The 108778-nt window shown below is 43.5% G+C and overlaps 1 protein-coding gene across 3 annotated transcripts; it reads left to right on the top strand.

The window, feature by feature from the left end:
- Window positions 1–6019: 6019 nt before the first annotated feature.
- Window positions 6020–96150, top strand: ESYT2 (extended synaptotagmin 2). 3 transcript variants are annotated; one of them, XM_040984356.1, is made up of 23 exons: window positions 6020–6468; window positions 33385–33426; window positions 34249–34383; window positions 37401–37477; window positions 41631–41703; window positions 41919–42008; window positions 55208–55263; window positions 63099–63219; window positions 65744–65920; window positions 66617–66699; window positions 68417–68465; window positions 69495–69584; window positions 70279–70374; window positions 76151–76213; window positions 79241–79315; window positions 80621–80707; window positions 84815–84964; window positions 87012–87385; window positions 88666–88764; window positions 90562–90693; window positions 91752–91857; window positions 93145–93194; window positions 93306–96150. In XM_040984356.1, the coding sequence occupies exons 1-23, from the start codon at window positions 6139–6141 to the stop codon at window positions 93349–93351; spliced, it is 2601 nt and encodes an 866-aa protein (XP_040840290.1). In that variant the 5' UTR covers window positions 6020–6138; the 3' UTR covers window positions 93352–96150. The 3 variants fall into 3 exon arrangements, with proteins under 3 accessions (XP_040840290.1, XP_040840293.1, XP_040840291.1); XM_040984359.1 differs by lacking the exon at window positions 76151–76213 and having other exon boundaries at window positions 69495–69594; window positions 70289–70374; XM_040984357.1 differs by lacking the exon at window positions 76151–76213 and having other exon boundaries at window positions 6021–6468.
- Window positions 96151–108778: the final 12628 nt, after the last annotated feature.

The raw sequence follows: 108778 nt of genomic DNA on the forward strand, positions 1-108778 counted from the left end.
ATTTTCTACTAGAGTTTGGAGATTTTTTACCTACTTCAAGGATGGGATGTTGGAATTGCCAGAAACTTGAGTATATGTCAAAATCTTCTGTGAAGAAACAGTCTTGGATGCTAGCCAACTGCAATTGTTTGTAGAGAGAAATCAAAGCAAGACATTAATTGCCTATGGTTGCCAAAAGCTTGTAATAGGCATAATTAAAAGTGTGATAAGAATTCATAATCATTGACAAGGAAATCTTATTATTTTTCAGCACACAATCTCAACAATTTTAAAAGAGAACATAAACCAAGACATACCAGATTCCTAGCAATTTCATACAGTCTTGGAATCCATATTCATTTTTTTTGTTATTTGGAATCCATATTCATAACATATATATATATACAGATACAATCTAAAAGGATAAACATCCTTTATTTTCTTTTTAAAAAGAGCATGTATTTACTTGAAAGAGCAACAAAGAGAAAAACACAGAGATCTTCTATCTGCTCAGTCACTCCCCACATGACCATAATAGCCAGAGCTAGGCCAGCTGAACCTCATCTTGGTTTCCCGTACGGATGTAGAGGACCCAACGCTTGGGCTGTCATCCACTGTCTCCCCAGGCACATCAGGAAGAGCAGCTGGGACTTGAACAGCACTCCAGTACAAGATGCTGCCACTGTTATAACAGCTTACCATGCTGCACCACAGTGCTGGGCCCTACCATCACTTCTTAATTGGCCATTTCTCTCATAAGTTAATACATCAAATACTCCTAGGCTAACGTCACCTTGCATTTTCAAAAGCTCCGTAGAATGTCCCAAGTTAGTTCATAATCAAAAAGCCTTTGAGTTTCATTTTGTGACGTTTACCAGCTATCAGATGTTTAAAATGCTTGCTCAAAATACGGTCATTGGTCACTGTGAAGTAAGCCATTCACTTAGCAAGAGTCATTTAAAAATCGTTGTCAAGTGATTAAAATATTGTAAAAGCAAACAGATATTTAAAAAAAAAAATTCCTGAGGTCTCTTACGTAGCATACATATTTTTTCCAGGGGTACTTGACAAGAAATTATCTTGACAAAGCAGCAATTGTTTCTTTTCTAGGCTAATTACCAAAAGATAAAGAAAAATTTATTGGAATATGACTTCATCTTATGGGAAACCTGTTTAGATAAGCTGAAGTCAAACCTAATGAAAAGGTACGTGAGCAGACATTCGAGGTTATCCATGAATGCCATGTCGCAGCAGAATGCAAAACAAGAAAATCAGTACCTTGAGTAGGAAGATTCATGACTTGCAAATAGTAACAGGACAGGAAACAGTCAATTATATGGAAAAATTCAAATACACACACCAAGAAAAGTCAAGTATAGCATCAATTTATCCATGGCTTTTTTTTTTAAGATTTATTTTTATTATTTTTATTGGAAAGGCAGATATACAGAGAGGAGAGACAGAGAGGAAGATCTTCTGTCCAATGATTCACTCCCCAAGTGAGCACAACGGCCGATGCTATGCCGATCCGAAGCCAGGAGCCTCTTCCGGGTCTCCCACGCGGGTGCAGGGTCCCAAAGCTTTGGGCCATCCTCGACTGCTTTTCCGGGCCACAGGCAGGGAGCTGGAAGGGAAGCAGGGCTGCTGGGACAGAACCGGCGCCCATATGGGATCCCGGGGGTGCAAGGCGAGGACCTAAACCACTTGCGCCACCGCGCCGGGCCCTATCCATGGCTTTTAAAGCATCAGACCACAATATAGCTCCTAAGATACCAAAAAGCTACCAAAAAGATACCAAAAGCTCCTATCCACTGATTCATCCCCTAAATTCCCACAATAGCTAGGGCTGGGCCAAAGGTCAACTACTCGGAACCAAGAGCTGAAACCTGAGTCTCCCACATTTGACAGGGACCCAGCTACTTGAGCCATTACCTGCCATCTCCCAGATTCCATACTGGTGGAAAGCTGTAATCAAGAACCTGAGCAAGGCATTCAAGTCCAGGCACTCCAATATGAGACGTAAATATTTCAGCCAGCATCTTAACTGCTTTGCCAAACAGTTGGCTCTGCTGCAATAGTCACATGACAACAATTGCCAAGAAGCAGGTGAAGTGACTGCTCAGCATGCCTGCATCCCATTTTGGAGAACTGATAGAAGTCCCAGCTGCTCCACTTTTGGTCCAGCTTCCTGCTAATGAACCTGGGGAAACCACTTAACAAAAAGGAGGTGGGGGCTAAGATGGGTCCCTGCCGTCCACTTGGAAAACCTTAATGGAGTACTGGGCTCCAGGCTTGAGACCAGCTCTAGCTATTGCTGTCATTTGGGGAGTGAACCAACAAATGAAAGATATCTCTCTGTCTCTCAATCTCTCTCTCTCCCTTTCTTTTAAATACATACTTAAATAAAACTTTAAGAAGACAAAGAGGGGACGGATGCTATAGTTTTATGTTGCCAAATGAACTGGCAGAGGAGGAATAGAAGAGAATTTGGAGGCTGCAACCCGCACAATCCCTGTGGCACATTTCCTCTGCCCTAGTTGGTAGATCTGTCTATGGTTCCTGAAGAAGTACCAAGTGGTACTGAGCCATGCAGTGTTCATGCAAGCCTACTGCCTGCCTGCAATAAGTATTCCCTCTTCCCAGTCCACTTTCTTTGCTAATTCACACTCAGTTTTTGATGGTTGGTCCAGCACTATTTCCATTACTAAATCTTTCCCTTATTCACGGTCCATATCAAATCTACCTGTTATTCTCCCATATCCTATTTCATATAATATTTACAATTATATCTAAGTGAATTATCAACTGGAGAGCTTGAGCAGGCTTTCCCTGCTCACTTTTCTGGAGCTCTGGGAACCTCAGTACCGTATGCTTCAATTTCTTCTGTAAAAAAGGAGAATCCCCCTGAGGAGGAACTGTGAGGATTCACTGAGTCACGATGTAAAGTACCTAGCACAGGCTAAGCACACAGTAACTGTTAGTTACCAATTTTATGATTGTTATTAGAGGTCATTACCTGAGTGAAAGACGCGTAGGGATGATGAACATATGTGCAAGGAGCAAGCACTGGCACAGTGCTTAAGACCCCATGTGGCACACCCAAATATCAGAGTACCTGGATGGAGTCTCGACTTCACACTTTAGAACACACACACACACACACACACACACACACACACGTATTCTCCAAAGGCAGAATTACAGCGGAAAAAAGAAATGGAGAGAGATCTTCCATCTGCTAGTTCATTGCCACATGGCTGCAACAGTTTCGGCCTCTACCACTGCACAAGAAACCCAATAAAGTTCCTGGCTTCTGGCTCCTGGCTCCTGGCTCCTGGCTCCTGGCTCTGGCTCTGGCTCCTGGCTGTGGCCCAGCTCAGCCCTGACCTCTGCTGTCACTTGAGGAGTGAATCAGCCCATGGGGTATCACTCTCTCTCTCCCCCGATTCTCTCTCTGTGTCCCCCTCTGGTACTACAACTTTTATATAAACAAATAAGGATGTTTATATTAATCTGGCCAAGAAAGAAAGGACCAAGGGGTGGGTATTGTGGCTGAAGCAGACATGCAGACATTCCACAGACTGTTGACTGAAGTCTTGACTGCTTCTAACCCAATTCCCAGGTAAGGCACCTGGGACATGAACACTGCTCCTGTCATCTATGTGGGAGGTTAGGATGGAGTTCACGGGCTTACCTTTGGCCTGGCCCAGCCCTGACTGTTGCAGCCATTTGGTGTGTGAACCACCAAAAGGAAGATCTTTCTCTCTTCTCTCTCTCTTTCTCTCTCGCTTTCTCTCTCTCTCTTTCTGCTTGCAGGGCAAGGACCCATTCAGGAGAGTTCAGGCAAACAGTGTTTACTATAGAAATGTTTGTGTCACAAAAGGAAAAGGCCTAGAAATGCAGAAAAAGGAGTCTTGCTGGTTAGGGGTGTATGGGTGGGAAAAGGGGTGATCTCTTTCCTGACCATCATAAAGGGTCAACCCCGTGTGCCAAAAGACAAGTTCACAAGAGAAAAGCATAGCAAGTGTATTCGATCATCGTGTTACATGACAGAATAAAGAAAGACCCAGCATGAACTATCCCTTTTTATGCTTGGGTTTGAGGAAGCAGAGACAGCTATACAGAAACACAACTAAACAAAAAGGGCATGATCCGGAGCTAGTGGAGTGGGCAAACCCAGGAAGGCCTGTCTGTCCAGATTCTTTACCTCTCTGCATGCAGCATTCCTTTCTCCCAGCCAAGGGGCAGGACTCCGGATACCTGGGTTTTATGATGTACTGTCACAGTCAAGGTGTGTCAGAGAAATTTGTTTATGGCCGGCTGAAAGGCAGAAAGGTAGGAGAAGACAAACATAGTTAGGTTTTATGGCTTGCTTCGGAGAAAGGGGACTTTTCTTTCTGTGACCTGCTTCTGGGAAGAAAGTTACTTTTCTTGATCGCCTTGAGGGCGAGAAAAGGAAGACAAAGTCAAACCTTGCTCCCGAGGCCCTCACTCAGGGCTATCATCTTCTGGGCTCCCACGTGGCTCCAGCAGTCTTGGTTGGTCTCCTACAGGGAAGAGTAGAGTGTGTGCCTACCATGCAGCATGGTGACAGGGAAAGAGGATCTCTCTCAAAGCGAAAAGGACTCGAGTTGGGCAGCAAAGAGGCACTTTTCTCGGAAACTAGAAAGGTTGAGAGTTCACAGTCCCGCACAGCAATGCTCATGGCACTGCCTCCTCTGGGAAAGCAGTGCCTGCACACAGGGAGAGGACAGAGGGAGGCGAACAAGGAGGCTTAACAGGCCAGACGTGGAAGGCTCCACGAGCCCAGTGGGGAGCTGCAAGGCAGGGGCTGACCAGCTCACAATGTTCATTTTTACTTCAATCCATTCTGGATCCCTGGGTCAAATACATGAGTGGACAATACGGGATTTTGAACGTGGCATTCTAGGACAGGATTCTACTCCAAAGCCATGGCCGCACGTAACAGAAATCTCGCGCTCCTTCCTGCAGGACAGCCATGACTGGCTTTAGTATCTGAAAAACTCAATCTCAAATGAACCTGTTGCAGAGGGAAAGGAGCTGATTCCATTTTACGTACGAAGAATTTACATGACTTGTTACTGTGGCAAACCAACAGAAAAGCCACTTCCTCCTCTCGAGGTTTCCTGTGCTTGTTTGGTGTAGTAGACGCTATAGTGAGATTTGCAATAGTACATGTGCTGAGATCTATGTTTCCACACACGCCCATGCAAATGCAATGATGAAGGCACACAAGGGGCCTGCGTCTGCTTTATTCAATAACTCCCCTGGTCTGTCTTGTTCCGGGTTGTCCCCAAACGTCCTTGGAATTTACGAAATATGCTCAAAGAAAGAGGCTGTTCATACAACTGCCTTGGCTGGATTGATTGGAAAAATAAAATGATCTAGAAGTGTGTTCTTGGGAGTTAATGTGCAAACGGTCTCAGAGTCACAGGCAAAATGTAAACTTAGAGTTTAGTCCCACACTCCGAAGCACAGCACCGCAAAGCAGTCACACATCGCTGGCTTGACCCTCAGCTGCCCCGCAAACCGGATTCTTGTATTTCATTAAATAACTTATTTATTACACCCAGCAGGGACCCTATCCAGTTGTGGTTTTCGCCTCTAAACCACCTTGAGCGATTTTCAAAACAGAAGACACTTTACTGCTCCAACTGAAATGATTAACTTCTTGGCACCAACCAGAATACCCTGGGAATGTTTCCTAGTGTTTTTCATCCTCTGCAAAGGATAGGCCTTGGCTGGGCCCGCACACCCAGGGGCTCCCTGCACACCACAGGAATCCCTCCCTCGCGGGGCTGTCACACCCCTGCGCTCCCGGGCCCATAGGTGCCACACCCGCCGACGCTGCGGCAGGAAGGGCACTCCCACTCGCGGAGCCCGCCCTTTTCCTTCCGCGCCATGACGGCACACGCCGGCCCGCCCGCTCGTGTGAGGCCCCGCGCCGTGCCCACGCCTGGCCCGCCCGTCCGGCGTGATGACGCCGCGTCCCGCCCACCAGCGCCGGGCGGGCTGGCCGGCGTGGAGCCACGGCGCCGGGCCGTCCCCCTGCACAGGGGCGCTGGTGGCGCGCGAGGCGGAGCTGGCTGGGGACCCGCGCGCCTCGGCCCGGGGAGGGCAGCGCGGCTCGGCTCGGCGATGAGCGGCGCCCAGGACGAGAGCCCGGAGGCCGGCGCGGGCCGGGCCGGGGAGCGGCCGGCGGCCGAGCCTCCCGGAGGCGCCCTGAGCGTGGACGTGCCGGGGCTGCTGGCGCAGCTGGCGCGCAGTTTCGCGCTGCTGCTGCCGGTGTACGCGCTCGGCTACCTGGGGCTGAGCTTCAGCTGGGTGCTGCTGGCGCTGGGGCTGCTGGCGTGGTGCCGCCGGAGCCGCGGCCTCAAGGCGAGCCGCCTGTGCCGAGCGCTGGCGCTGCTGGAGGACGAGGAGCGTGCTGTGCGCCTGGGGGTGCGCGCCTGCGACCTGCCGGCCTGGGTGAGTGTCGCGCGGGCCCCGCCCCGGTCCAGCCCCGGTCAGAGTCATCGGGACCCGGAGCTCCAGACACCGGCCCAAGGCCAGTCCGGACCCCAACCCCTACCCAGATCCCCGGCCCAAGTCACCGCCCAGATCCTTACCCCCCCAAACTCAATCCGAGTTACGGGTTCTGCACTGCCCGGTCCCCGGCGCTGCTCATTCGAGTCCACACCTCTCGGTTCCCTGACTCCAGGTCAGGGGTCTGCACAGTCTGTACCCTATAGCCCTCGCGCACCCGGTCTAAGTCAGCTATCCTATGGTCACCAGCTCTTTCCCTGTGCTGTTTGGTGTCTGCATGGCTGTCAAACCCTCCCCCGACCTCCACCCACCTGCTCTGGTCCTGGTGTGCCCTTGTGCCCTGCCCACCCTCGGCCGCCCCCACCTGCGTGGCTAAGTGCCAGTGTGGGACACCCTGCTCTGCCCAGCTCCCCAAGTCCGCTGTGTTCCCCAGGCCCCCCGACCCCTGTAGCTCAGGGTGAGGTTCCCAGGTGGCTCTGTGGCTAAGCGGAAGCCCTCTCCCCTCCTGCTGACCCTGCCCTGGCCGCCCCGGGAAGCTGCTGCTCCTGCAAATGCGGCTGAAGGGATCAGGTAGTGTGCGTAGGGTGCTACCTAATTTGGCCGCGTCGTTGCTAGAATTCAGGGCTTTTCCTCTCTGCTGGTGGAAGTGACTAGTGCCTTCTGGTATGTATCGGGGACGTGGTTGTTTCTGCAGCTCGGATCCACTGGCGTGGCTGCGTGTGTCCTTTGCCGGCCCCCTGCAGACCTGGGGAAAGTCCGATGTGCCCGGTCAGCATTTCAAAAAAAAACAAGTGGTGACAGCTGTTTGGGGAAAAGTTAATCTTTTCTTCTATCCTGGGTTGTTTCTGTCACAATTGAAGAGTAGTAAGTGCCCCTCGCCCAAAAGGTTTGCTAGTGGTCGGACAATTGATTTTTTTTGTTTGTTTGGTTTTTTGCAATGCACTGTTGTGAGATGGAATAATTTTGTATAGGGTCAGTTTGAATGTGATGTGAATGTGTGTGTGTGTGTGTGTGTGTGTGTGTGTGTAGACTACAAAAAGTTAGTGGAAAGATGGAATTGGAAGGTGATGTGCTGAATTGTACCCCAGGAAGTGTGGGGCCAGTTCCAGCTGTCACAGCGTCCATAGCGTGTTTTCACCGCAGGCGGTGCTCTACATAATGTAGCACTGGAGTATCCAGCTAGCGCAGTTGTCTTCATCATCTTTCTGCCTCTCTGACTCCTGGGCAGCCCTGAGCTGGTCCCAGGCTCCTTCACACTGGGCTCCATGTAAACTTGTGGGTCAAAGGGGCTGGCAGCGAGCTTCGGAAGGGTCATTCTCACCTAGAGGACGTGGAGTGTGGCCCCTGTTTCCAGTCATGAGACACTCATGAAGTAAGACGTGGAACATATGACACAAATGACAAACAAACAGCAATTAAACAGCAAGAGTGCCCAAGTCCTTGGAGGAACATGTTGGATGCTCTTTTGCAGGGTACATATAATAATGGTAAGGGACATCAAAATTCTGCTGAGTTTGTAGGCAGTGGTATTTTGCGTAGTCAAAATAACTGGTTTGCTAAAGTTTTTGGATAACGGGGAAAAAAAATCAAGGGGTATGAAAACAGTAAGTTGGAGTACCAAGGGGGGGAGTTGAGACCCAAAGGTGTGCTTTGAATTGTAACATAACGCCTGTTTGTAGCTAAAAGCAGGAGATATGTATCCTTTCACAGCAGCAGTGCCATTAGAGCTAAACTTTGCAAGAGCTGGTGTGCTAACTTTCCTAGACACTTGGTTACCGAGCGAGCGAGCGAATGTCAAAGGCAAATGTGCTGATAAAGATCTTTGTGAAAGAGACTGTCCTGTCATGAATTAATCCAATTTTTTTTTGCCATTTTCAAGAACTTAAATTATTAGACAGACTAAAAAGGTGGTTAGTCAGAGGTCTTTTTCTTACTTTTTTTTAATCTATGTGACTTAAGCTGATGAACCATGATGTTTAACTCATAAAGAATTTGTATTTTCTCAAAATTTTTAAAATTTTTATTACTGAGTTGTATTTGAGCTTATATCACATGCATCTATACATAAACATGCTATATTGCTTAGAACCCTTCTGGAAGGTCCACTTTCAGCTTCACAGTAACTGTTCCCAAGGTTTTATGAAGTTGCTTTTTTTTTCTTTAGATTTCATGATTTTTCAATAATAACAGTAGGTTGTGCTGTGTTAATGGGCCTAAAATTCTGTCTGAGGAATTTGCAAGGCAAATCAGCAAGAGAAGTCACACATGAGAAAAGTTACAGTTTCAGTATCACTTATATTTTGATTTTTTGCTGCACCTTCTTTGAGTGCCTGAACCTTGGGCTGGAGTTTTGCTCTGAAGAGACCTGTTTGTGTAACCAATTCATTGGTTTTCGTAGCTTGTCACTGTGGACTGACTCATTATGAAACCTTGGGAAAACATGCATGAGTGTGGTACCAACTTCCCAACTCCACCTTTGTGTGTATTCACAGACGGCCTTTCTTTTTATAGTAAAAAGGTATGCCAATGCAGAATTGAGATAATTAAAAAATATTGATACATTGTGGGGGGGAAAATTTTGAGTTGTTCCTAAGTTGAGACTGGTATGATGCAACAAATGGCTCGCTCTCATCAACTGGTAATTCTGTTAAAAGAATCTGACCCAATAGTTCTACTGTAAACAGTGTAATTGTTATTTCTTCACTTTTTTTTTTCAGTCAACAGAGAAAAAGTAGGATGGATTGAGGAAGGGACTTTTTCTTGTATGAGTGGCTTCCCTGTATGAATGAGGCCCTGGAAAACCACACTGAGTGGAGAATATTCTTGAAAAATTCTTACAGGGATAAGGAAGGATAGTTTTCCACTGATTTCTTCCTTTTTATGTATTCGAAAGTTAAAACTCGGTAAAGTGAAATCTGACACTGCCCTGCTTCTGCGATCCAGGCTGCCTTTAGGGCTGCGAGTCCGTGGAGGGCCAGGTGTGTGGTGGCCAGTGTGGAGTAACTGCTGTGACACTTGGTCCGTCATTACTCTGATGTTTGGATTACAGAGAATTAAAGCCCATTTCACTTTCTTGGTTAAGTTTTTCTGTACTGTTGTCTAGCAGTTCTCCTTTTCTGGTTGAAGGGAGTTTTCTTCTCATTATTCTGAGAAAAAAAAAAATGCAGGAGAGCCTGTCTCACCGTAGCCAGAATCCCGCAGGTATGGTCTGAAGAATCCAGTGAACAAAAGGAAAGAATGCGTTGTGGTCTCATGCAGAGAAAGAGTCAATATTTGCTCTGTTTATTTTCTCACGGTTAATCATTGATTTAATACATAAATGAAATTTTATGAAGACTTACAACAGAAAATGGCTGACATAGCTGTCTGAGGAGCCGCAATTTAACACTTTAACAGAGTGTGACTTTGGTACCTAAATCCAACAGCGATTCTATAGTCTGAAAAAATGCTAAGAGTCCTCAACATCACCTACCCAGTAACCTGTAGGCTCATGGATTTTTTTCTTTACTCACACACTGCAGCTCTAACGAAGGGCAGAGGGTGGTGACGGCTGTGCGGCTTTATTCTATGGTCCGAGTTCTGCATTCAATTAGAACATAATGCCCCGTGGTGGTTAAAATCTAGCAACAAAGATCTGACTTTTAGATTAAGCTGGAAAATGGGTTTAAATTTGCAGTGATGCAACCATCCAGCCTGTATCCTCGGGTTTTAGTAATGGTTCTACTTCAGATGAGTGTCATTTTAATTGTCTGCTGAAGGAGAGGAGAATATAACAGTAGAACTGAAATAGAAATAGCTTATATAAATACATGCATTAGAATATGTCTTTAAAATACATACTTGTAAATACACATCTCAATCCTGTGAAAAACTAATTGTGGAAAACTGACCAGCAATTTAGTGTTGTCATTAAGTGTAGTGAACCGCTAAGCTTTTCTGCAAGTTTTCATGTTTCCTACATTGAACATAGCACTTAACCTTAGAAATAGGTACTATGGAATATACTGAAAACATTGAATCATTCACTTTAGATGAATGTCTTAAAGGATTTTCAATGAGTGGTACATTGATAGCAGACATAGAATTTCCTTTAAAAATAAAATGAAATTGTTGAGCAGTCACTGTACAAAATGAGACGTAACTCCAGACTGGCATTGTGTGGCATGGTAATAGCAGCATCACCTGTGGGCAGTCCACTTCTGAGCTGGCTCCCTCCTGACAGGCATGGAAAAGCTGCAGAGGACGCCCCAGCGCTCAAGTCCCTGCACCCGTGTGGGAGACGCAGACAAAGCTCCTGGCTGGTGGCTTTAGCCTGGCCCAGCCCCTGCCATTTACAACCAGCCCGGGAACAGCTCCACCTGCTAAGCCACAAAAGTGGCCCCAGAAATCGTTCTTTAAAAACATAAACAGTATGAAAGCCGGCATCGTCTCCTCCTTGGCGTGGATGTGTCAGGTGCTCTAGATGCCATGTGGTCCAGGAAGATGGATGGGAGAGGACTCATCTGCACCCGTGTGGACGTTGAACAGAAGGGCATGGCGTTGAATTCGGTGGCAACAGCTCATTCAAGACGTGTGAGTGAGAGAACACAGGCATAATTCATGGCATAGAGGCAGCGAGAGCTCAGGAAAGCGGCTGTGTGGAGGACAGTTGAAACGGCGCATTTCTCAGCTGTCTTTTCTAGGAAGAATCCTCTGGAAGCTCTGTGGTGGTTGGATTGAGCATCACTCACTGAGGGTGGGGCGGTGAGGGGCAGACGTGCTGTGCCCACGGTGTGACTACAGCGTGGACTTGCAAGGCAGTCACCATCATTTACACACAGTGCTGGGAAACACTGATTCTGCCAGGGGCCGTGTCATACAAAATCATCAACTTAAAAATTCGCCAACTGTACATTTACGGAATTTCAAGTTCCGCATCTCTGTGCATACCTTGGCAGGGCCAGATCCTGTGATCCTGGGGGCCTTGCATGCGTCACAGCCTGGACACCCCCCCGCTCCTGAGGGAGCAGAGTCTGTGGTACTCCCGAGACATAGGGGTTCGGGTATGACAGGAGAGGGAGACGTACAGATCAGAGCCAGGGAAATCAGAAAATGATGCTATTTCGTTCTGTTCTTGCCTGAGTTGGCGGAAATGCCAGGCCGACTGCTCACCACAGTGGGTGCCCAGTCCCACGTGGCACCTAGAAGGACTCCACAAGCCTTCTGCAAGTGGACATTCCCGACTGCCAGTGGCCTTCCTCCGCCTTCCACACTGAGTCTCCTCGTATTCTTTTAGAATTGAGTGGGGTTTAGTTCTTACACAGTTAGTATCTGTAGGTGTCTCGCGTGGAATCATGTTCCCCTTAAACGTTTGGTTTGCCGAGGCTTTTCTCCCCGTCATTGATTTTTCTTCATTTACTTGTTGTCGCTGTTTTCAATTCAAAGCACACATTTCAGTGAATTTTTCCTAGAGTGTATCATGCTTTAATGAACTAGCCAGTTCATGTGTAAGAATTAAATATGACTCTTTCCTATGACACACTTTCAAAATGACTTAATCACCCACGTTATTAGACATATGTTCAAGGTATAAAGTGCTAGCAACACTTTATACCTTGAGTAAGACAAAGCGTTAAGCTCAAGAGTTTGCCATCTGGCAGTAACACGGATATTGATATAAACCTAGTATTGGTCACTGTAGGCACTGGTAGTTTTTAAGTTATTTTTTAAGGGATAAAAAGCCTATCACTTGAAATGTGTCTGTTCTCTTCATTTTTAAGAGTACGTTGCAGTGCTATTAACTATAGCTGATCTTTGAAACTTACTCCTTCTAACTGAATTTTGTATTCTTTGACTAGTGTCTCCTCAACCCTTTCTCAAGACACACATACACATATACACACACCCACACACACACACACAATTTTTAGTAAAATAATATGTGTTCAGTTTCTGGGAAAAATATATTAGCATTATAACATTATCCATTATACTGTCTACCCAGATGGTAACTAATGAAGCATTGTAAACTGAACAACATTATTAATGTGAATCTTTGCTTTTTGTAGTGGCCAGCTATATTAAAAATCTTTTGTTTAGGAAAATCTGATTTAGGACTAAGTTTTATTAGATTTTGGAGTTGGTGACATAGTTATGTTCATTTTTTAAAAGGGCATTTTATACATTTATTCAGATAATGGACCAACTCTTAAAATCCATTTATAATTATTTTTACTTTTTTTTTGAAAAAAAATCTCATTTTATCTGAAAGCTAGAGACAGCCTGCGCCAGTGTGCCATGCTGCTCCAGGCCCAAGGCAGTGTCCTAGAAGTCTTCTGTGGTTTCCTCCATGGGTGGCAAGCCATCGTCCAGAACCTTCCAGGGTGTGCAGCGCATGAAGCTGAGGCAGAAGGGAGGGTCCACCTATCCAGTACTCAGACACAATGAGGGGATGCTGATGCTGCCAGCAGCAGCTTTCCCACAGCACCAAATTCCCAATCCCAGGTCATTCCACTTTCTTTATTTTGGGGGGAGAGGATGATATTTACCTAGTTGGTCAAGGTGGGAAGGGTCAAGGATTAGGGGAAAGTGGGTGAGACCATTGTTGTCAAATTTCCTTTTTCTTCTTCCTGTATCCGGGGACTGGGGGAGATTAGAGGAGAAGCTGCACCCAGCCTCCCAGCCACTTCAGTTCTGGGGGATGGGAAATGGCACCCCGATATTAGCCCAGGGTCCCCGATGTGCAGCATGCTCTAAGGGGTCTCCTAAGTGGTTTCAACAGTTTTGAAATGCTGTTGCTCTCACTGCTCTAAGCGTGAGGAAATCTTTCAAGGTCCATGGCTGACACAGTCCACCTTAGAGTCTCCTTTCACTCAGGTATTTGCTGTCAACGTTTGACTGGGCAGTTGTCCAGTGTGCTCTGCCCTCCTTCCTCTGCAGTGGTACCGGATGTCTTCTGTGGACCTGATGCACTGCCGTGTCCTGCGTGCGCCTCTGGGCCTGCTGTCCTCTGCTCCGGCATAGCCACTGAGGAAGCCCACTTCTGACACACACGCACGGTCAGTCCCACCCACGAGTCCAGCGGTTTGATTGTGGGGATCCCCAAAAAGATCTCTTCTGAGGTGATCCTACACTCAAATAATTCTTTTTTATTTTTTTTAAACTTTTTAAAAGATTTATTTATTTTTATTGGAAAGGCAGATTTACAGAGAGAAGGAGAGAGTGGAAGATCTTCCATCCACTGACTCACTGTCCAAGCAGCCGTTATGGTCAGAACTGAGCTGATCCGAAGCCAGAAGCCAGGAGCCAGGAGCCTCTTCCAGGTCTCCCACAGGGGTGCAGGGTCCCAAGGTTTTGGGTTGTCTTCGACTACCTTCCCAGGCCACAAGCAGGGAGCTGGATGGGAAGCAGGTCCGCCAGGACATGAACCAGTGCCCATTTGGGATCCTGGCTCGTACAAGACAAGGACTTTAGCGACTAGGCTACCGCACCGGGTCTAAATCATTCTATTTTAAAACACAGATTTTTTTTTTTAATGACAGTTACCGACTTTTTTATTTTTAGAATTTGTTGAGCTAGCTATACATAAAAGTCTGATTATATGCCACGTCATCTTGTGCTTTAAGAGGCAATTTTGTGGTTACTCCTATATCAGAAGGCCTTGAGATCTGTCAGATTTCATCCAGGTGTCTTTTTAGTGGGTTACAGCAGGGTATCCAAGTGAAAGTATCAATGCAAGGTAGCAAGCACATCTGTATTTACTTAAAGGTAGAGCCTCAGAGAGAGAACAAGGGAGAGAGGAGGGATAGGAGGGAAGGAGGGAGAGAGGGACGGAGAGAACAAGAGGGGAATCTTGTGTCCACTGGTTCATTCTCCCAATAGGTGTGACTGCTGGGATAAAGCAGGCTGAAGCCAGGAGCCAGGAAATTCATGTGGATCTCCCACCAGGTGGACGGGGGCCCAGGTGGTACACCGTCATCTGCTGGCTTTCCAGGCACGACGGCAGGAAGCCGGATGGGAAGCCATACCTCCAGGAGTTAAGCGGTGTGCTGGTGTTGTGGGTGCAGCTTATCTGCTTTACCACAATCCTGGCCCCAAACAGAGCATCACGATGGCCCGCCTCTGTCAGCAGCATCACCGGTGGCAGGACGGTATTAGTGGGAACTGTACCAATATCGACGAGGAATTACTGAGATGATGGGTTTTATTAGGCTTTCATTGTGCTTCAGGTAATGAGGCCCCTTTTATATTTCTGTTTCAAATGACTGTGGCATTGTAGTTTTAAATATTTTATTTTGTGCCTGGGCAATTTTTAAAAACAGTTTTTTTGATTTGAGAAAAAATACAGAGTTCATTGTAGAATTTTTACTTCTTGGAATAAAGTTCGTTGTAATCCTAAAAGCTAGTGATAACCATTAGTAATGTTGCAAATGATTTTTTTTTAAATAAAAAGATTTGTTAGTTTGAAAGAGTTATAGATTGAAGGAGGGGGAGATTTCCATCACTGATTCTCTTCGCAGATGACTCCAATAGCCAGGATTGGGCCAGGCCCAAGGCAGGAGCCTGAAACTCCATCTGGGTGGCCCACATGGGTGGCAGGGTCACAAGCCATTGGACCGTGTCCCTCTGCCTTCCCAAAATCATTGACAGGGAGCTGGATCGATGTACAGCAGCCTGACTCGCGTAGGATGCTGTGTAGTGGCTTAACCTGGTGTACCATAATACCAGCTGCTCTGCATTTTTCTTAATTGTTTAATGATGAGTTTGGATATATGTTGACCCTTGAATAACATGTGTCTGAATTATATAGGTCCACTTTTACAAGAACTTTTTAGATTTGTGAAAATTTGGGGGAAAAAAAGTGAAATGTCAACCACATAGTTTAGAAATACCAAGAAAAAAAAAAAAGGAGGAGAAGAATAAAGAAAGAAAACGAAAGAAGAAAAAGATCTATCTCTATTGGTTAGGGGCCCAGCATGATGGCTCAGTAGCTAAGTCCTTGCCTTGCACACACCGGGATCCCATACAGGCACCAATGTGCATCCTGGTTGCTCCACTTCCCACCCAGCCTGCTTGTGGCCTGGGAAAGCAGTAGAGGACAGCCCAAAGCCTTGGGACGCTGCACCTGTGAGGGAGACCCAGAGGAAGTTCCTGGCTCCTGACTTCAGTTCGGTGCAGCTCTGGCCATTGCAGCCACTTGGGGGTGAACCAGTGGATGGACAATCATTCTCTGTTTCTCCTCCTTTCTGTTAATCTTCCCTTTCAATAAAAAATAAAAAAACTTTTAGAAAAATGATTAATCAGTGTCTGCCATAAAATATATACAAATCGATTATAAAAAGTTAAAATTTGGGTCTGGCACTGTGTGATAATGGGTGAAACTGCCACCTGCATTGCCAGTTTCACGTATTGGCACCGGTTCTAGTTCTGCTGCTGCACATCTGGTACGGCTCATTGCCAGTGCAGCTGGGAAAGCAGCAGAGGGGGACCCAAGTGCTGACTTAGGTCCCTGCACCCACGGGAGGTTCTGAGCAAGCTCCTGGCTTCTGGCTTCAGCCTGGCCTAGCCCTTAGAGCGAACCTGCAAATGCAAGATCTCTTTCTCTCTAGCTCTCCCTTTCTCATTATAGCGCTGTCTTTCAAATAAATAAAATTAGTTATTTTTTTAAAGTTAAAATTTATTGAGCTCATTGTTGGGGGAAATACAAACAGACATTAAAATTCAGTTTTAAAGCACAACTTCCTAAAAGTAGCTGTAGTGCATACTATCTCAATAAAATAATTTTTTTTAAAGATTTATGAATTTTTATGGGAAAGCCAGATTTACAGGGAGAAGGAGAGACTGAGAGAAAGATATTCCATCTGCTGGTTCATTTCCCAAGTGACCACAACAGCTGGAGCTGAGCCGATCTGAAGCCACGAGCCCAGAGCCTCTTCCGGGTCTCTTACACAGGTGCAGCTCCCAAGGCTTTGGACCGTCCTCAACTGCTTTCCCAGGCCACAAGCAGGGAGCTGGATGGGAAGTGGAGCTGCCAGGACATGAACTGGCGCCCCAATAGGATCCCCACGCATGAAAGGCAATGACTTTAGGCACTAGGTTACTGCACTGTATAGTAATTTCATTGGTGTCTGCTAGTATTGTTTCAAGGAGTCAAAAGTTACATATTTATCATTATCATCATCATTGTTGTTGTTATTTTGAAGTCATGGGAGCTAAGATGAACGGAGATGAACTGAGATCTTCCATCCTTGCTTCACTCTCCTAGTGAATAGCTAGGACTGGATCAGGGCTGAAGCTGTGAGCCAGAAACTTATCCAGAGCTCCAGCGTGTGTGGTAGGGACTTGCACATTTCCCTCCACAGTGCCCACTGCCCTCCACGGTGCCCACTGCCTCCACAGTGCACATTAACAGGAGCTGTGACTGGAACCCAGGTTCCCATTTAGCATTCTAGCATTGAATCTTTATCCACTGTGCCAGGTGTCCCCACCTGTAGGCTGATTTTTGACTGGGTCAGGTTCAGCTTCTTATCCCCTAGATGGTTCAAGGGTTAACCCCAAAATATATGTACATGTGTTTAGTTCCTCATTAGCTGTTATTTTGTGGGTATTATGTACATTCTTCAAAACCATGCTTCAAATCATCATCATATCTTTATGGAAGTCGCATTTGTATGTAAGTGGTTGTCTGGTGGACTCATTTGAAAGAAAGATTGTTATACAGTGAGAGAAGATAAAAGTAGAATTGATATATTTAATTTTCTGGTCTTTTTTAAGTTGCACATCTTGCTATTTCTTAGTTCTTATGATTTATAAACTATTCCTGAATTGAGTTCATCAGAGTTGTAGAATAATTGTATAAAGAAGAGTCTAGCCGGGGAAGGCGGGGTTTGTTCTGAATGCTGCATTAGAAGACACGGTAGGTTTATCCAGTCTCTTATGTAAATAGCCTTTAGAAGAATAGCATTCCATGTGCAGTGAGTCACAACTTGTGCTTGCTTTTCTTCCTGTGTGTGCGAGGATATTCAGGATCCTTCACTGCAGTGTTTTTCCCTGTGGTAGTTTGTGTAGCATAGTGGAGGAATGGCTACCTTGAGAGTTCCAAGAAAATTCTGAATTGTCTTGTCCAACTTTGAAGGTGATGGGCCGGTGTCGGCTGGCAGGCCTTTGTTGCCCAGCCCCGAGTGGGATGGCTGCCTGTCGCTAGAAGCAGGCAAGCCAGCAGCTCTTGTGCTCCGTATCAGGCAGCTGTGCCCCTGATCTGAGTCCCGCCCCTTCCCAACTGCCCCACGTGAGTCAGTCACACCTCTTAGAAGCTGCTTTGCTTTGCCCGTAAGATGTGGGCCTGCCCGGGTGCTGTCCCTAAGGCTGCAGTGAGGATAGACCCAGTGAGATGTTGGACCCAGGCAGGTGGCAGGCACACACCCTAGGTCAGCGCTCCAAGAGACCCACAGCTGTGACAGGTGCTCACCTTGCGGGTGGCCTTGCTGTGGCCTGAGTCACATCTCAAAGAGTGGCTTCTGCCACTTCCTGGCTCACCTCAGCCTGAGATGAGCTCTGAAGTTTTTCTTTGTTTCGGTTTCACTGCCTGTGTTTGTTGTCGTTGCTAAGAATGTATCTATGTGATACTCTGTTATTACTAATACCTGAAGGTATGCCATGTAACTTCACCTTCTGTTTTCCCTGCATATTTCTGAACAGTGTCATCCAAGGAATCTCTTCCCCCGCCCCCCTTGGGTTGGTTTGTAAGTGTGCGCTGCATCCTTGCACCAAGCACCATCCCAAGCTTGTGATTTTCCATTGCTGGTTCCACTTTCAGTCTCCTCCCTGATAAGATAGATACTGCCAGGATTCCCGTATGGGTGGCAGGGACCCATATTCTGTTGCTTTCCTGACTTAGTAGGAAGTTGGATCAGCAGCAAAGTAGTCGGCACGCTCAACTGGAGCTCCAAAATGGAATCTTGGTGTCTTGGGCAGTGGTTTGACATGCTGAGCCGCAGCACCGGGACAGCATTCTATTTCTTATGAAACTTATTAATTAAAGAATTTTGTTTGGTCTTTAACAGTTGTGTTTATTATAGTATCTAATATCATGCATTTGTAAATTGTTTGTACTCAAAAGTTTTTTTTTTTTTAATCTTGTAATTATCTGAAAGGCGGAGGACCATCCACAGTTCTCAAATGTGTGCAACAACTAGGTACTCGGTCCAGGTTCCCATGTGCGCAGGAGCCAGTCTGCTTGAGTGCCAGCACCTGCTTTCAGGGAGCCAGGGCAGGGAGGGAAGCCAGGACTCACACCCAGACTCGCCAGGGTAGGTCGCACTTACCTGCCGCACCGAGCAACCAGACTTAGTGGGTGCAGTGTGTTACCACTTTCTTCATTAGTATCTGAGTCCTGGAATTTCAAACCAACAGTTCAAATTTAGTCTGATAAAAAAAAAAAGTGGTAATGCAATCTCTAATTGTATTTCCAGATACGTAGGGATCTTAGCATTTATCCAGTGTCTGAAGGAAAGTGTTGATTTTTTTTTTATTCAGTGGTTTGAATCCAGTTATGATTTTGTGTTGGCGGAAAGAAGGAAGTGTGCTCTGTGTATGAAGTACTGCACAGCTTAGTAAAGATTCGTTCTTGCTGCCTACGTTAGGCCACTGTGACATAACTGCCACAACCTCAGTAGCTTAAGACAGTTGAGACTTAACCCTTACAATTCTGGGTACAAACAGCCCAAATTAGGGGCTGGCATTGTGGCACAGAGGCTCACGCTGCCTATTGGATGCTGCCATCCTGCTCCAAGCACTGATGTGAGTCTGGATTACTCTGCTTCTAATCCATTTGCAGATTCCAGAGACTAGAACATAGTTGCCTTTGCAGATAAAGTAGGAGGGAGGTGTTTTTTAATTTACCCTGTCATACTGCTATGTATTTTAGAATAATCTCGAGCCAGTATGACTCACCAACAGTAATTGTGGCCTAACCAGGTTTCATCATTTCTGAGATCCATTTTTCCTCAATGCTTTAACATCTCCAAAACCAGACTCATCTCACAGAAGCACGTTGGCATGCAATCATGGTACATAAAGTGAAGGAGCAGCTTTTGTACTTAGACCCATTTTCTGCTTCGGTCAGATCCCTTAGAATCATACGTGGTCTTCGGAAGATGGAAGACGCAAAGCCACAGGGAATAAAGAGCAGTTGAGAAGTTGGAAACAGGTTGGCTACGGGAAAAAGAACACCCGAAGAATTGCCTTAGAATGAGTTCGGCACTCAGCTCAGGGTTTCCTCTCAGCCTTTTACATAGCAAAGCCATTTACACCCTCACTTCACAGGTGAGGAAACAGAAGTTAGCAGAGGCAGAACTTGGACTTGGACATCTCAGTGGCAATGAAGAAGAAATTGGAAATACAAGTCAGCTAGTAACCCTTAGAGACTGATCTGTTTTGTCTTTTCAGAGGCTCCCTGGTCACCCCTGGAAGTCCCTGCTTGACGTGCCTGGGAGCTGGCTTCAGTCACACCTTGCTTAGTGAGGACACTGCAGGTGCCAGGGTGTGGGCGGCTTGCTGTTTCCTGGAGAGCATTAGCAACGCAAGCTGATGGCCCATCTTGATAGCTGGCACCTCTGTTGCTCAGTATTAGAGAGTAACAAGTACACAGCAGTATGCTTTTAACATGATTTCTGTGAATGATCAAGACATGTAATGGAAATGCTCTTTCTTAACCGTTGTTTCCCTCCTAACAGGCAAATCACAGCTGTAGGAAGCTGAGCTTTTTAGATATCTATTTTATTTGAAAGGAGGATTTACAGGGAGAGATCACCCATTCGCTGGTTTACTTCCCAAGTGGCTGCAACAACTAGAGCTTGACAGGTACAAAGTCAGGAGCTACTTCCGGTTCTCCACATGGGTGCAGGGGCTCAAGGACTTGGGCCGGCCTCCGCTGCTTTCCCAGGTCTTTAGCAGGGAGCTAGATTGGAAGTGGAGCAGCTGATGCTTGAACTGGCACACACGGGGGCAGTGCAGGCGAAGGTATAAACCAGTATGCCATGGTACTGTTCTCTTGTTTCCTTCAATTTTTTTCTTCCTCTCTGGGGTAATTTTCTTCCTGCCTAAATAACTTATTTTAACATTTGCTTTAATATAGGTCCAACAGTGATGTATTGTCACAAGTTTTATTTGTCTGCAAAGGTTTTTCCTTCACTGCTTTGAAGATGTGTTAGAATGGGTCTGCATTTATTGAAAAATTGAGCAGATCATGTAGAGTTCTCATTCATGCAGTTTCCTGTATTGGTAGCAGTGTAAATTACTGTGGTACGTAGGTTACTTTTACTGGACTGTGTCCACATGTACATTGTGAACAGAAGTCCACAGCTTACGATGGGGCTCCCTCTTGATGTTGCACCATTCTGTGGGTTTTTGACAATTATGCAGTGTCACCATGTGTCTGCCATTTCAGTGTCATGCAAAGCAGTTTCACAGTCCTAAAACTTCTGAGCTCTGCCTGGTCCTCCTTCCTCAGGGTGGCCTCTGAGAGTGTTATGGAGTTAGACTCATAAAGTAGATAGTTTTTTTTTCTGGTGGGTTTCCTTTCACTTAGTAATGCGTTTTAATAACTCCTCCAGTTTATTTTCAGAATTTACAATAACTTCATTTCATCCATTCTTATATTTCTATTGCAGTAACACAATTAACAATTGTTAAAGTGTATAATTCTCCTGTTTAATACCTTCCCAGTGTGGCACAACTGTTGCATCTAGTACAAAAAATTTTAATGCTCCCCCAAAAAACCTACCACTTGCTAATCTCTATTCCTCTCTCCCCCAGCCCATGGCAACCATTATCTGCTTTCTGCCTCTAGATTGTTCTATTCTCTGTGACTTCTGGATGTGGCTTTTTTCAGTTAGCATATTTTTTAAAGTTATCTTTATTTATTAACCCAAAAGGCAGAGTGACAGAGAGGAAAAGAAAAAAATCTTCCAAACACAGTTCACTACCCAAACGCTCGCAAGCACTGGAGTTTGGCCACGCCGAAGCCAGGAGCCTAGAGCTCCAGCAGGATATCCCTCATGGTCCCCTCTTCTGCTACTTTCCAGGCGTATTAACAGGAAGCTGGGCCAGCAGTGCAGCAGCCAGGACACAAACTGGCTCTTTAGAAGGGGATACAGGCATTCCATGAGGCAGCTTAACCCACTGCACTGCAACACCCCGGCCCTCACTTAGTGTTCGAGGTTCGTTCCTATTGTACTTCACCTTTTTAAAGCTGAATCTTGCATTGTATAGTTCTATGACTCGTTTCTCCATTCCTCCATTGATGACTATTTGTGTTTCTACATTTAGACTTATGAATAGTTTTGCTGTGAACACATGCATGTAAGTTTTGTCTGTATATTCATTTTGAATTTTTTTAGATGCGTGCCAAACAGTCTACAATTGGGTCTGTATTTGACTTTTTGAGGCATGTCAAGCTGGTTTCCACAATGTATTTAATCATTTTTTATTCTTTTTTTTAAGATTTATTTTATTTTTATTGGAAAGTCAGATGTACAGAGAGGATGATCTTCCCTCCGATGATCCACTCCCCAACTGACCACAATGGCCAGAGCTGAGCTGATCCAAAGCCAGGAGCCAGGAACTTCCTCCAGGACTCCTGTGGGGATGTAAGGTCCCATTCCAGACTGCTTTCCCAGGCCACAAGCAGGCAGCTGGATGGGAAGCGGGGCGGCCGGGATTAGAACCGGCACCCATATGGGATCCTGGCACATTCAAGGTGAGGACTTTAGCTGCTAGGCCACCACGCCGGACCACCATTTTTATTCGTAACAGCATTGTATGAAGGACCAGCTTGCCAAACTCTCATTTAAAAAAAATATTTGTTTTTATTTGAAAGGCAGAGTTACAGAAAGAGAAGGAGAGATATGGAGCAAGAGATCTTCCATCTGCTGATTCACTCCCCAGTTGCTGCAGTGAATGGCCAAGGTGGGCCAACAGGACCCAGGAGCTTCTTTTGTGTCTCTCAGATACGTGCAGGGGCCCAAAGAATTCCTGCTGCTTTCCAAGACGATAAGCAGGTTGCTTGAGAAAGTGGAACCACCAGAATTCCATAAGGGATGCTTAGCCCGGTATGTCATGGCTCTGGCCCCACCAATCCATTAAGAAAAAATAACAATGATAATCATTAAGGCCTGCCATCATGGCCCAGTGGCTAAATCTCACCTTGCAAGTGTCAGGATCCCGCATGGATGCTACTTCATGTCCTGGCTGCTCTAATGCCCATCCAGCTCCCTGCTTGTGGCCTGAGAAAGCAACAGAGGACAGCCCAAAGCCTTGGGACCTGCTGATGCATGGATGACCTGGAAGCGGCTCCTGGCTTTGGATTGGCTCAGCTCCAGCCATTGCAGCCATTTGGGGAGTGAAGCAGGAGACAGAAATCTCTGTCTCTCCTTCTCTCTGTAAATCTGCCTTCCCAGTTGCTCGGCCCTCCCAGATTTCAGTTCTTCTTCGACAACTCTCAAAGATCTGTCTAAGTTAGGCTCACTTTGTTGTCTCTCTGCCATGTTCTTCTGGATTTCTCAACCTGCTGTCTCTAGCCTCTACACGAGAAGGCTTCAGGACTCCAGCTCACCTTCTCCCCTGACTTTGAGTGCCTCCACTCCTTGATGCCATGGCAACTTTTCCAGTGTTTTCAGGTTAAGTGCTCATCTGTGCAGGTGCAAGAGCAGGCCTGGTTGAGCGTTTCTGCATGTGTATGTACCTGTCTCCCCAAGTAGCTCAGTTCTGATGGAGATCTAGGTTTTTTTAACTTGGCGAATAATTTGGAGGGCTCTGTCCTTCATTAATCAGCGAAGTTGGATCAAATGCTCCTGAAGACCAGATAGGTCACTAAGTTGTGTTTGTTCATTCATAGTCCACTACCAAGGAACTCTAAATTAGGTTATTAATTTACTTGTATGCATTTGGACTTACTTATTTAGTTGCTTTACTATTTGGGGAAATATGTAGCTTATAGATTACTTTAGGAAGCTGAAAAAAAATTTGGAGTGTGGTGGTAGTTGTACAGCAGCATGGATGTACTCAGTGCTGTTAGTGGTATATTTAAAATATGTAAAATGGTGAGACATTTTTGTTTTGCTGGGAGGAATAAGAAATGCTACAGACTCCCAAGAGAATCATTGCTTGATTAAACAAGTCCTTAGCATATGATGAACCAGCAGCACTTGTAGACATCTGTTCTGGAGAAATGAAAACTTCTTGGCCATATAAAATCCTTTACGTAGATGTCTGTAGTGACACAATTAGTCATAGAAACAGAAAGTCCAAAGTGTCCTTTCGTTCTCAATGGTTAAACTGGTAAACCTGGTAAATACCTATGCGTGGGGACATGTCTCGATTTTAAAGAGACAAGCTGTTGGTATGTAGAACAAGTCAGATGAAGCTCAGAACCTTGTGCTGAGTGAAAAAGCCGGTCTCAAAGTTTACATCGAGTATAGCTCCATGTATAAACATGCTCACGTATCATTGAAGGGAGGACAGGTGTGGGTGCCAGGGATTGGGGGCAGTAGGGCAATGAGGAGGTGATGGGTTGATTCTACAGCTTGGCTGTGGTGCAGGTCACCCGAGTCTGCATGCTGGATAGATCAGCAGAGAGGCATGGCTGCCTCCTGGCTTCAGCATCGCGCTGTGGTTGTGTAAGATCTAACTGGATCAGAGGGTCTGGGAAAAGTGCAAAGGGCCTTCCTGTGCTTTTGCAGCTTCTATAATTAGATCAGCAGAACAAGGAAAAAGCCGTGAGTGGGATTCTGAACTGCTTTACTCACAGCACTTCTGAAAGCAAATGCATGACTTTTTCTCCACCTGAGAAGCAGTCCTCTAACCCTGTGGACACTGCCTGATGCCCTGCAGTGTGTTTCAGTGCTGGCACTCCCTGGAGTCGGCGTCAGTGTCTTGGTTAAGATGCTCAGTCCCATCTCAGGTAGCAGTTGCTAGTCCCAGGGGACCGTATTTCTGCCCAGCCAAAACTACCCATTTGTAGATTTCCACGATACCCCTCCCGCTCTGGTTCAGGTTGTATGATTTGCTGGAATGGCCCACAGAGCTCAAGAAAATACAGTATTTAGTGTTTATTTAGTATTTATATACTGTGTTTAGTATTTATTTAGGAAATATAACTCAGAAATGGCCAAAGACCTAGGGACACTTGTGGAGGGTCTAGGTGGAGTTCCTTGTCCTCTCTGGGCTGCCTAGAGTGTTCACTGCCCTGGCAGCCTCTGAACACGTCAGTTAAGGTTTTATGGGGACCTTAGCACATAGACATGATCAGGGATGTTAGTGGCACGGGGGATAAGCAGTGTGCAGTCTCCCCAGGGCCTGCACTGCAAACAGCAGTGTATCGTGCGATGCCGCAATGAACGCCCACGCAATTGGTTTCAGTCTGCTAGCTCTCGAGATTTCGGCATGAGTTATATTAATCACAAATGAAGATGACAGAATGAAGTTAAACTTTTAGAAAGAGGACAACCTTGCTTCATGAAAAGTTCACAGTGATATATTAAACCTGGTGTAACTTTTGAATACAAGTTGATGCGTAGTATTCTATTGCTTCTGTAATTCTAAGAGATTTTAACCCTATCTTCACAATCTCATATAGCTTTTTTTTGAAAAAGAAATATAAATATAGAACAAAGCTGTGATTTCTGGATAGCATACAGGACATATGCAATTAATTCAGTGCCATAATCGTATATCTTTTAATCTGTTCCAGTGAACACATAGCATGTAAATTTGAATAGTGGCATTTTATTGGAATTTAAAGTAAAAAGCAACCAGATTGTTCTGTGTGTTTTAGTAAGGAAGACGAAAAAAGAGTTTTCTACTCTAAGACTCATTTTAATTTTGGAGATTAATGTGACTCAGGCCCAAATCTCAATTTAAATCAAGATTACCGAGTAATTTACTTGTACGATTTTTCTTTCTGTTAGAAGCAACAGAAAAATGCCTAAAGGACTTCCGTAATTTATGAGAATATGCTTCAAATATTTGAAAGATGCCTCCCGTAGACATTTGTTTATATGTGGGGCATTAAGTAAACCTCTCGCCGACAGTGTTTTGGTGAAGGGATAGCTTGCTGGTCTCTGGAGGATTAGTCTGGCAGCCTTCATGTTCTTACTGAACCCACCTGTCACTACTTGCACACAATGAAACTTAAGACCCCTTTAAAAATAAACATGAATAAATGGCCTGTATAAGATAAAAACTGCAAAGCGTATTCTCCCTAGTGCAGTTTGTCATTGATATAAACAGCACCCAGGAAGGAGTTTTTAAAATGTTTCCTGTCAGGAACTAGACTTAAAGACATGGAGTTTTCAGCAGCATCACTGTTCTGTAGTGTTCCTTTTGGAGTATCAAATGACAGTGTTGAGTAATCGCACTCTGCATAAAGCTTACTCCACCACTGAGAGTGTTAGAACCATATGGGTTTTGAAAAGATCCGTTGGTTTTCTTTTTACTGTGTGAATTGACTGTTTTTATGCTGACTAGAAATGGATAAAAAGTATTTCCTGGTTTAGTTTCTACCTGAAGGTAGTAACTTGGCCATACTGTGATGATTTTTTTATATGACTGGTAGATATTTTCCAAGAGATATTCTTCTCCTCGCCTTTTTGACGTTGAATAGCTGTAGCTATCTGTCTTAGCAAAACTATATAAGATTTCTTGATCCTATTTTCTCCCATTTCTGTGAATACTCTCCCAAATCTTTGACAATGATGGGCAGGGACACATTAGAAGTGGGGATCTTGAGGTGAGATGGATAGTTTGGGAAATGAGTAGACATTTGCAGATAGAAAGATCAGAAGGAGCGAATTTGTGTTGGTACCTCTTCAAAGCTCATCACCCAAGTTGTAGAAATGAGCAGGTGCCAGATACAGCTTCAAGTTTGGAAACTTTAAAAGCCTATTTGCACGTTTTGTCCATTCTCGGTATTTAGTATGTCCCAAGCGCTTTTTTTTTTTCTCATCATCATTCCATAATCTGAAGAGATTGCACTGAGTAGTTTTCACTAAGCCCCACGTGGCTGCTTCCTCTTTCTTTCAATCATCCCAGGAGCCAAACATACACGTATTGTCTTGTTTGCGTATCACAGTCGGACAGCGCTGATGTTGGACTGCTGTGAGGATTGGTACAAGGGAGTGACGGACACTTGAGAAGTTTCTTATTTCTTCTGTCTCATGCCTCATGTCTCTTGCCCAGCTGTCCCTAACTTTTGCCTTCTTGAACACTGGTTCCAAGCCTTGGGCTTTCAGGGAAGGCATTCTTTGTATGTTGGAATCTTATGCTCTCTTCCTCTATGTGTAAACCTAGATTTTGGGGAGGCAACTTTAACTGCATATGTCTTTTTTTCCCCTCCCATTTGCAACAGATTTTAGTATTGAATTCATATGCAGACAAAACAGTATTAAACATTCTAAATATTTAAAGATCTTGATTTGGTAACTCCCCAACCTGAATTCTTTGAATGCGGGCCATGTCTAAGTAAACTAACTATGCACTGCCAAGCAAGTGTGCATTCTTTGCTCAAAGTTTTCCTGAAAAGAGTTTCTTATACAGTACAACTGATAAAGAACATGCACGTCACAGTTCCTTGGAACCCGAACTTATGTTGTCCTGGTTCCGCCTTACCTACATCGCAGTTCTTGGTTGTGTTGACTGTAGACAAGGAGACAAAAATAATCTGCTTTGGTACATAGAACTCACTGATGGGTATAAGAACGTTGATCTTTTTGATGGCTCATAAGTGGAGGACACACTCATAGGTGTGTTTGGACTGATGCCGTGGGGTGATGAGCTTGGAGTGCCCGGGCCCTGCTAACAGACCCCTGTACTGGTTGGCGTCTCTGGGCTCCAGGACACACTCAGATGTATCACATGGCTGAGAGCCTTCCTTCCTCCTGTCTTTACTTGTGGTTCTAGGTAGTAGAACTTTGAGGGGTTTTTTTGACTGTTTTTCTTTGAGAGAGTGCCGTAAGAGCTATGCATAGTTGAGCAAAATCCCTTCAAGAAGGGGTTATTTGAAGGAAAGTATTCCTTTTATTTAACTTCAGTTTTAGGTATTGGTTTTTGAATGTTTAGAAAGAGGAAATGTTTAATTAGGAAATTTTGACAGTTTTTTATAAATGCATTTCATCCATTATGCTTCGGCAGAATACAATGGCAAGGACTGTGGGACTAGTTCTCTGGGGCTGGAGGTCTTTATTATACTTACTTACCCAAGTCCCATTATCTGTTCCAAGGAACCATTAATTGTTCAAAGAGTCTTTTGAGGATTAAAGAAAGTATTGTTATGTAGAATTCTGGCATACAATTAAATATTCTGCCTTTGTATATTTTGGTTTAATTTTTAAAGCAAAATGACTTTGGCGATATCAATAGCATATTTGAATTTAAAATATGCCTTTGTTCTTTTTAAAGATAGCATTAAAAACATAACAATTTGGGGGTAGTATCCACTTTTAGATGTCATAGAAACTTGAATAATACAGGGATTCATTGATGAAATAATAAAATTAATAAAGACAAAGGAGATTTAAGAGGTTTTGTTCAGTTGAGAGATAAATTCAAAACCAAGTAATAAGTTCCTATGCAATTTGGGAACATGTTTTATGTTATTGCAGTACAGCCCAATCTCTCGGATGTTTTTGCTACTTTAAAATTCTGTTTTGTGTAACATAAGCAAATGTTTATGAATATGTATTAGTGAGAGGCATATTTTTGACTGAGTGAACAGAATTTAAAATCGGGGAACAGATTTACTTCAAGTTTGATATATTGATTTTCGTTTTCTTTAGCACTTTTGAAAGATCACTTAAAAATTATAAACCTCAGAACTATTGAATGTCCTGGAATACTAATATCAAGAGATGGCTTGATTTATAAAATCACCTCGTATAAATTCTAACAATGTAAGCCAGTTCACTTGCTTTGGGAGCTCATTTGTGCAGGTGGGTTCTCCCTTAGTTCCAGAATAGATCGGGAACTAAGACAAAGAACTTCAAGTGTTAGCCTGACGACGTTGCTCCTAAGAATGTGAGCATTGGTCCACTGCCTGTAGAATGAAATCGGCACCGCCTTGTGCTCCCCAGAGCGTCCTTATAGACGGCTCTCAGCCTCATTTCCTAACTCTGTCACCTGTTGTCCTTGTCATCTCAAACCAGCCATAGGAACTATCTGCTCTTGTCTTTGTTGACATAAAAGATAGAATCAGGCCCTACGCGGTGGCGCAGTGGTTAAGGTCCTCACCTTGCATGCCCGGGATCCCATATGGGTGCCGGTTCTATCCCAGCAGCCCAGCTTCCCTTCCAGCTCCCTGCCTGTGGCCCAGGAAAGCAGTTGAGGACGGCCCAAAGCTTTGGGACCCTGCACCCACGTGGGAGACTTGGAAGAGGCTCTTGGCTTCGAATTGGCATAGTATCGGCCGTTGCGCTGACTTGGGGAGTGAATCATCGGACGGAAGATCTTCCTCTCTGTCTCTCCTCTCTGTATATCCGCCTTTCCAATAAAAAAAAAAAAAAAAGAAAAGAATCAAACTGCTTTTCCTACTCTCGCATTCTATACGGCATTTTACTTCTGGTCACCAGAATGTATGTGAGTTTTTGCACAGACACCATGCACACGCCAGTGGGCATAATGATGATAAACAAGCTGTCTTCTTGCTCAGCTTGATTCTGACACTACTGGAGAAGGTTCAGGCCCCCGAAAAAGTGCCCTCTCCCACTTCAAGTGCCAATAGAAGGCAATAGGTTATCACCATACTTCTGACTAAATGGTTGTAGATCCAGGTTCCCATGCGTGGTCCTTACCAGAAGTTCAGTTCATTTGCTAGGTTAGCTCATAGAAACTGAGGGAAACAGGAGCGAGCGTCCATTGGCTGGTTCACTCGCCAGTGTCTGTAACATCCGGGGCTGGGCCAAGACAAAGCCAGGCCAGAAGACAGGAGCCAGAAGTATTTCCTGGGTCTCCCAGGTAGGTGGGCCAGCCTCTGCTACCTTCCAGGTTCACTGGAAAGAGGATTGGAAGTGGAGCAGGTGGAACTTGGCCTAGAATCAGGAACCGGATGCTATCAGATCTTAGGAGCTCTCCATGAGGAACCAGAAAGGGAAACATTTTATATTATATCAAACCTGTCTTAGCACAGTGAGTCCTTTCACAGCCAGCCTGTGTGTGGTCTGCTCCCTGTGTGTTTAATGGACCCTTCCAGGCAGCACCAAATTGTTCCTCACGCTCCTTCCTTGACGTACAGCAAGGGTGAGGGGATCACATCTCCACCCCAGCCCCTCCTCCAGCCATGTTCCCAAGCACAACAGCGGGTCTTGTGAGTGTTCAATGAATGGGTTCTGCAGGAAGAGCGAACAACACCTCTGCACTACATTCAAGACTTTTTGACCCAGTAACTAAAATATAGTAACTAACATGAGACCTCATAATGTTCAATTGTTTGGGCCGGTAGATAAACTATATTATCTCATGTGTAATTCCTTAAGTGATACATGAGCCTGGTATCTGTTTTTCTTTGTGGTGACATTAAAGACCACAAGAAGAGTAGGAATTGACTAGCACACTGGCAGGTCCAATTTGAAAAATACTCAGTGTGTTTAGAGAAACCTAATGATGTTTGAGAAGAATGTGTTTTTTCCGTTGGGACGTTTTTGCCATATCGAATCATTAAAGTGTTGGGCTCCACATAGTTGCATTTTGTCTTTAGAATTTGGTGCATCAACTTTTTTTTTTCCAAATCAAATTTGAAGTAAATTACTTATGTTGCAAGAGAATCCTGTTTCCAAGTTATCTTTCTCTTCTAATGTAATGAAGATGTAATTTTATTTTTGAAAATTCTATTTTCACATCACCTTGGCCTTTTATTGTATAAAAAGAGTACTTTTGCGTTAATTTTCATCTTAAATTATAATAGCAGTCAGCAAAATGGTTCACCCTTCTCAGAAGAAATTCAAAAATATAGAAAAAACAGTATGTGTCGGGTGTGTGTGTGGCGGGAGGGTTTGCCCAGCTCAGTAGCCTAGTGGCTAAGGTTCTCGCCTTGCACATTCCAGGATCTTATATGGGCACTGACTCATGTCCCGGAGGCTTTGCTTCCCATCCAGCTCCCTGCTTGTGGCCTGGGAAAGTAGTCAAGGACGGCCCAGAGCTGTGGGACTGTGTGCTCATGTAGGAGACACAGAAGAAACTCCCAGCTCCTGGCTCTCTGTATATCTGCCTTTCCAATGAAACTAAATAAGGTTTTTTGAAAAAGAAATATAAGCAGGAAAAGATAAAACCTTCATCCTCCTTGTTAGTTGGCATATATTTTTGTAAACTTCCAGTCTGTACATTTATAAAGAGGTATTACATAAAATATGTAGTTATATATATGTATCTTAAAGATATGCAACATCTAGTAAATTTTGAAAAATCTGGTTATATATTATCTTACCAAGCATAATAATTTCTCATAATTTGGGAAAACTTTAGTAATAAGTAGTTCTTTTGATAATATTTACAAATATGGATTTGATACTGTGTGTTGACTGAAAAATATCGGCTGCCATACCTGCTGGCCCAGTTGGTGAATTAAATTACAGATTCTGTAATTTTCTGATGTTGAGAATATTGCAAAAGAGACCACTCAAAAGGCCCTGTGATTTTAAGAGATGAATTGAAAGGTAAAACTGAGAGATCTAACATGAATACTTTGAGTTGCATTCACAGAGGAGGATTGGGACAACTCAGATTTAAGAGAGTGTTTGTGCTCACACAGTGTGAAGGGATGGAGGGGTGATTAGTTTTGGACGTTGTCCCATGTTGGAAGTTGTCTAGAACTGACCTGAGTTGATAAGACACTTAAGAGGATGGATACTGTTATAATAATACACTTAAGAGGATGCAGAGGACAATAAACTTAAGAAAAGAGGATGTATAAAAAGAAAAATGTAGATGAGAGAAGTGCGTTTCTGTATAAGAAGCCATGATGGTTCCAATCCATCGGGAGTGTGATAAAAGTGATATTGTTTGTTAAGCTGTGAATTTGAGATGTGATTCCTGCTATGTCTTTGAAGGCCAACCTGAGAATCCTGATGTATTTACCAAGTAGGAGCTCATGATGTTGAGTAGGGTAGATGGAAACAAGATTCCTGTTTTCTGGAGTAATTGTTCTGGTAACTAAATTTAGTGCAGTTGGGAAGCCAGGAAAGGAGAGGCCTTCCAAGAGCAGCAGGTGTCAACAGTCATAACATCAAAAGAAAGGGCAAGTGCCTTCGGATGTCTAGATAGGTCTCCACACACAAACCGCACAGTCCAAAGCCAGTCCCCCGCAAGTCCACAGCACCTCAACTCTGCAGAGATGTTCGTCCGGGTGCTTGTGTTTACTCTGAGGTTTTAAAGGAAGGAGTGCATCCATAATGTAGCTCTGGCAGTCCCCACGTAGAAGGTGCTGCCTGGTTGCCTTTTGTCCCTTCCGTTGCCAGGGGTTGGTTGGATAGAGAAGGAGAGGGCAGAAGCAGAGACAGCCTCACAGTGAGTTGGGAAGAGCCATAGCTTTGTATCTGCTCTGATGTTTAGTGTACCTCTCGATGGAGACCACCTATTCCATTGCTGACTTATCTTTTACTCAAGTATTGGACCATTTCACTGTCTCACAAAGAAATGGCAGCCAGCTAATTACAGATGAGTTTGTAGCCTTATCTGGCAAGTCTGACAAACTCTCCAACTCTCCTTCTTCTAAGCTCCAAATATCTTCCTGTTCCTTTGGGGAAACTGATGCCACCCTTGTTGCCAGGGGAGTCAAAATTGGCCACTCGTTGGTGATGGAAAGATATTCTGTAATTTAAGCAGACATCTTTATCAATTCTCTTTAATTTTTCTTTCTTAAATATTACGTATCTCAACTTTAAAGCCATTTTCTTAATTTATAAGGATACTATTTCTTTTTTCTTTCCCCACAGGTCCCTTCCCTATGGTAGTTCTCCTTGTCCAGCCTTCCTCTGCCATTTGGTGGTCATCCTCTTACCACTGGCCCCAGTCCCCAGCTTGAGTGCGAGGAAGGGTCTGCCCAGACTCAAGGACTCTTGTGATTCAGGAAAGTAAATTGTGGCAATTTTAGACATCAAAACATTTCTGAATATATCTCAGCCACAAGTATAAAATTGCCTGTGATCCACTGTACATCTGAGCCAAAAATGTGGTTATCAGAGCATTGATGTAGCCTGTATATGCTTTAAAAATTCCTGATCCGTAGCCAAAAAAACAGCTTTTCCTCCCTTTGCAAGATGTTTTATTTTGGCTCCAACAACAGAGAAAATATTTTTTCCACTATTTTTTCTAAATAGGCTTTTATTTGCTTCTGCAATAGCTTCAATAATCAGGCCCTGTCCGTGGAGAACTATAATTATCATCTTCATTTAGGAAAGGGCGGGAGAGACTGTACAGAGGAGACAGATACAGCAAGGCAGCAGAATCTGATTTGTCCTGAAGGAAGAAAACAGGAGGGAGAGGTGGATTTTTGGAGGATTTGGAAATGTGATTCTTCTAAAGAGGAAGTGATCAACTCCGTGTACTCCACAATGCCTAGTACAGTGACCGTGCTTTCGGACGGTGGGAGGAAAAGGAGGCTCTGCTGGCATTTGTGGTAGTCAGCCCCAGCGTGCTGAGAAGGTAATGATACTGGTGCCACACAGTGCATTCCCCCCCCCACCCCGACAACCGTTTCCCCAAGTGTTAGACCACTGTGTAAGAGAAGCATTAGGCAAACATTGGGAGTACAGTAAGAATGCAAAACGGGCTGCCTGACACTTTATTTACAATAATCAGGAGTCAGTTAAGTCATGCGTGTGTATATTTCTCTTGTAGGTTCATTTTCCAGACACTGAAAGAGCAGAGTGGCTAAATAAGGTAAGATTAGAATATACGAAATACCAGCTAATAGTGGGAATCAGAGAGGGAGAGCCCGTGTGTCCATATTTGGGAACGTGAATGTTGGCAGCGTGTGAGCTCCGTTGGACTGCAGAAGGAGGCCGTCTCCCCAGAGAGCTGGGTTACGGCGAGCGTGTTGCACTCCTCTCCAAGGAGTGAGAACCGAGTCTTCCACCTGCAGAAAAGCATCCCGTGCTCAGAATCCTGCGTGTCTGTGGCCATGTGTCTTTTCTCCTGAATGGCCAGCACTCACCTGTGAGACTCATGAGGGAAAATTCAGAAACATTGTCAAGTGGGAAATGAAGGTTAAGAAACCTAGTGGTTGATGATAGCCATTTTTCAAGATAGGTTTTTAATATCAGTATACTTTGAACTAGATCTCTTTTATTCATGTTTTATGCAGTTTTGTAGTCAACCTGGCATAGGTAATGATTGTTGTATACCACGGGAAGTTAGTCTTTTATTGAAAATCTTCCTGGGTGCTTGTTAAGGTCTGCACAATTACAAGGTTTTCAGCAGAGAATTGGTCCTTCAGGACTTTTAAAATTACTAAAGATGTTGATGTGCTTAAGCAGAGTATTTAATGCAAGTAGCTAATCACTGTAACACACGGGTAAGGCAGTAGTTTATTATTGTAATGAGTTTAAAAAAATTTTTTGATTGTGTTGGGTTTGTACTTTACCTCCCCTCTTGTTTTTTTAAAAGATTCTAGTAAACTACAGGATTATCATTTCCTATGATTACTCAGGTATATTACGTATTCCAAGATCTTGTTTAACATGAGTCCTTTCTGCTTTCCAGACTGTGAAACACATGTGGCCTTTTATCTGCCAGTTCATAGAGAAGTTGTTTCGAGAAACGATAGAGCCAGCGGTGCGGGGAGCAAACACCCACCTGAGTACCTTCAGTTTTACGAAGGTCGATGTGGGGGAACAGGTGAGTTTCTTCTGTGGATGCCTGCTGTGCATGGCGGAGGACTGCTGTGAAAACATGACAGCATGTTCAACTTCCTCCAAGTATGTTCTGGGACAGTGTGTTTAGCTCGAGGCCTAAGAAGTGTCTGCAGCTGTGGCTCAGGGTCTTGCCCTCACTGGGCTGGCTCTGCTGTCCCTGACGGGAGGGCCGTCACATTGCCCACTGACCTATTGGCCAATGCAGTTTTCATGACAGGATTTCCAATTAGAGTTCACTTTACTGTCTTTCTGCAAGACCCATTTTCTTCTGTGAGAATTGAATTTCTCAGGAATGATCACAAACAGTCTGTCCTGTTATGAGTTCGTATAGCCAGTCATTGACAACAAACTGAATGGATTCACCCCTCTGAAGATGTTTAAAACATCCACTAAGGATTTTATGCTGGGATTACAGGCATGACGATGATTCTATAGATGAGAGAGATTTTGTTAGGACCATATAAAAAGGTAAGGCTAGTTCCCAACTGTGCTTCTAATGAAAGCCTTGAGCATTTAAATTCGTTATCATGGCAGACTTCTTTTTCTGCTTTATTTTGAAAAGTCAGTGTTCATGATTAGCAACAGGTCAAGGTTACATTTTTTATATGCCTAATCAAAACTTCAGAAATAATAATAGGTTTAAACCTATGCAGTTTATACGTAAGTTCACATAGAGCCAAGAAGCTCCACAAGTGGAGGTCACTGTTCAATGCTCTTCAGAATGTGCTAGATGCAGCTTAGGACTAGCTGACCAATTGCAGTGTGTCCATTCCACACTGGTCAGGCTGCTTTTCCCCTCAGCTGACATCCTCCATACAGTGCTGTGCTCTCTGCAGTTATTCCAGATCCAGGGGCTCGAATGCAGGCTCATGCAGGCTCATACACTTCCATGTGTGTGCTGCCTCTTTCTGCTCTTGGCTTTGAGATCTCCAAACACGTGGCATGCCTGAAGCATAGCCATCTTGTTCAGGTGGCCAAAAACCTGCACAGGACATGTGTGTGATATATATAATATGTACCTTCTGTAGCCTAAAATGATAACAGCAGGTTAGGGAGAAAAGACTGCATAATTCCCATTTAGAATACTATATAAATACAAGTTAAAATGCCCGAAGCAGGAGGCCAACATTGTGGTACAGCCAGTTAAGCTACCACTTGCAGCACTGACATCACACATGGGACTGCTGGCTCAAGTCCTGGATGCTCTGCTTCCTCTCCATCTTCCTGCTAGGCACATGGGAAAGCAGTGGACAGTGGCTCAAGGACCAGGGCCCCTGCCATCAAGCAGGAGACCCATACGAAGGTCCTGCTACTGACTTCAGTGTGACTGTTGAGGACATTTGGAGAGTGAAGCAGTGGGTGGAAAATGAGCAAATCAATCTCTATGTGTATAGCAATCTCCATCTTTCTCTGCATGCTCTTCAGTTCTATGAAAAATGCTTTGCCTGGGGCCTAGTGCGGTAGACTAGTGGCTGAAGTCCTCGCCTTACACGCACTGGGATTTCATATGGGCACTAGTGCTAATCTTGGCAGCCCTGCTTCTCATCCTGCTCCTTGCTTGTGGCCTGGGAAAGCAGTAAAGCACAGCCCAAAGCCTTGGGACCCTGCACCCACGTGGGAGACCTTGCTTCAGATCGGCTCAGTGGCCATTGTGGCCACTTGGGAGTGAATCAGTGGATGGAAGATCTTCCTCTCTGTCTCTCCTCTTCTCTGTATATCTGTCTTTCCAATAAAAATAAATAAATCTTTTTTAAAAAAATGCTTTGTCTGAACTGTGCTGGTAAGGCCCTTAGACAAATAAATTCTGTTGCCTTCACGTTCTGTTGCCTTTCCTCTGTTCGGTCATGTTCGGGCATCTGGAGTGGAATTGGTCTTGCTGTTTCTCTTTCATCTGAGATGTCGTTGAAGTGAGGAAAGAGGAAAATATTAGAGCCTGGGATAGTAGGACATGTGTGAAGACTTAGTTCCATTCTGTAGCTCATGGAGAAGTAAGATTTTCAGACTCTCATTCTTGTCAAAGTAAACAACAGTACTCTAGAAAGTAAGGTGTTTCTTAGGCCCAAATATAATGCTGAGATTTTCAAGGAGACCCAATATTGATATTCAGGGAAAGGTTTTGAAATTATGTTTGTTTGTTATTTATTCATTTGAATGACAGAGTTCACAGTGAGAGATTTTCTGCCTGTTGGATCGCTCTCCAAGCAGCCAGAGATAGACTGATCTGAAACTGAGCCAGAAACTGCTTCTGAGTCTACCACATGAATGTAGTGTTCCAAATACTTGGTCCATCTTCCACTGCTTTCCAAGGCACATAAGCAGGGAGCTGGGTCGGAAGTGGAATAGCCAGGACTCAAGCCAGTGTCCATATGGGATGCTAGCACCACAGCTGGCAGCTTTACCTGCTACAACACAGTGCCAGACACTACAATGACATTCTAGTTGGATCCTTGAAGCGTAAAAATCTATGACCTTATTCAGTTTACATGGTAATTCATCCTATCTTAGATGTTGGCATTATATCAACAGCTTATATTATTTACTTACAAGCCTCAGTTTTGTGAATGTCTTCAGAAAGGAAGAATTATAAGACAAACTTTTTTCTTCAAATAGCTTAGTAAGGATGGAGTAGAGGGAAAAGATCAGATTAAATTGGAAGGTACAAAGGGGTTTAAGAACTTAGAGAAAAGAACAGGAAAAAAAATCCCTGCACGTACTGGCAACACGCCTAGTGGTGATTGAGTACTGACCACATGTCAGGAAGAATACCAAGTTCTTTTCATTCATGGTGCCATATTCTTCTTAGCCAACTCATGAAACACATGCCATTATTATTGCCATGTTACAGGTGAGAAAATTAAGGTCAAATAAAGCACCGGAAGTCAAGCAGCCATTAAAGTAGACTTTTAAATCCCTTAGTCTGATGTCCAAGGTTACTCTCTTCACCTCTGTGTCACATTGCAAGCTTAGTTTTGTTTTTTAATATGCCGCTTCCATTTTTAGCCCCTTAGGATCAATGGTGTTAAGGTATACACTGAGAATGTGGACAAAAGGCAAATTATTCTGGACCTTCAGATTAGGTAAGTTTTGTGTTATAACTGTGCTGTGATTGATAAAGTATAATGTCCTTTACCTGTTTGCATCAAGGGGAATAGATAGGGAGCAGGTTTCTTACCTGCTGTTTTGAAAACCAGGTATTATTTTTCTTCTGGGTATTTATAGTTTTCATTAAAGAAGCATTTAAGATTAAAGAAAACTGAGGCCCCCATAAGGAAGCTGCAAATCAGTGTCCTCGTGAGTATTGACTTGGGGATCCTCAAGAAAAACTAATAAACTAAATCCAGTAGCAGTATTTAATATTAAAACTATTATGTACTATAACCAAATGGATGTGTTCCCACGATGAATGGATGGCTCAACGTATGAAAATCAGTTTGTATAACACTCCACATTAACAGAAGGCGGAAAAATAAAGCTATATGATCATCAGTTGATGCTCAAAACTCATTTAGCAAAATTCGATTCATACTAATGCTGAGTTAGCTTGTAATAGGGGAAAACGTATTCAACATAATAAAAACTGTAAGTTAAAGACCCACAGAAAGCTTCATACTCAATGGGAAAAGACTGAAAATTGTTTTCCTAGAGAAAAAGTACAAATAAGACAGATTTCCACTAGTCAGCATAATATTGGAAGTGTTAGCCAGAGTAGTTAAATAAAGGCATTCAGATTAGAAAGCAGAAGATAAAAATCGTATCTCCACAGTATTACAGGTAGCAAATCCCAAATATTCTACCAAAAGAAATGTTAGCACTAATATATTCTCTGAAGTAGCAGTAATATAGCAGCAGCTCACAAAAATCAATTGTGTTTTGATGTGCTAACAATGAACATTGCAGCAAGTAATTAAGAAAACTATTCCATTTATAATAGAGCCAAAAATTTTAAATATGTAAGAATAAATTTTATCAAGGAGGTGAAAGGTTACATATTGAAAAGTATAAAACATTAGTGAAAGAAACTAAAGAATATGAAAATAAGTGGATACTATATTCATTCATTGGAAAACTGAATATTATAAAATGCCAGTTCTACCCAAATTGTAGCAGTCCCTATAATCAGAAATGATTAATGCCCACAATACATAGAGGACTTTTGAAATTCAGCAGTGAAAGAATCAATACTGTCAAAGGAAGATACATAAATGGCTAGCACACATTTGAAAAGGTGTTTGATATTACCAGCTGCTAGGGAAAAGCGTATCAAAACTACAGTGAGAAGCCACTTCATAGTCATGGGGATAGCTACCATCAAAACAAAAGGAACAAATGTTAGTGAAGTCATGGAGAAATTGGAACAAGGTTCACTAAGTGAAGTAGTAACAGTTTCTCAACACTTAAAGTTACCATCGGACCCAGCAATTCCACAATCCTTTAGACAGGATGGTTTCTAAAGGGTGGAGGTCTGTTTGGCCCATTGTTCTGGAAGCGGCTACAGAAGGTGAGTCCTCCTTCTCCTTTGGGAGTGGAAAGGCACATGGCCGTGTATGAGATTACAGGAGATAGAATTGCTTATAATAGCCTGCTCGCACAGTGACTAAACCAGTTCCGCAAGAGTGGTGATTCATGCCAGAAAGGCACTAATCCATTTGTGAAGGCTCCAGCCCCATGACCCAAACAAGCTCCTGCTAGGCACCGTGTCTCAACACTCATGCATTGATGAGTTAAGGCTCCGGTACATGAGCGTCTGAAAGACACAGTCAAACCGTAGCACGTCTGTACCCCAGAGAATTAGAAGCAGGGAATGGAAACTGATATTTGCATATACGTATTCATAGCATCATTACCAACATGTGCCATATAACATTCTGAATAACTATAAACTACATGGTCCCATACTTAATGACATTGTAGTTGCCTTAGTTCATGTAAATACATGCTACAATGTTTGCGCAATAAAATTGCTTGAAAATGCTTTTCTCAGAAAATATCTATGCTGTTATGTGGTCATGATCTTTTCAATAATACCTGATGTGTAGAAGTAACCCACATGTCCATGAGTGTATTAATAATTAAGCAAAATGTAATAGATACATGTATCATTAAATCCTAAAAAGAAAAAATCCTGACACGTGCTACAACATGGTGTGAAGGTGAGGGCAGTTCTGAGGCCTGGGGGAAGACAGAATGAGGAGTAGGGGTGTGGCGGTGAGGGCAGTTGTGAGGCCTGGGGGAAAACAGAATGAGGAGTAGGGGTGTGGCGGTGAGGGCAGTTGTGAGGCCTGGGGGAAGACAGAATGAGGAGTAGGGGTGTGGTGGTGAGGGCAGTTGTGAGGCCTGGGGGAAGACAGAATGAGGAGTAGGGGTGTGGTGGTGAGGGCAGTTGTGAGGCCTGGGGGAGGAGAGAATGAGGAGTAAGTTCTTAATGGAGAGATGTTATCAGTGTCACCGAACTGCATATTCTGATGACAAATGATATTACATTTTAATACAGTAAGGCGATTGGAAGAGAGAAATTGAGTCTGCCAGGCGCCATGCCTGGTATAATCAGTATGTGTTGGTTGCTTGTCTGCACTCATACTTGGACTTGCCTGTGACTTCCCACGTTCTGTAGGAGGCCCAAGGATGCAGTGTGTGTGTGGTGGCTGCTGTGTGCAGAGCGCTTGTTCGTTTTTAGCAATTTACAATGGCGTTTCTTTGTTGTCGTTCCTTGACTAAGGATTATTTTTACATCTCTGTTTTCAGTCTTCAGAGTACATTGGTGTGTTAAAATATGGAGCTAGTATCAATTACTTTTATTTTAAAAAAAGTATAGGATGTTTTTTGTTTTGTTTTCTTTGCAAGGGCCAAAGTACTTGTGGATGTCATTAATATGTTAAAAAGGTGTATCTTTTAAAATATTTGCCATTAGTGCAATTCCTCTTGTCACCAGAGAAGTAGAAGTCTGCTGAAGTCTTAGGTTGGTTAGGCTTTGTCCAAGAAGAGTTCTCCACGAGGCTGGTGACAGCTACATCAAAGTAGAAACCTTGTTCTGCTATTCAGTGTCTCCCAAACTGAATATTCCATGTGTTTATTAAATACGTCTTGGAGCAGGCATTGGGCTTGCCAGTTAAAACACTGTGGGGGAGCTCCAATCCCACACTGGAATGGCCAGTTCCAGGTTCTTACTAATGTCCATGCTGGGATGCAGAAGGTGAGGGCCAGCTGGTTGGCCTTCCCATCCGTGTGAGAGACCTGGCTGGACTGCCCAGCCCAACATTGGGGGTCTTTGCAATCATAACAACACATGCAAAGTATCTTACACAAATATTTATGTCTCTAAATAATATGCATTCTGCTGTGTGTGTGTATTCCACAAAAGGACCTTAACTAAATTGGCAACAGAAATAGAAAAAGAGAAGTTGAAAAATATTCAGGAATCAAATGATCAAGTCTGGGGGTGAAGAAAAAAGTTTTATACTGGTTTTCTAATAGGGTTTCAGTGATTTTTCAGAACAGGAAACACTTCTCAAGGAGAAAAGTGTGTACCAGGATGGTAAATACTGGAAGGGCTTCATCCCAGCTGTTAGTATTTTGCTCATCTGCTTGGATACCTCCTGTCCCGTGTTTGTCACAATATTCCCAAGCAGGAGTTAATGTCCTTTTTCCAGGAGTGAAGGAAAGGGGTCGATTTATATAAAATAGTTACGCATAATTACAAATATGCAACACAAATTAATATAACTTAAGCACCAGGACCCCGACAGACCTGCTATTTCTAATCCTTCATATCAGGAACCCTGACACATCATTAGTTTTTTTATGTGTGAGTGAAGAGCCGGTGATCTGAAATTTACTTTCAGCCAAATAAAATGTACTTTTTTATGTTTTAAAGAAATAAGATTTGTTAATGCAAGTAGAAACTATGTTTCATCAAAAGACTGGTCCAGAAGTAACTCTTCAATTCCATTTTCCTTTGCAAGTAAACATTTATATTTTAATATAAATCCACTGGGATGCAGACATACACACACGCACATGATGAAGGGAGTTGAATCTAACAACATCACGTGCCTGAGACCAGGAATGGCAAGATACTGTGGTGTGAGCCACATTTACAGTTTTTACCTACAATCTGAGTTTGATTGTTTTTCTATCGCTTTATTTAAGTTATGTGCCTTTGAAGCCTGTGGCCATTAAAGGAACAATTAATTGCACTCAGCTTCTTGTAATGCAGATTTTTTTCTCTGTTAGTTTTGTAGGAAATTGTGAGATTGATCTGGAGATTAAACGGTATTTTTGTAGAGCTGGTGTGAAAAGCATACAGGTAAGTTTTAAAATTGTTTACCATCTTCTAAAGTTTTCTAAGCTATGTTCAAAAAGAAAAGTAGAGTTCTTATTGGCTCGTAAGTTTTTTGAAGTTTATGTTTGTAGATTGCAGTTGAAAAAAAAAAGTTAAATGTGTAAAAGTCGCTAAGATTCTCATGTGATCTCCCTGAACCCTGTCTGCTGTTACCTGTCTGGTTTCCTGTTGGAGTTTAGATTCATGGTACCATGCGAGTGATCTTGGAACCGTTGATTGGAGACATGCCTTTAGTCGGAGCTTTGTCCATCTTCTTCCTTAGGAAACCAGTAAGTCAACACTTATTTCAAGTTTACTGTTCCATTCACTGACAAAAGTATGTATGCATTATATATCTATATGTACAAAAAGTGTGTATTTATATATTTTTTTAACATAGCTATGTATCAGAATATGCCAAAAGAGAAAAATGTTAATCCTTCGCTCTTATCCCTTCCTGGCACATAAATCCTGTGGATTTTCCATATTTCTTTATGCCTTAACAAAGGGCTTCATCTCTTTAGAAAGGTAGTTCATTTTTTGATCGTAAAAGCCATGGGAGACAGCTTTGTAGTAAAGCGGTGACCTGTGACTTCAGCTTACGGGCATCAGCTCATGACCTAGCTTCTGCACCTTGAGTCCAGTGCTCTGCTTCTGGCCTGAGGAAGGCAGCCAAGGATGGGCCGAAGGCTTGGGCCCCTGCCACCTACATGCAGACCTGATTTCAGCCTGGCTCAGCCTGGCTGTTGGAGCCATCTGCAGACTAAGCCAGAAAATAAAAGACCTCTCTCTCTAACTCCGCCTTTCACACAAACACATCCTTTTTTTTTTTTTTTTAATTGATTACACCACACTATGTGACACAGTTTTACAGGCACTGGGATTTGCCCCTCCCCTCCCCAAAACCCACTCTCCCCCATGGTGGATTCTTCCATCTTGTTGCATTACCACAGTTCAAAAATCAGTTGAGATTCTTTCCTTGCAAGCGTCTACAAAGCATAGAGTCCAGCATCTTATTGTCCAGATAAGTTCAACAGTTCCATGGGGAGACTGTCTCTGGTCTGAAAGTAGAGCCGACAGAGTATCATCCCAATCGATTAAAAGCCCCGACATTACATCAGTAACAATTTATAACGTAATGGAATTAGTTGACATGGTATTGTGTAACCAGCAAAACACATCCTTTTAAAAGTTTGGAAAATAATTTTTTAAAGTTTATTTATTTGCATTTTATTTGAAAAACAGATCAAACCCCTTTCCATCCGTTAGTTCATTCCCTAGATGTCTGAGTAGGCAGTGTTGTACAGGCTAAAACTGGGAGCTGAGAATTCATCCTGGGTCTCTGCTGTGGGGGTCAGGAATCCAGTACTTGAGCTGCGTCCTAGATGTATTAACAGGAAGTGGGATCAGATGCAGCATTGAGGCAGGAGCCTGTCCCAGGCACTTGGTGGGGGATACGGGCCATTCCAAGCCGTGCCTTAACCACCATGCCACTTGACTGCTCCCCAGTTTTTTAAGTGTAGCTTGTCCCCTCCTCTCCCCCCCGTGGTTAACCTTCCTAGAATGTGGTCAGTGAGTATAATGTACAGAATTTGCTCACTTGACCCCCATTGCTCTAAATGCTGTTTCCTTTGACCTATCAAGAATTGAGATTTTGAAAGTCTTTTTGTCCAGATCACACAGCTAGTAAGTATCAGGCCTGCACGTAGACTCACGTTGGTCTGATCTTAGTTTGTGTTCCTGAGCTCTCTGTTGTCATGACTCATCAGTGAATCTTCCTCTGTCACCCTGCAGAGATAAGTGATACGTGATATTTTAGTGATTTAGAGGCAAATCTTGGGATAGGATTTTACCTCGTGCTGGAGACACTGAGTAAGACGTTCACGTTCTGTGTTGGAGTGACTGGGTCCAGTGCCCAGGTCTGACTCCTTGCCAGCAGTCCTGAGAAGCAGCAGCTGATACCTCAAGCGCTTGAGTCCCTGTTCCCTGTGTGGGAGACCTGGATTACATCCCCAGAGTTTAGCTATGGCCTCAACCCAGCCCCAGCCATCATGGACAACTGTGGAGTAAAACCAGCAGATGGAAGCTCTCTTGGTCTCCCTCACTGGCTGCCTCTCAAGTAAATAAATCAATGATAAAGTTCTTTCTTTTTTTTTCTCCCTCATTAAGAATGTAGCAAGCCAGATCTTTAAATATTTCTCAAACTAGCATACTGAGAAGAGCACATACGTTGCAGTATGTATCTCTATTCCCAAATGAGCTGTTAAATATAACTTGACAGTAGGATGCCAGACTATCTGCTGTCATCTCTACCTACAGTGCCATGATACGCTCAACAACAGAATGTTGGACTTGTGACTGTTGCTGAAGGACCATGCTACTGTAATAGTACGGGGGCAAACAGTGATGGGGGAAGACAGGCAGTGGAAGGGGGAATCCCTGAGCCTGTGGAACCATATCATGAAAAGTAATCATAACAAAAATGAGTAAGTAAGCAAATATTCCTCAGGACTTAGTAAGACTCTATTTTTTCATTCATTTTCTTCCTGGTACCGATGCTGCCCATCATTAATACTCTTATTTACTTTAAGCTCTTCCCAGATAAATTACCTTTGAAATAACATTATAATGTTAATGCCCATGGGAAAGTTCAGTATTCACAAAAGAATAAAGCTAAGAAATTCACAATCCCTGATTTCCTAATATGGTAAGTCAAGTCACTGAGCCATATACTTTAGAGAGAGGAAATTTTTTTTTTTTTTAGTTACTTTCAACTGGAAAATATGAGACTGTGGCTGCTAGCCGCCAAGTCATTTTTCTGGTGAAAAATAAAATGTAGAAAGATTTTGCTTTTGTGTTTGATTTTAGCAGAACTGGATGCTTATGAAACATGCTGGACACGTGTATGAAGCTCTTCCCCCATTTTTAGACCTGTTCTTTGTTTAGTTTTCATAATATACTTTTTTGGAGAAAAATACTAAAAATTCCTGCTGCGATTGTGTGTAGGAGGGACAGTATGTGGGATGGCTGAGTGGTACTTTCGGTGTATCCTGTCTTTCCACCCTTGATTTTTTTTCTCTTCTTACTGTAAGTTTTGAGTAACTTAGTTCTCAAAGCCCAGTTTTTCTTTTCTAACATGAGAATGAGTATCACTGCATAAAGTTAAATCTCAGTGAGGATAAACAATATAATACCTGGTACATCACTGTTAAATCTTGAGTTCTTTTGTTTGTTTATTTTGTTTTGTTTTAGTTATATTTACTTATATAGAAACCTGAGTTACAAAGAGGAGAGACGAAAAGACCCCCAGTCTGCTGATTCACTCCCCAAGTGGCCACAACAGTCAGAGCTGAGCTGATCCAAAACCAGAAGCCAGGAGTCTCCTCTAACTCCCCAATGCATGGGTAGGGCCCCAAAATTGAGCCATCCTACACTGCTTTCCCAGGCCTCAAGCAGGGAGCTGGATGGGAAGTAGAACAGCCAGGACACAAACCAGCACCCGTATGGGATCCTGGTGCCTGCAAGGTGAGGACTCAGCCACTGAGCCATTGTGCTGGGCCCTAAGTCCTAAGATCCTTTTTTGAGAAAATATGTTTACTTATCTCTAAGTCAGTGTTACAGAGAGACATACAGAAAGATCAGGATCTTCCATCTGCTGACTTGCTCTCCAAGTAACCACAATGCCCAGGGCTGGGCCAGGCCCGTACCAGGAGTCAGGGACCCCATCAGGTCTCCCACATAGGTGGCAAGAACATAAGCACTTCAACCATCTTCCATTGCATTTCTCAGGCCATGTGCAGGGAGGTGAATTGCAAGTGTAGCATCCAGGAGTTGAACCAACATCCGTGTAGGGTAATGGCTTCATAGATGGCAGCTTCACCCTTGATGCCAAAATGCTGACCCCCAAGTTTTCAGGTTTTTAAGAAATTAAGATTTTTTTCCGTGCAAATTAGCATTGTAGTAGGAGCCTTACACTGAAGATGAGTAAAGGACAAAAGCTGGGATAAATGGGATACGAACCAGAGTTCATTGGTATTTGCCATTGGATGTCGTCATGGTGACTGCTGCCTCTGCCTTAGCTGCCTTAGCCGTGCCACCTTAGAGGTCTGTGCCCTGGAGTCGTCTCCCAGGCCTCCGTGGGAAGCTCATCCAAGAGCTCACATGTGCCTTTCCCTCCTTCCTGCAGGCTGCCTCGTGGGAAGGAATTCAGGCTGCCCTTGGGTCTCAACTGTCCCATGTGATCTAGAGGGATGCTCTTTCCAGTTTTCCATGCCCTGGGATTTTATAACCTTGACCCTTAATAGCAACCCAAATCTAAATAAAGGGTCCCAGCGAAGAGTAGGATCCAGGGTTTGTATTTTAAGCATACTTCTGAATTGTTATCCTGAATTATAACACTTAGCACACTTGGAATGGTTGGCATATTTGAAGTACCAAATTGCTCTAGTTGAACTGTCCTGTGTTTTACTGCATCTGTCAAATGATGTGCTATGGATCTGTAGGGAGAAGGAAGATGCCTCCGTGTAGTTCACGAAATGCAATCATGGACCATGTTACACATTCTGTTTCTTATGGGAGAGTCACAGCAGCTCGGAGATGACTTCCTGTGCTTTGGAAATACGTGTTCCTCTTACTCTTCAGTTTCCTGAAATAGAGATGTTAGTCATCCAGAGACTGTGGTTCCCATTATCCTAGGGCACAAGGGAGCACACTAATTTTAGTTGCTTCTCCCGAGGGGCTTCCTCAGGCACTGCCTTTATTAGGGCCCTCCTGGTGGCTTCTCCGATGTCTGTGTGCAAACTTTGGAGATTGAGTCTTTTTGGAGGGGAGGGGGTTTGGGGGTGTATAGCTCTGCATTTCATCAAAATGGCTTGACTGTTGATTTATATTAGGCTTTTAAATTTTTTCACATTTTGGGGCTGAACTTTTAAAGCTCTCACTCTCACATATACCTGCCCTTGCTTTCTCCCACACTCACTCACATGTTGCTTTGCTCCCATTCGTTCTCTCACACAGTGGTTCTTTCTCCCTGCGTCTGTCTGCAGGTGGTCTCTTCCTGCTGCTCAGCCCTCCCCACTCTGTGCCAGGAGACTGCCCTGTGCCCCTTCAGCACCTGCAGCACGATGCCATCACTCAGGACCTTCCTCCTGATACTCAATCTCTGCTTTCCCTCTGAGCCTTGTCCTCTCACACTTCCTGCCCCTACCTCCTGGTGTTGTCTTTCAGCAGCATTTCCAGCAAGGCTTGTGTGGGTGTGCCCTCTGTCACCTGATGACTTTGTAATTCACGGGACTAAAACTGCCCTGCTTTAGACTTCCGATATTCCATAGCTGATCGCTAACACTCTTTTTGTAGTTTTTGTATGAGGCAAAATGATGAAGCTGCTTTTCTGAAATGGTTCTTATGTTGTTTTCAGAAGCAATATCAGCACCAGATGATGGTTGTAACCTTACTGGTCTCACAGCCCAAGTGACAACCTGTCTTGGAGCCAGACCCTACCTTCACACATTCTCTCTCACTTAATCCTGGCAGTCCTGCTGTCCTGTGTTACTAGTGAGGAAAACAAGGCTCAGAGATAGTGTTTTTAAAATGGGACCATTGGTAGGAATAGTTCTAGTACTGAAATTCATTCTTTAAAAAGCTCATAGATGGAATTGGTCATTTGACCCAATGATTAAGATGCTGTCTAGCTGAGCCCCTGGGTTAAAGTTTTGGTAGTGCTTCTAATCCAGCTTCCTGCTAATACATACGCTAAGAGGCAACAGGTGTTGTCTCAAGTGCTTAGGTCTGTCCCACTCACATGGAAACACGTAGTGAGCTCCTTGTTCCTGCTTTCAGCCTAGCCCAGCCGTAGTTGCTGTGGGCCTCTGCAGAGTGAACCACTGGATGGAAAATCGGTCACTAGTTCTCTCTCATTCGGTCCCCTCTCACCCCTTTTAAAAAGATTGATTTATTTTCATCAGATAAAAAGATTTACAGAGAGAAGGAGAGGCAAAGATCCTTCATCTGCTGGCTCACTCCCCAAATGGCTGCAACAGCTAAAACTTAGCCAGTCTGAAGTGAGGGCCAGGAGCTTTTTTCAGGTCTTCCACACAGATGCATGGTCCCAAGAACTAGAGCCATCCTCCACTGCTTTCCCAGGCCACAAGCAAGGAGCTGGATGTCAAGTGGAGCAGCCAGGACTCGAACGTGCACCTGTATGGGATGCTGCACTTAGAGGTAGAAAATTAGCCATTGTGCCTATCCCTTCCCTTTCCCCAACCTTGTCTCCCCGTTTCTGTCTCTCTACCTTTCAAATAAATATAATTATTAAATAATTTTTTAAAAACCTCAATTTGTATTTTTACAACTTAGGAACATTTTAGTTTATATTTCAATGGATTTCTCTAGCAATTGGAAATGATTGTTTATGGGGCCTATGTTGTGGCATAGTAAGTAAAGCTGCCACCTTCAGGCTGGCATCCCATATAGGTGCTAGTTCAGGTCCTGGCTGTTCCATTTCTGATCCTGCTCTCTGCTAGTGGCTTGGTAAAGCACTGGAAGATAATGCAAGTGTTTGAAACCCTGTACCCACATGGGAGACTTAGGTGAAGTTCACGACTCCTGACTTCAGCCTGTCTCAGCCCTAGCCATTGTGGCCATTTGGGAAGTGAACTGTTTAGAAGATCTCTCTCTCTCTCCATCTCTCGCTCTCTCTCTCTCTCTGTATAGCTCTGACTTATGAATTTTTTAAAAAGTATTTAAAATAAAAAGAAATGGGTATTAAGGAAGTGGGTGTTTAGATCATCATGATAATAGGGGCTAAGTTCCCTATTGCCATTTCGTGGTAGAAACCAGTCAGCTTAGCATTCAGTGCTTCCGTGTAGATCTAGAGCAGGGGGTTGCCCTGCTGGAGACCCTGAAGTCCCTGTCCTGCATACCTGCAAACAAGTGTCATCCGAAGGCTTAGAAGCAAATGTGGGTGAGCCGTCTGCTGCTCCCTCCACCGGGCAAGACCTAATAGCGAAGGAGAAGTCAGGGCGGGGATGAGGCAGAGGCAGCGGAGAGGGTGAATGGCTCAAAGCAAAGCCACCTTTGAAAGACTGCAGTCTCTTCCCTTGTGGGTTGGAGTGGGAAGGTGAGAACTTCCTTCTGTCCTGTTATCTAGCTGTGAAATTCAGGAAGTTGTTATAAGATCACTTCCTTTAGGCTCTCAATCTTTGACTTGCCCTCCATTTGAATACCTGCTTCTTAAGCAGTTGTTTGCTCCCATTTCTGTAGACTTTAAGGAACAGGCATTTGACCTAGTGATTAAGATGTTGCTTGAGACACCTGTGTCCTGTAGTGGAATGCCTGGGTTCACGTCCTGGCTTTCTCTTGACTCTACCGCCCTGCTGTTGCACACGCTGGGATAATGAGTGTGCAATGGTGATAATGACTCCATGGTGGGAACCCTGTCGTCTGGTTGGGAGACCAAGAGTGAGTTCCCAGCTTCCTGACCCAACCCCTGCTCTTCAGGGCACTTGGAGGATAAAACAGAGGATTCAGTCCCCACCCTGCTCTCTCTCAGAAGCCTCTCTCCACTCGATCTGTACCTCTGCAATACAAAAAAAGGAGGAGCGATGGAGGAAGGGCAGGAGAAAGGGGAGAGGGAAGGAAAGAAGGCAGGAGGAGGGGGAAGACAAGGGGAAGGAAGGAGGGAGGAGAAAAAGCAAGCAGCATTATGGCTGCCCATTTGTGGAGAGTCTACTTGCCAGCTTTGAGCAGTTTTTATCATTTAAAGTTCTAGAAAAAGTATTCGATGTCAGTGTCATATCAGGTGTTTAAACTCTTCAGGCCAGCCACTTGACGCTTTATGATTATGTCCTCTGTGTAGCACTTTAAAAAATAGTTTTAACTTCTTTTTTTTTAAATTAAGGAATCTTTATTAACCAAGCTTGGTGATAATAGAGCATACTAGAAATAACACCACAAGTCCATATGGCAATCCAATCATCTTAACCCCAAGACGAATAAATGGTCATTTCCCTCAAGTGCATCCGTTAAGCTGAAGACCTGTATCCCAGCTTCCCCAACAATAGAAGTTATCCTAAGAGACACGCAACGAATAACCTGGACACACTTAGAAAGCTGCAGACATTCACCTTTCCCTGGCTTCTCTGCCCACTTTCTATGACTGCTAGGCCTCGCCTCTCCTGGAACAGTCGACAGCACACAAACCAGAAGTAATGTTGCTATCTTCTTTGTTCTACCTTAGCAGTAGACAGAGGGTGAGGAATACAGACACACAGGGGATGCTCAGGGGATACCGGTCCTGGTGTGACCAGAGCAACGGAAGCACTGGATCAAGAAAGAGCTAACTTCTTCTTTAAAAAGATTTTCTTCATTCATTCATTCATTAAAAAAGCAGAGGTACAAGTCAGGGGAGGGTGGCTCAGGGTAAGGGTAGGGTCTTCCATCGCTGATTTGCTTTCCAAAAGGCTGTAACAGCCGAGGCTGAGGCTGGGCCATCTGAAGTGAAGAGCCAGGCACTTCTTCCCAGTCTCTCGTGTAGGTGTGTAATGACCAAACACTTGGACCATCTTCTGCAGCTTTTTCAGGCACGTTAGCAGGAAGCTGGCTTGCAAGTGAGACAGCAAGCACTTGATGTGGCCCGCATATGGGATGCTGGTGCCACAGGCAGCAGCTTTACCCACCACACCATAGTGCCATCTCATATGGAGTGCTTTTGTATGCAATATGAGGAAATAGGTTTCTGAGGCAAACTTTCTGCACAGTGGAAAAGACACTGCCTGCGGGAGCCACATGGCACATCAAAGTGCATTGGTTCAAGTCCCAGCTCAGCTTCCAAATTCAACTTCCTACACTAAGAGCGCCCTGGGAGACAGCAGATCATGGCTCAGATGCTTGGCTTTCTCCCACGTGGGAGACACCAGTAGCTTTGGGAGTCCTGGTTTCGGTCACTTCAGGGGTTTGGAAAGTGAACCAGATAATGGAAGATGTTTCTGTCCCTGCACTCTCTCCTTCCATCTCTCTGCCTTTTAAACAATGTGAAAATAAATGAATAATTACGGTTGAAAAAAGATCAATTGAAAAGATGAATCTCTTCCCTGAGCTGCAGTTGAGTCTTATACTCCCTGCCAGTCCCTGACTAACTGAGAAACAGTGATGCATCCGGAGGAAAAGCTGATGAGTCTGTGTCATTAGAGGCCTTCCTTTCATTCTGAGTTATAATTTTGGTCAAACAGGCCGGATGTCAGCATTGGTAATGGGAATGACTTTCAGGTTACTGTATGGAAAAATAGATGGAGCTGTTGAATTTTAGAAAATAGGACTGAGAAAAGATGCTTTGGTTTTTCTTCTTTCACTTTATACATGTGTTGTTTGATAACCTGCGGCTCGCCAAAGGTTTTTTTTTTTTATATTTTTATTTGTAGTTCAGTTCATTTGGCAGTTAAAGCTCCTCAACTAAAGCCAGTCCTTGGTTCATATAGTATTTTAAGAGATCCAAAAACACAAACTAAAATTAGCTTTACACTGACTTTTCTAAAGTCAGCCCTTGTCTCACCAAGTATTTTAACAAGTCCAAAAATACCGCAGAGTTACTTGGAACCATAGTAAATTCTCATTCTATCACAAGTTTCAGATCTTCTGCATTATGCGGTCTCTGAAAGATGGCTACATTTACAAATGCTATGAAAAGAGTTGTTAGTTCTATTTCTAAGGACTTCCACAATGAAACGGTTCGACCTTCAAAGTGTAAAGAGTAGCCGCTGATATGTAGTTCACTGGGTTCAGCCTGTGCTTGGGACGCTGGCCAGTTTGAGTCCCATCTGCTTCGCTTCTGATGCAGCTGCTTGCTAATGGACTTGGGAACAAGCCAGTGGTGGCCCAAGTCCCTAGGCACCTGCCATCTCTGTGAGAGACCTGGGTGGAGTTCCTGGCTCCATCTCTGCCTTCCTTTCTCTCCCCCTCTGATTCCCTCTCCTTCAGATGATCTGCTTGCAAATAAATAGTTGTTGTTGTTTGTTAAATTAAGACTACCTTAAGGATGTTTAAGGTAGCAAGACTGTGATATACAATATGAAGAAGATTCTTTAAAGACATTTTTATTGGGCCCAGTGCAACTACTCAATAGTTCAATCCTCACTTTACAAGCACCGGGATCCCATATGGGCTCTGATTTGTGTTCAGGGTGCTCCACTTACCATCTAGCTCCCTGCTGTGGCCTGTGCAAGCACTAGTGGATGGCTCAAAGCCTTGGGACCTTGCACCCACATGAGAGACCCAGGAGAGGCTCCTGGCTCCTGGTTTCAGATTCGCTTGGTTCTGGCTGTTGCAGCCATTTGGGGAGTGAACCAGCGAATGGGAGATCTTTCTCTCTGTCTCTCCTTCTCTGTAAATCTGATCTGCCTTTCCAATAAAATAGATAAATCTTTTTTTTTTAAAGAAAACCCTTTTATTAATAACATAAAAGAATAAAATTTATATTTTATACATACAGTTTTAAAAAGATAACCATAGTTCCCTCCCTATCTGTGTCCTCAAATCCCCTGCCTTACTTCTTTTCTTTAATTTTTGCAGAAACATAATCTCACAGACCTATAATCTGTAATCACAGGCCTAATAGGCTACTAACTAAAATATTCAACAAGTGGAAAGTAGTTTACTTAGACTGAAAATATATATTTACAGGAAAAGTCTTCATTAAGTCGTGTCTCTACATTTCTCTCCCTTTTTTATTCTCTTAGCTGTGGTGGCCTCACATAACTTTACTGGGAAGTGTCCCTGTTTCCTTCCTTAACAGTGTATCCCTCTATTGGAGTTTGTGTGGCTCTTCATGTCACAGACCTGCAGGTGGTGAAACTTAGGGGCCTGTTGGTGATGATAATACCACACAGGGTGCTTGCATTTTAAATCAGGTGACATTCAAAACTTCCATGCTATTTCTCCAACACATTCTTAGCTCCTGAAGTACATTTGTGGTCAAGAGAAAGAGACTTCAGGGGTCAGTCTAGCAGGTGAAACACTGCAGTCTGCACTAGAGCACCTTGGCACCATATCCGGCTCCAGCTCCTCGTCCCAGCTTTCTGCAATGTAAACCTTCAGAGGCAACTGTGATGACTCAGATGGTTAGGGAGATCTGGGTTCAATTCCTGGCTCCCGGCTTACTCCCAGCCCAGTCCCAGGCACTGTGGACATCTGGCGAGTGAACCCGTGCACGGTAGGGTCTCTCTCTTTGATAAACAAGTGAATTATTTATAAGGGGAAAAAGGAAGGATCTTCAGTACTAAGTTATCAAATTCAGTTGCAGTGCTTCGTTGGTTATGAAAGATTCCTGATGTACAGGTGTGCTCATAAGGTCAGAGTAGTTTATTGGGATAGGAGTATCTGATCCTGGGGTAGGAATATCTGATCCTTTTTAAAGCCTAGTGTTGTAAAAGGAAAGAGAAAGGACAGCAGGCCTTGAAAATGCAATGTTTGTCAGTTTATCCATATGATGTAAAATACATGTTCAGCCAGATACTTCAGAATATCCAGTTTTTCACTCAGTATTATTTCTCTGTTTATAATTTTACTGTTGGGACTGGCATTGTGGCACATCAAGTTAAGCTGTCGTCTGCAGTACCAGCATCCCATATGAGCACTGGCTCAAATCCTGGCTGCTCCACTTCTGAGCCAACTCCCTGATAATACACCTGGGAAAGCAGTAGAAGATACCCAAGTGCTTGGTCCCTGGTCACTCACATGAGCGACGCGGACCAAGTTTCGATCTCCAGACTTTAGCCTGGCCCAGCCCCAACCTTTGTAGCCATTCAAGAAGTGAACTACAGATAGAGGGTTTTTTTCTTCTCTCCCCACCTCCCCCGGCTGCCCCATGTCTCTCCCCAGCTCTCTTTCTCTGTTGCATATGCTCTTGCTTGTGTGTGTGTGTGTGTGTGTGTGTGTGTGTGTGTGCGCACTCTTCCCCCTCTCTGTAACCCTGCTGTTGAAATACATCTTTAAAAACAAATGAAAAAAAAGTTAGCAGACATAGAACATTTATTTTTTATGAAGGAGAGAAAAACAGTGGTTCATATTGATATTTACAACATAAGCTTAAAATTATCTGGGGTTTTTTTCTTCCTGGTTTTTGTATTTGTATGTTATTTCTCTTATTATTTTATGTTATTATATGTTATTTAATGACATGTTATTTAAAAGGTCTAGTTTTTCAGGATTTTGAAAATTTTGTTGCTATTTTTAGGGCTCATCTGTCCTAAAGATTTTTTTTTTCCTTTTTAAATTTTGTTTAAATTTTATCTTCAATATTGTTTACGTAGTTGAGAGGGAGGGAAGCCCATGAAGGAGGCAAGCCCATGAGGGCCTCCAAATGGAGGAGGATGATTAGGACACGTGCCTCAGTTGTTCCTTTTTCTCCTCCTGTGTCCACAGGGGAGGAAGGGAACGGGGCCTCCTTGCCATCACACCCAGGGACAGGGGATGGTCAGTGGATGGCACCTTAGAGACCCTGATGTGGGGAGGAGTACTCTGAGAGTGTTACTTGAGTGATTTTGACAATTCTGAGAAGTTGTTGGTTTCGTTACTCCAAGACTGAGAAAATCTTTCCGAGGTTTGTTGATTGACTAAGTCCACCTCGGTGTGCATTCATAGGTCCATGTCCTGAAGAATCCTGATTCTTGCAATGTATGTTTATTCTTAACCATGTACTTCTGAAAAGGTTTTGAACAGTTTTGTTGCTCTTTGTTGGTAATTGAGATCAATTTAACGTATCAGCTCTTACACAAATTAAAAAAAAAACACAAGGAATTTTATGATTTGTGATGCCCATTTTGATAGGAAAAGCAGTACTCATATTTCCAGTTGGTAGTTTTAACTGATCTACATCTACTTTCCAGAATTGTAGCTAACTATAGTGATGATTTCAAGATAACTAGATATAAATGTCAAATGATGGGCAGAACACATTCCAGTAGTTGCAAAGTGCGAATTAAAGCAATTATTAAGTGACATTCTTTTATGGCTGGAGGGACTGATTTTCAGTATCTCTTTTTGATCAATATAGGGGAAAAGGGTCTACTTTTGGTGGAAGGTGAATCGGATCATGTTTTAGAAGGGAAGTTGGGGACTAAGTAACAGCATGAGAACTGGACATAGCTCTCTAACCACATATTCTGCTTTTTGATCACTAGCATGCATTTGTGTAAAAGTGTGCTTGCAAAGACAAGTCCTTCCAATAAAAGAGAAATTATAAATACTCTGAGCTTACATCTGTATAAGCATGAGTTAATGTTATTTTATGATTTTACTAGAGAAAAGCAAAAGCAGGAACAGGTCTCCATGTGCCAACAAGGAGAGATGTGCTCAACATATTACAAAGTAGAGCAAAAAAATATTAGAGCAATATTGTGTATGAACTCATTTTGTTTAGAAATAAACCTGTGTGCATTTCATTTGATGCCTGGAAACAATTTGGGTGTTTAATATTTTGCCCTTTTCTTAAAAACAGCTTTTAGAAATTAACTGGACAGGACTGACTAATCTTCTGGATATCCCTGGATTAAAGTAAGTGTTTTCTGGGGTTCTTTTACAGTTAGCTTGTTGGTGATGTCATCTGTGTTTTTAGTGTCATAAAGGAACATGATAGCCTTTTAGACCCGTGACTTGCCAAGTAGAATTAAGCCTTCTCAATAAATCCTCATGAAAAATGAGCAGAGAAAGTATATTTGGGCTTTGTTCTTATAACTACCTATTAAAACACTACTTGAGTCCAGTTGAGCTAAAGTGAAATGGTTTATGAGTGCTTTAGATGAAATTGCTAACCCTTTATTTACTTTTTGTTAATTATAAGGCATCTTTATAGTCTTGGTATATTAGAAAAGTAGAGGCCTCTTGACCTCTTAATATTCAATAAATGAATTTGATTTTTATTATTTTCCCATAAACAATAAAGAAAACTTTGAGAGTAAATATGTTTTCCAAGACTTATTCTTACAATACTCTTCCCAGGCCATTGCTCACCCTCCCCTTTCTTCCTTTTGTGACCTTTCTTCTTCGTCCTTGAAGGAGTAGGGGTCAGGTCATTGTGGACCTGGTAGCTTGTAGAACTGCTCTAGTAACTAGGTGTGAGAGGTGAGGAACTTGTCCCCACGAGTCTGTGCAGACTTCTTTCATTTAGTATCTACAAAGCAATAAAAAATATCCTAAAATAAACATCTGAAACCAAGAGGGAGGCAGAGCTCCTAGGAGGAAGGTGAAGCTGTTCTAGGTGAGTGACATTCATATCACAAATGGTGGACCCAATGCATTCCTCACTCTGCTGAGTACAGCCTGGAGGACATGTCTTTTCCCTCCCCCACTACTTCCCATCAGAAGGGACACTGTGTCTCTGTGCTTATCCTCCAAGACTAATGACCCTTGTCCCTGGCAACTTTAGACTGTACAGAAGATTAGAAGAAATGTTGGCTTCAGGTTGGCCCAGTTGTGTCAAACCAGAACAGCAACCCCTTCCACCAGGCAAATAGCAAGAGATATGATGAGAGAAAGAGCATGCAATGTAACTGGACTCTGGGGCCCTCCTCCCTGTCTTCGAAGACACCAATCCTTACTATTTGCTGTGAGGCCTCCAGGAGGTGCCCCCTCTAAGTCTCACTTACTGCCAATAGAAAATTATCACCCTGTGTCCTCCAGTTAAGCAGAAAGAGAGGAATGGACAGCCACTCCTGAAAAAACAATAATGCACAAATAACTCTGCATAATTGTGGCATGTTCATATTCTTAATCAGCTGATGTTAGCAAATAACAAACTAGGTCTTCACCTAGATTGTATTGAGATCATGAATGGAAAAGTCTCCAAATTACCTTGTCTAAAATTCCCTATAGCACTTTCTCATATTGTGCTGGTCTTAAGGCCAAATGGCTGGCAGTAGTTTCTATGTCTCAATAGTCGAAACCCTCTGATGCATATAGGCCAGCACTGATTCTATCCTGAATGAGGCCTGAGCCCTTGGAAGAATGCAGCAGTAATTCCGTGTGCTCATCTTGAGTCCTGCACAGAGCGAGAGATCCAGATAGCAGAGGATGTACAGGTAAATAAGAACCCAAGCAAGCATGTGACAGGGAGACAGCATGCGCTCAAACACACAAAAAAAGAAGGAAGGAAGGAAAGGAAAGAAAAGGGTGTGGATGGCAACTGCTTTGGGCAGAACTGTTACCACCAAATGGAAAATTTTGAGATTTTATAACCTAAATTTAGTTTTGCAGGAATGCATTACTTATTGGTTAAAGTCACATATGGTTCAGTGAATTTTTCTTCCCTAAAATAGCTAAGAGTTAAATTATGACAGCTTGGTTTAAAACTATTATTTTTTTCCCCTGCTGAGTACCTGAGTATTTGTTTATATCTCTGAAATGGCCATTGGAAAATTTGTTGCATTAGAAGGGAAAAATTACAACTTGAATAATCTGAAGCTTAGTCATAATAAAAGGCTTTTTAAGGTACTGTTGTTTACTGAATACAGAAAATTAGTGCTGTCTTTAAAAAGATGTTTTGGGGGAAAATGTAACTTTAAAGGATTTGTTTAAATATTCTCTAGGATTCTTAGTCATAGCCAACAGTCTCAGATGATGTTCAAAAAGTAATAAGTGATATTTTTCAAAGGCAGTTTTGTCACTTACCCAGCCAATAGGCATTGAGTGCTTACTCTGGGCCAGTGTCCAAAAAGGACAGTCATGATCTCACCTTCCATGTAAACTCCTAAGCTGGAATGTTCTCTGAGGGTTCTTTGAGGGGTTTCAGTTGGGTGTTGATGTGGCAGTGGCGCTCTGTCCAGCAGCCTGTGAGTGTCCTCTTGGCTTTGCATTCCCCTTGTGGTTGAACAAGAACCTTGTTCCTCAGGATGAGCTCATGTATGCCAACCTAAACAGAGTCATAGTTCTGCTGATCACCTTGGGTCTTGTGCACTGCTAGAGCAGGTTTGGGGGATGCGCAAACCAAGGCAACAGCATGAGCCAGGACTCGAAACTCAATAAATTTATATCAAGCTAGATTTAAAAAACATTTTTTATTTTATGACACAATTCTATAGGCTCTGGGATTTCCCCTTGTCCCCTCCACAACCTCCTTCTCCTCCATGAATTTCCCCCAAATTTTAACAGTAGTATAGTCCTTCATAAGCAATCATAAGTCTGTCATTTTGCTATCCAAGTATATGCTGACACTGCGGGAATGGACAAGTCCAGATTCCTGTTGTCAAGCAGGCGGACTTTTTTTTAAAGATTTATTTTCTTATTTGAAAGGCAGATTTACAGAGAGAAAGAAACAGAGAGAGGAAAGGATCTTCCATCTGCTGATTCACTCCCCAAGTAGCCGCAATGGCCAGAGCTGAGCTGATCTGAAGCCAGGAGCCAAAAGCTTCTTCTGGATCTTCCATGTGGGTACAGGGTCCCAAGAACCTGTGCCAACCTCCACTGCTTCCCAGGCTATAAGCAGGGAGTTGGATGGAAAGTGGAGCAGCCAGGACACAAACGGGCACCTCTATGGGATGCTGGTTCTTGGAGGTAAAGAATTATTCCTGTTGGGCCACAGCTTCAGCCCCAGCAGGTAATTTTGAATTTAATAATTTTGTATTCACCTGTGAATGACATAATAGATATTCTGATGGCACTTGTGAATAGATGCTATTTAGCCAGTTGAAGCAAAACTATACACAGTTAAGTGAGGAAAAGAAATAGTTTGGAGTCTGGGTTGTGGAGGAGCAGGCAAAGCCACCTCCTGCAGCATTGGTGTCCCGTATGGATGCTGGTTTATGTCCCACTGCTCCACTTCCAAGCCAGCTCCCTGATAATGGCCTAGGAAAGCAACAGAAGATGGCCCATGTGCTTAGGCCGGGAGGAAGCTCCTGGCTCCTAGCTTGAAAACCCACCCCCAGCCACTGGGACCATCTGGGGGGGTGAGCCAGCAGATGGAGGACTTCCTTCTCCCCTTCTAACTCTAACCATGACTGTCAAAAGGAAGTCATTCCACATTATTTGCTATTTGTGTGTGAATAAACACACAGAGGCACACACATATATGTAGATGCTATTTGTGTGTGAATAAACACACAGAGGCACACACATATATGTAGGTGCATTTTGTTTAAGGTGGATAGGTTCTTTTTGTACCATGGTCACTTTTAGCTGTTGTTTTACACTCATGTGTGTAGTATGTAAAATGTGTGCCTGTATATTTCACATATACAGAATCATTGAAAGTTTACAATTATGTGCATATGAGTTACCAAGAGATACACATACACTATTCAGAATCCAAGCTCTCTGTGCTCTAACAGGGATACGTTGAACTATTTGTTTAAAATTTATTTATATACTATTTATAATTTATTTGCGGGTACTTCAAAAAAAGTTGTCCGGAAATGGTATTGAAACACATTTTATGCAAAATTTTTGAGATCTGTGTTTAGTTTTTTCATGATACGCATTTTACATTAGCTTTTTGAAGATCCTTTTCATGTGTGTGTTTCCAGCTTTTTCATTGAAATAACCTTATCTTTTAATTTCATTTTTCCATGAACCTTTTGAAGTGTCCTCACATATAGTTATGTAAATTTTATATATCATATTTTATATAATTTTTACATGGTAAACTATGCATACTTCAAATTGGGATTACTAGTTCTCAGATTTTCTGTCAGATAAATTATCTGTAAAAAGCTTTATGCTAAAAGAAAAAAAATAATCACCATGAATCTGACATAATGAAATCTTACCCAGGCTTTATCAAATGACATTCTGTGGTCATTGATCAGAAAATAGAGCCGGAGTTCAGCCTTGGCGGCTCAGGTGACAGCAGCTCTCCACAATGGTGGCAACCCGCTTGCAGAGAGTACCCAGGCCAGGTCGGACCCAATGCCTGGGACTCGACCCCTGGGCACTGCTGCCACACGGTGACCGAGTCCTGCCCGCTGGCCACCTGGCGGTGAGCTCTAGGGGTTTTAGGGTATGTAATTGCTGTTTAGGGACATCCAGGGATAAGGCCAGTGTGAGTAGGTGAGGGATGAATTCTGGGTGATTCCTAGCGATGGGGTCACGGAACTTGCTTGCAAGCCTGGGGACTGAGATCTTAGGAGTTGGAGGGGAGATTCCATAAGCTCTATTTGGGCCAGACTGATTCACCAACCCACATGGGAATCCTGAGATGGGCTGTTAGCATAGAGCATCACTAACTGACACACACCAGTCCACACCAAAGCTATGACTGGAGGCCTGTCTGACAAAGCTAGGCACCAGTACCTGACCAAGTGGCAGAACAGCAGATGGGTCACACTTGGCAGGGTCAGGACACTAATCAACATGTGACAGAACCAGATCTGGGGATAGATTCTCTTGGGGAAGAGTGGGCCTAACCCTGTGGAAATACAAGTTCCACTGGTTAGCTTGCAAGTTGGGGTGGTGATGGGCTGAGCTATGTGTGACCATGGAACCTGCCATTACTTACGGGTTAAGGAACAACAGTCTGGGCAGGTCAAGGCAGCAGCACCTGAAAGTGCATCCTAAAACAGGATGTGGGGTGGGCCGAGCTGCAACTGGAAGGGGGTAGACCGGGCAAGGCCGAGCAAACCTCAACTCACAGGAAAAGAACAGAAATCAGGATGGAACACAGGTCATGCCAAGCTAAGCTCTTACACTGGTTGGTCTGCATGAGTCAGGGATACAGAGTTGGGTCAAGCTGGGTTTGGTCGCAACACATACCAATGCACATTACAGCTGGGATTGGATGCCTGCTGGGCTGGGCTAGGCTATAACCCTCACCAGCATCAGCTAGAATTGGGGGTAGGCCGGGCTAGTCCAGGCTGCAACACCCACTGGCAAATGCCAAGGTGAGTTGGCCATACCAGACTGGGCTACAGCGCCCAACTAGCACACGTGAGAACCAAGGAGGGAGGGGGCAAAGACGGTAAGGGAAATGTGGGGGACTCCCCTGCTGGACAGCCACTCCCACTGGAGATCGTGAGCTGGGATGGGAGCAGACCAGACCAGGCAAGGCTCCAACACCTGTGGGCCTCATGCGAGCTGGATCAGGGAAAAGCCAGGCTGGGCTGATTGTTCCTATTGGTACAAGCATAAATTAGAGTGGGTGAGGTTGGTTGGGCTTTACTGCAGCACCAGCTGGCAGAGACTGGCACCAGGGGCTAATTCTGTCAAGTTAAACTGCAGAAGCACCTGGAGAGTGCATATTTCAGGAGTGGGAGTGGCCTAGGAGGGAAATAGTGGGCACCTCCCTCTTGGGTTACCACTCTCTTTCGTGGAGAGCACGAAAACCAGGACGGGGTGGCTAGACAGAAAGGCACCCGCCAGTATATATATGTGGGCTGGATAATAGGGCAGGTTGGGTTGAACTAGGTTTCAGTGCCCATTGACATGATAGATGGGATTTGGGGCAGACTGTACAAGTCTGTGGTACAGAGTGGGAAGCATGGAAACCAGGTTAGGGGGCAGGCCTGGTAGGGGTTATTGGGAGTCATCCTGACCAGGCTATAGCTCCCACTGATTTGCATGAGGGCCTAGTGTGTGCTGGGCAGAATCAGGCTGCACTGCAGCAACCATTGGTTCACATGAAAGACAGAGCTAGAAACAGAACTGACCAGCAATTGCAACCACCAGCATATGCGTGAGCTGATTGGGGCAACAGACGGTGCCGGACTCTGTATTAGCAAGCACACACAAGAATCAGGTCTGGGATCACTTCAGACAAATTTTCTCTGTGGATCCCTCCAACTGAATTGCTCCTTTCAGAATCCCAACCATGAAGAGACTATGTCATTCAGTGAATTCTGAAGAGATTTCATCGTGCTTGGAACAGCAAGACTGGCAGCAATTCAGACCTGTTGAACTATCAAAACTGCTTGAGCAGGACCCTCGGAGCATGCCTCACATTGGAGACCTGGGATGGGGCTTTTCCCTTTATCTCTTCCCTGGCCTTGGATACAGAAAAAAAATAATATTAATGTGGAAACAGTGGTCTTACCCACTTTGTAGCCCTTGACCCTTTGTGCCCTAATCGAGTACGTAAAGATTACCAAGAATTAAAAAGAAAAGAGAGCCGTGGATAGGACACGAGTGAGGTTAGGAGAAGTACACGAATCACACAGATTGTGGCCTTCCTTTTGATGAAATCGTTTTCAGTGACGAGCTCTGGATTGATCGTTGATGACGTAAGAAAGGATGAGAACCATGACAGAAGCAGAAGTGAGGGCGAAGAACCGCCATGGTTCTGATGCACACAGCGGGAAAGCGGGAAAGGAAGACCGGTGTTCCCACAGTGGCCAGTACTGTGTCATGGCAACACGAGGAGATGGTTCCAGAGATGTCAGTCAAGTAGACAGGCTCACAGCTTCGAAAGGTTTTTTTCTCTGTCAACATGACCAGGGGAGAATAACAGAATCAGGGAAGTTCTTGGCATTAAGAACTGTCAAGGATGGGCTGATACCTTCTTTAATGATAGAGTGTTCCTGTCTGCAGGCTGGACTCTCCTGGAAGCACTGAGCGGTATTGTCTGTGTTTTTGGTTTTTGTCCCGCATTAACCTATAAGATCCTTAACGTAAAGCACCACGTATCCTTGTACATGAACCTTGTCCTACCATGTGGCTTTGTCACTGAGTGATGACAAAGGTAATATTCTCTGTGTGAATCTTTTTAACAGCTAAGAAATATTGGCGAAAGTGAGATTCTTTTAAAATTCACACTTCAGGTAAAGGTGTTCTGTAGCAGTGAAATTTGCGTTGATACTTGCTTTGCAAGGTGCGACCATATGGGCTTCATTTCAGTCTCACACTTACCCTCAGGAAGAGGCGGAAAATATGGGAACAATGTGTTCCCTCCTTTAGTCTGTGCCGCTTTATCTGTGCTACTATGTGGTAGTATGTAGAAGTTCAATAATTAGTACCTCAAAAAACTTTGATCATGTGTGGAGAGAGAGCAAACTAAATCCTATTTTATTGGGAATCAATGCATAGCAACAGGGGATATTTTTACATGTAGATTAACATGGGCTGGGTTAAGTAATGCTACCATATTCTCTGTATTTTTATATGTTTGGATATTAATTCAATGAAAGGTTTCTTATCATCTGTGATCATTACATCGAATAAACTATTTTGGAAATTATGGAATGTTGCTGAAATCCTACTTTGTGTTCTGAAATTAAATGCTATGTTGTAGTGACTATAGTAGTATCAACGTAAGTGTTGAAACGCTGGCTTTAACTATCATATTGGAGAAGTTACATGTAAACAACTCCTGCCCCGTGAATGGGTTATTGTATCATGTTGCATTTGTTTGAAAGGGGGCCTCAAGTGTTGGTATGCCTGATTGTTCTTTTTTCCTTCCCAACTGACAGTGGTTTATCAGATACTATCATTCTGGATATCATATCAAACTACCTGGTGCTTCCCAATCGAATCACTGTTCCTCTTGTCAGCGAAATTCAAATAGCTCAGCTACGGTTTCCTATACCAAAGGTAAGCGTGTGTTATAACCCACTAACATTAAGAACAGATATTGAAGGCATTTCACATGGCTCTTCTGTCTCTCCTAACAGCTAAACTTGCTGCATTCCTTTGATGTAGGGATCTGAGCCACCCTGCTTAGATCCTGAACCCTCCTTGGAGACCTGAGGGTAGTTCTTCTACCTCGGTCATGTTCTTGACAGGTGCTTATGGGGATTTAATTCTGCAAATGTTACTGTAAGTCGCAAGTGACAGCTCTCACAAGCACAGATGCCTTTGTTATCTCAGCACATTTTACATTTGTCTTTATTAAAATTTAACAGCTCTCAGAAATGAGTGCCAGTTTCCTGGTGATTATGAAAAGAACCTGAATAAGGATTTGTATAGGTTTTCTCTTGTATATTTGCATACAACTGCAGAGTCACTCATATGAGCAACATAGCAGAAGAAACACTTATTCATCAGTTGGCCAGGTCACATGGAAAGCACCAAACGGGGGTAGCGGTAGCCTCACGTTTGTCAATGGGTCTCTTGGCATGGCTGGATCCCAGTGTCTTCCTCTGTGTATTGCAGATGCTACCTAGCACACAAGTCACTTGATCTAACCAAAGGTTGTGAAGATTTCCTGGTCAGGAGCATGAAATTCCTGCTTGATCAGGAAGCAATGATGCTAGTGGGTTAGCTCAGCCACCTGGATGTTGACTCCTAATCTCTGTGATGGATCTGGACTTTGTACTCCCGAAGTCTAATCAGTAGTACCGTCCTGGTATTGTTGTCTGCAGGAGGCTAGAATCAGAAATGCAGCCAAGACTCAAACCCAGGAATGTGAGCTTTCCACATGGTGACCCAACCACTGCACCAAAATCCAATTAGTCATTCTTATATATTATTTTTAAGATTTCTTAGTTATTTGAGAGGCAGAATTACAGCAAAGAAAGACATCTTCCATCAGCTGGTTTCACTCTCCGAAAGACCACAACATCCATGGCTGAGCCAAGTGGAAGCCAGACGCCGAAAGATTTATCCTGATTTCTCTCATGAGTTCAGGGGCCCAAGCACCTGTCTTCGGCTGCTTTTCCCTGGCCATTTGCAGAGATCTGGATCACAAGTTAGAGAACCTGGAACTCGAGCCAGTGCATATATAGGATGTCAACCCTGTAGGCAGCAATATAACCCACTGCACCACAGCACTGGCCCCCTCCACTTTCAATCTAACTCCCTGCTAATGTGGATCTTGGAAGGCACTGGGTACTTGGGTCCCCTCTACCCATGTTGGGAGATCCAGATTGAGTTCCAAACCCCTGCCCTTAACCTAACCCACCTTTTCTATGGAAGGCACCTGAGGATTGAGTCAACAGATCACGCTCTCTCTGTCTCTCTGCCTGTCAAATAGAATTTACATTTTAAATTATTTTTTGAAGTGATATTATTGAAAAATGTTGGAACAGTTCTTGTGACACAGCATGTTATGCTGCCACCTGCAGCAGCAGCATCCTATATGAGTGCTGGTTCTAGTCCCAGCTGCTCCTCTCCCAGTCAGACCGCTTGCTCGTGTGCCTGCAGAGGAAGCTGGTTCTCAAGCACTTGAGCCCTGCCACTCACACGAGAGACAGGTGCAGCTCTTAGATCCTGGCTTTGGCCAAGCATTGCCTGTTGCAGCTGTGTGGAGAGAATGAATCAACACACAAAAGAGGGGTGGGTGTGTGTGGGTGTGTGGGTGTGTGGGTGTGTGTGTGTGTGTGTGTGGGTGTGTGTGTGTACCTTTTTCTAACTCTGCCTTTCAGGTAAATAAATTAATCTGTAAAAGAAAGAATGCTGTTGCTCCATTAAGCTTTATACATATAAAGGCAAAGATTTTTGTAATGTGTGCATCTGCAGAGGGGCTTATCTTGCTTGCTGATTGAGTCAGGAATATCACTGTAAAGCTCTTTAAAAGGTGAGGTCAGAATGCTACCATACACCACCCTCGTTTGCTTTGAAAGTAATCTGAATGGGTGTTTTTTCTTTTATCGATAAAACAGCGTTTATGAAATACTTCAGTATTTTAGTTTCTTCTGGAAAGAAACTTCTTCCTGATATTTTGCATTATTGTTCTAAAAATGAAATGGTGTAGTGACTGCACATCTTTTTGTGTTGGTTGTTATCATGGTGCCAGATTCTGTGCTCAGCAATCCCTTTGGGCTCAGCGCAGGGTGGCAGCAGGACCTCTGCCCACCCAGGAAACCCTGCCAGCTGTCTGTGTGGTCACTCTGCCGTGTCTCTCCTGAGGGGTCTATATAACTGTAAAGAACTGAACTTCTGCCATCTAAAGCAGAAATATATGGCACTGTCTTCTTTCGCTACTTTGGTTAATTCTTAGTGTCTGTCACCTGACTTTGGCTCATTTGCTGAATTGCCAGAATACACTGCATGAGAAGAGGGTTTCTGCTGTGTCATTGCTGTACCCCAGTTCATACACTGGGATCACCCACAGAGCAGTCTTCCATCTTTGTGCAGTGAGCTGATGACTCCTCTGCATGCTTGTTTCTCCTTTCAGGGAGTTCTAAGGATACATTTTATTGAAGCTCAGGATCTTCAGGGCAAAGATACTTACCTTAAGGGACTTGTCAAGGGGAAGTCAGATCCCTATGGGATTATCCGAGTTGGCAACCAGATCTTCCAAAGCAAGGTGATAAAAGAGAACCTTAGCCCAAAGTGGAATGAAGTGTACGAGGTAAGCTGTCGCGTGGTGAGTGAGCATGGAGCAAAGCGTCTCAAGTCGGACTCCAGTCTCTTCACATCAGCATGTTTAGGATATCATTTAAGTATTTCTGGTGTAATTGTCCACCTTTGAGAGAATATTATTCCTTCTTTTCTATCCTACAATATTCTTGTGGTGCCACCTCCTAGGATTTTAAACTTTAATTGCACAATTCTGTCATAGTGAATAGAATGCACTTTGTACTCCACCAGCTCCCCATTCTCTGTTCCTTTCAATCTTGTCCCTTCTCAGTTTCTTACACTGAATGGTAGTAAGTAATAATTTAAGATTATTTCAAACCTGGCACCTGATTAGGGCATCTTGTCTTTGGAAAAAGAGTTACAGATTGCACAACCTTTAGTCTGTCCCAAACCTTGAATCTGGCTTGTAAGTTGACGTCCTGTAACACTGTCTTAGGAGGCTGAACTTGACCCATTTGAGATGTAATCCAGATAAATGGACAGAATCCACTGTTGCTGTGTGAGAGGAGAGTATTTCAGAGTAATCAGGCTACCAAAAGTATGTGTGATATGACAGTAAGGAAACTTACCTGTGTTAAAAATGATTCACTGCGAGAAGGAGCACATGTGGTATTTACACTTGGCTGTGATGCTCAGGACGTGACAGTGTTGGTAAAAATGCAGTAACTCTTAACCATCCATTCTCCAGGCTTTAGTCTATGAACATCCTGGACAGGAGTTAGAGATTGAGCTCTTTGATGAAGATCCAGACAAGGATGACTTTCTGGGAAGGTAAGTAGAACTCTTCTTGGCTGTTTGGAGAACGTAGGCTTTCGTTTACATTTTAATAATCATTGTTTAAAATTTTAAATATATTTATGTAATGTGTATTTTAGTGGATTTTCAATATGTAGCATTTGTTTCACCTCAGATTTCTTTAGCTATTTTTATTTCTAAAAAATGTCATGTTAAAGAGCAGAAAAATTCCTACATCTGTGTTGTCCATTACATTAGCCACTGGCCACATATAGCTACTTAAGTTAATTAAAATTCATCAAATTAAAATATATTTATTTTCTTTTTCGGCACTTTATTTAAAATGCTGAATATTTACATACAAAATCTGCTCTCTGAATGGAGAGTTCTTGTGAACAGCTTTGCTGTAGATGATAAAAACTTGTGTTCTTAACATTTTCAGTTTGTTGAAATACGATAGCTTACACCATTGCCTACACACCAAGAAAATAAAGTTTTGATTTGCTTACTTCAGTTGGGCTACAAGAGTTGAAAGAAAGAAACTTTAAAAAATATGTTCTATCTAAAAAAAAATCTATTATTTAACCTAGTTATCATTTAACTGAATTTATTATGGCAAAAGCAAATTACAGGGTTAGATGACCCAGGAGAGTAGTGCCTCATCTAGAAATATTTTTGATGTTGCACCCTGACTTTAGAATTCATAAAGCTAAAATAGACAACGGGGAGCAAGTGAGAGGATTTTTAAGCTGGACAGTGATCAGATTTGCAGTATATTCTAGTAAAACCAGGGTGTGGATTAGATTGTTGGAGATGATTGAAGACCAGCAAGCCAATTAGGGTACTGTTGTCATAGTCAAAAAGTGAGAGTCTGCCCTGAAACACGGATTGTAGGGACAGAATCAGGAGACTCCACTGAAACACGGATTGTAGGGGCAGAGTGGGGAGACTCCACTGAATCTCGGATTGTAGGGGCAGTCGGGGAGACTCCACTGAATCTCGGATTGTAGGGGCAGTCGGGGAGACTCCACTGAATCTTGGATTGTAGGGGCAGTCGGGGAGACTCCACTGAATCTTGGATTGTAGGGGCAGTCGGGGAGACTCCACTGAATCTTGGATTGTAGGGGCAAAGTTGGGGAGGGCACACTGACAGGGATTGTCGGGGCAGAGTGGGGAGACCACAAGAAAAGGTAAGAGTACGGTCAGTGAATGTTGCTTCTGGCTTCTGTTACTGTTCTTAGAAATACAGAAGGATTGTTCAAAGGGAAGTGGAGTTTGCTTGGTCTGGAGTGTGCTGAGCAAGAGGCTTCTGGGGAGCTTATCTAACACAGGTCCAGGGCTCAGGAGCAGGAATGGAAAGGCTGTAGAGTTACAGCTCAAAACTCAACTACTCATATAACTGTGCTGAGTGCATAGTGTTGAGAACAGAGCTGGGGAGAACATGCAAGATCAGAGGACCAAAGGGTCTTTAAATATTCCTGATGCATACCATGTCGTGGCCACTTTTATTCTTGCTTTATATCTCTAGCCTGAATGGGCCAAACTCAGTATTTTTTGGCCTCACAAACACTGCTCTTTTTTTCTCCATTATAAGCTGGAGGGCACTTTTGGAAGAAGAGTCCGTCTGTTGATAAATTACATAGCATTTTGTTGCATTTCTGGAGTACTTGGTCATAGACAAATACTTAAGGTTGTTTCAATAGTAAGAAATGTGTTTCTATGTTCTAAAACTGTTGTATTGTTATTTCTATAGTCTTATGATTGATCTTATTGAAGTTGAAAAGGAGCGCCTTTTAGATGAAGTAAGTTTTCTTTGAGTATTGGTCTATTTCATGAGCATTGAGTACCTGCTGTGTGCCAGAGAAGTTATGAACCACCACGGTCACCCGTCCACACAACAGAGGAATCCTAATTAACACCATATGAGCAGATCTGATCCACCAGCATGAAGCATTTAGACCTTGTAATAGCAAAGTGAAAAGAAATTGAGTCATAATATCAGATAGTAAGTACTGAGTACCTGTATATGCTAGACATTTTTTACAAATGTGAAACATGAAAATGACTTTGTTACACGCAGCTGTGACCGCTGAGGGGGTTGGAGCAGAGATGCCTAAGAGGCCCAGTGTCATGCCGATTTCCACGATGTAGTGGAGTTCACAGAACACCACATGATGGAGCTAGCCATCACCAAGGCTGATAATGCTGAAATGAGGCATGATTAACCTAATCAGTGTTGAGCTTTTGCTGCTTTCAAAGGAAAGCATTGATTCAAAAAGTGTTTATTGTGTATATGGTGTGTGCTGGATCCTGGGTATATAGCATTAGACAGAAAAACAAATCCTGCTTCATGGGGTCTTTTTTATCAGTGAGCATTTAAGAGCCATCTTTATTTTTAACCAACACCGATTGTACACTGTCTTATTAGTTGGTATCTGGTGATAAATAAAAACCAACACTTGTTTGAGACTCTCCCTTGAGGATCAGTGTTATATTATCCCTTGGACTATAAATTCCATTTATATCCATACCTGGAAGATTTCTCCAGCACTGGAGGTGCTGATAGCACTTACTTCAGAGAGTTTTGCTAGGATTCAATGGGTTGATATTCTAAAGCATTCACTGTGATCTGCAGTGGGCAGCACCGTGTAAGTACTAGCCCTGCTGTCATCGTCAGCATCCTCAAAGGTCTTTGACATTCAGAGGGCATGAAGCTGTGTGTGCTAAGATTCCGACTGTTGATGCTTGACAATTCATAAATAAGTGGTAACCTCATGGAGGTTTTTGATTTCAAAGTGCTTTTTCTGAACTTAAGAACGTCTCCTCTTCAGTGGTTCACTCTGGATGAAGTGCCCAAAGGAAAGCTGCACTTGAAGCTGGAGTGGCTGACGTTAATGCCCAATGCTTCCAACCTTGATAAGGTACTGTCAGGTATTTCCTCTTGATAAGTAGCCACTTCTAGCAACTAAGATTGCCCTGCTTAAACAGATGGCGCTGCTTAATTTTAAGATATCATCAGTAATTTTTCTTCTGTTGCTATACCTCACGATAGCAGTCTCTGGGATAAATTAAAGATGATGAAACTTTTTTAAAAATGTTACAGGGTCAAACATTTTGGAGTAGTGACTTAAGCCACCACTTGGCTTATCCGCAGCTCTGGCTGTTGAAGCTTTTGGCAAGTGAACTAGCAGATGGAAGATTCTGCCTCCCTCAATCCTTCTCTTCCACTCTCCTACCCGCCTGCCCTCGCCCCTTCTCTCCCATGTGCTCTCTCTCTGTCTCCCCCGTTCCCTCCCCAATCACTCTCTCTTTGATCTGTCACTCTGCTCTTCAAGTAGATGAAGTTTTGAAATACAGTTTATAGTCACATCTATATTGCATACTTGCTTTAGTGCAGGAATTTGGAAAGCCACATATCACCTAAGTGTAATTCATTTGTAGGAGAAAAGTAGTCTAGCCATTTAAAAGGTATTTGATGTTTTTATTCTCTTTTCATTGCATGTATTGGCTGGTTTATTTCTTCCCTCTCTTACTTTGCCAAGCATATATTCTCAGGTTGTTAGCATACAGTCATGTGGAAACACGCCTGGTAAGGAGTTCTCTCCTTTCCTTTAGGTGCTAACAGACATCAGAGCTGATAAAGACCAGGCCAATGACGGTCTTTCTTCGGCATTGCTGATCTTGTATTTGGATTCAGCAAGGAATCTTCCGGTAGGTCACGCTGTGGTAACTGCTTGGCAGCTTGTTGCTGGGTTGCAGACTTTGCCTGGGGACCACAGCTTTGTTCACCGCAGTGTCACGTGCTCTTGTCTGGCTGTGTCTTCATTTCACTTCCAGCACAAGAGAGCAGCAATGGGGAGCGGACCGTTAGCGGTGGCTTCCGGTGTGCATTGTACATGCATGCGTCTTACTGGGTTTATCCATGCTTTTCAAGATTACCTGTATCCTGGTGTATTTTATGAAGGAATCTCTAGCACATAGAAAAAGATGACTGGCAGTTAGAAGAAAATCCTGAGTATTAAAACTTTGCTACCCAAAGATAGAAATTGCATCTTTGGAATGGGAATAAAATTTTTAAAAAGCTTTGATTACTAGCCCCAGACCGATGCTGTCTGTCGCCTGGCAGAGCATGCGCTGCTCATCCGGTGGTCCTCCACACACATGGTGATGGATGGTGCCGCTGCGCAGGAGAGCCGAGCCTTCAGATACCCAGAATATTTCTGACAGTGAAAAGAAAACGTGAGACCTCCAGATTATCTTCTGTCAGACATTTGATAGGCTGCAGCCTAAGGCATATGATTCTGTCTGCATCAGAATTATTTTGTTCTTAGAAGATATGGTTTTATGGGTAGCAATTATAACCAGGGAGAATACTATTAATTCGATCAGGAGAGGCATGGGACTGTCTTCCAGCATGACACTTGACACCTGCTATTTAAGGTAATGTCGTCATCACTATCAGTGTTACGATGTTTGATAACATTTGAGCACCTGCGTACTTGTTCACCAGTTGGGCATTCTCTGTGTCATTGTGTCATGGCCAGTTTGTTGAAAGAAAGAATACTGTTCCCCAGAGACTCTGGTTTTCCCTCCCAGGATTGTCTGTTGTATAATTCCTCCTCGCTTACTCACTTCAGGAGATTTGTAAATAAAGAGCCTCTGTTGATATTTACTTGGTGGAGCTGGACAAAAAAAAAAAATGTAAAGCGTTTAGCCACACCCTTTTCAGTACTGCATTCTCGGCTTAACTATAAATATCTCGTGCAGGGTATTCTCACTGTATGTTGGAATTCGTGAAACATACACTCTTTGTGTCATTTAGTACCTTTCAAGGTGTGAAAATTGTGCATTTACACGAGCTTTAACCAAAAGCAAGGTTAATGGGCTTTGCTTGTTAATGTGTTTATTTAAAGCTATTACATCAAATGCCATCTTTTTCATACTGGGAGGATATAATTGTACTCTTTATTGTGTATAAATTGCGTATAGTGTATTCTTTCTTTCAGGGACAGAGTCATGACTGATTTTAACTTCATAAAGTCTTGCATTTCTCTTAAAGTATTTCCCGTTAATCTTTTGACCAGTCTTCCAGTCTAAAGTCTGTGATTGCATTCTGTTACAGCTTCAGTTTGGAAAAAGTTACTTCATTATTATTTAATCTCTCTACAGAATTTAGCGTACGGTAAAACTTTTTGCTTTTAACCACAGTGTTTCTCATAAAGTCTTTTACGCTACCTGATCAAAATGAATCTGTTGTACATTTCACAATCTAAGAGACTAGTGTCAATGAATTGGCAGGAAAGAGTTAGGCCTCTCTTTAGAGCTATGCATTTTATCATGTTGTATTGAAATTTGAATAATGTCATATAAACAATTTAAAAAAAAAAAAGCGAATGTGTATTGAAGGGGGCACAGTGCATGAAGTATGCTTATGGCCACCAGAGGCAAAGAATCTTTGCGAAGCCGCTGTCCCGTTGGGGTTGACGTGGGAGCGTTTGCTCAGTGGTTCTGGGGTGCTTGGCCAGAATCTTTGCCTCTGCCTTTGCAATCCTGTTGATTTGTGCTGCTGGCGCACGCATTGACCACAATCCACCGTTCTTTGCTTTCTCCTCCTGTCTCCACTTTCCTAAGAGTGTCTACGAGGGAAGCTTTGGGTGTGGCTACTTAAAGGAGAGGCGAGCTTCGGGACTAGTGTTTTGTGAAAATACTACCTCAGTCTATAGAGCACTATTTGTGAGTCTCCAGTGTTCTTTTTCCTTTTTTTTCTAATGGAGGTTGCTGGAGTGCGGCACTTCTAATGCAACCTGCTCCGTGGTGGAATGCTGTGGCATGCTGTTTTAATTTCTTGCATGATTCCAGTTACCATGTATTTATTTTTTGTTTGGTTTTGGTTTTTTTTTTTTGTAAGATGTATCACTGCTGTAATTTTGATAAGTACATCTGATAATGAGATAAACTTACCTAGCAAGTTGCCTTAGGTTCCTAAATTGCTACTGGCCCATTAAACCTATTTTACAAAATCTTTTGTGGAAGAAATGCATCCATAATGATTAAAATGTATTTTCTTGTGGTTCATCTCAACGTGAGATGTAAATATTTCTTTCACAAGCTTTGCATCAATCTACTTTCTCCTCCTGATCAAACATAAAAGTGTCAGAGGCTCAGCTTTCTTTAAATGTACTCTTTGCAGTCTACTGTCAGTTTCCCAGGGGCGTGGTCATAGGAAGATGGAAATTCCTGTGTTTTTCATGAAAATATGCCCTCTCCTACATGGTTGAATGAGAGCTCCTAAGGGGAAGAAAGCTATATTGCATTTATGATTCAGTTTCTTCTAAATATTTTCTTGGTGTGGTAATTAAGCATTGGCTTCTTTGGGTTTCCTCACATCTCTTTGCCCAAGCCTTTCTATCTGGGGCTTTCATTCCTGGTACACTTCTTGAGGCTGTTAGTAGTAGATAACCTTTCAAACTCGCTTTGGGGTCAGACAAAGCCCTTGGTAGTTTAGTCATGAATCCAGAAAAATCACTCATCAGATTTAATTCAATGATTAATGAGATTCTTAAACTCTGTGCTTTGAATCTGCTAACACAGGCAGGGCTCTAAATTTCTCTAGAGTTTCCAAAAGGTTTCTACAAACACTGTCAGTTTATTCTTTTTCAAAAGGGAGAGCTACAAGGGGCTGGGGACAGTACTTGAAGAATAAGTATTTTGTCCCCTTTTATACATGAAGAAAATCAGGATTGTGAAGCCTTAGGGGAGCCGTGTCAGCTCACAGCTGTTTTAAGATCTTTTTAAAAGTCAAAAGGAGCCCAGTAGCCCATTATTCTACTTTTTCTATCACTTTTTAAGAAAATTGATTTCTGCTTCTGGTATGTCTTAGTGGAGAAGTTCATTACGAATATATAAAAGATAAGATTGCACTACTGTGTAAATTTTGCCCATGTAGGATCTCTCTCTCTTCTCTTTTTCTCTTCCCTTCCTCCAACCTTGCCTTTCAAGTAAATAATCATGCTTTACACTGGTTTACTTCCTTAATGCCAGTAGTCCTAAGCCAGTATGAGGCTGAATTTAGGTCTTTCACAAGGGGAGCTGAAACCTAATAATTACTTTGAGCCATCACCACTGCCTTGTGGGGTCTGCAGTAGCAGAAAGTTGGAGTCTGAAGCTAAATATGAAACCCAGGTACTCCAATGTGGGACGCAGGTCTCTTAACCAGCCTCGTAATGGCCAAGCTAAACCCTTGTCCCCTATAAGGGTTTTAAAAACTGCTCTGTAATATTTAACCTGTAATATTACTAGGCTGTCAAAATTAACTTTGCCTGTGCATTATAAAAACTATATACTGTAACTGATTAAAATATATACACCACATGAAAAGTTTCATAAAATAAATTTAAAGTGTTTCTCATCCATTTGTTTTCTTTGTGTTTTGCCAGTCTTCCCCAATTGGTTGAGTCCATCACTATTACTACAAGAGGGTTTGGATACTGCCTTCAAACAGCCCTATAAAAAGCAGCTTTAGTTTTCAGTTTTATGAGTGCATTGCCACCAATAATCCCCATCTGAAAACACAAATCTATGGAAATGTCCTTTGTGCTGAAAATGACTTCTTTGTAACATTGACTCTTAGAATTGTGACCTTCCTTTGATAAAATCCTGGGCTCGGATTTCGGTCTTGAACAGTAAGGATGTTCTCTGATTCCTGCTGACCAGCTTCAGGGTGTTAAGCTTACCTGAGGCCCCACATTTGTCGATCACTTTGCAATAAACAGGAGGGCCCTGAGGGCTCTTCATGTACATCCAATCTAATCCTCTAATCCAAAGAACATAATTATCATTTGCATATAAGAAAGCCAAGGCAATTCAGAGGACATAAATGACAGATATTCAGACCCTAGGCCATAGATAACAGAGCTGGGCTTGGAACTCAGCCATGTGACTCACAGGTTATGTTCCTGAACCACTCATCCCCCATCCATCCATCCATCCATCCATCCATCCATCCATCCATCCATCCATCCATCCATCCATCTATCTCATCCTCTATTGATCAAATGATCTATCTATCTACCTTTCTATCTGTCTATCTATATCTGAGGTGAGTGGTGTTTACAGTAGTGCCTTCTTTAAATGTAATATTGCTAAGTTATATAATAGCTACCAAAGTGAAGACCCTGATAGGCAGTGATAAAGCTTTGTGCCAGTTACTTTGGTTCTCAAAGGTATGCAGGTGGCTCTCGCTGTTTTAGTTTATTGTGCGTAGCCCAAGGGTGCATGATTCATAACTTCTGAAGGCCTCACCACAGGGTATCTGCCAGGAGCACTTGAATGATCGAGGCTGTCTCACTCACAGGCCTGCATACCCTTCCATAACCTCACACAGCTCCTCTTACACCCTCTCACCCCTTCCACAGCCTGTCTCCTTATTTTTACTTTAATTTCTGCATGTTAGAATAATAGCTATATTTAGTGCAGGCCGTTATGGATCCAAAAGGGAGCTTCAGGAAAGCTTCTGATGATCTCTGAGGAGTGTCCTCATGCTTTAGGGCGCCAGTTTCCAGGATCTCTCTGTGTTAGCATCGCCTACCCATGTCCAGGCTGTGTGCAGCCACAGATGCTACGGACTCAGGTCTACTGAGAGCCCTAAAGCTGAATGGACAGTCAGGCTGTAGTATTGGATGAATTCCTGCCTGGCAGATATTCCGTCTGCTCATCTGGCCAAGTCTGCCAGTCAAGGAAGTCAGACAAGCTACCCATCCCTCTTTCTTCCTTGTAATACCTGCTGGTTAATTTTTTTTAAATTAAAAATCGGGTTCAAATTGTCAAATGATATCATCTTAAATGTTAGTCTTAGAAGAAGCTTGTAAAACAATTCAGTCTTGCCCTACTGAGGGTAAGAAAGTAATGAACTGGGAACAATATATATTTAAATAGGACGTAAAACCCATAATAATCGAACTTTATTTAAAAGCAGAAAAGACGTGAGATGACCTAGCCAGTTAAAGGATGGGGACAAAATAGAGAAGTCGGCCCTGTGTCTACTGTGGCATTACACTAAGAGAATAAGTAAGGTATGACTTGGCTTGAGAGCAATTTGGGAAACTATGGCCTACTAGTTCATGATTTAGATAAGACGTTTGGATATGGTTGCTATTTTAAGGAATTTATTCAGGTAGAAGATAGTAAACAGTAGAATTCACACTCATATTTTTTCAAATTCCAAGGAACAAGGAGGTAGACCGAGTAGAAGGACATGAATTACACAGGTTAAGGAGATATATTTAGATTAAAGGCTCCTTCTAAGAAAAACATGTTGGAGAATAAGAATTTAATAGATGGCTTGTATGGTTGTTTGTGTAATTCTTAGTGGTTTTTGTTTAAGACTTTTTGTTATTCCCATGAATTTTCATATCATTAACCTTACATAACCTCCTCATGGCATGTTTTATTAACCCTTGGTATATTCATTTTCTTCTAACTTTGAAAGAGTAACCCATTAGAATTAGATCCCGATGTCTTGAAGAAGTCTACAGTTCAGAAAGCTTTAAAGGTAAACTAACAGTTTCCGTTAAGATCTCAACATTTTTAAAAACATATTGAAAGAGATGATATTTTAACTCTCGTAAGTTTATTTTGTTAACTGGAGGAGAAATCCTACTTCTGTAATCCAATAATTAGTAGTTAGGAGGATTTAAGTCATCTTCGAAGGTAAATTTGATACAATGCCGATATGATCGTTTTTTTTTTAACCTGTTGCCCTTAGGCAGCAATCTTTAAGGTGACTTAAATATCTGCATTTAATTCGGTCTGAAATTATGAAAATGGTGACATAGAAACTGATATAAAATCATGATTGTTTTAAAATTCTGATTGAAAGATGTGTTTTGTGAACTGTAAATATGCATTTAAAAATCACCTCTTCCAATATGTTGTATTAGGATCATCGCTGAGTCAACAACCTCATGGTTTTTGGTGCTGCTGGGTTTGGGTGATAGATCATTCAAGAAGCTTTTAAATTTCATTCAATGAGGTATATTGAAAACTAAGCTCCACTCCCCAAAAGATGACATTAGCATGCATTCTCTGATTAAATTGCTTCAAGTTTTTTTTTTTTTAATGGCTTACCAAGTTTTACTTTTCTTTCTCTAAGTTCTTTGAATATTTTAGGCTTAAACATTTTGAAGAAGGGGAGATAATTTTAAATGAAACTATTTAAGAATTCTATCCCAAAGAAAAAGGAATGATTTTTAACAAGTATCAGCTAGGAAAATAATTTTCAAGTGAAGGAAACTGGCAAAATCTTCTTAGTGTAATATTTATTAATTTTTTTACTACATTCTATACTAAGAAAAATAAGATGTGCTTTAGTAAGGAATCCTAGTTTTTATTTGCCTGTGTCTGCTGGAGCCCTGAAAGGAATTGTGTGTGCAACCTTTCCTCTCCAGTTCTTGGCTGAGCGAAGGTCATTGGCCAACACAACTCATTGGTTAACAAGGAGGAGTTCAAGCTCTGATTGGATTCAGCAGCACAACTTACAGCAAGATATTTAATTAGCAGTCTTTCTTTTTATGATGGAAGTGTTACCTTCTTCATTGGATCATTCACCATACTAAATAAAATACTGAATGTAAGAGTATTTGATGTAGTTAGGATAATTTCTGCATTGTGATTGGTCTGTTATTATGTGAGCGCTCGCCATGGAAGCCTGGCAACAAGATTCTACAAATGCTCCCATGCCTGTTTTATGCAGCAGATGTACAGATAGAAAAAACATGTTGTCTCCATAGTCACGTGGCAAAAAAAACCAAACAAACTGAGGTTAAAAATCAGGATGATCTGACTTAAAAGCTCATATTTCTTTAATTTTTATTATGGTCTATACCCTTCAACTTGTGCTGATAACATTTTAAAGACAGTCTACCCGTAGAAAACGTGGTGATTAACTTCATTTTATGGAATCTAACACGTCATCCATTTTAACAAGCACCATTAAGAAAGATTATAAAATGCCAAATTAAGTTTTTGGTAGTTTTTATCTGATACTTACTAGAAGAATTTTTGTATTTGAATAAGCTTAGATTTTTATCATGGTGCATGCATACCCAAAAGGAACAGTACGCAAAATAGATTGGTGCAGTCAGCAACAGCTGTCTTACTGCAGACGACTGCCCCAAAACAGATGTAATTTTTGTGCTGTTTTCAATGATATTAGAAGCTAAAGAACGTATTTCGAAAGTGCTGCAGGAACTCCTTAGGGATGGATGGTGTCTTTTGCAGATGAAGTATCTATTTTATCTAACAAGTGAGTTCAACCTTTGTATCAGAGACTTAAAACTAAAAACATCTTAAACAAGACAGAAGCTTGTTTTGCTCTAATGTAACAGAATTCTGGCCCATGGCTCTGCCTTGCTCGTGGGCACGTGGCCCATCTCAGGGATGGGGAGCGAGGAGGGAGACACGCCCCCTCCCAAGCTAGAACACAGGTGCCTGACTGTGACCACCTGCAGAAGTTTGGAGACCGGATCATTTACAGAGGACTTAAGCTGAGCTAAACCTAGGGATTGCAGTAGCAAGCAAGAAGTGACTTGATCTAGGGGAGAAAATTAGTTTTCTCTGCCACAGTAGTCTACAGCCTTGGATCTCCTTTAACAGTGTCTATTTCGTTTTGCAGAATTCATTCACATCAGAAAGATGAACCAGAGACTAGATTATCGCAGTAGGTTTGGGCTAGTCATATTTCCTTTTAAATAGTCATACCACTTGGATACCTATTTCTGTCATCGCTGCAGTGTTGAAAACTGACTAAAATGACTTAACTAAAAAAAAAAATTATGACCTTCTGATTGATGTGCACTAACAGATATTTTAACTGCATCTTCTTGTGGGGCTAAGTTATAAATAAACCTCATGTCACGTTTCTGTTATGTTTAGTGTGTTTTCTATCAGCTGTGTGCTAAGATATGCTTCTTACTTTGATTCCTGAAGTTTTTTCATTGTATTTATATTTGTTTAATTTAGCGAACTTCTAAACTGATGTTTATTCTTCCAGTCAGAATTATTTAGCAGTTGGTAAGCAAGATTTGAAATGCGATAGTTACACATGCTTGTACAAAGGATAATAAAACCATGTGTGGGACACTTTGTGTTATTTTTAGCATTCCAATCACAGAAGTCTTCTGAATTATCCATTCTTTTCTCATATTTTTTGTTTTCCATTCATTGCATTGTATATGTTTTTGTTATTCTAATCAATAAAATAAGCTTTAAGAACTGTAGCTCATATTAAAGATATTTAAAGGATTGATTTTTTCCCAACATGGCTTGCTTTAAAAATAAAATGCTTTAACATTGAAAAATTGTGTGCAAATGAAGTTTACTTTGTGTCAGAGAAAATTATGGCTTGGGATGTGCTTAGCAATTATTTTATGTTTAAATTATATTCAGATATCCTCTGTATGTGAAATATCAGAAATCAATAGAAATAACTATTAATTTAAGCCAGTCATTTCAGTTTTAGTGAAAACCCACTTCAAAATGTGTTTATTTATTTTGCCTTTACTTTTTTTTCTTTTGATAGTCAGGGAAGAAAATAAACAGCAACCCAAATCCTCTCGTCCAAATGTCAGTGGGACACAGGGCTCAAGAGAGTAAGGTAAGGTGCCAGCGCCGGTGCGTTTCCGATGACCGTGCCACTGCCAGTCTTGGGGCAGGGGTGCCGAGTGGCTGTGTGATGAAGTAGGCATTGAGACCATTGCTTCCATATCTTTTTAAAATTCTCTTTAAATCAGCCATTTGGAAAACAACCAGCTGTTTAAACTAGTAACAATCAATAAGAATAATTAATCAAAAGATAAAATGAATATGCTTTTGTATGATTTTATCCGTAGATGCCAGGAATAAAGTCTTAGATTTCTTTAGAGTACTGTATAAAAATTTTAATTTGGAAAAAAAAAAATTTCTCAACAAATACAAGTAGATGCAAGAATGAACCAAATAATCAACCTGTGACTGTTGCTGAAGGACTGTGTATATATATAAAATATACTATTATACTATTGTACTATTGTAATACTATAGCAGAAAATGGCAGGGGGAGGGGGAGTTTGAAGTGTGGAAGGGGAAATCCTGAGCCTATGCAACCATATCAGAAAAGATAAACATTTTTAGAAAAAACAAAAATAAAGAAAGGAAGAAAGAAAAAGGAAAAAGAAAAGGAATTCGCTCAAGGCTGCCCAACTTATGTTCTCCTCTGTGAGATAAAATAATTTGGATGGACCTTGCAGGTTATGCTGAGAATAGAGTGTATGCTAACACTACCAGTATTCAGGAAACAGTGGCTAATGAGTAAAACAACAAAAAAATGTAACTGATTGGCTTCTATTCCCATTTAGTTTTTATATGAGATGTATCATTTGATCATTTAAACCATCTTGATTGCGATTACCATTTAAAAAGAAAAAAAGAAACAGCATTGATATTACTGTAATCGGATGGACTTTCCTAATAGAAAAATGAAACAATTCAGAAGTTAGTGAATTCTAAACCATTATTCACTCACAATTACTGACAGTTTACGAAGCAAGGGCCTGCATGCAGCACCATTGTACACTGGGAGGACTGAGTTCAGGTGACGTCTTTGTGAGTAGGCACACGGGATGGAATTTCCTAACAATTTCCTGATATTCTGGCCACTTTTTCTTTCTTTCATGATGCAGTTCCATAAGCACAGGAATCCGCCCTTCCTCCAACTGCTGCCTAAACACTTGAAACTATCACCATACCTTGAACTGTGTCCATGACGTTTATCAGAGTATATGCTCGGTAAATAGGTGTTGAGTGACTTGGAATTTACTTAAGCTCTTCCTAATCCTCCAGGCGCGTTATAGCAGTGAGCACACCGTGGGTAGTCCTTTCCACAGAAAATACCAGAAAACTGACATTGGCATGTATTTTCCAGATTCGATACAAAACCAACGAACCTGTGTGGGAGGAAAATTTCACTTTTTTCATTCACAATCCCAAGCGCCAGGACCTTGAAATCGAGGTATTTTTATTTGCATGCTTTATGATTAGTTCAAGTAGGCAGTTTGCTGGGTTGTGATCTGTGTACCCCACTGCTGGGTTGCCCCAGTCCCGCACTCCACGTGAGGACGATGCTGTCCCCTTCCCTGAAGCTATGCCCTCTCTGGAGCCCACCCCTCCCCTGCTCTCCACACTATTGTTCTCTTTTCTAGAATTTATATAAATAGAATCACATCATCTTCAGTAAGTAGAATCACAATCCATATGCTTTTTTTGTCTGTACACGTTTTTAGTAATCATGCTGAAGTTCACCTCTGTTGTAAACATTCATGGTTTATCCTTTATTTTCTTTTATTAATTTGAAAGAGAGACAAGATAGAAATCTGCCTTCCACTGATTCACTCCCCACATGCCCACAGCAGCCAGGGACAGGCCAGGCTGGAAGCAGGAGCCAGGAGCTCAGCGCAGGTCTTCTTGGTGTGCCACAGGGTCCCACACTGGAGCCATCATTTGCTACCACCTGGAGTGCACATTAGCAAGAAAATGGACTTAGGAATGGAGTAGGTCTGAAACCCACATGCTCTGGTACAGTTTCCCAAGTGGTACCTGTCCTTAACTTGTATGTATATGTATGTGCTGAATAGTATTTCATGGACTGAGTATATTGCCTTGTATACCCTTCACCTGTCAATACAATATTGAATTCTTTTTTAGTTAATTAATTAATATATTTACATATTCCTTGAAAAGGCAGATTTAAGAAAGGAAAGACAGGGAGAAAGATCTTCCATCTCCTGGTCTACTACCCAAATGGCTGCAATGGCCAGAGCTGAGCCAATCCGAAGCCAGGAGCCAAGAGCTTTTTCCAGGTCTCCCCATGGCCACAGGCCACAAGCAGGGAGCTGGATGGGAAGTGGAGCAGCCAGGATATGAACTAACACCCATATGGGATTCTGGCACATGTAAGATTGAATTTTTGAGGCTGTGTTGAGGCACAACAAGTTAGGCCATCACTTAAGATGGCACCATTCCATATTGGCATGACAGTTTGAGTACTGGCACTCCGCTTCCTCTCCTGGTCCCTGCCAATGTGCCTGGGAAGACCATGGAAGATGACCAGAATACTTGGGTGCCTGCCACCCATCAGGGAAAACAGGTTGGCGTTCTTGGTTTCTGAACAGAACCTGGCCCATATTTGGCATGGTCAACTTCTTGAAAACTGCCAAATGGTTTGCCAGCATGACCATGCCACCTGCACTCCATGGCAGTATGTGAGAGTTGCACATTGACCACATCCCCCCAACACTGTTGCTACTAGACGGCATGGCAGTCCCCCTGCTCCAAGGATGTCATGGTTCATGGTGTCACATCTGCAGTTTAAATACCTCTATATTATAAGAAGAAAGACGAAACCATCCTCAGATAACTATTATTAAGCAATATATTGCTATAGTTCTATTTTACTTATTATTAATTGCTAACTATGCCTAACTTATGGATTAAATTTTAGCCTTTATGTCCATACATCCACTGGTGTTCTTGGATTGTATCTGTTGTGGCAAACTAGACAATGAAAAGTTCTTTCTTTTTTTTTTTTCTTTGTCTTTCTCCCTCACTCTTACTCTCATTCTCTCTGTCTCTGCCTTTCAAATAAATAAGTGAATGTGTGTGTTTTATAAAAGAGTGTTTGTCCTGTGGATAAGGAGAAGCTGCTGTCAGCATCTCACAGTAACTCCGCTGTCATCACTGTTGACGTTGGTCGTCGTTTTGTGTTTGTCGTCTGTCTTCCGTGGTGAAATAGCTGTTCAGTTTCTTTGTCCAATTTTAGTGAGATTGTTTTCAAACTGAACTATAAGCACTTAATATTTTCTTGAAGCAGATTCCTTTTTCCATGTTTTTCTGGTACTTTCTCCCAATCTGTGGCTTGGTTTTACATTTCTTAGTAGTATTTTCATGAGTTTTAAAATTTGATGAAGTTTCAATTTAACTTTTTTTTTTTTTTTTTGCTTTGTAGTCCCTATTCTGCATTCCGTTTCGGTGATATTCGGAAAACTTACGGCTTCCAAGATTTCTCATCTCTTTTTTCTGGAAATTTTGATTCTATATTACGTTTAGATCTGTGATCCATGTTGAGTTAATATTTATTTGCAGTATAAGAAGAGGGTCATAGAACATCCTTTAAAAATATGGCTAGCTATACAGTTAGTTGTTCAACATTTTCTGTTGAAAAATTATTCTTTGAAAAACAAGAAAAAGAAAAATTATTCTTTGTCCTACTTAATGAGGTTGGCATCTCCTTAGAAATCCAGTTGGCCATATGTGAGGGTCTATTTAAAGGGAGCCTTCTGTTTCATTGTTCTTTATGTCTGTCTTTATTACTGGTGCTTTATAAATAAATCCTAAAATTTAATAACCCTTCAAACTTTATTTTTAAAAAATAATTTCAGCTATCTTAAGTCTCCATTTCCGTAGGAATTTTAGTATCAGATTGCCCATTTCTACAACAAAACTGTTAGGATTCGGTAAGAATTTCATGGAAACTACAGTTTTAAGGGAGTAGAATTAAGATCTTAGCAATGTTAAATCTTCCAGTCTGTGGAAACAGCGTATCCATTTATTTCAATATTTTTTAAATGCCCCCAGCAATGTTTTTTAGTGTTTTGGAGAGAAGAGCTTAATTTTTTTTTTTTTTTGAAAGACAGAGACATAGAGAGATTTTTCCATTGATCAGTTCGTTCACAAAATGTCCACAGCAGACAGGGCTACTCCAGGCCAAAGTCAAGAGCCCAGAATTCAGGCCCAGCACCATAGCGTAGTGGCTAAAGTCCTTGCCTTGAACGCACCAGGATTCCATATAGGCGCTGGGTTCTAATCCCAGCAGGACCACTTCCCATCCAGCTCCCTGCTTGTGGTCTAGAAAAGCAGTTGAGGACGGCCCAAGGCCATGGGACCCTGCACCCACGTGGGAGACCTGAAAGAACTCCTGGCTCCTGGCTTTGGACTGGCTCAGCTCCAACCATTGCGGCCGGTTGGGGATTAAATCATCGGATGGAAGATCTTCCTCTCTGTCTCTCCTCTTCTCTGTCTATCTACCTTTCCAATAAAATAAATAAATCTTTTTCCAAAAAAAAAAAAAAGGTGGGGGGCCGAGTATTCAACCAGGGTCTCCCTCAGGGAGGGCAGCGTGCCAAGGACCTGAGCTGTCATTGCTGTCTCCCAAGGGACACAGCAGCAGCCAGCTATTGGTAGGATTCTGATCAGGCACGCTGTGGGTGCAGGTGGCCCAAGCAGTGACTTCATCTGTGTGTGGAACACTGGCCCCTAATTTGTAACTTTTCCTTTTTTTTTTTTTAAGATTTATTTATTTATTTATTGGAAAGTCAGATATACAGAGAGGAGGAGAGACAGAGAGGAAGATCTTCCATCTGATGATTCACTCCCCAAGTGAGCGCAACGGCCAATGCGATGCTGATCTGAAGCCAGGAGCCAGGAACTTTTTCCGGGTCTTCCACACAGGTGCAGGGTCCCCAAGGCTTTGGGCCGTCCTGGACTGCTTTCCCAGGCCACAAGCAGGAAGCTGGATGGGAAGCCAAGCTGCCGGGATTAGAAGCAACGTGTTCAAGGCTAGAACTTTAGCTGCTAGGCCACTGCATCAGACCTACCTCCAAGTTCTTACTCAATGTTATTAAGCTGTGATGAATAGCAGTCTAACACAATAGTTCTTATTACAAAAATCATACTGGAAGTTAATATTCAGGAGAAAGAAATTATCCAGCAGTTAAACGGGTATTGTGACCTTCAAAACAACTATGCAGATTTTTGGCAGAGGAGGCTTAAAAGGATTCTTGGAAATGTCACCAGCAGAAGCTTAACAGGTTACTGTTGGTTAGGACCTTGTTGTGACATGTGACAGAGACATTTGTTATAACGTTACCGCTCTTGCTAAGGAAATCTCATGCTACTGTATCATGTGTGGAAATCCTGCTTAAATAAATCCTGCTGAACTATGTGCGGCATTTTTATTTGACAGGTTGTTTTGATAGTTCATTTTGTGGCCCCTTTCTGCATCTTCTGGAATCTCTGAACCTCGGTTTTCAGCACTGATGTTCTTGCTGTGTGTGTTTTGCAGGTCAAAGATGAACAGCATCAGTGTTCTCTGGGGAACCTCAAGATCCCTCTCAGCCAGCTGCTGGCCAGTGAGGACATGACCATGAACCAGCGCTTCCAGCTCAGTAATTCAGGTCCAAACAGCACCATAAAAATGAAGATGGCCCTCCGGGTAGTGTATAGTCTTTTGCAATCAATACGGTAGCAAATGGGCAGAAAGTGAGTTGGGCAAAGGGAAGCTTGCGGGTCCAGTGCCCAGTGCGGCGGGTATTGCCCCAGGACAGGCTCATTTGTGCTTACTGTGGCTGCTGCTGTGGAGCCACGGACCAATTTAACGGTTCTGTTTGGAAGTGTAAGAACAGTGGCCAAATGTTACCAAAATGCACAGAGAGGTAATAAAGACTGGACTCCCGGAACGTATTTCCGGGTTGCTAAAGTAGGCCCCAAACTCTCCACTATTTTTGCCCAACTGTGTATTTTTGTCTTTGATCCAGAAAGTATCAGAGTTTTTCCCCAAGGTGGAATTTTTCGAAGATTGTTTGGGAGAGCGAATTTAATGAAACTATAAAACAAGTGGAAACTTACAAGTACTTCTTTGTCCAAAATTGATTGCAATTTGTTTGTAAATACCTACAGAAATATTGAAAATAAGGCTGGCAAATATATGGGAAAATGATAAAATTTACTGGTTAAAAAAATGCAAGCCAAAATGAAGGGCCAACTTTAAAAATGTGCTCTTAATTAAACTGTGTCATATTGCTTCTCTCTACAATACCTTGGTTTAGATTTTTAAAGGTTTGTTTGTTTAAACTCAAAGTTACAGAGAGAAAGAGAAAGCTTCTATCCACTGGTTCACTCCACACAAATGGCTACAACAGGCAGGGTTGCACCAGGCCAGCTCCAGGAGCCCAGAGCTTCATCTGGGTTCCCTGAATGGGTCCATGGTCCCAAGCACTTAGGCTTTCTTCTGCTAGTTTCCCAGGTACATTCGTAGGGAGCTGGATTGGAAGTAGAACAGCCAGGACTCAAACTGGCACTCAGGTGCAACACCCATGCTGTGAATAGCAGCTTCCTGTGCCATGCCACAATGCTCACCTCTGAGAAAGTAATTTAAACATTGAGTCCCTCGAGCATGTAGAAATAGTCTCCTTGCATCTGACCAAAGCAGTCGGTATCAGCAAAGCCTTTCCAAGGAAATTCCTCCATCTATTAAAGGAGCCGTTTAGACCAGCGGCTGTTTGTCCAGAAATCTTTCAGTAATAATACAAAGCGTAGGAGACCATGAAGGTAAACGTGTTTGCTCCAGCTTAATTTCCTAAATGCAGAAAATCTTGAGGCTGTCACCATCATCTCCGAGTGGAGGCTGCTCAGAGGCACATCGGGGAGCCCGGGATAGCCAAACAGCTGCTTCGCCTGCGTCTTTGCTTAGAGCCATGTGGCCTCTGGCTGCCGCTGTCTCTGCACTGATACTCATTCTTTGGGGGTGATCTCGCTAGGAAATAGAAGCTTTGGACTTCCATCTCTCTCTCTGAAGTTCCTGCCAGGAACTGTATCTATGTAGAATGGGAATTCAGTCTTCTGCTAAAGAGCCTGTGACTAAAGGCGCTCTTCCAGTAAGAACATGATCCCATGATTGTAGAGATACATTCAGATGAGGAACCTGTTGAATGGCATGGTAATGGTACATGCATTGCCAGAAGTGATACTTTGATTATTTTGATTTGTTTTATCTTAACTTACTGCGACAGAATATTTTTATAATAACTGGATAACTGAATAGACTAGATTTTTTTTTTTAAGTTTTCAGCCTTTTCATTTTTAAAGGTTTTTTTTTAATTTGAAAGTCAGAGGTGGAGAGAAAGACACGGAGAGAGAGAGATGTTGCCCATCCACGGATTCATGCCCCAGATGGCCGGAATGACTAGAACTGGGTTCAAAGCCAGGAGCTTCTTCCAGATCTCCCATTAGGGTACAGGGGCCCAAGGAGCTTGGGCCATTCTCCACTGCTTTCCCTGGCACGTTAGCAGAGAGCTGGAATGGAGAGAGGGCAACCAGAATTCAGACAGTGAATGCTTACACCCCAGGCAGTGGTTTCACCAGCTGTGCCCACAGCACCAGCCCCTCAACAAATTTAAGTGTTTGCAGATGAACACACGTAGATGTGTTGAACTATCAAAGTATTATAACTGCATCATTTTTTTTAAAACCTCTACTTGTAGGTGCTCCATCATGAAAAGCAAGAAAGGCCTCCTGACTACCAACATTCAGCTCAAGTAAAACGACCCTCAGTTTCCAAAGAAGGGAGGAAAATGCCTGTCAAATCTCAGAGGTCTGTGTCTTCGGGCACTGGTGGCAGCAACACGACTCCTTCGACTCCAGTCATTGGGGCTGCAGATAAAACTGGCGTGGAAGACAAAGCCCAGCCCCCCGAAGCCAGCCCCAAGGCCCCCCACGACCTGGGCAGAAGCTCCTCCAGCCTGCTGGCATCCCCGAGCCACGTCTCAGTGAAGGAGCCCACCCCTAGCATAGCCTCGGACATCTCACTCCCCATCGCCACCCAGGAGCTGCGGCAAAGGCTGCGACAGCTGGAAAAGTAAGTGGCCCTGGTGTGCACAGCTGTCCCGCTGCAGGGGTGGTGTTTTCACACAGAGCATGTGTCCTGTGTACTGCAGGGAGAAGGTGGGAACTACCTCTCTCTTAACCGCAGGATCCTAGGTTTGTATCGCTGTTTCGTTCTCTGTGTCTTTGACTTTCAAAATAAAAAGCTTTTATGGACCTAATCGTTTAAAGATTACAGAAAGATGGAGGTGATAAATTTCATAAGCAAGACAAGAAGCTTAAAGCTCTGGACCCACTATGTGGCTCCTCCTCCTGCCAGGAAGAAGAACTCCACAAAGAGTTGACCTGTTGCCTGTTACCGTGTAACATGAGGCTTGGGCAGTAAGTGTGGCTTCTCTGTTGTGGCCACACAGCTCCTGCTGTCTCAGGCTCGGTCAGCACCCCTTGTTACTACCCAGGCTCTTGTCTTCCGTGGCTGTTTGTGCTGACTTCTTACAGAAACTCCTGACCCATACACATGTTCAGAAAAAGAGGGGAAAAAATGTCAGTGTCCGTCACGAGCATTCCGTGTTGAACTTTTTGCTCTCCAAAGAAAAACCCTGACCTTTGAAACAGTTCTTGCTGTTTGCTGTCACAGAAGCGCACTGAGTTATGAACATTAGTCAGAGCAGCGAGGCAAAGGTGAAAACCCGCTTGGCCCTTGATGATTGCAAAAGTGCAAAACTCCAGGCCTGCAGGTCCACCCCAACAGACCCCCTTGGATCCACACTTGCTTCTTTCCTTCATACTTCCCAGTTGGTTTTATTGGCGGGGAGGGGAATCAATGTCTTCCATCTGTTTCTTGAAGGAAATAGAATTCCAGCTTGGAGCCACTTTTTTTAGGAGTTAGGTTTGCTGGCATGCTCTTAGAGCCCACTGAGCAAGACCTTGTACTTCAGCCTTGAGCGCGGAGAAGTCAGTGGAAGGGATAATACGATCTCACCAAGTGGAAGTGGAGCAGCGCTGCAGGCTGAGGCCACCCAGATGCGGGAGGTCACAGGTGTGACACTGCCCAGCCAAGGCTACAGAAGCGATGCTCGCAGCAAGCAGGCCTCTCTGTCTCATGAGAAAACTGCCCGTCTGAATAAGCTTGTGAAACCCTCAAGTGAAATCTGAATCCAATCGATGGTTCCTGCAGAAATTTCTAATCATACTGAAGTTTGTCGGTAATCTGCTTCCTTTTCATCTAAATGAGTCGAAATGCACTCGCTCTGTGCGTCAGGCCAGTGAAGCACCCCATCTCTGAGCTGGCAACTCTGTGCTCTGTTCACACAGTGGGACGACCCTGGGACAGTCTCCGCTGGGACAGATCCAGCTGACCATCCGGCACAGCTCGCAGAGAAACAAGCTCATCGTGGTCGTCCACTCGTGCAGGTGAGCAAGCATGGCCACCGCCCTGTTGTGTTGCTGCAGAAGCTCTTCCCTCTGAGCTCACCAGACAGACAGCTTATGCTTCGTTCCAAAGAGCAAAGCAGTGAGCCACACCACAAATGGCACTAGTGAACGGCACTAATGTTTAAAAAGTATTTGGTTCTCTCAAGAGTACACGGAATATAAAGGGTGCGTACCAAAGGTGAAATCCAAATGACTGGTATCTGTGAGCTCTCATGCTCTCGGTACTTGGGAGAAATGAATTTTATCTCCACGTATTGAAAGCAGTAAGGTTTGCAAGTTTGCCCAAGAGCCTGGTGAGGGTTCAGTGTAACAGAGAAGCTTAAAATTCTAGAATGAACTGTTCAGATTATTAGAAACAAATGCAGTAACAGTGAAGACCATTTTCAGAAGAGCATGTGTAATTCCACCACCCCACAATCACACACCCATATGTATAACCTAGACACGTGTGTACATACATGCATTTTTTTTTATAATTTGCACTATGGCCCAGTCTTTCTTTGTTAGCCTCTATTTTCCATTACTATGATGCTAGCATATACTTTTTGTTCTTCATGCTATTTCATAAATCTTTTCTAGCGGATTCATAACTATTTTACTTCCTTTGTAACATTCCTCTAACTTTCATAGTTTATACAATGTTCCCCATTGTTGCATGTCTAGATTGTGTTACTTGTAGCAGATTTCTCTTCGTTGAAGTGGTTTTTAGAATTATTTACAGGAATAGATTTACCAGCTCATAAGATAGAAAAAGATTATAGGTTCATGATAGATATTGCCCTAGTTTTGTTTTTGTTTCTGTTTTTGTTAAGATTTATTCATTTTACTTGGAAGCTAGAATTACTGAGAGAGGAGAAACAGAGATAGATTCACTGGCTCACTCCCAAAATGGCCATAGTATCCCTGCTGCACTGTCTGAAGCTGGGAGCCAGGAGCTTCTTCCGGGTCTCCTACACGGGTGCAGGAGCCCAAGGTCCTTGGGCCGTCCTCCGCTGCTTTCGCAGGCCATAATCAGAGAGCTGCATTGGAAGTTGGGCAGCTGGGACACGAGCCAGTGCCTATCCGGGAGGCTGGGGCCGCAGGCAGAAGATCAGCATGTTACTACACCAGCCCCACCCTGTCTTTTAAAAAGAGTATATGAAGCAGTTGTTGTGACACAGTGCATTAAGCTATCATCTGCAGTGTTGGTACCCTGTCTGGATGTTGGTTCAAGTCATGTTTCTGACCCAGCTTTTACTAATGCACCTGGGAAAACACTGGAAGATGGCCCAAGTCCTTGGGACTCTGTGCCCACATGAGGAAAATAGGTGGAGCTCCATGCCCCTGGCGTGGGCCTAGCCCAGCCCTACCTGTTGTGGCCATTTTCGGAATAAACTAGCAGATGGACAATCTCTCTCTGACCATCTCTATCTGTAACTCTGCCTTTAAATAAACCATAAAATATGAGTAAATTCCAAAAGCTTGTGGGAAAAAAAAATTAGAAGTCAAGTTATTTTTGGTGCAAAGAATGCTGAAATGTGCATGGTTTCTTTTTTTTTTTTTCATAATGTGCATTTCTCATAAACTTTTTGAAGAGCCCTCATAGGAGGCCAGCGTTGCCGCTAACAGAGCTCAGAGACGCCATCAAGCCGGGTGGGGAAGGCAGGAGGCATGCCTGTAGCATTTGCCGTTCATCCTTTACTCCTCTCTGTTTCTCGGTGCTTAGTGATAAAATCTGTTTCGGTGGGATGCTAACTCTTGTTTTCCTAATTCTGACATCTTGGTTTGTGTCATCAGAAACCTCATTGCCTTCTCTGAAGACGGCTCTGATCCGTATGTCCGCCTGTATCTATTACCAGACAAAAGGAGGTCGGGGAGGAGGAAAACGCACGTGTCCAAGAAGACATTAAACCCAGTGTTTGATCAAAGGTACGAGGTCTCATTCCATGCGGAGGAGGCAGCCTGAGTGAAATAAAGTAAGAAAGCTCCTGGCAGTAGCTTTGAGTGACTGAACGCTGTGAACCAGTGTGCTGTTGAGAAGTATAAGTGAAAAGCCTCATTAGGTAAATTGGCGTTCTGAACTTCATGTTGAAGGGCTAAACACAGTAAATCCAAGTGTAATCTGTGCACTGGAAGGCTGGCAATTAAATAAAGATGAGATCATTGGTGCTCCTGAAGAACTTTGATTTTAGGGAGTTATGACTCTCGGTGCCTACTGTGTTAGAAATTGAAATTAGGACTCTAAAGATACATGTATTTCCAGCAGGTATTTTAGCAGCAGGTAAGATGCAGCTTTGGGGTACCTGCACCTCATATTGAGTGCCTGGGTTCAAATCCCAGCTCTGCTTTGGACTGCACCTTCCTGTTGCGGTGCACCCTAGGCAGCAGAAGGGGATGACTCGGGTACCTGGGTCCCTGTCACCCACGTGGAGGTTCAGGCTCGTGGCTGCGACTCCAGCCCCTCCTGCTCTAGCCACTGTAAGCAGTTGGAAAGTGAACCAGCAGCTAAAGATTCTGTCTCTGTCTCTTTGCCTTCCAAATAACTTTCTAAAACTCCAAGTGTCTTGGAGTCCTTTTGCCTTCTGCGAAGCTCCTGTCACTTTGGAGATGGTAGGAATAGGGGCTGCAGATTGAGCAAGAGCAATCCTGAAGCCGGGATTGGGAAGCTTAGTCGCACAGTGTGACTCCTGCCAAGAGTCAACCATGCGCTCTCAAGAAGCAACTTCTCACCCGTAGAAGTGAACCCTGGGCAAGGAGGTCCAGATGTGTGTAGGATGCCACTCCTTCCTTCTGTTTGAGAAATAATAGGGAAAAGTTGCATTTGAGTCTTCATGAAATGCCGCATCAAGTTAGAGACGTGCTCAATTATATAACAAAAAATCCACATAGTATTTGGAATAGTCTGTTGAGCAGAAATGTCATTTTTAGTTCCAAGAAAGTCCAGAAAACTTTCAGCAGAAGATGAATGGGTTCTGTTTTCCCCTCAGCTTTGATTTCAGCGTCTCATTACCCGAAGTGCAGAGGAGGACCCTGGACGTGGCCGTGAAAAACAGCGGCGGTTTCTTGTCCAAAGACAAAGGGCTTCTTGGCAAAGTAAGTTTTTGGGGTTTTTTTTTTAATACATTTTTATTTTGAAATTTTGAATTATGTGGTGCAATTTTGTATAGACTGGGATTCTACCCACAAACTCCCACCCCCCCAACAGATTTTCCCCATTTTGCTACAGTGGAGTAGTCCTTCATAAGGAATCATAATTCCATCAGTCTCTTATTTAAGTGTACCCCAACATTGTTGGTACAGACAATGTCAGACAGTCCAGCATCCCATTGTCCACACATGTCCAACAGTTTCATTGGGAATCCATCTTTCATTTGGAAGCAGGCATGCATGTTGCATTGTATCCCCACATCTGGATATGGTAGTCCCCAGCAAAGTAAGTTTTTAAAACATCCTTAACTGTATCCAATACTTTGTAAACATCAGACGTGGAGTAAATATCAGGTTTTGAGGTCACACTTATGTAACTGGGAAACAGGAAACTTAGTCTGCTTAATGCTTGTTTCTAAGGGAAGAGGTCCAACTGTGACGTGGGTGTGTAGTCTGAAGACATTTTAAGTTCCTTTCATTGTTTTACAAAGTCATGTCATTGGCTCACTAATCATACTAACTCTGTGAGCTTTTGAATACAAGGTTGGTTTCTAAGTTTTTTACTCCTTTATTCAAATATCACATTGGAAGAGAGCAGAAAGGAAGCCATTTCTTTACATTTGCACTCTGAGCCAGCCCCACTGCTCTGTTTCTGAGGAACCACTGTTTCTCTGAATGTCTTGCAGCCGGTGTTCAGATTTCCCTTTTGTGTAGGATGATCTCTTACGGAGCTAGGCCAGCAGAGTCGTGACTTGTGGGTGAGGCACGGCCACAGCAGGACGAAGCTGTCCACCTAAGCTGCCCTGCCACCAGGGGGAGCACAATACCCCGCCCCTGGTGGAGGATGGGCGGGGGGGGGGGGGGGGGGGGGGAGCACAGTACCCAGCCCTGATTGGGACAGGGGGAGCACAGTACCCCAGCCCCTGATTGGAGGACACGGGGGTTGGGGGAGCACAGTACCCCAGCCCCTGATTGGAGGACACGGGGGAGCACAGTACCCCAGCCCCTGTTTGGAGGACACAGGGGTGGGGGGAGCACAGTATCCCAGCTCCTGGTTGGAGGACACGGGTCTTTTCAATGTGAACTACCATATCATGTATAGATGAATCATAGGATAAAAAAGGTTGAAAACATGCTGGCCACAGAACAAACAGCAGTTGGAAAGAATGGTAAAAGACGGCATTTTTTTTCTTCCTCCTTTCCCAAACCACCTTTTTTCTTTTTAACCCACAGGTACTGGTTGCTCTGGCATCTGAAGAGCTCGCCAAAGGCTGGACCCAGTGGTGAGTTTCCCACCTCAAACCGATGTGCCAGTAACAGAGAACCCCATGCATGTCCCCTGTCACTGTGCAGACCTAACCCTGTGCTGTCGCCCTCGCCCTGTGCTCCCACAGGTATGACCTCACGGAAGACGGGGTGAGACCACAGGTGGTAACGTAGCCACGTCCGACGCGAGGCGTTCTTCCTGGCGTATCCCCCACTTCTGCTGAGACCATAACCCTCTCACAGACAAACCAACCTTATTTTTCTAGTTTCATCTATTTGGTTATACATACCTTAATAGTTTTGTAGAGCTATTGGCATTTTAGGTGAATTTGGCCAATATTATCATTAAATTTTGTTTCTTAGATTTTCTGTATTATTTCACCAGTTATGACATTGTACCATAGGGTAGTAGTTAATTATGTTATGTAAAGCTGTGTCAGTTACATTACAAAAAAAAAGATGTATGGATATGCTTATTGTTGCCTTGTTTTGTATATTACTGAGATGTACTATGCCATGTAAATAGACTCTATTTTTTATAATCTACATACTGGTTTGAATTCAGAAGAAAATGGATCAAGGAAATATATATTTTCTTCTAAACCTTATTAAATTCTTGTGGCAAATAATCGTTTTCATCTTTGCAACAAAAAGTTCTCAGTGTCTGATTTTAAAGTGTTTTTAAGTAGAAAAACTGCAAGATTATTAAATATATTTCTGCCCATTATAGAGGATACAGTGTTCAAAACAGTAACATTTGTGTTAAGTATATAGATGTATTATTGAAAAATCAGTTGAAGGGCTTCTAAAGAAAATGTTTAATAACCGAGTAATGTAAAATATCCAAAAAATTGTCATGGTTCACAAGTCTTAATGTACTCATTGATATTTCTTACATAAAAATGAAATGTCTTAAGCTTATTTCTGATTATTATAACTTATTTGTGACTTTGTGCACAGACAAACACGTTATCCTTTTCCTGAAACAGAGGGGGCAGCCTTTCAGCGTTAGCAGTTAGGCTGTGGTGTCAGCATCAGGCAGGAGCTCTGCTCATTGTTTCCCAGCCCAGAGCAAGAGCTGTGTGTCCTTGCTCTCAAGGTGAAGTGCATCAGGGTGAGTGGACAGAATGTTGCCCCACACACCAAGAGCTCACTGCTACTGTGAGAAACATCTAGTTGTACAGCCTACACAGGACGGGTCACCCTGCTGGCACATACCCAGGTGCCAGCAGCGCAGCTCTTGGTGTGAAATAACCCTGCCGGGAACTCCTCCTATGAAGCCATGACTGACCTTACTATTGGGGTGTGGTGATACAGTTTTTATCTTGAAGTCCTTTTTTCTTTTTTTAGACTATTAACAGCATGTGTTTTTACACTTGAAACCCAAAGCATCTTGTGAGGTGACGGTATGATGTGAGGTGAGGCTAGGAAAGATTGTGAGGTGTATACTGTAAGCTATGGAATGAAAACTGCCCCCTTGGCCACGAGAACTCTCTGAGCAGTGTATGCATCTGTTGGGGGATGCATAGCTTTGCAGTTGAAACTAGAGATGTTACCTTAAGTCATTTTGAGGAGCTGAATAACCGAGGGACACCCTTCTGACCAAACATACCAAAGTGCCTACGCTGAACGCTGCTTCTTCCTGTACCCTCCTCCCTTTCCACGGGATTCTCTTTCCATTTAGAGCTTATGCATTGAACCCCAGCGGTTCATTTATAATGCAGTCACTCGCTTCACAACACATTTCAGTAACCATAAAGACCAGTATAATCCCACAGTCTCCTGTTGAATGGCAGTCTACCCCAAAACCTCTTTCTAAACCATTGCCAATTAGTGCAGAGAATTCATTCTTGGAGAAAGTTTGCAAATATCATTCACACACATTTAAACCTATATGCACACAAACCACTGAAAAGTGTTTCAGTAGTATGAGAAAGACAAGTAATAACTTGTCAAATCTGATTGTGTATTCATGGTATTGAAATTTTGATGTTTTTTTTTAAAGAAAAGGTCTCTTAAGGGCTTTGGTTATAATCTATAAAAGCAAGCAAATACTGGCTAGAATTTTATCATGCCAATAATTTTATCAGCATCCTAAAATCTGGGCTTTACACTCCTATACTTTATCTATTCAGCGTATCTTGTACTTACTGGAATGCTTTTCTTAGGTGATTAGGCAAAATTGATACAGTTAAAGGTACAAAGCCTGCAGGAAGCCAGTCTAGCAGCACAGTGCACAGATCCCTGATGCGGTAAGCTTGGGAGAGCTGTTCCGGGCAGTTGCTGTGCAAGTTTCCACCGACAGGTCCTGGGGCTGCTGGCCACTGCCTCCATTCTCCCTAACCAGAGGAAGGAAAGGGGGGCCTGCAGGTGCTGAAGCCCCTCCCAGATGTTGTTTTGTGTTTGTGTCATAGGGGGAAGGTTAGGAATGGTCACGGCCGTATGCTTGGATGGTGGGAATACTGTTGAGCTGTTCTCAAACACTGATAATCGATTTGTCTAGCAAAAGAGAACTGATTACTTTGAGCCAAACCAATGGAGGAGAATTCACTGAGGCAGATGTGAAGTGCGAATCCGTTAGTTTGTCCGTGTAGGTTGCTCATCCTGTGCCTTAACGTACAAAGATGTTGCTTCCACCTGTCAGACTAAGAGGAAGCCTTGTAGCTGTTTTGCCACTATTTATATTCTGTACCATAATTCTTTTTACAGATATTCTTTATCAAGCAGTCAGCCTTTTTTCAAGAACCTAAGCCAAATGCTGTGTTGTGTATAGCTGTGTGTTTATTCTCCGGTTGCTACATCTTTCCAGTTCTTACTGGATCGCCCGCTGCGTATGGAGAACTGCAGAGGGTTGTTTTTTAAAAATATCTATATACATATATATATATATATAAACATAGAATGTCTTTTTTGATCAACTAATTTTACATGACAGTGCATGTATTTATTCAATAAAACTTTTATGTTAGCTCATTTGTGTTTTGTCTCTCCTTTGCCTTATGAAGTGAAGTGCATCATGTGGGGTCTGATACTTTGGGAAGTATGTCCAGTGTAACGTCTGTGTTTGTGCCTTGGTCATTTGATGCTATTCCTTTGTTCCCAGCTCAGTGTGACCCACATAAGCATGACTCTGCCTCTCTCCTTTGACTTGTTGTGAGTACAGCTCTTCTGAAGGCTAATGCTGAGTAGGTGAACCAGATGCGCTTGTTACCAGAGAGCTCTGACAAGGCGCTGAACAGAAGTGGAGGGGGAAACGCTGGAGGACTCAGGACTCAGGGGTACTTGTAGGCTTTCTGCTAGCCCCTCAGTGTTTGACACTGTTCATCCCATTACTTGCTGCCCCGTTGTTTGTCTGTGCTGGAGCCCTGGAGAGCAGCTGCTGCCTCCTGCTGCCTCACACCCAGACCCTGGAACTGGGACCCAAGGGACACATACCTCTGCTTCAGCTGTCTGCTTTCCAGCAGGCGCCTCCTAGCCTCCGCCTGCAGCCCCTGCTTGCCTCTCCCCTGCTTGTATTCTCTGCACAGGTCTGAACTCATCACTCTACTGTTTTGCATTGCTCTTAGAATAAAGACACTGAACACAAGGCCCTGAGGACTCCCCAGCCGTATTGGCTTCTCCTGTTACACTTCCGTCACAGGTTTCCCTCTGCATTCCTCAGACTCCCCACACTCCTCCTCCCGTTGCAGCCTGGCTAACTCCCACTCCTTTCACTTCCCAACTTAAGATGTCTTTACCAGCACAGCCATCTACATCTCGCAAGCCTAGCAGCTAAAAGTCCTTGCCTTGAATGCGCTGGGATCCCATATGGATGCTGGTTCTAATCCCGGCAACTCCACTTCCCATCCAGCTCCCTGCTTGTGGCCTGGGAAAGCAGTCAAGGACGGCCCAAAGCCTTGGGATCCTGTGGAGAACATCCCAGTAAAATGATAAAAGTAGACTAAATCAAACAATGAACACCAATGCTAAAATAACAGGACTGAATTACCACCTATTCATATCAACCCTCAGTGTAAATGGCATAAACTCATCAATCAAACATTATAGATAAGTGGACTGGATCAAAAAGTCAAACCCATCTGTCTGTTGCCTACAGGCGACATCGCACCAACAAAGATCAGTGGGAACTATGTCATGGATTTTGATTTTTTTTTTTAACTTTCATTTCTTCAATTTTTTTCTCGTATTAAATTCTTGACCGACTCACAGGTTATACGGTAGCAGCTGTATGGGGGAGGGGGTTTGGGGAAAGGAGTAAGGTAAGGTAAATTCTAGAGCCTATGGAACTGCAGCATAAAATAATAATGAAATCAAAAAAATCAAAAACACGAAGGAAGGAAGGGTGGATGGAAGATGAGGAGGGAGAAGGAGATGGGGATGGAGGGAGGGAGGAAGGAGGCAGGGAGAAGTGGAGAGAGGGAGGGAAGAAGGATGGAAGAGCGAGGATGCATTCCCCACGTGGCTGTCTCCGTCGCACACAGGTGACTGCACTTCAGAGTGATGGACATGTTATTCTCGTTGAATCCTCTTCAACTTACTAACAGATATTTAATAGCAACTAATTGCTTTGCCCAAGATTCCCCTTTTTCTTGTTCTTGGCTTTGCCAGCTGCTTCAACTCTCAGTTAAACTTCTTTATGAATATTTTAACTTAAAACTTAACACCATAAGCTTCTTGGATCATTTATCATGCAATAATTTCTTCCAAAAACCTGCCCAAAGATAACATACTAAAAATGTGTCATCGTAAGTGTCTAAATATATGAATGTCCTAAATACTAGCAGTAGTAACTGGCAAATATGCCTTTTAGTCTTTTCTTTCTTTCTGGTCAAGTGTAGGAACTAGGGTTTGAGAAGCTTTTGTTTTATGCTTTAATATTTTCTGGTTTTAAGATTCTAAACCTGGGGTCAGTGTTGTGGCGTAGTGGGATAAGCTTCTGCCCACAGTGCCAACATTTCCTATGGGCTCCAGTTCGAGTTCCAGCTGCCCTGTGTCTGACCTACCTCCCAGCTAACGGTCGGGGAAAAGCAAGTGGAAGATGGCCCAAGTGTTTTGGTCCTTGCTGCCCATGTGGGAGACCTAGATGAAGCTCCTGGCTGCTGGCTTTGGCTTGGCCAAACCTTGGCCATTACAGCCATCTGGGAAATGAAGTAGCAGAAAGTTTGATCTTTTTCTCTCTGCCTCCCATCATATCTCCCTCTCTCTGTGTAACACTGCTTTCCAAATAAACACATCTTTTTTTAAGAAAAAAGTATAACCCTGTGAAGCATTTCATTACATTCCTTGAACTGTAAAATATAAGGCAAAAATACAGCTTTATTAATTCAACATGTAAAAGTGCAGCCACTGTGTAGAAGTTGATAGAACAGGGCCCGGCGCGGTGGCGCAAGTGGTTAAAGGTCCTCGCCTTGCACGCCCGGGATCCCATATGGGCGCCGGTTCTAATCCCGGCAGCCCCGCTTCCCTTCCAGCTCCCTGCTGTGGCCCAGGAAAGCAGTCGAGGACAGCCCAAAGCTTTGGGAACCTGCACCCGCGTGGGAGACCCAGAAGAGGCTCCTGGCTTCGGATCGGCATAGCTTTGGCCGTTGCGCTCACTTGGGGAGTGAATCATTGGACGGAAGATCTTCCTCTCTGTCTCTCCTCTCTGTATATCCGCCTTTCCAATGAAAAAATAATAATAAAAAAAAAAAAAGAAGTTGATAGAACAGGCAGTGAGGGAGAAAGTCTGTCTGTTCATAGACAAGTCGCTATGCATGTATCAGTGTGTGCATGAGTGTGTGTTGGCGTGTGTGCGCTCCTAGGGACCTGTGTCCATGGGTGTATATTTGCATCATAATCAAGGTATGTTGGTGCATGCCTTGTGGACACCTGAGTTGTGCATGAGCGTGAACACATATGTCAACACATGTATCTTTAGGTGCACATCTGTGAGCACATGCCGAAGTGTGCTGGTGTGTTTAACCTTTCCAAGCCAATTGTTCGCAAACCTAGTGTCTCAGACTGTTTTTCTCCAAATAGAAGCTGAAGTATGATTTGTGCGTGCACATGGTTGGTCTGAAAATGTGACCCACTGGGCTGGGACCTCTGTGAGGTAAGATAATCCTCCACTGTGGCACCAGCACCCATAGAGGTGCCTGTGTGTGATTCTCTGCTTGCAATCCAGCTCCCTGCTTGTGGCCTGGGAAAGCAGGGGAAGATGGCCCAAAGCCTTGGGACCCTGCACCCACATGGGAGACCCGGAAGAAGCTCCTGGCTCCTGACGACCAACTCCTGGCTTTAGGTTGGCTCAGCTCCACTATTGTGGCCATCTGGAGCGTATCAGTGGATGAAAGATCCCTCTCTCTGTCTCTCCTTCTCTAACTTTGCCTTTCAAAGAAAAAAAATTATTTTATGACATTTCTTATTTTATTGTTTTTAATTTTATTTTTGATGAACTTTACATCGTTGAGAAAGGTACATTCGTGTTCATGTGGACCACTCATTAGGATGAGAAGGGTTGAGGAACAGAGGAAAGCAGATTAGACCACTGTGTGCAATTTTCTTTGTCTTCTTCCTGTACCTGGGGGAAGAAGGAAGATTAAGGGAGAAGCCACACCCAGCATCCTTACTGCATCAGTACCCAAGAATGGGTTACTGCCACCCAGTGTTATCGCAGGGTCCTCAGTGTGGAGCATGCCCCAAGGGTTCTGCTCAAGAACCTATTCTTGAAATGCTGTTGATTTCATTGCTCCAAGGGTGAGGAAATTCTCCCAAGGTCCATTGGCTGAAATAGTCCACCCAGATACTTGCTGTCAATGCTTGGCTGGGAGAGTTGTCCAATTTGTTCTGCCCTCCCTCCTCTGATATGATACCAAATGTCCTCTGCAGGCCCCAATGGACTGGTATATCCTCCATGTGCATCTGGGCATGCCATCCCCTGCGCCATCTTAAGCTACTGAGGAGGCCCAGTTCTGACACATGCACTCCACAATCAGACCACAGATTCTATGATTCTCTCCATAGTTAAAGTTCTGAGTCCAGTGCTTCAGCTAGTGGGGAGGGGTTCCTCAGAAAAACCTCATCTGAGGTGACCCCAGACCCAACTCCCATGTGTCAGCCAGTATGGGGTCTAGCTCAAGTGCATTCCCCACATTTACCCACACACACTGGTGGTTACAGTTACTAGGTCAGTTCTGTCTCCAGCCCCATCTGTTATGCAAACTAAAGGATGCTGTGGCCCAGCCCAACTCAGCCCACCACACACTTGGGCCTCATGCGCACCAGTGGGAATTGCAACCGGCAGCCAAAACCTCCCACCAGGCCTTCCGCCAGCTCTGATTCCTGTGCATACTGGTGTGTACAGCAGACTTGTCCTGTCTGTCCCACATCCCATTTAGCTTCTGTGCACACCAATGGGAGCTACAGCGTAGCTCAACCCAACCGACCACATTATCCAGCTCACACTCATGCCAGCAGGTGCTAACACCTGTCTAGCCAGGTCCACCCCCAGCCTTGATTCTCCTACTCACCAGCGGGAGCTGCAGTCTATCAAAGAGGTGCCCACCATTTCCCTCCTGGGCCCACTCCCAGCCCTGGAGCTTGCACTTCCCAGGTGGTCCTACAGTCTAGATTGACAGGACTTGCATCCGATCTCTAGCATTTGCCAGCTGATACTGTGGCAAAACCCAAGTAGCCTGGCCTTACTCTGGCTCATGCCTGCACCAGTGGATATGGTCATGTAGCCTAGCCTGGCTCTCCCCCTACCCAGTTCACATGCAGGATAACAGGTGTTGAGATCGGGTCAGCTGTGCATCGCTGGTCAATTGGGGAGTGGATCAGTGGATGAAAAATCTCTTTCTTTGTCTCTCCTTCTCTCTGTTTAACTTTGCCTTTCAAATAAAAAGAAAATTTAAAAATCCTTAAAAAAACAAAAGAAAATGTGATCCACTGAATTTGTTCTTCTTTATTATTCTGTTCTCTGAGACAATTTTTCTAAGATGATGATGACCTATTTCTTGAAAAGGTGGTGAAATTTATTTATAAAATTTCCTCAGCCTGACACTTTCTCCTTTAAAGTTCTTTATTGGCTTGTTTTACATTTCTTATCAAACAAGTATTGAAAGACACTTGTCATCTTTCAATTTGATTTGCAAGTGCTTGATAGAGTCCAGCTCCAGCCGAGTTCGGAGCTCGGGAAGGGTGCATGGAGTCAGTGACAAAGACACAGACACTGTCACTTGGTGCCCTCTCACAGCAGCTCCAAAAGCTGTCCTTTTTATTTACTCACACCCATTACATGCCTCTCCACAAACAGCTAATTGTTCTATTTTTACTTCAAGAATAAGGGGGCATGTACAGACATTTGGTCACTCCATCTGCACTTCAGGGCTAAGCAGGTGCCCCTAAAGATAATTCTGCAAAATACTGTATCTTATTCTTCAAAGCAAGCCATTCATTATTTCTTCAGTGGTAGTGATGGAGCGACAGCCAGGACTCCAAAGCCAAGGCACGTGCAATTATCTGCTAATCAGTAGTACGTTCCTACCACATTTCTATTTCTACAATTTACCAATTATTTAATGGGAAAATAGGTTACGAGGGAAAAAACATAAAATCCAAGACAAAAGTTTCAAATATTAAATCCCCCTACAACTATAGGCTTTACAACCCCATAAACAATAAAACGGTATTTAAAAGCATATTTCCTTAATTAAAGCATTTTTAATTCCTCTAGCTAAAAATTACAAAAGTGGCTAAAACAGTTACATTTTCTATGCACCAAAAAAATTGCAAAGACAAACTAGCCTTTGAGATCACAGTATCTAAATTTATTGCCATAACAGTTTCAGCTCTCATTCCCATCACTTGCATTAATATTTAGGATATTTATCAAGCCCTTTCCCAGAAGGTGTGTTATATGTGTGGGCCAGGTTCTGAGGCAGTGGTTACCACACAGCAAGGTGTCCAGAAATGGCATGGGCTTAATTGTGCTCCTGTGTAAATTGTCAAAGGCCCACTCACCAAGACATTATCAGCAACATTAACTCTCAAGCTCACATCGATTGCAAAAGCTGTCTCACAGGGGCAAACAACAATGCCTCAATAGATTACAGAATTCTTAGTGGGGTGCTTGAGTGCCCATGCAAACAGGGGGTGAGACTGTGTCAAGATGCTGAGAGAGAAATCTGCCAGGCCTTGCCAAACAGCTGGAAGCTGGGATTCTATAATCCCTGCATCACACAGGAGAACATTTTAAGGTTTCAGAACAGTTTTTTCCTGTATTTTTCACAGTCAGTCTGCAAGAAAACAGCAAGGGCAAGAGAGGGCAGCAGACTGGGCCTTTCTTTGTGACGTAAATTAGGGTTGAATTTCGTAATTTCCCCACATCCTCTTACTGATTGGGTGCAAGGACTGCACACGTGCAGTGAGCAATGTGAAGTTCACAGCGAAATGGAGAGGATGCCGTCAGAGATTTCACCCTGTCCGCCCTGCTGCCTCGTGCGCACGCCTCCCATCTGTGGCAGTTGGTGAGCTGACTTCGATGCAGTGCAGTCCCGCAGACGCCACGGCTTGACTTCTTGTTAACTCCAGTCTGTGTGTTGGGACAGCTAGACCCACACGCAATGACATATCTGTTACACTATCCTACAGAGCAATGTTTAACTGCCCCCCAAATCTACCGAACTCCGCCCATACTCCCCTGCCCTTCAAAACTGCTGGAAGATACTGGTGTGTGTGTGTGTGTGTGCCCTTCAAAACTGCTGGAAGATACTGGTGTGTGTGTGTGCCCTTCAAAACCACTGGAAGATACTGGTGTGTGTGTGTGTGTGTCTAGTTTTGCCCTTTCCAGAATGTCATAGAATCATAAGGCATGTGGTTTTTCACATCAATCTTTCACTTATTAATATGCATTTAAGATTTTTTCCATGTTGGGCCTGGTGCAATAGCCTAGTGGTTAAGATCCTTGCCTTTCCCGCACCAGGATCGCATAATCCTGGCAGCTCCACTTTCCATCCAGCTCCCTGCCTGTGGCCTGGGAAAGCAGTCGAGGACGGCCCAAAGCCTTGGGACCCTGCACCCGTGTGGGAGACCCGGAAGAGCTCCTGGCTCCTGGCTTCAGATAGGCTCAGCTCCAACTATGACAGTCGCTTGGGCAGTGAATCACAATTTGTGTGTTGATTTATTTGAAATGCAAAGCAACCGAGAGGGAGAGACGGAAAGAGATCTTCCATCCATTGATTCAATCCCCAGTGGTCACAATCATGAGAGCTGGACTAGTTCAAAGCCAGGAAGCAGAAGCAGCATCCGGTCTCCCACAAGGACGGGAAGGGCTCAGGTGTTTTCCAGGCACATTAGCAGGGAGCGTCATCAAAGTGGGCAGCCAGAACTCGAAGCAGCACCCACGGAATGCTGGCAGGATAGGTGGTTGGTTTTCCTGCCGCACCACGGCGCCAGATCCCAAATGTTCTCTTATAAATGCGGTTTTTAAGAATTCTTCTGCACCGAGCTCTGGCTAAAGATCTCAACAGTAAATTTACTAAATTTTTTAGTCATTTTTTTTGCAATCTGGAGTTTATTTCAATTATTAACTTTTTAGGACTGTATTTGTGATTTTCAAAATGTGTCGTAAGTATTTCCTAGCTACCTGTCCTCATTTTTTATTTCATTGTTTTTGCTGGATAATTTTTTGCCTTTTAGGAATGGCTGTAAGTCCTTTATTTATCGTTGAGACTATTCTAAACAGAATTGTTTCTTTTTTGGTGACTCCTGGTCACACTGCGCTTACTATTTGTGTTTTCTGTGTTTCCCAATGTAATGTTTGCTCGCGTGTTTTTGAGTATTGGGTAGAAAGTCCTTTGCACCTATGGTCTCTTTCCCTCCCTCCCCACCCAGCGCCCTCCTCTTTTCTCCTGTCTCTTCTCCCATAAGCATGTACACACACACACACACACACACACACACACACACACACACACACACACTTTGCCCTCCTGGCCTCTGGTGTACAGCCAGGTGGTAAAGGATGTTCTGAGATTCTTAGTTAATACCCGAGTTTGTGTCATAGGGGCACACTGAGCCTCGCTCTACCTGGAAAACCATGTTCCTGGCTGCATCGCTAGCCTTGAGCACCTGAGCATGCAGTCACGCCCCACAGATGATCTGTGCAGCTTTGCTTTTCCATGCGTGTCCCTCATCTTCCAAATACTTTTACTCATTTTTTTTTCCCTGTAAAGGCAGAGTTAGATAGAAATATTCCATGTGTTTGTTCACTCCCCCCAAAGACCACAATGACCAGGACTAAACTAGCTCCAAGCAGAAGCTCGCAGCTCCATCTGGGATTCCAAGTCCTTGGACCATCTTCTCCTGCCCTCCCAGTAGCAGTGGCAGGGAGCTGAATCAGAAGGTGGTAGCTCAACCCGGTGTGTCATGGTGCCAGCCACCTCCACAGACATCTGAGGCGGAACTGAGTGGATGGAGGCAGGGTTCAGTGCACCACGTGACCCCAGGTCTTTAACAGCGTCTGTTCAAGGACCGAGCGTGGTTGGGCGAAGCACCTTGTGGCAGGTGCCACACCTTTTCTGCCTCCAGGAGCCTGCATTCCACCAGGTGGTGCTGCAGTCACAGCATTGCTCCTCAGCCTTTCAGGCTTGATGTGAACCGCGTTGTATCCATTTCTGCTTTTAGTGCTGTATGATTTTAGCGTGGGAAGGACTATCCTCGTATTTCAGCTCTAGCTCTTATTTTCTGGGGGAGGAACCAGGCATTAAAAAAAATAATAATTTTTCGAGGTCTCACTGCTATCCCACCAGCCTGCCTGACAGATGTACTAGGATAACAAAAAGTCTTAAAGTCTCCTTCTAAACGCAACGTACAACTAAGTCTAAACACAAGTTAAATTAATTCTTTTTTTTAAGATTTATTTTATTATTTAAGATTTATTATTTTTTTATTGGAAAGGCTGATATACAGAGAGGAGAGACAGAGAGGAAGATCTTCCGTCCAATGATTCACTCCCAGTGAGCACAACGGGCCGATGCTATGCCTATCTGAAGCCAGGAGCCTCTTCTGGGTCTCCCACGCGGGTGCAGGGTCCCAAAGCTTTGGGCCATCCTCGACTGCTTTCCCGGGCCACAGGCAGGGAGCTGGAAGGGAAGCGGGGCTGCCGGGATTAGAACCGGTGCCCATATGGGATCCCGGGCGTGCAAGGCGAGGACCTTAACCACTGAGCCACCGCGCTGGGCCCTAAATCATTCTTAATAAGGCTAAAAAAGTTGATGTCCCATTTCAGTTATCTTGCTAAACTGTGTCGCAACAACAACAACAACAAAAATGGAGCCCAGCCAATAGTGATAATTTTGTTACTGTTTCATTAAAAGAAAACTCAGGGAAAAGCAGACAAAAGAATGTAGGAAAGATATAATGTATCGCACAAAGCTGCAGAAGATTTGCCTTTGGCAATTCAGACAGGACAAGAGCTTGAGATTGGTATTTTTTGTTTCTTGGGTTCTTTTTTAAGATGAATTATTTTATTTGTATTGGAAAGGAAGACTTACACAAAGAAGCAGAGATGAGGAGAAAGAGCTTGCATCTGTTGGTTCACCCTCCAAGTGGCCACAACAGCCGGAGCTAAGCCAATGCAAAGCCAGGAGCCTGGAGCTTCTTCCAGGTCTCCCACGTAGATGCAGAGTCCCAAAGCTTTGGGCCATCCTCCACTGCTTTCCCGGGCCACAGGCATAGGGCTGGATGGGAAGTGGAGCAGCCAGGATACAAACCGACACCTATATGAGTTTCTAGTGTGTTCTAGGGGAGGTTTTAGCCACTGAGCCATCATGCCAGTTCTGAAAAAATTATAGAAGGCAAGTTTAACCATCAAGTAGGTAGAACATTACAAAATAAAGACGGGGGCAGGAATCACATGCCAAATAAACCTTGGTAGCATAGTAAATCAAATGTAAATCATGCATTTGTGGATGCTGGAGAAAGGAAGGAAGGAAGGAAGGAAGGAAGGGAGGGAGGGAGGAAGGGAGGAAGGAAGGACAAAGAGGGAAGGAAGGAAGGAAATTAAAAAAAAAAAACCAGCCTTGGGGCCAGTGTTGCATTATTGCATCTCAAGCCACTGCCCACAACACCAACATTCCATATGACTTGTGGTTCAAATCCCAGTTGTACCACTTCCCATCCAGCTCCCAGCTAATGTGCCTGGGAAAAGAGCCAAACATAGCCCAAGTGCATGGGACCCTAGCACCCAGTTATGAGACCTGGCTGGAGTTCTAAGCTCCTGGCTTCTACCTGGCCCAGCCCCAGTCATTGCAGCCTTTTGGAGGGCGAACCAACAGGTGGAAGGTCTCTCTGTTTCTATATCTCTCCGTCTCTTTCTCTGTGTATCTGTTTCTCAAGTAAATAAATAAACCTTTTAAAGGGAGTTTTGGTAAATTCCCGAGCACCCAGAGGACAGCAGAGGGAGTCATAAGGTCTGGGGATACAGTGTCTCTGAGGTGGTGAGAGAGGAGCATGGCTGTTGCGGACTTACAAACAGCGGAATGAGCAGAAGTTGCAGAGCCCCAGGGACTAGGCTGGGAGGACAAGTGATTGTGCACACCGAGGCAGGCCAAGAGGGAGACGGGTTTTAGATGAGCTAGCACAATGTGAGGGGGTCACATGAAAATGAATCGTTCCCAGTGCACTGCTTAAAAGAAAGGGATGGGGCCCAGCGCCGAGGCACAGTGGTTAAGGTCCTCGCTTTGTACGCCCAGGATCCCATATGGGCGCCGGTTCTAATCCCAGCAGCCCAGCTTCCCTTCCAGCTCCCTGCCTGTGGCCCAGGAAAGCAGTCAAGGACGGCCCAAAGCTTTGGGACCCTGCACCCGCGTGGGAAACCCGGAAGAGGCTCCTGGCTTCGGATCAGCATAGCATCAGCCGTTGCGCTCACTTGGGGAGTGAATCATTGGACAGAAGATCTTCCTCTCTGTCTCTCCTCTCTGTATATCCGCCTTTCCAATGAAAAAATAATAAAAATAAATCTTTAAAAAAAAAAAGAAAGGTATGGGGGCTGGCGCTGTGGGGTAGAAGGCTAATCCTCCACGTGCAGTGCCAGCATCCTGTCTGGGTGCCAGTTCAAGTCCTGACTGGCCCATTTCTGGTCCAGCTCTCTGCTTATGGCTTAGAAAAGCAGTGTAGGATGGCTCAAGTCCTTGGGTCCCTGAATCCACATGGGAGAACTGGAAAAAATTTCTGGCTCCTGGCTTCAGATCAGCTCAGCTCCAGCCGTTGCGGCTGCGTGGGGAGTGAGCCATCGGATGGAAAGTCCCTGGTCGCGGGTAAGGGCTGCCTTCCCTGCCCCCACATCCACCACTACATGACGCTGGGAGGATGGAGCTCCTGTTTGGCATGCCTAGTGTGACCCAAGGACTCACTTGTGCCTGTTAGCATCTCATTAAATAAACTTTTAAAATGAAAATATTTATACACACTTCACAGTTTTAGCTTTAGACATTTTATACTTTTAGACCATTTTTTTAAAAGATTTTATTTATTTTTATTGGAAAGTCAGAGGTACAGAGAGGAGGAAAGACAGAGAGGAAGATCTTCCGTCCGATGATTCACTCCCCAAGTGAGCGCAAGGGCTGATGCTATGCCGATCCGGAGCCAGGAGCCAGGAACTTCTTCCCAGGTCTGCCACAAGGATGCAGAGTCCCAAGGCTTTGGGCTGTTCTCGACAGCTTTTCCAGGCCACAAGCAGGGAGTTGGATGGAAGTGGAGCTGCCAGGATTAGATCGGCGCCCATATGGGATCCCAGTGCGTGCACAGCGAGGACTTTTTAGCCACTAGCCTACCACATCGGGCCGAAGAGTTACTATATTTTTAAACATTTGTTCGAGCCTATGGAATTGTATCATAAAATAAACACGGGCCCGGCGCGGTGGCACAGTGGTTAAGGTCCTCGCCTTGCATGCCCGGGATCCCATATGGGCGCCGGTTCTAATCCCGGCAGCCCCGCTTCCCTTCCAGCTCCCTGCCTGTGGCCCGGGGAAGCAGTCGAGGACGGCCCAAAGCTTTGGGACCCTGCACCCGCGTGGGAAACCCGGAAGAGGCTCCTGGCTTCGGACTGGCATAGCATCGGCCCGTTGTGCTCACTTGGGGAGTGAATCATCGGACGGAAGATCTTCCTCTCTGTCTCTCCTCTCTGTATATCCGCCTTTCCAGTAAAAAATAATAAAATAAATCTTTAAAAAAAAATAAAGAAACACATCAAAATACAGCAAGAAAAAAAGGTTCATTTATTTGAAAGGCAGAGTAAAAGTGGGAGGAAGGGGAGAGACTCCTTCATCTCCAAGTTCAGCACCTGGCTGGCACAGGTTGTGGCAGGCCCAGGTCAGAGCATGGACCTTCCTCCAGGTCTCCCACGAGGGTGGTGGGGACCCCAGAAACTGAGCCACCACCTGTTGCCTTCGCAGGTGCGCTGGCAGGGCGCTGCAGGAAGTGGAAGTGCCAGCAACTCAACTGGGAACCCGCAGGCAGCTAGGAGAGTCCCACAGCACCGGCATGGTCCTATTGTAGTCTTTAAAGACATTTTCCGTACAGCTATCTGTTTCCATATGGAAGGTTCGAAAAAGAAATGAAA

This window comes from Ochotona curzoniae, unplaced genomic scaffold (assembly GCF_017591425.1).
Source record: "Ochotona curzoniae isolate NIBS_2020 unplaced genomic scaffold, NIBS_Ocur_1.0 contig_4105, whole genome shotgun sequence".
Classification (NCBI taxonomy): Eukaryota; Metazoa; Chordata; class Mammalia; order Lagomorpha; family Ochotonidae; genus Ochotona; species Ochotona curzoniae.

Excerpts from the sequence above, each read along its gene's own strand:
- ESYT2 (XM_040984356.1), top strand. The coding sequence starts at position 6,139 with ATGAGCGGCGCCCAGGACGAGAGCCCGGAGGCCGGCGCGGGCCGGGCC. Across the intron at positions 70,375-76,150 it reads ATTCAGCAAGGAATCTTCCG|AGTAACCCATTAGAATTAGA; the intron begins GTAGGTCACGCT and ends TAACTTTGAAAG. Across the intron at positions 76,214-79,240 it reads CAGTTCAGAAAGCTTTAAAG|TCAGGGAAGAAAATAAACAG; the intron begins GTAAACTAACAG and ends TTCTTTTGATAG.